General features: G+C 34.7%; 1 long non-coding RNA gene across 2 annotated transcripts; it reads right to left on the bottom strand.

Moving 5' to 3' along the window:
• Positions 1–47638: 47638 nt before the first annotated feature.
• Positions 47639–121928, bottom strand: LOC144324641 (uncharacterized). Of its 2 annotated transcripts, XR_013390074.1 has the most exons (5): positions 121790–121928; positions 116304–116405; positions 115796–115954; positions 104535–104657; positions 47639–47886 (listed from the first exon to the last, which is right to left on the bottom strand). It is a non-coding gene; the product is annotated as an uncharacterized LOC144324641 (long non-coding RNA). The 2 variants fall into 2 exon arrangements; XR_013390075.1 differs by lacking the exon at positions 115796–115954.
• Positions 121929–144179: the final 22251 nt, after the last annotated feature.

The raw sequence follows: 144179 nt of genomic DNA, 5'->3' as shown, positions 1-144179 counted from the left end.
TTCTATTATTTTCCTTCACCACTCTGCTCATACACAGTTCCAGAGAGGAAAGACAATGCCACTTTCCCTCAAAGTAATTGCTCTTGTCCCCCTACTCAATCCCTTACTCCAAGACACAAAAGAAACTATCAGTAGTGGCAGTCCTCAACCTCTAAAAGCTGTAAAAACTGACATTTAAATGGCCTTTGACATTTTACTACTTTATTAGTCTGCCTTAATCAGTATGTTCCTGACTGAATGGTATACTAGGGGCATTCCAGCAGAAAAAGGCTAGAAATACCCAGAGCCAGATAGGATTAGGAATGGGAAAAACTAATTTTGCAGCCCAAAGTTTAGTGCCAACTGTCAGGAGCCTTAGTAACTGAGCCTGCTCCTGCTCAGAGTAGTTACTTCAGGGTTATGATTGAAGCACTCATAAATACTTTCTATGTGTAAAATGCATTTTCAAGTTCATTTCCTCCCCTATTGGTGTTTAATCGACTCTTTATTTTCTACCTGAAAAAGTATATTAACTTACATGTAAATTAATGAGAAAAGATCTTAAATATATACTAAATTCACCAAAAAAAGAGTGTTATTTATTATTCAATGTTCATTACTAATGATTTAAACTGCTGTGGCTATTTTTATAAAAAAGAGATTTATAGTATCATGGACTGAATTATGTTCTCAGCCATTTACTCCTACATCATAAATGGATTATGCAGTCTCACTGCTGCCAATGCAGTAGTTTCACATTCTTTGATGCTGAGTTCATCTGTGTCTTCCTTTAGACAATGGGATGTTATCAGATATAACACAAGCATTGATGAGAATTATGCTTGTGTGATTAAGGTTGGTTTCTTACCTCTCTGCCACTTCCATGAGAAAAACATGTCTCAGCTATCCAGCCATGCCTGGAAGTATGTGCTTCACCCTGAGAAAAGCTGCTAAGCTAAGCCCCACTCAAATCAGCAGACCCCCACAACTGACCCATAAACATATGAAAAATAAATGCTGTCATTGAATGCCACTGAGAAGTTTTGATTGGTTGTTATGCAGCATTATTTCAGCGCTAGCTGGTTGAAAGCCATAGGGTGTTAGATACTGACATGATTATTTGAGGGCCAAATAAAATTAACTCCAGACCAAACCTCTAGAAATGACTACAAAAACAATTAGCTGGCCCATATGGAAGCTTTCCTTTCTGATACAATTGCTGAGTTGCTATAGGAACCACTGATTCATATATCACTTGAATTGTCCTAAATAACATGTGTGGGAGCAGTTGGCTAATACAATACCTATTCATGATGGGGAAAAGCAATAATATACTAGCAAGCCTTACTTTATTTCACTCAAAGACTAAAAACAATAAAGTAAGCAAATACATGAATACCCTGCCATTTGGACATGTCAGAAGACACCTGGGACTGTTGAAACTTGCCACCAATCCATATAAAAATATAGAAATAGATCCCTAGATATAAAAAGAATATCCAAATGCCACATGAGTATTAATTAGTCTTTTTCTCACTCATCCTTTTCTATCCCACCCCCCACCCAGGACTTTTTATCAAGCAACAGAGCAGAAAAACAAAAACAAAAAGGAGAATAGGGGTAACTGCGTGGCTCAGTCAGTTAAGTGTCTGTCTCTTGATTTTTGCTCAGGTCTTGATTTCAGGGTTATGAGATCCAGCCCCACTTAGGATTCCACACTGGGCATGGATCCTGCTTAAGTTTCTATCTTTCTCGTGGGGTGCCTGAATGGTTTAGTTGGCTAAATGTCTGGTTCTTAATTTTGGTCAAGGTCATGATCTCAAAATCCTGAGATTGAGCCCAGCCACAGGCTTAGTTCTGAGCATGGAGCCTGCTTAAGATTCTCCCTCTCCCTCTGCCCTTCCTTCCACTTGCCTACATTTTTGTGCTCTTCCCCCCACCGCCCCGGCCCCGCTTCCCCCTCCCTATCACCCTCTCTTAAAAATAAAACAAAACAGCAATGGAGAAAGGATGCAGCTTTTATATTCAGGAAACAGTAAGGAATTACATCTCAAAGTTTCAAATAGATATCAACAACTGCTTTCTTTGGTTTTACCCATTTAACATAATTTAGCCATATCAGTAGCCCTCAAACTATAATAGAGACTAAGCCTGTATGCTGGATTCAGGGCTGCTAATTTCTGGATGGATAAACAGTGATCAATACTCCTGACTCCATCCAATATAGTTTCATGGGAGATTGAAGAATCACCACAGTCCCATGTATTTTATTGCCATAGTCCTGTAGAGACATCATTATTATAAAATATAAATACATTTAAGTCATTCGCAGTTTGGTTTAAGCTAAGTTTCCAATGCTCATAGAAACATACTATGGTAACCCATAACCTCAGTCTAATTATAAGAAAAAATATTAGAAAAATCCCATTAATCTGATGTGTACTAGTATCTGTAAGTGTCTATAAGTATCTGTAAATCTCAAAAATTTAAATATCATCAAAACCGAGTAAAACCTAAGAAATTGTCATAGCCAAGTGGAGCCTATGGTGACAGTAAATCAAGAAAATGTGGTATTCTGAATGGGATCCTGGAATAGAAAAAAATATTTTATATAGCAAAAACTAAAGAAATCTAAATAAAGGATGGAATTTAGTTAGTAATGATGTATAATATTGATTCATTAATTTTGACAAATATACCATACTTGTGCAAAATGTGAATAGAAAAAACTTACTGTGCTATATGTAACTCTTTTATCTTCACAGTTTTTTTTCGTAAATTTAAAAATATCCTAAAATGTAAAAGTTTATTAGAAAAATAAGGTAACAAAAAAAGTTCTGTCAGAAAGTCAAGCAATAAAATACAAATGCCTTTCATTACAAAGGAAGTTTCCTACTGAAAAATGTCACATGCATTACAAACTTCCATTTTGAAGAAAGGGCTTGGGAGTCACATGATCCAAATATAATATTCAGAATCTCAAGCTAAGCTCACCTATGACAGGGAAAAAAAATTGAAAGTATTCTTTTTCCTTTGGGCTGAAACTACATATTTAAGGATAAATTTTAGTAATAGGGTAGTTTTAAAGAACTACTGTCACCCTTATTCTTATGGGTGAGAGGGGAAAAAAATCCAAAAAAATCCTATAAAGTTTCTATATGAAGACCAACAGATGAAAAACTAGAAGAGCTCTGATAACAAATGTTGTGAAAATAAATTACATCTTAAGTAAGTATTTTTTGCTACTGGATTCCTACACCTTTAATCTTTTTCCTGAGATATGACATTGCTTGCAGGTAGAAAGAAATTAAAAGAAAATATTTAAATGTGCCTTTTAAGAGTTCCAAATACAAAAAATTTCTTTCTTTGTAATGGGAAATGAAAGAAAGAAAACATGAATGGTCAGGTTGAAGATTTTTTTTTCTTATTTTGACATTCTTGAAAAATGCACAATTATTAGAATTAAGATCTTGCTTTTTAAAGTATGGCCTAAGGACAGACAAAGAGCTTGCTAGAAATGTGAAATCTCACACCTCATCCCAGAACTACTGAACATATTATTCATTTTAACAAAACTCCCAAGTGATTTGCCTGCTCATTAAAATTTGCAAAACATTGAACTAATCTACTTAATAAGCACTTCATGGCAACTACCTAACGCACACACACACACACACACACACACACACAAGCATATACACAAACATTTTTTATCCCTTCATTTTATTTTACAAAGCAGAAATTGATGAATTCTCATATTCCTATCTTCAAAAAGCTACAAGATTAATGAAGTCAGGACTAGAAAAAAAGAGATGGAATGGCATCATTTCTGCCACTAATCTGTGAGGCATTGGGATGCTGATTCTGTATTCTAAGCCTCATTTACTTCATCTCTAAATTGGGGAAAGTACCATCAACCCTAACTGCTTCACAGGAGTTTGTATGAGAATAATAACTGGTAATTCATGTGTCTATTTTGCAGTTCATAAAGTACTAAAACCATATAAATTTTGCCAGGATGATTACCGTTAACATCATTTGATGAAGAGAAAGGTCACAGTTGTAAATACTTCTAAGACTACAAGGCCAACAATAGACAGTCTATGTTCATTTGTTGCTATGGTAATACACATCAGGTAGATGAATTTGATATAGAATTTCCATCAGAAGATTTCCTCTTGCCTAGGATATTTTCTTTTCATAATGTACATCTCATCGTGGAATTCAATGAAGTTTTTAATTATCAATATAGCAAAAATTTTCAGGGAAAAAAAGGTTAATAAAAACACTATTCGATCTCCAGTTAAATATTGCCTTTACTAAATTTTACATAAACACCAATATGATTAATTTTTATCATTAATTTATGATTAATACAGGAACACTTTTAATTCATACTGTTTCACTGTTAGTGCTACATATGTATATATTACCTTTCAAATACTTTGAATTCACTTTGTGAATTCAAAGTTAATTTTACTCAAGTGACATATTCTAAAAAAAGAAATTTGATCCCCTCTCTTACAACTTTTTCTATCAACATAATCCCTTTACTCTCTTATAAATAGATATACTCTCCCATAGAGATATAAACAGCTATTCAAGTCCTTTATACATGAAACATTTAGGTTGTTTCCCATTTCTACATGTTAGAAACACTGAATAAATATACATATATAACATAACCAATGTCTTATAGATTAGGTTAAAATTCTTAAGGCAGAATTACTTGTCAAAGTTATATTTATTTATTTATTTATTTATTTATTTATTTATATGCATTTCTCAATTGCACTTTTCCCTGAAAGCTTGCACCAGAAGATGGCAATGGTCATTACTTTCATTCCCACACTGGCAATTGCCTTTAAAAATTGACCAAGTTCAGGGATCCCTGGGTGGTTCAGCAGTTTAGAGTCTGCCTTTGGCCCAGGGTGCGATCCTGGGGTCCTGGGATCGACTCCCGCATCGGGCTCCCGGCATGGAGCCTGCTTCTCCCTCCTCCTGTGTCTCTGCCTCTCTCTCTCTGTCTCTCTCTGTCTCTCTCTCTCTCTCTCATGAATAAATAAATCTTTTAAAAAAATTGACCAAGTTCTCATTCATTTGAGGAATATAAAAATTAGTGAAAGGGAATAAAGGGAAAGGAGAGAAAATGATTGAAAATATCAGTGAGGGTGATAAAACATAAGAGACACCTAACTCTGGGAAACAAGCAAGGGGCAAGGGGTAGTGGAAAGGGAGGTGGACAGGGGGTTGGGGTGACTGGGTGATGGGCACTGAAGGGGCCACTTGGCAGGATGAGCACTGGGTGTTATGCTATATGTTGGCAAATTGAACTCCAATGAAACAAAATTTTTAAAAATGGAAAAAAAAATACATAAATCCTGACCAAAAAAAAAAAAAAATTGACCAAGTTAGTGGCGCCTGGGTGGCTCAGTCAGTTAAGAGGCTCCCTTAGGCTCAGGTCATGATCTCAGGGTTCTGGGATTGAGCCCTGCATCTGGCTCCCTGCTTGCAGGGAGCCCTCTGCTGCTACCCCAACCCCTATTCTGATTGTCTATCTCACATACATAAATAAAAATAAAATCTTTTAAAAATTTTGACCAAGTTAAATAGGCAAAAATAGAATCAACTTTTTTAAAGATTTATTTGAGAGAGAGAGAGAGAGAGAGAGAACACAATACAAATGGGGGGAGGGGTATAAGGATAGGGAGAGACTCTCAAGTAGACTCCCTACTGAGATTGGAGCTCAACACAGGGCTTGATCTCACGACCTATAAGATCATGACCTGAGCCAAAACCCAGTCAGAAGTTTTACTGAATGAGCCACTCAGGGTTCCCTAGAATCAATTAAAAAAAAAAAATGTGTAGTTTAAGTTACTGGCATTTGAACTTAAATTACTGAAATTAAAATTACTGGCATAAATAAAATTTTATTTTATCAGTAATTTTTGGTCTTCTGCCTTCTTCTTTCCGTTTTCCTTTCCTTACTTTCTACGCCATTTCAAAAATAAGTAAATAAACAAAATTATCTCTTAATATTGTTTCCACACTGACATGCCTTTGTGCTGAAGTTTACCATAAAAGAACACAAAAATAAACCTCCTTTTTATTAAAGATAATTGGCTGTCAAATGTATGACAAATATGTTTTTAATTATTTTCTTTTAATTACCTTATTTTGATATAAGATACTCGTATCATCATGTTGTACTAATTCCATCCTTTATTTTCATTTGTTATTTTCTACCAGTTTATAGGGGCATTCTAATATTATACTGCCTCTTATATTAAACCTTAATTTTTAATTCCTTAATTCACTTCAAATTAATGTTATTCCATGTTCTGATACAAAAATTTAAATTTTGGTAGATGTAAATAAATAACTCTTTGCCTCCACACTATGTGTCATATTTAGTCTTTTACCTGCTGTTTCTAAATGTTACTGTTCTACTGCTCACTATAATGGTTACTAGATTTCAATTCTATTTTAATCTGTTCCAGTAATGTGTTTATTCCTGTACCAGCAACACAATATTTTTATAAATACCACAGCTCTAAAACATTTTACTATCTGATACAGCATATCTCTTCACAAGTCTTCTCTTTTAAATCTTCACAGGTGTGTAGTTTTTTTCCTAAAAATTAACTCAGTACACTATGTGCAAGTCCCCATGAATATTTTTATTGGCATGTTATTGAAATATTACATTATATGAGAATCAGATATCAATGCAATTCATAGATATATCATTTTTAAATGATATACCCTTTTAAAAAAAATTGTTCTTTTCAGTCCATCTAGAACAAATTTCTCCTTGAGAATATTCTATTACCATCAGTAATCTCAATATCTGTGTGTAGTTTTTATTTTAAAAAATATATTTAGGCATCCCTGGGTCGCTCAGCTTTTTAGCCCCTGCCTTCGGCCCAGGGTGTGATCCTGGAGTCCTGAGATTGAACTCCACATAGGGCTCCCTGCATGGAGCCTGCTTCTCCCTCTGCCTGTGCCTCTGCCTCTCTCTGTCTCTCATGAATAAATTTAAAAAATATTTAAATATATAAATATTTTTATATATTTATATATTATATAAAATATATAAATCTAAAATATAAATACAATATATTTATGAGAGAGAATGAGAGAAAAAGCATGAATGGGAAGAGGAAGAAGCAGACACTTCACTGAGCAGGGAGAGCCCAACCCAGGGCTCAATCCCAGGGCCCTGAGATCATGACCTAAGCAAAGTTTCCTTGGTTAAGCAACCAAGTGAGCCACACAAGTGCCTATGTGTAAAGCTGTTCTTAAAAAGGAACTTGAACCCACAGCCTACCCTATTCTGAGTTCAATTATATAGCATTTGTAATTGGCACATTTAGAAACTCCCATTATTTAAGACTGTTCTAAAAAGAAGTCCCTTTCTATAAAAAGAAAAAAAAAATGGGGGTCCCATATGTTAAAGCTCTCCACTGGGCATGCAGGTTGCCCATCTGTCTTCATTTATTCTATAGCACTTTAGCTTATACCTAAATGAAATCTTCTATACAATGAATAAAAATCCCATCTATAAAAAATCTTGTGAATAGTGGTTTAATTTTTGTAACACTAGTTCATGTAAATTATTTTATTTAATTGCAAAGTCAGATTCAGATGAGAAACTTGACGGAAAATTTGAGACACAGCAAGGTACAATTAATGATGTAAATTGTGCTCCCAAGAAAGAGCAGAGGTGGGATTAGATACAGGGGATGCAGAACATTGTTGCCATTCAACCACACACAAAAAAGGTTCTCATCTAACACAAGGCAAAGGATATTTTTAAAGTACTATATGCTTTATGCATGCCCATAATTAATCATATGAAGAACTGTCATATATAAAGATTAGCCACTGTTAAAAACATATTTTTAAGAAGTTGTTTTTAGTTACTTATGTCTTGCTCAGATTACATTTAAATATTTATTCAGAGCTGCATATACATTAGATGGCCTCAGTGACAGAAAAGTTCCAGTCAACCTAAAAATAAACTCCTTCCATAAACACTTGCTCAACACTTTCAAGACCAAAGTTAATTTGAAAAAGAAAAGATTTCTTGGCTTTTACAATTGGATTTGGAGAAGGAGTATTTAAAAACAAAAAAAAATTGGACTGAAGTCTTACAACAACTAAGAAGTTAAAATAAATAAAAGTTTTTTCTAAAATGCTTAGTCCACACCTAGATAGACATACAAAAATAAAATTTGGGACATCTACTTCAAGGCAATCAATATTCAAATACTCTATTTGGTAGCTGAAAAAGCACCACATAGTTACATAGCAGTGGAGGTAAGATTTGAGCACAAAATCCATTTTGTACTCTTAGCTATGCTTTCCTTTATAGACAAGAGTATAACACACAAAAAAGCCAGAAAAATATATAAGAAAAACATATATATACAGATGAACTTGAAAACAACTGCAAAATGAAACAACAGGAGTATATGACTTGCATTTTGTATCTAGTTATTGATAAAGGTTTCATGGAGGCAATAAGGATTAATAAAGATTGTCACATTCCTGAATTCTTTTTTCTTAAAAGAATTTATTTATTTATTCACGAAAGACACACAGAGAGGGGTAGAGACATAGGCAGAGGGAGAACCAGGCTCCCTGCAGGGAGCCTGATGTGGGACTCAATCCTGTGACCTTGGGATCACGACCTGAGCCAAAGGCAGACACTCAACCACTGAGTCACCCAGGTGCCCTCATTCCTGAATTCTTAAATTCAAACTTTCTAGGCTCTGACCATAACCAATAACCTCTCAGTTTTTGTCCCACTGCAACTATTCTCTGACTACATCAGAGTTTTACTTAGTTCATGCTTGGATTTTTCTTAATTTTGTCCTTTAGAACATATCATTCATGCTATTCACAAGTGCATGCACCATCCTTCTATCAGTATCTGGGGCCATGTAAGGAACCTTCTTAAAATATTCATTTTAAATAAATACTAAAAATGTTTTGTATTTATTACATTAAAACATAAATTCTCTTGGAATAGAATCATCATTTTTCCAACTTTGATTTTCTTATGCAGCTATATGCATGGTATTTCAATAACTGCCTTAATTATAAGATGGCTCCCATTTTTCAACTGTTCTGTGTATATTCTAGTTTGTCATTGTTATTAGTAGCATATAACACACAAGACTGTGCCAGTGCACACTATATAAATATTATATCTACTAAATTGAAATTGAATAAGCCATTGAATATATATTATCAATGCATATGCATAGTATTTTTTTCTTTGAACTTAGTGTGTATACCAGAAGACTTTAATTTCTGTTCCTAATGCATCTTTCCTACTTCTCTAATAAACATTCTCATTTTAAATAGTAAGATTTCAATTCAACAAAAAGTGAGATAGATACAAATATTTCATAGTCACATATCAGAATGAATAATGTAACATTGTGAGTTTTTCTTCAATTTCTACAGACTAAGTAAATGGAGCTTAAGAAAGGCAATACAGACTTCTGGAGGAAATGAGGAAAGATATGACACAATTCATTCTATCATATTTAATATTTTTTTCTAAAAATATGTTCCCATCTCAAAAGTAACTTAGAGAATTGAAATAGGAATGCAGTCCTACAACTTCTGCATTTAAATGAACCAGGATCATTTATAGATGGGAGAAATCATCTAACGTATTTAAATTAAAAAATGGTATTTTGCTGCCCTCACACAAGTCTTTTTTTTTTTTTTAAGATTTTATTTATTTATTCATGAGAGACACACACAGAGAGAGAGGCAGAGACATAGGCAAGGGAGAAGCAGGCTCCCTATGGGGAGCCCAATGCAGGACTCATTCCAAGAACCCCGAGATCATGCCCTGAGCTGAAAGGAGATGCTCAACCACTGAACCACCTAGGCGTCCCATCTCACACATTCTTGATTCAAAATTTTTTGAGTGAGAATACAGGGAAGAGTATGTAATATAGCTTTTTGGGCTCCCTTCCAGATGCAATGGATGTTTACTTCAATTAAATTAAAGGTATGTATATAAGTCTCATTTTCATCTCCATGTTCCCTCTTGCTTGCTTTTTTTTTTCCCCCCCTTGCTTGCTTCTAATTTTTATTTATTTATGATAGTCACACACACAGAAAGAGAGGGGCAGAGACACAGACAGAGGAAGAAGCAGGCTCCATGCACCGGGAGCCCAATGTGGGATTCGATCCCGAGTCTCCAGGATCGCGCCCTGGGCCAAAGGCAGGCGCCAAACCGCTGCGCCACCCAGGGATCCCCCCTTGCTTGCTTCTAAAACTTTGGACTGCATATATTCTATTTTTACAAACTCTGTAAGTCTGGCAGTTCCTGATATTCCACTTTAGGGGCTCAGTGCAAAGAAGGATAATGCTGCTCTTCTAGAGTCCGTTTTAGGGAAATGGAGGAAGAAGGGAAAGAATGGGGTAAGAAGGCTTTGGAACAATTACATTATTTGAGGTTCACCAGATTAATAATCTGACAGGAATTCAGTGCAAACAAATGCCCGGTTTGGAGTCAAGGGAGTATGTTCATTTGGGTACTTCTTAATCATCCTTACTGTTAGTGTTGTTATTACTCACTTTCCTATTTTATTAAAGAATAATTATCAAAAAAATCACGAGACTTACATACTAATAAAACAAATATGTTGAATGTTAAAGGTTTTAGGTAACATAGTATTAAAGAAAATAATCTGTAAGGTGTTACAGTTAAAAAAAAACAGTCCTAACATAGTCACATTTTTAGATCAGAAATATTGAAATGAATACACGTAAAGAAGCATTCATTGTAGTATGTAAGAGATGAATCACTAAATTCTACACTGGAAGCTAATATTATACTGTATGTTGACTAACTAGAATTCAAGTAAAAGCTTAGAGGAAAAAAAAGGAGTAAAACCGGATTCTTCTATGTTAGAAAAGGGAATTCAATAGACCTCCACTAGAAATTACTCATTTGCATTTCTATAAAAAAATTTAATTTCCGTCAGTTATCTGTAACTTGAAAATTAGTAAAATAGCTCAAAAGCAATGAAATGCTAGTATTAAATAACCTAGCAAAGGATGATTAGCAGCTCACAGTTTTCCATTGGTGGCATCTGGTAATTTCTTTGCTTATTTCCTTGCAATTTCTTTTATCCCTCAGGATGAAACTTTAACCATTTTGTGATCTCCATAATTTTCAAAAGAACCCAAGCCAACCACTATCCCAAGCAGTTTATAACTTTCCCTTCTTTCCTGTAATACCAAAATCCCTGACTGTGTGATCTATACTTATTGCCAACATGAGCTCACACCAAATTTAACTCTTTAAAGCATTATCTCAATAGGATAAGCAGAAATAACTTGTTTCTAAAAAGAGGTTATTCTGGGCACCTGGGTGGCTAAGCGGCTGAACATCTGCCTGGGGTTCAGGCTGTGACCCCAAGGTCCTCGGATCAAGTTCACATCGGAGCAGGGAGCCTGCTTCTCCCTCTCTCTCTCTCTCTCTCTCTCTCTCTCTCCCTCCTCTCTCTCATGAATAAGTAAATACAATCTTTAAAAAAATACAAATAAATAAAAATAAGCTATTCTGATAAAATAAACAACATAAAATTTACTATGTTAACCATATTTAAGTATACATTTGAGCGGTATTAAATACATTCATGATGTTGTGCAATCACCACAATCCATCTCCTGAATTCTTTTTATCTGTAAAACTGAAACTATACCCTTTAAACACTACGCTCCATTTCACCCCTCCTCTTAGCTCCTGGTAAATACAATTCCATTTTCTGTTTATATGATTTTGACCATGCTAAGTACCTCATTTAAGTGGAATCATATTGTATTTATCTTTTTGTGATTGGCTTATTTCACTTATTCTAATATACTTAAGGTTTATCTATGTTGTAGCATATGTCAAAATTTCCTTCCTTTCAAAGGCTGAATAATAATCCACAGTATATATATATATACACCACATTTTACCTAATCATCCATAAATGGACACTTGGGGTGTTACCATTTTTTCTTTTTTTTAAGATGTATTTATTTATTTGAGAGAGAAAGAAAGTAAATGAGAGCAGAGAGAGAGGCAGAGGGAGAGGGAGAGAATCTCAAGCAGACTCCCCGCTGAGCATGGAGCACCATATGGGGCTCAATTTTAAAATCATTTCATGATTTTCAGATCATGACCTGAACCAAAACTCGCTCACCCAGGCACCCAAGATTGTTTCTATGTTTTAGTTATTATGATGAATGCTGTTATGAACATGGTTGTACAAATACCTTCAGTTTTTTCTGGATTATAACTCCTGGATCATATGGTAATTTTATTTTTAGTTTTTTTTTCAGGAACTGCTATACTGTTTTTCACAGTGGCTATACCAATTTACATTCCCACCAAGAGTTCACAAATGGTCCATATCCTTAACAATATTCGTGAAATAACCTGTTTCTTCAACTTGTGTTTTTTTCCCCCCTGCTCTGAGCTTTCTGTTGACCTCTGTTTAGTTCTACTATATTTGAAGTGCTTGCTACTGGTTTCTTGATATCATATATCCTCAGCCCTATTATTGATGTTATTCATATTTGCCTCTATTGTCCCTGATCTCTAAATGTCAATATCCTTCAAGTGCCTAGCTTCAATTATATTAAATTATTTTTTTCTTGGGGTGCCTGAGTGGCTCAATTGGTTAAGGATCCAACTCTTGGTTTGGCTCAGCTCATGACCTCAAGGGTCATAGAACAAGCCGTGCACTGGGCTCTGTGGTTAGTGGAGGGTCTGCTTAAAGATTCTCTCCCTCTGATCCTTCCTCCTACTTCTGCATGCTCCCTCTCTCTTATATAAATAAATCTTTAAAAAAATATTTTTTTTCTTAATTTACCTTGTGGTATAATTGAACCAAATGCTATGTCTTTAAATTTAATCATTACTATTAGCTCCTACATATTTGTACAGATCCCTCTATGTGATATATCACCTTGAATTTTATAGAATATCTTTGAAATAACATACACTATAAAATTCAAGAATATCATATAAGTACTCATGCTAGAGTTCCATCTTGAATTTACCGTCATTCAACTCCATGCAAAAGTACATTGAATTAACTGATTTTAGAGAAGCAATCACTACGGGATATTGCTAGTATTCCATTTACAGATGTGTTTACACTTTATAATCATGCAAGTAGTTTACACAATACAGAATCTGGATAACTACAGCAGAGCTTTCATTCCAAAGTGATTTTAATTAATTTAATGTAAGCTCTAGAGTATCAAGAGCAATTCTATATATAATACAGATATCCTGTAAATAAGTAAAGTAATGTCAACTAATGGTACTAAACCCTGTAAAACAAAAATCAGGATTCTAGAAAGAATCTGGACTTCATTACCTCTGGATAACAGCCAGTAATGGACCCAAACAGGTTATAAAGTACAGAGCCAATACTGAAGCCCAAATAAATAGACTTACCTGAGAAAGAGAGAATGAACACCTGAACTCTCTATATAGATCCTATGAATGGTTTTATTGAGGGAATACTAAATCATTTCTGCTCTAAGAGAAAGTCAGATACATAATTATGTCATGGGGAATTTATCCTTTTGGGTCCAAACAGGAGAAGGAAACCACAGAATAATTTGAATAAAAGGAATTTAATATAAAGAAGCTTTAACTACAACGAGATGTTAGAATAATAAAGGAATGGCTAGCAAAAAGTAAAGGGAACTTTAAAAAATACAAGAATATCAGATATAAGGTTCAACTACTACCCTTAGGGCTGGCATACAGATCTTGTTGGAGAAAGCCTATACATAGCTTACAAAATGGCAGAGAAGTCTCTGAATGCTACACCAGTGAAACTTGCTAGAAATCCTCTCCTTAGGATGTTGAGAAAGTTCAATAGGTAAAGCCTAACTAAAAGTGTTATACTACAAGTGTGCCCACTTTTGGCAGAAGCCACTGGCCACTGGGTACTGCTGACTATCCATGCATAGCCGAAGCTGGGTGCTGACGAAGCTGTGAGCAGTTCAGGGACTTGGTGAGGGAACAACAAAACAAGGAAATGAGACCTTTTCCTCCTGTAATGTCAACCCATCTACATCTACTAACAAAGCTTAGTATCATGCCATCTGGCAAAGGATAAATATTTAAAGGGCCCATATCCATTTTTCTAAAGCAAAAAAAAAAAAAAAAAAAAAGATATATGAATTAGGAACACAGAGACAAAAAAGTAGAAGACTGATATATAATTTGTGTTAATAAACTTACTGTTCACCACTGAAATAACATGATTTCTTGTTACATTTATTAGGTTTTTCTTAACTGCAATAAATTTGCCTAAAACTTAAGATTTTTTATATTTGCTTACATTTATTTATATATTTATATTAAGTATCTCTGTCTTAATTAAACCACTAAAATATGAAAGAATATCTGTGTTACCTTACTCCATAGTTAACAAAGTGTTTCATTGAACTTCATGCTTATTTCAGTTCTTAATGAATTTTTCTAATGAAATTAAAAATTTGTTAGCAAGTACTTTGGACAAAAGAGAGAAATATTCACAAAGACATATAAAATGATCATAGATGTATATAGGAAAACGAAAATGGAAAAACTGAGAAATGAAGATTTTCTATTTATGAATGCATCCATCAATTTTTCCAGTCTCTTATCTCTCCCAAACAAACCTAAACTGTAAAAGAAACAAAACAAAACAAAACAAAACAAATTGTAAATGCCTCTTATGATTAGAAAGTAGTAATTTTTGGATACATTTATAATCCACTAAAATGAACCTCAGGAATATGACTGCTAAAGCTTTAAATTTTCTCTCCATTGAAGTTGGATTTAAACATTGTACTTCAGTTGGACAAGGGCAATTGGTTCGCTTGTGTGTCTAAGGGTATTTGTACAATATTATATCATAGTTCTTTTCTCCCTAGAATTAGCAAGAATGCACATAATATAAGGAAGAGCTCCAGTCAAGGAAAAGGCTAATAGCAATGCCTAATGGTCCAACCAGTAAGACAAATGAGAGACTGCTAACTTTAGCAGTCTTAAAGTAGATTATAAACAAGGCACAGAGAATAGTAGAAAATAATGTAGGAATGGGTTTTATAGTGAAGATGACTTCCCAATGTCTACTTGAAATGAAAGCTATGTTTCTGTTTTGTTTACATCACTTCCACACCCATTTTTCTCCTTTATTTGGCATGTGTCTTCTTTTCCTAACCATATACTTGCAGGAAGATAACTGCTATAGATGAGCCTGTTTCTTTGAGGTTACTCTCACCTTCCCTGTCTTGATGTTTCCGTCTTCTGCATTTGCACTCATTGTGTTATGACTAATGCTCCACCACTTCCTTAGAATTTCTCATTCCAAGGCCACACTTTGTGCCTCTTCAATTTTCCTTGATTTCTTATCAAAATACTCAAATCAATTTGATATGCTCTCTTCCCATGGATTTATAACACTATAACAAGCTACTATAGTAGCTTGTTTTTTCTACTTTTCTAGGTCCATTATGAGCTAATAAAAACCTCCAAATACCTTGAAGGTAAATATTCCCTATTCAGAGTTCTATCCTTAATCCTCTAGTTTTGCTCTATATTCTGCAATTCTGGGGGATTTTATCTACTCCTGGTTATATCATGTTTTTTGGGCTGGTGACTCTCACATTAATATATTCAATGCAGATCTCTTCCCTAACCTCTGGACAGATACATCCATTTGATTGCTCATGCATTCCTCCTGGGGGGCATTATTGCATAATAGAGAAAGGGAGACAAAATAGATAAGATTTCTAGTAAGATTAGCTAAGTATGTCATTTTGTCCCATGCTACAGGAAATTCTTAAACAGGAAAGTTGCATAGGTCTTAACAAGGGGCTGAACAGAAAATGAAAAATCTGAATAATATCACCAGTCTGTGGGATGCAATAATATTTGAAACAGATCTTAAAACAGGAGATTACTGGGTCAAATACACAGTTCCCTATAGGCTTTAGTAGGAACTAAATTCCATAAGGAAACCTGAGCCTCAGGATTACTTTTTCACTATAGCTGGTTTCCCGAGTTTGTATCACATTTCATTATTCCCCACTGGTCTAACATGTCATATGTGCCCCCAAAAGTATTTTTCTTACCCTCAGGCTTCTGTAGATAGAGATATTAAGCTTATTAATTAATCAATTAATTATTATACAATTTTATTACTTTACAACTTAAAGGAAATATAATGACTAAATATATCTTTACAACCATTAGTAAATTTCTCAATCAACTAGCAGTTATAGGTATTATTTATTAACCAGTATTTGGGGCCTCATTTCCTCATACCCATTCTAGTAAGCAGGGTAACTAACTACTATTATAATGACAACAATCAATGTAGTTTGCAGATTTGCAAAAAGCCTTCTTAACCTATTAGTGCCTGCATATAATTTCGAAAGTAGTAGTCAATGTAAATTCAAGTCTAAGTAAAAATACTGCATTTTTTTCAAAGATTTGCATAGGTTATATTCCTAGAAAAGAGACATAAACACAAATACAAAACAAATCAACCTCATATCACTATTGTTTTATTCATCCTATTTCTTTACAGTGCTTTGCTTAAGCTTCTATTTTTTTCACTAGTTTGTAAACTTTCTAAAGTCAATTTTTTTGCCTTATTCATATCTTTATTTTCAAAGATTACATGATTCTTGCCATAAATTAATTAATCAATGCACAGAATAATCAAGCATTGAATGAATATGAAAAATGCACATAAAGTATTCTGAAAGATCAGTAAAAGAGAGAAGATTTTTAGAAAGGGGTCAAGGAAGGCATTAGAAAGGAGGTTGCTAATTCTTAACATGGGTTTTGAAGGAGAGATGGGATTTAAAAAGAAAATTTAAGTAGAGGTATTTCAGGGAGAACTTCTTGCATAATAAATGAGCTGAGAAATGGAAAAGCATTGTACACCTGAAATACAAATTATGAACAAGGAGACACTCTGAGATGCTAGGATTTTTATGTATTGTCTGTGGGAAGAAAGTATGGCTAAAATCTTTCTTTTCATGGAAGAGGTACTTCTGATTTTTAGAATATTAATTTTTTAAATCATAAATTCATTAGAAGAGGTAACATTACTTATAGTAAACTCTTTTATAAAATGAATAATGTTATTAGTAGAATTCAACAAGATTATTGAGCAACTAGATACTGAAGCTGGGGATATAAAGATGAAAAAGTTGACATACTCAAAAATCATAGAACAAGAACCATAAAAATGTTGCCATCCTTTACAACCATAAAACAACCATAATAAAGTAGCAATAAGTATATATTCAATAATTACTTTGAATGTAAATGGACTTAATACTACTTCAAAAGATGGTGGGTGATGGCATGGATAAAAAAAGCAAGATTCATTTATAGACTGCCTACAAGAGACTCAATTTAGATCTACAGACACATGCAGATTGAAAATGAAAGCACAGAAAAGAATTTATTAAGCAAATAAAAGTGAAGAGAAACATAGCAGCAATACTAATATTGGACAAAGCAGATTTCAAAACAAAGACTGTAATAGGAAACAAAGAAGGACATTAAAGGAACAATCCAACAAATATTTAACAATTGTAAAAAATTATGCACTCAACATGGGAGCACCTAAATACATAAAGCACCTAATAATAAACATGAAGGAAGTGATCAATAGAAATACAATGACAAAAAAAAAAAAAAAGAAATACAATAACAGTAGGGGACTTTGACACCCCATTTATATCAATGGATGGACCATCCAAAAGAAAATCAACAAGGAAACAGTGGCTCTGAATGACACAATGAGCCAGGTAGATCTAAAAAGTATATTCAGAACATTTCTTTTTTTTTTTTTTTTGTATGAATATGTTTTTCTTTTTTGGGAAATTGTTAAAAATTAGTTTCCTTGGGTTACAGAATAGATGTATGTTTCATTTTACAAAACACTTTAGCTCTTCCATCAAAGTGGTTGTATATATTTTTTTTTTTTTTTGGTTCTCAGCTCTGTGCCTTTCCCATGCCTTTTTTTTTTTTTATTGGTGTTCAATTTACTAACATACAGAATAACCCCCAGTGCCCGTCACCCATTCACTCCCACCCCCCGCCCTCCTCCCCTTCCACCACCCCTAGTTCGTTTCCCAGAGTTAGCAGTCTTTACGTTCTGTCTTCCTTTCTGATATTTCCCACACATTTCTTCCCCCTTCCCTTATATTCCCTTTCACTATTATTTATATTCCCCAACTGAATGAGAACATATAATGTTTGTCCTTCTCCGACTGGCTTACTTCACTCAGCATGATACCCTCCAGTTCCATCCACATTGAAGCAAATGGTGGGTATTTGTCATTTCTAATAGCTGAGTAATATTCCATTGTATACATAAACCACATCTTCTTTATCCATTCATCTTTCGTTGGACACCGAGGCTCCTTCCACAGTTTGGCTATCGTGGCCATTGCTGCTATAAACATCGGGGTGCAGGTGTCCCGGCGTTTCATTGCATTTGTATCTTTGGGGTAAATCCCCAACAGTGCAATTGCTGGGTCGTAGGGCAGGTCTATTTTTAACTGTTTGAGGAACCTAGCCTCAGCAATCAGACAACAAAAAGACATTAAAGGCATTCAAATTGGCAAAGAAGAAGTCAAACTCTCCCTCTTCGCCGGTGACATGATACTCTACATAGAAAACCCAAAAGACTCCACCCCAAGATTGCTAGAACTCATACAGCAATTCGGTAGCGTGGCAGGATACAAAATCAATGCCCAGAAGTCAGTGGCATTTCTATACACTAACAATGAGACTGAAGAAAGAGAAATTAAAGAGTCAATCCCATTTACAATTGCACCCAAAAGCATAAGATACCTAGGAATAAACCTAACCAAAGATGTAAAGGATCTATACCCTCAAAACTATAGAACACTTCTGAAAGGAATTGAGGAAGACACAAAGAGATGGAAAAATATTCCATGCTCATGGATAGGCAGAATTAATATTGTGAAAATGTCAATGTTACCCAGGGCAATATACATGTTTAATGCAATCCCTATCAAAATACCATGGACTTTCTTCAGAGAGTTAGAACAAATTATTTTAAGATTTGTGTGGAATCAAAAAAGACCCCGAATAGCCAGGGGAATTTTAAAAAAGAAAACCATATCTGGGGGCATCACAATGCCAGATTTCAGGTTGTACTACAAAGCTGTGGTCATCAAGACAGCGTGGTACTGGCACAAAAACAGACATATAGATCAGTGGAACAGAATAGAGAACCCAGAAGTGGACCCTGAACTTTATGGTCAACTAATATTCGATAAAGGAGGAAAGACTATCCATTGGAAGAAAGACAGTCTTTTCAATAAATGGTGCTGGGAAAATTGGACATCCACATGCAGAAGAATGAAACTAGACCACTCTCTTGCACCATACACAAAGATAAACTCAAAATGGATGAAAGATCTAAATGTGAGACAAGATTCCATCAAAATCCTAGAGAAGAACACAGGCAACACCCTTTTTGAACTCGGCCACAGTAACTTCTTGCAAGATACATCCACGAAGGCAAAAGAAACAAAAGCAAAAATGAACTATTGGGACTTCATCAAGATAAGAAGCTTTTGCACAGCAAAGGATACAGTCAACAAAACTCAAAAACAACCTACAGATGGGAGAAGATATTTGCAAATGACATATCAGATAAAGGGCTAGTTTCCAAGATCTATAAAGAACTTATCAAATTCAACACCAAAGAAACAAACAATCCAATCATGAAATGGGCAAAAGACATGAACAGAAATCTCACAGAGGAAGACATAGACATGGCCAACATGCACATGAGAAAATGCTCTGCATCACTTGCCATCAGGGAAATACAAATCAAAACCACAATGAGATACCACCTCACACCAGTGAGAATGGGGAAAATTAACAAGGCAGGAAACAACAAATGTTGGAGAGGATGCGGAGAAAAGGGAACCCTCATACACTGTTGGTGGGAATGTGAACTGGTGCAGCCACTCTGGAAAACTATTCAGAACATTTCAAACTTGAAGTAGCAGAATACACACTCTTACAAGTGCAGATGGAACATTCTCCAGAATAGATCCCTTATTAGGCCACAAAAAAATGTTTCAACAAATTCAAAAAGATTAAGTCCTATCGTGCATCTTTTCTGACCACAACTTTATGAAACTGAAATCAACCACCAGAAAAAATCTGTAAAAAACATAACGACATGGGTTAAATAACATGCCACTAAACAAGGAATAGGTCAATCAAGATCAAAGAAGGAATCAATTACATGGAGACAAGTGAAAATGAAAACATTACACTCCAGAAATGTTGGGATGAATTAAAACCCAGTCTAAGAACGAAGTTTCTAGTAATACAGACCTACCTAACCTTACACCTAAAGAAAGTAGGGGGAAAAAAAAAAAGAACAAAACCCCAAACCAGTAAAAGGAAGGAAATAAGAAAGATTAAAGCAGAAATAAAATAGAAACCAAAAACAAGCAAACAAAAACCCGATATACTAAATTCTGATGTTGGAGTTAGAATTTTTATGATTTAGAATATAGAATATATATGTAAATATAACATATATATATGTATATATGTGTGTGTGTGTGTGTATATATATATATATGTATATATATATTCTTCAGTATTCCTCAGTGTTCTATGTTTCTAGTCCCATATTACTGAAAAGATATAAGGGCCACTAATAAGTTCATCAGCTCTATTATTAATCAAACTCACTATATCCATCTTTAAGTGCATTCTATCTGGAGATATGTGATTTTTTTCTGATATAGTATATTCATAATGTGTGATGACAAAATCAAGCATATCCAAGACCAATGGAAAATCAAAGAACTTTGATATGACCCAAATTATTATGACACTAGCATTCCAGATAGGGGAAATAAAAAGCATGGAGGTCTTTTGTTTTTTGTTTGTTTGTTCATTTCTATGACAACCACATATAGAAATTTCCCATTTCTAAACAGAAGAAAAAGGGAACATGGATTTCATAAAATGAAGTTCAGCACTATTTAATTATAGTTAAGTTTACTTTCAAAAATATTCATTGCCTAAAGCTGTAAATATTTATATTTGTTTTTACCTGATTACATGAGAAACAAATCATCCTAGATGCCTTCCAATTCTTACAGAAATTCTAAGAGCAACTCTAATTTTATTTCTTTTACCTCCTCTGATGATAGGCCATTGTACATCCCAGTAAGATGTCAAAAACTTCAGTGCAGAACAGCCTCAATCAATTATGCTCATAAAAGTTCCAGGAGCTTGTGGGTTGGTAGCAATCAGATACATCCTGAACACAATGCATTGATTTATATTCTAATGCTCTAGGTATATATAAGTGTATGTGAGAGATGGAATAAATTTCTAATCAAAACCTTCTCTGCTTCTTATTATGAATCTATGCTTTCCATTCCCACCAATACTTTCTTCCCATACCTGTCATGATGATTTTTTTTCAGTCATGCAGTGACAATTTCAGTAATGCTATAACAAGTCTTGCTTATCATACTGTGTAGTACACCAATTTCCTACTGTAGGAATATCTCTAGAGCATTTGGCAGCTGTCAAGATTTTTGGTTCATTTGTTTGCTTAATTAGGCTCCAAAATTCTTTTGTGTTCATTTGTATTAGATGGGCCAGTGCAAACTTGGTTTGGCTAAGGACATATTATATAAGTACATATTACAGGTAGACACCCAAAGATCTGTCTAGCAACACACATGGATACACAAGTGTGGTCTGATATATTATTCTTGGGTTTCACTTTAAAAGCTCAGCACATATTACTGTGATGCTTCACTAAAGTCCCCTTTCTATGCTCATCCTATGCTCCAGAGCTTTTGTCGCCCCTATCTTTTTCACAAACTATCCCTTCCTTCTCTTCCTCCTGTAGAACAATCTCTCTTCAGATTTCTCATGGTGAGTAGAATACAATCCTGATTTCACCTTTGTGAAATCTGTGTGGCCCTGCTCTCACCCCCCAGGTGAATCAGACTCAATTCACAGCTGTAAATATCTATTTCAAAATCTCATTTTTAAAATGCTCCAGTGAAAATAGCCTGGACTTTTGTAAGTGAGGTTTAGTGACTATGCCTTTATAGTTGAAAGGCTTTTTTTATTTCACAAATGCCTAGCTCTGTACTAAGGTCTTTACTCTGTAGGGGAAACTGTGGAATAACATTTTAACTCACACTTCAGTTTTGGCCTCCAGAAGGAGGTTTCCATGTGCCTTGTTATTTAAGTTGGTAGCAGCTATCCTGTCTTCCAGTCAAGACAATTTTAGAAAGAGAAGTGTCAGACCATATCATAGTTCAAGTCTTAGACTAGCATTGATAATGTCCTGTTCTAGGATATCCCCAATAAGCTTTGTATGAAAACTATCAAGAGACTGATGTTTTCCAAAAGATTTCTTAGACCTATTCTAGATAGCAGTTTATAATCTGATTATCTCCTGAAAATCTCTGATCTTTATTCCATATCATGTTTAAGTTGCCAACACTGATTACATCCACTAAAAATTTTCAAATTCATAGCTATTCCTAAACCTAGGATGCCAGGAAATCTATGTTACTTAAACAAAAAGGAAACTTCATATGCAAAAACTGTGTGCCTCATTTAATTTGATGCCCGAAGTCAAGTGCCTTCACAATGCATATTGCACCTTGCAGAGCCAATGACCAAGGCATTTTACCATAATATAGATTCTGAGGTAGGTTGTTTTGATCAATGGGACATTAGTAAGTGCGATGAAAGCTGTAACTTAAAAAGAGCCTTTGTATTTAAGGCTTGCCCTCTTTTTCTGTACTTAGAAATGTGAAACCAAATACAAATGAGCCTGAGATACCCTGAGATACTACTTTGAGTAGAACTGAAACACCCCAGTCAACAGCCTGCAAACTGCCAGACATATGAATGAGGCCATCTGTTTTGGTCAGTTCATGCTGCATTGAAAAACACCTCAAATCCAAATGACTTAAAACAACATATATTTTTCTCCAAAATATAGTATTTGGGTATGGCTTAGCAAAAATAGCTCAACTCTGCTTCACTTGTCAGCTGGAGCAGTTCAAAGCGTGCAGGCTAAAATCACCTGAAGACTTATACTTTATAGGGATTGATGCTGACTGTAGATTGGGTGTGTCAGTTCCTTTCCATGGGAGATTTTTGGTGTAGTTTCTCTGTATGGGCCATTTTGGACATCCTTTCAGCACATTTGGTTGGTTAAGAACAGATATATCTAGAAACAAAGCTGTGATAAAAACTGTAAAGACTTAAAACATAGCCTCAGAAATCACGCACCTGGGATAGGACCACTCAGATTCAAGGGGATGAAATATGGACACCAGATTTCAATAAAATATCAATATCACATGATAAAAATAGCATAACAGATGGGCTATATGTTAGTGTGGCTGTTTTTGGAAAATACAATCTGCCAGATTATCCTACACTATCTAAACTCTGCTGACCTGCTAGCAAACTTTGACCTCATGAATAAGCCCTGGTGAGATCTATGTAAGAATCACTCAAGTTCCATCCCAAAATATTAAGAGATAGTAAATGAGGGGTGTTTTAAACCTCTATGTCTTGGGATGGTTTGCAATGTACCAAATAATGGTATAGTTTTGATATGCAAGGACAATTGCTCTATAACAACATAGGTGATACTGGTTTGGCACCAATCACGGGCAAAGATGGGAAAACAAAACAAAACAAAAACAACGGACAGAGATAACTAGAAAAGCAGCAAAGAAACTTAATATGGCTGGAAAACTGGTGAGCAAACCTAAGAGAGACTGGAAAAGAGGAAGTTTCATTCAGGCCCTCCATAGAAACAATAACAGCTATCATCTTAATATATTGCTACGATTAGCATTGCTTTCATAACTTTAGCAACTCAAATATTACTTTTACTCTGACCTCAGGAACTATCTTTATGGAGCATATCTTCTGGGGATTTGAAGTTTCTATTTCCCAAAAGATAACCTTTAAGTTTTAGCTACTTTTGTATGGAAACACTACAATGCTCTCTCACCTCTGCAGCAGTGCATCTGTTTTCTAACATACTTCTATGGACTAACACTGCACTAGTTTCAAATCTAGGAAGCCATGGGTTAACTATTGTGCCCAAATCTCCAGAATTATCTCATGTAATGTATCCATTTGTATTCTAAAATCCACATAGTATTTTACCTTATCTAGGGTGCTCAGGAGATGAAAAATGAAGATTATTGGGTGAGGTTCCTCATAATTCCTTAAAATATGCAGCACTTATTAGAATTTGCTTGTATACATTTAGGTACATGGAACAAAAGTGCATTCAGAAGTAGTCTACAGGGGTACCTGGGTGCCTCATGTGGTTAAGCATCTGCCTTCAGCTCATGTTATGATCCTAGTGTCTTGGGATTGAGTCCTGTATTGGGCTCCCTGCTCAGAGGGAAGTCTGCTTCTCCCTCTCTCTCTCTCTCTCTCTCTCTCTCTCTGCTGCTCCCCCCTACCCTGCTTGTGCTCACTTGTTGTCAAATAAAATAAATAAATAAATAAAATCTTTAAAAACAAAGTAGTCTAGAGAATGGCACAAAGGTCTGGTTCCCTCTGTGGATTAAATGATTTTGTTCCTCTATTTTAGCTCTAATTCTTTTTGTGCAGTGGTATCAAATTTCTTTTATGGATACCTATTCCTTCTTAGTTTAATATGCTTCTTGCATATTAACACCAGAAAAAAATGGGGGCCATCTTCCCTGCTAGTGTTAACAGAAAATGTAGAGGTATGAGATTCTGCTTGGATCTGTCTGAATCACATACCCATACTTATACCAACCACTATAGCCAAGAGAGTTAAATGCTTAGAAGGTATCATTGGTCACTTTCTATTTATGCCTGTAATAAGGACGGATTGGACTATCAGAACATTCAAACCTATGAATAAGGGAGATTCGGTCCCTCAAAGAAATACTGGACATATATGATCCAATGTCTACCATAGCTTCAAAATTTTTCTCCTCTTTGACATCCTAATTTGGTCTGTTAGCTAGGTTTGCCTTCCCTTTTCACTATTCTTGGACTGAAAATTCAATTAAGGCACTTCATGTTCCTGAGATATTGCAGCTTATATTGGCCTTCAGTGCCCCAAACACAGCTTAATAGGCTTTAAAGATGGTGTATCTTGATCTGGCCTTCATCTGTCTCTTTCTATAGAAGAGTTTGGGAAACTATGGTTCTACAATCCCAGAAGTAAGGGAAACAAAGAAGAGGCTGGTGAGATGGCTAAGTTTAAGTAAACAGAAAATATGTTTATTGAGTTTCAATAGTTCAAATTCTTTTTAATAGTTCAAATTCTAATCTCTCTCACAAACTTCACTTTGAATATGTGTTTGAATTTTTGCACAAAATTGCCTTCATTACTCAGAATATATCCCCTCTGTTGGTACGCAAATTCTGCTTCCTAAGTTAACCCACACGAGTCTTAGTTACATACATGTTTGGGGAAAGACTGACAGGCTGAAACTTCCATTAAATAGATAACAAAAACTATGACAAAAAGTCTGTTGTCTTTTGAAGTGATTATTCATAATTTCAGAGTTTTAGACCAGTGTAGCTGAATAGGCTTAAAAAATATTTTCATAGGCTTTCCTTCTCAAGCAAAAATATTATTCTGAATCTCTGAAAACTAACTAGGACTTGGGAAGGATAAAGTTAGAAGAGGTAGTATGTGTCTGGTAAGGGAGAGTGATAATACTAGAGAAAGGGAGAGAAAATTTTAATTTATTTTATAAACCTCATATATGAAAGCAATTTCTTTAAGTGGACAAGATAAAGTTGGATGAAGAAAAATATTATATTGTTCAAACATATTAGCCAATTAATGTGCACTATTATTGATTATTCAGACACTAAAAGGGTCAGAGTAAGCCAGCTTCAAATATTAACATGGCTTAATTAAAATTGATCATTAATTCTTAAAGAAATATCAAGAGAGATGAGATGTACAAAGAGACTCCTTTTATGTGCTTTCCACTAAAACTTAAGAAAAAGAGATTCAAGGAGCAAAAAGTAGTTAAAAGGATAGTATCTGCTTTCCTCATCCTTTATGCTTGATTTCTTCCAGACACGATTTGGATTTTATCAGGCCTTTTCTTTAAATCCCTCCATCAATGTACCAACACTTTTTGATGAATACACCCTTGATTTTTCATTTGTATCACTGTTCCTGATAACACTAATAGACAATAATTGCTACATATCCCAAACACAAGTATAATATAAAATTCCCTCTTTTCCTTATGGCAAATTCTATTACTTGGAGAAAGCAGTATATATATATATATATATATATATATATAAAGACAACACTAAAGCTTTGGAATCCATTGACTTCCATAGTGCTTTCAAAATAAAACCCAATCTCCCTACAGATATAAACTCATGGACTGTTTCAGGTACCTCTCCCATCCATCTCCAAGCCCTATATACTATGAGTTTCTGAAAACTAGAAAAGGAATATTCCAAACTGTTGTATTGAAAGAGCAAACATTTTGGAGGTATAAGTTGCCCAATATATTTTTGTAGGCTAACAAAAGGTTTGCTGATGAAAAACCAGATGTTTGTCCATCCATGCCCACCACTAGATAATGAAGATAAGGTGCTAAAAATAAAGTGTTTTTCTATCTAGTTAAGTTGTATTTAGTATAACTGTATGCCAAAGTGCTTCCTTTCTACTACTATTTTCAAGTAAATAAAAACAGGCCTTCAGAAAAATTTTAAATCCAGGAAAGCTAGTGTGCACTGCCTCTAGTCTTCTCATTCACTGTCTTTTAGTAGACCAAATGCTTCTCTTTTTCTTTCTCATTAAGAATCCTATGGCTAACATAAGTTCATGCCTGCCCAATTTTATCCGTCAAAACTTATTTATTCAAATAAACACATACAGAATATCTTATGTTCCAAAGACAATTACTAGGCATAGTAATGGGATAAAGATCTGACCTAATAAAATCTACCACCTACTAGTAAAAATATACCATTATTAAGGTACAATATTGATTGGTTAAATTGGTTTCTGTTTTACATCCCATATTTTATTTGTGTGCATTCAAAAACAAATTATTTCCATCCCTACGATTGCTACTTTGTTTTTGCAGAAACAGATGGACTCAGATAGGGTTCTTAAAATACTTTTTTCTCTAAGAAAACACCAGATAAAATAAGTTTGAGAGGTCCTACTTAGGGGAAGCTCTGAAAAAAATTTTAAAGGCATACATCATTTTTATACTCCTTGCTTAATCTCACAAACTCTCATGTGGTATGGAATAAATACCAAGAAGACATTCTACAGAAGAATTTCTCAGCCTGGAGTGTCTTGAATATGTTTCTATTTACTTTTTTTTCTTTAGGACTCTAATACTGTTACAAATTCCACAAGATATACTTAAATGAACAACTTTGTAAGGAGTTAATATTAGTGTCTACAATCAATTCATCAGTCAGTGGACAAAAATAATTAAAATAAGACATTTTCTTGTTTAAAATATTTTTTTTGCCAGGAAGTTCCTGAGTATATACATATGAATTTTAAGCTTGTATTACTTTTTTCCCCTCACTGTTATGTGAGAAGTGATTTATTTGAACTAAAGACAGAAGCGTAGGAGAGTATTTGAGATTGGAATTAAAATTAGTTCCAATTTACAGTATACTTATGTCATTTGGATTAAAATAAAACAAAACTCTAATGCTTCACTTGAAATTTAGTGATTCTGATCAGTGTAGATAGACAATTCAAGTAATTTAGGAAGACCTGTGATGTTTGTTTATAAATTGAATTATTTTGCCTAAATTATCTGGCAAATTGGTTTTAACTTCATTATTTCAAAATGTGACCCATTTAAAATTTTCCCACTGATACTTAAGAAGAAGCCCACTTACTCTGTAATTGCAAGGTTTTCCAAAGTGAATGTAACACAAAATCACAGGTCAACATTTATGAGCCCTATACAGATGATTCTCAGCATATATATGTATATTATTTTACTTTCTTATGTATTTATTTATTTATTTAGCCCCCCCATTGAGTGTGGGGCCCGATGTGGAGCTTGAATTTATGGCCCTAAGATCAAGACCTGCCTGACCTGAGATCAGGAGTCAACCAGTATTTTGTGAATATTTATTTGGTAAGGGAACTCAAGAGCAGGGGTTGTGAATGATATGTTCACAGGGTTCCACTCAGAGAAAATTCTCAATTAATTATCCACACCCGATTACCCCTCAAGAATAGGAAAAATAATGCTATATAAGTCATTACTCTTTTGCAGAGAATTCCCAGTTCTAAGAGTCATTTCCTTACTGCAACCCCTGTCTTTTAGGTTCAAGAATATAGAACTGTTGGAGTACTCAGGGTAGAAGTTGAATAAACATACAAGCCTTCTCTGAGTCCTAGATCCCTGAAAAGGGATTCATTATTCCATTTTTTTTTCTTTCCTTCCACCTCTCTCTCACTCTTTCCCCTTTCTCTTTCTTTTGCTTCTTTCATAAAAGATCATGATTATTTACTCATAGCAAGCAATGTTCTAGACATTGGGTATACGGCAGTGAACAAAGCTTTGAGTCTTACATGGAGGAGAAACAAAAATATATATTAAAAATAATATGCATATAGAAGTGCCTGGGTGGTTCAGTCAATTGAGTGTCCAACTCTTGATCTCAACTCAGGTCTTGATCTCAAGGTAGTGAGTTCAAGTCCTGCACTGGGATCCACACTGGGAGCCTACTTAAAAAAAATAAATAAATAAAAATAAAAAATAAAAATAAACTGTGTCAATGACTTCTATTACATGTTTCCCACTTGATACTAGTTGAGGCAATCTGTTCTATTTTGGAGAAAAAAATCATTGACAATATCTTTCTTTTAATGGGAAACAAGGAAAAAAGTTATCCTCATAACTTCTCTTGAGTTGGCTTACTAGAACAATACTACAAAAATAGCACCTATAACTAATCCTGGCTTTGCTATTTGCAGTTTTCTACCTGATACTGATGATGTGGCAAATTGTAAGAAGTCATTAAAACTGCTTTTTGTTATAAAAAATATATATATAAGAAAATAAGTTGCCTCAATCAGTAAGGCAATCAAAATAAAGAAGTGAAGAGATCCAAAGAAGGTTTTTGTTGTTGTTGTTGTTGTTGTTGTTGTTGTTGTTGTTGTTTGTCTTTTTATGGTACAAAAAGGTGTTTTTAAAAAAAAATATTTTTTTACTCATGAGAGACACAGAGAGAGACAGAGACTTAGGCAGAGGGAGAAGCAGGCTCCCTGCAGGGAGCCTGATGCAGGACTCAATCCCAGGACCCTGGGATCATGACCTGAGCCAAAGGCAGATGCTCAATCACTGAGCCACCCAGATGCCCCTCCAGTTCATCCTTACTTGACTTTGTTTCTCATGGTTCTCCTCACTTCCAATTTCCCAGTGATTATAAACACTTGACTGGCTAGAAAGTGCTGCACTGTGATATATTTTTAAGTTGGGGGAGTGGATGTTAGAGATAACAGAGGTCTCTAAAAGGGGTTCTGTATATTAAGGAAGATTTACATGATCCCGGAGGTCTGGCTATTGTCAAGATAAGGCTGCTTTTAGTCTCTAGCAAAGCATTAACATAAAGGCAGCTGTGAGTTCCTTAAGGAAGGTCACACTCCGCATGTCTCAGATATTTATCAGCAGGCTACAAGTTGTGAAGAAATTTAATTTTATCTACATTTCACTTGCTTTTCTTCTCCTCATCATTTCTCCCCTGAACAATTTTAACTCTTAAATCTTAAGGCTGCTGAGGATGGAAGGGCTTATCTTCTGTAAATTCTTCCTGCTGAATATGGGCATAGAGATGTCAACATTGGTCAAATGTTGGGAAATTTGTATATAGGAGTTACAAAAGGCAGAGGCAGCAAAATCCAAGGTAGATAAGCTATATGAATCTCCTTGAATAGAAAGAATCATCTGTTGGCTTGAAGTTATGGCAGCAAAGGAGTCTACTAGGCACCAGATGAAGATGCCAGAAAAGACAAGGAAATAAGGTACTATTGTCATAAGAAAAAGAAGCCCAATAAAAAAATTCTAATAGTTGTTCAAAATCCTCCTCCAGTCCAGGAATTTAACCAATCACTAAAAGAGAGAGAAAAATTGTTTAAAGCACCAATTTGAGTATTCATATCTTTCAGTAATCCTATTTACATCTTTGAGATAATCTTAAATATATAAACAACATTCTGTTTTATTTTTTATTTTTATTTATTTATTTATTTATTTCATTCTGTTTTAATAATGGCATATATACCACCTTGTATAGCTGTTAAAACATCTAAGGCCACTTGATTTTATAGAATTATTTTACATATTTGAGTTATTTCAGTTTTTTTTTTTTTTAGATTTTTTATTATTTATTCATAATAGTCAGAGGAGAGAGAGGCAGAGACACAGGCAGAGGGAGAAGCGGGCTCCATGCCGGGAGCCCGACGTGGGACTCGATTCTGGGACTCCGAGATCGCGCCCTGGGCCAAAAGCAGGCGCTAAACCACTGAGCCACACAGGGATCCCCGAGTTATTTCAGTTTTTAATAATGTAATGCTATTTTGAGAGTCATGTAAGGCTTTAATAATGTAGCAGATGATGTTAGCCATCATATAGACATTGTTTTGTTTAGCAAGCAAGCAGGTAATTGGTAAGAGGTAACTTTATGGAAATGAGAGAAAACTATAATATTTGGAACAAATTACAAACCAAGTATCTGAGTCACTAGTGCTGCCATGAGAATATTTTTAGATGTCAGGCCCGAAGCATCCTCAGATGGAGTGGGAACAGGCAGCCAGAATCAGATGGTCTACTTTGGTTTGTAATTCAAATGTCTCTGGTGATTCTTTTGAATGGCCCATAAAACAACAACACAAAGATTGTCTATGCATGAGTTTTGTGGCAATTTCTCTGAAGTTGACCTCAGGTTCTAGAGCATCAGTTTTCAGGGCTTTAGGAAACAGAGTAGTCTTAGTTTTTAATGTTTCTAAGGTAAGAGAATGGAAGAATACTGGAAACTTTAGTTTGGAGAGCCATAGCCAGATATTTGAGGAAACCAGGAGAATTCAGGAGATAGTCTAGTTTATAATAAATAGTATTAAATTCTAATATCTACAAAGTATGTTAAACAAATCTCTCTATAATTACCCTTATTTTTATCAAAGATATCCAAATCAAAACTGATTTGCTTCTGGAGCACCTGGGTAGCTCAGTCAGCTAAGCAACCAACACTTGATTTTGGCTTAAGTCATGATCTCAGAGTCCTGAGATCAAGCTCTGTGTCAGGCTTTGCTCTCAGTGTGGAATCGTTTGAGATTCTCTCCCTCTCCCTTCCACTCTGCCATTCCTCCCTCAAAGAAAGAAAGAAAGAAAGAAAGTTTTTTAAAAGACTGATTTGGGTCAATCCCAGTGGCTCAGCAGTTTAGCGCCACCTTCAGCCCAGGGCCTGATCCTGGAGACTCGGGATTGAGTCCCATGTCAGACTCCCTGCAAGGAGCTTTCTTCTCTCTCTGCCTGTGTCTCTCATGAATAATTATAAAAAAAAAAAAAAAAAAAGACTGATTTGCTTATAAAACAAGGTGAGTTACAACAAACTTAGCTTAATTATTTACATAAACTCATCAAGAATAGTGACTGGCCAGATGGATCTTTTAAGATCTGCTTTGCTAGAACATTTTACAAGGAATCTCTAGATTGAAGTAGTCTTTTGAGCCCAGAAGCCAGGCCAAATACTTGTCATTAGACATGTCTGCAACAGCTGTATATTTGGACAAATGCCTCTTCTTGAGGCCCCCAAAATATCATGAGGTTCCTGCACCTGCCAGGAAGTGACATTCTTTATTCATTTGGTAAAGCTTTGGGAAAGTCTTTAAGCAAGGTATTGGTTAACCTTGCTTACCATTGCATAACATTTGCATAACATTTCTAAGAGGTTTTATTGGCTTCATAAAGTCAACCTTAGTTCCTTAAAGCTGTCTGGTCATATCTGAATGGATGGGTGCATGACTCTCAAATACGACATTCCAGTCAAAGCCTTGGTAAAATAACTATTGTTTCCAGGGGAGTCCTATTAGAATGAGAATAGATTCTTACTGAACTTATGTGAATAACTCTAATTGCCATGAAATAAAGAATATTCACCGAGAGTTTCTGAATTCTGGAGGTTCTAGTAGAGAGAAAAGTTAAATGCTTCACTCTGTTCACAAAGGAATATTGTATCATATTTCTGTATATCATGGATATCTTAAGAGAGTTTCCTTAATCTGGGAGAGTAAATATTAGAGAACAATGTTTTAAACAAGAGACACAAAAGCTGTAATCATCTTCCTCAATTCATTTAGTCCCATGTTACTAACTTTTGTTTAGTGTGAATGCAGTTTTTTCCATTAGTTCTGAAAATTCTTATCCATTTTAGTTTCATGATTTAAAGATATCAAAAACCTGTATTTGTCAAAAATCCCTTTCATGAATCTTCCTTGAAGATGAAACATGTCTTGCAAGAGAGTAAGAACAATAACTCTAAATGACAAAAGACTCAAAAATGGACATGGTTAAGAATCTAATATGAGAGTTCATTATAATATAGCTGACAAGGAAATACGGTTATTTCTGTTATGCATAACACTTTAATAGTTAGAATGTCAAGTGATTACCTTATACCAGAACATATTAAAAGGTTAGGAATTCAGATAATTTCTAAATCAGTCACAGTATTTATCCAAATAATGTAATCTAAGGCTTATCAATATGTGTTTGATAGAGCTTCCCAAGTAACTTAACATACCAAATAAACAAGCCTAATTAGTCAAAAAGACTTCATTTACAATTCAAATCTCAGGGGAGTTTGTTAAAACCCTAAGAAAGTTTTAAAGCTCATGCCTACATAGGATTGCAGACCATTAAAAAATTAGTATTTACATTTAACCAAGGTGGCAATAAGGGATTCTTCAGGAAGTTACTTGTTAGTAAAATTTAGCTCCTTTGGGGATCCCTGTGTAGCTCAACAGTTTGGTGCCTGCCTTCGAACCAGGGCGTGATCCTGGGGTCCTGGGATCAAGTCCCACATCAGGCTCCCTGCATGGAACCTGCTCTTCCTCTGCCTGTGTCTCTGCCTCTCTTTCTGTGTATGTCTCTCATAAATAAATAAAATCTTAAAAAAAGAAAATTAGCTCCTTTAATATTTGCAAGTTTGAACTTTCTTAAGTAATCAAAGACCTGACAAAGAGAAAATATAAAAGTTTTCTTTGATTAAAAAACAAACAAAAACAAACAACAAAAAACTGGTTTTCAGAGCAAAGAAAGTAAAAAGTAAGAACATCAAAAACTTTGTTTATATTTTCTTATCAAGAGCAGACCGACAATCCAAGAAAACTTCGTCTTTTTAACAGGAAAGCAGAATTTCAATCTTACACCAGCATACTTCTAAAATCATACCTTTTATTTATTCAAACTACTTAATTTTTAACAATTATCCAGGCAAACTTTGAGACAGATAAAATTAGCTATCATTTTAAGTTATCTTTTTGCTGACAAATTACAATAAAGTTAACATGAGCTTATTTAACCTTCAGTAAACCTTGGTAGAATAGAAGTTTTATATTTAATAGTGGTAATTCTAAGGACATATTTATCTTAATTAAATTAACAGACCTAAATTAGTTTAAATACCAAAGATGTTGCACCTGAGTCTACTTAAAAGTGAATCAATTTGTTCCCCACTGTCAATTTTTTACCTGGGACACCTGTGGGGAAATCTGAAGTGGGTGGTTTAAGTCCAGGGAGGAGTGACCTGTTCCTTGATAAGAAAGGTAGGAAGAGCAGGAGCCAATGGCACTGCAGGCACAGGGGAGATATAAGGGCCATAATGTAAGCTGTGTCCAAGGCAGTGCAGAAACAGGAGGAGGAGGAGGCAGAGGCAGAAGAGATGAGGTGCTGGCAGCAAGGCTAGAAGCAGATAAAAGCCCAGAGGGCAGAGAAAGAAGACTCCTGGTATAAATCTAGTCAGCTCAGAAAGATGAGCAGATGTTTTTTGTTGTTGTTGTTGTTGTTATTCCACCAATAAAACATGAAAATAGGCAGTCCATGTAGGGCTGGAAAACTGGGAACTTCCCCAAAACAAAGGGAGGTAGACTAACCAGACAGTTGGCTCCAATTATCATAGCCATTAACCCAGAAATGAATGAGGGAGAAAAACTCCCCATACAACAAGAGCCAGGCCACATTCATCTAGTCTGCTAAAGACATATTTCAGATCTTTAGAAGAAGCAAACAAAGAAGAGATAAGTAACTCAGGAAAAAGAAGGAGGCATGTACAAGATCTTGGCAGAAGTAGTATTGAAGTTTAAGGACCGATTAATGGGCCATTTTTCCTTGTCTCCTAAGGAGTACTGAAGCCATGTGTTATTGCAGAAGAAGATGGTTTTTTTCTTCTTTATATCTTGCAATCCAAATTGGCTCTCATGGGTTAAGAGATACCCCCAAGAGGAAGTCCCTGGGAACTGAAGAAGAAAGTCCATTACCATAATTCCCCAGACTTCTCAGTGACATCCCACTCAGGATATGTCAAAAGTTCCTAGCATTCAAAGCAACCAGGGACAACTATGTCCCTTAAAAAGTCATTATGAACACCAACTTGTCCTATTAAAGGGATGCTGACATCCTTTTGCTTCTTTATTGTTTTTCCCCTGGATATAAGGGTGACAGTAGATGGACCAAAGAAGCCTGCCATGTTACCCTTGGAGATGCTAAGAATTTTTTGGCTTTTTAAAAATTTAAATCCAATTAATTAACATATAAGGTATTATTAATTTCAGAAGGAGAGGCCAGTGATTCATCAGTCTTATATAATACTCAGTGCTCATGACATCATGTGCCCTCTTTACTGTCCATCATCTGGTTCCCCTATCCTCTAACCCCTACCCATCAACAATCCTGTTTGTTTCCTATGATTAAGAGTCTCTTATGGTTTGTCTCCCTCTCTGATTTCATCTTATTTTATTTTTTCCTCTTTTCCCCTATAATCCTGTGTTTTATTTCTTAAATTCCACATATGAGTGAGATCATATGATAGTTGTCTTTTTCTGATTGATTTATTTCACTTAACATAATACCCCCTACTTCCAACCACATTGTTGCAAATGGCAAGAATTCATTTTTTTTGATGGTTGAGTAGTAGTCCATTGTATGTATATGTGCATATATACCAAAAGGAGATGCCCCAAAAAACACCTAATTCTTTTTTTTTAAGTTTTATTTATTTGAGAGAGAGAGAGAGAGAGAGAGAGAGAGAATGAGTGGGGGGAGGGGAAGAGAGAGAAAATCTCAAGTAGACTCTCCACTTAGTGTGGGCCCTGACATGGGGCTAGATCTCATGAGCCATGAGTTCATGAACTGAGCCGAAACCAAGAGTCAGACACTTAACCAACTGAGCCACCTGAGTGACCCCCAAACAACTAGTTTTGAAAGTCAACAGGGTTTGCATCCAAGAGAGCCACAAAACTACATCAAAGAAGCAGTTCTTAAAGCACTTGCAAATGAAACTAAGCCCTATTTTTTTAAAAAAGGATAAACAAAATAGATAAACTCTGATCTAGACTTAACCATGGAAAATGAGAGAGAACACAAAATTGTAGATGAAATATCAAACATTATAACTGATAACACAAAGACCCAAAGAATCATAAGGACTACTATGAACACTTATAGGTCAACAGAATGGACAATCTAGAAGAAATAAATTCCTAAAAATATACAATGCACCAAACCTCAAATGTGATGAAACAGAAAATATGAACAGGACAATTATTAGTAAGGAGATTAAATCATTAATCATAAACCTCACAACAAAGAAAAGTCTGGGACCAGATAGCTACAATGATGAATTTTACCAAACATTTAAAGAACCAACACTAATCCTTCTCAAACTCTTCAAAAATACATACATACATATATACATAGAAGGGAATATTTCCAAAATCATTTTATGATGTCAGCATTACAATGATATCAACTCCAGACAAGGACTCTATAAGAAAATTATAGACCAATATCCCTGATAAACACAGATGTAATATCTTCAACAAAATATTAGCAAATCAAAATAAATGACTGCATTAAAAGGATTATCCCATGATTAAGTGGGATTTATTCTAGGGATTCAAGGATGGTTCAACATCCAGAAATCAATCTAATATACCTCATTAAGAAATGAAGGGAAAAAATCATATGATTGTGTCAGTAAATGCAGAAGTATTTGAAAAAGTCAACATCTATTCATAATAAAAACTCTCAACAAAGTGAATATAAGGAAATATATCTCAATTTAATAAAGAGTCTATATGAAGGACCCACAACTAACATCGTACTCTGAAATGAAAAGCTGATTTTTCCTCCAAGATCAGGAATTAGACCAAGATGCCCACTCTAGCTATTTTATTCACCTTTTATTCCTCATAGTAATGGTAGAGCTAGCCAGAGCAATTAGGAAGAAAAAGAAATAAAATTTATCTAAATCAGAAAGGAAGAAACAAAATTGTCTCTATTTGCAAATGACAAGGTATTATATATAGAAAATCCTAGACTTCACCAAAAAAAAAAAAAAAAAAACCTGTCAGAATTTATAACAATTCCAGTAAAGTTGCAGAATACAAAATCAAAATTCAAAAATCAGTTGTATTTCTATATACCAACAATTTAGAAACAATCCCATTTATAATAGCATCAAAAAGAATACATTTCAATAATACATTTAACCAAAAAGGTGAAAGATCTGTGCAATGAAAACTTAAACCACTGATGAAAGAAATTGAAGAGGACACAAATAAATGGAAAGATACTCTATGTTATAGATTGGAAAAAATTAATATTGTTATAATGTTCATATTACCCAAAGTAATCTATATATTTAATGAAATTCCCATCAAAATTCTTAAGGAAATTTTCAGAGAAATAAACAAAACAACCCTAAAATTTTCATGGAACCACAAAAGGCCCTAAAGAGACAAAGTAATCATAAGAAAAAAAGAGCAAATCTAAAAGCAGACACATGCAGAAATAGAACAGAATTTGCAATCTGGAAATCAAGCCATGATTACTTGTCAATTACTTGTCACTCTTAGGTAAAAACTCTATCCCACTGAAGTTGATGTAGTCAATAAAGACTACTATCTCTTCGTAAACTCTGTGCTATCAGTCTCTCATTTAGTCAAGAGCCAGCATTCCTCGAATAATTTTGCACCTGGATAAATCCTTCCTTCTACCTCACATTTTGCCATTATCCTATGTGATCACCTATATGATTTCACCAGTTCTATAGATTACATATCTAGATCCATGGACTCTAAATGCACTTATAATACATTTAATTTGTCCACTTATAATTGTAGTCACACCTTAGATCTTGGTGTGCAAAATGTTTTACTGCTGAAATTCTAAATTTACGTGTCTAATTCTAACATCCTAAATTTCTATCCTGATTTCTTAATCTGGTGTTTCTACTACAAGTGGTAATGCTATCCTCAAGACTTGTAGTTCTCTGACTTTTCCATTTTCATTCTTTCATTCATTCATTCATTCACTATTCATTCATCCAGTCATCCATCCATCTTCTATCAATCTATCTATCCATCCTCTAAATATCCATCATCTATCCATTCATGCATCTAGATACTTTCTGTCTAGACTTCCTTTCTTCCATATCTAGCTAGATGATGTAAACATATCTGTTGTTTACAAGTTACCTAGTCTTTGGTATTTTGTTATGGCAGTTCAGACTGATTAGACAATTATTAGGGCAGCCTGGTTGGCTCAGTGGTTTAGTGCTTGCCTTCAGCCTGGGGCATGATCCTGGAAACCTGGGATTGAGTCCCACATCAGGCTCCCTGCATGGAGCCTGCTTCTCCCTCTGCCTGTGTCTCTGCCTCTCTCTTGCTCTCTGTGTCTCTCATGAATAAATATATAAAATCTTTTTTTTTAAAGACAGAAAAAATAAATAAAAAAGACAGTTATTAAACTTCTTTCGCTGATAATCTGGCAAAAAAGATGATGAAAGAGGGATCCCTGGGTGGTGCAGCGGTTTGGCGCCTGCCTTTGGCCCAGGGCGCGATCCTGGAGACCCTGAATCGAATCCCACGTCGGGCTCCCAGTGCATGGAGCCTGCTTCTCCCTCTGCCTGTGTCTCTGCCTCTCTCTCTCTCTCTCTCTCTCTCTGTGACTATCATAAATAAATAAAATAAAAATTAAAAAAAAAAGATGATGAAAGAAAAACCTTGAAAATAAGGCAGAAAGAGCATGTAAGCAAAGTTAACATTAAATTATTAAAAGGCAGAAATTTTGTACTAAAGCAGTAATATTAGTTCTTACAATTTTTACTGAAAAGCAATGTGGATAGGATTAAACAGGTAGGATTTTGATTTTAATTGTTGAAGCTTATAATTTATTTCTTCAAAATTAATCCCATTCTTGTGGAGAGTCATTTTCCAATTGGATTATTAATTGGAATATATGCTATGAATAAAATAGTCTTGATAGCTTTCAAAAGAATAGTAAGGGGACACCTGGGTGGCTCAGCATCTGCCTTTAGTTCAGGGCGTGATCCCAGACTCCTGGGATCGAGTCCCAAATCAGGCTCCCTGCATGGAGCCTGCTTCTCCCTCTGCCTATGTCTCTGCTTCTCTCTGTGTGTCTCTCATGAATAAATAAATAAAAATCTTAAAAAAAAGGACAAGTAAGAAAAATATGTTTTTGTTGATGCATAATTTTGATTACCATCATTGTATTGTGTTAAATAATGCAATACTAAAGCATGATATAACTTATTTATTCAACCTTTATTAGGCAAATATCAAATGAATGCTTGTGATGTGCTAAGCACTCTTCTATGTGCTATGGATCTAACAATAAGAAATATGGAGATCAAAGTCACTGATTTCATGGAAATCATAACTTAGTATTACGGAGAAAAAAATAATTATTAATAGAAAATCAAAGCATTTCCATGTAGTTTTCAGTTCTATGGAAAAAGAACATGTTTTGATTAATTTTGGATTTGGATGCATAGATATGTATCATGTTATGATCTACATTGTTTATGTTTGAAATATATCACACATAATAATAATAATAATAATAATAATAATAATAATAATAGAATGGATAGGTTTTGATCTAAAACAAATATTACATAATACAATATGGCACTAGTATTTTTGCTATAATTGGTCCATATAGGTTGATGTAGTCTATGTCCTAATATAGATGTGGATCCAAAGTGAAAAACTATAATTGAAATACAGAAGCGCACCGGTGGTAATTATGTATGATTGAGGAAAGGCAATTATGTATGATAGAGGGAAGAAGAAAGAAGAGTTTGAACGAAAAAAGATGACCTCAGTCTGGGGCCTACTGAACTTGATAGGGCTTTGAATAATGTAATTGGATATGTTTACCTTAAATCTGGATGTAATGGTAAGGGCTAGGTCTTTTATAAAGGTGTATCTTCAAATCTGATTACTTCATGTTGTAACAACCACTCCCAATTCTTAGAAGCATTACGAATATGGTTTGGCAGGAAGGTTCTGCTCATGATAGTCATTGAATACTTGCTGAGACACAGTCCAGTAATATAGGATTCTATCATCTCAATAAGGGTCTTTAGGCAGAAAAAGAGAACACAGAGAAGTCTTCATTGGCTCTTAAGAATTTCCACCTGCAATTATGTGCATCACATTTCATACATCAAAGCAGAATACAAGCTCAGTTCTAATTTAAATTAGGCAGACAGTACAAATGTCTTTTTTGCCTGTAATGTCAAGGTAAGTGAAAACATTGGTGAGCGCTACCAATACCTACCACAAGAAAATTGTGAGATATTTGCATTTTAGAGGTAGCTTAAAGCATATTAACACATGAAATTGTTTATACAGTGATAAAAAATAAAAGGTACATATAGCATAAAAATAAATTTTAAAATATGTCCATATTTAGCAGCCATTATCTGGAAAAATAATCCACTCTTTATTAGGGTTGCTTAAATCTCTTTAGAAAATTCAGTAGATGGACAGTAATAAATAACTAAAAGCTAACTAGAAAAACAAAAATATGTGAAAGAAGAATCTTAACTAAAACAACCAGGAAATGTTAATTGAACATTTTGAGTGATTTTGTTTTCAACTTTTATTATATGTTTTTGTTTTTTGGGTTTTTTTGTAGATTTTATTTATTTATTTGAGAGAGAGTTTTCAGGAGAGTGCAGGAGGAGGGCAGAGAAAGAGAGAGGGACAGGCATGTTCCCTGCTCCACAGGGAGGCTGGATCCCAGGACTCAAGACTGTGAGATCAGGACCTGAGCCAAAGTCAGAGGCTTAACTGACTGAGCCACCTTGGCATCCTCATTATATGGTTTTTAAGTTATTATTTTGTTTAGTAAATTTTGGTATTGAAATAATAATAAAGACAAGCAAAAATTTGTATGGATCTAGCATGAAGATGTTTTTATTTTAATATTTGTAAAATTGCTTGCTATCAGTTTAAAACCCATAGGTATCATAAAAATACATAAAATAGTTTTTTTTTTTCCTTAATTCAAGTTGCTCTTATCTCCAAGCTTCAACAATTGTAACAATTTAGGATCAAATCTCTAGTCAGAACCATAGTCAAATCTCCCATTATTTATTACAATTTTTTACTTCAAGCAAGTTGCATAACATACATAATCTTAATTGTTTAATTTGTAAAATGAAGATAAAATTTGACTTTAAGGTTTAAGTGATATGTTACTTGTACAAAACTAAACATACAGCAGATCAACAAATATGAAAGTAATTCCTTATATTCTCCCCTGCAACAATTTAGTGAACAGTAATTTATTTCCTTGACTGACCATCTTGTTAGTAATTTCATGAATTTTAATCTTGTCTATTCTAAACATTTGCTTTTCCAGAGAATATAGCTGTTGTTTTGGTTGTTGTATTATAAACTGCTAATACTTAAATTTGTGGTAATATAATCCAACACTTTTGTGAGCTGGATACAAAAGAAACTACTATGGTTTTTCAAAAAAATGAAAATGTTGACACCAAGTGCATATAATTTAACAAAGAATTGAAAAAGGAATTCGGTTTTCCACTGAAAGGAAACTGGGAATTACTTTACTATTTAGTTATTCCATGACCTTGATCATGTTGCATGCCCTTAATGATTATTACCTCATTTATAAATGTGAGGGGATGGGCTATATAACCTTGAAAGTTCATCTAGTTCTTTTATTCTTTGATTTCAATAGACCACTCTAATGTAATTCTCTGGGTTGTTATATTTTATCTGATTAAATCTAAATGTGTGAATTGCTTCTGTATTGTTTAAAAATGAGCTTTCTTATTAGCCTAAGCTGTACTGAAGCAGATCTCTATTGTGTATTTATTATTTCAAGACAGAGAAGTCATAGAAATAGCATATTCCATTTGTTTACAACATATTTGAATGAATAATGCAAAGAAAAAAGCTTGCTAATAGAGCAAACCATGTTCACATATCTCTTTCTTATACATACTAACAACAACATCACAATGTCACAAGCAGTGTCAGTACAAATATTACTTTCTTCCTGGGGGGGGCTATGTCAGGTAATTTAGCATTAACAATGATCTTTGGTAATTATCTATTCATTCATTTCAGTTTATCTTATTAAAAAAATTCTCTAAATAACACAAGGAAATTTGGCTCTGTGAAAATTAATGCAACATATTTTGTAAGTTTTTATTTCCTGTGAAATCAATAAATACATAAATTTTATATGCAACACTCTCATTATTACAATTATAATTTTCTCACTTTAGTCTAATGTAGGAAAGTTGAGCAATGAGGTAATAATCCAAATAAACAATGATATTAGTGTCTTCAGTAGATATTATCTCTTCACATTTTTGAATGGGGTAATACTGATGACACATATGAGCCTCAAATCATTCTTCTCATGTTAATGCTAATATCTAGTCAAATTGCTTTACCAAAACATTGCATTGATCAACTGGAATTAATTATGCCAAAGCACTTTTTCAACTATACACTGCTATTTAAGGTATTAAAGTGAGTTGAATATAATTTAAATAAGCCCTAATGTCAATTCTAGTGGCTCCTAGTGATTGAAAGGACAGCTCAGAGGATAAAAAGCTATGGGGTCTAATGATGAAAAAATAGAAAGATTCATGGATACTCTGCACAATTTTAATAATTGGGGGCATTTAAGAGGAGGTATGTTATGGGCCTAAATTATTCAGTGAAGATCTCCCAGCAATCTCCAAAGGGACCTATGGCTTTTTAACAAAGTGTGTATTGGAAAAAGGAAATGATCAGATCTTTTGGGAACCAACAGACATGGTTCTGAACTGACACTAATCCTAGGAGACTCAAAATGTCACTGTGATCCACCAGTCAGAAAAGAAGCTTATAGAGGTCAGGCGACTGCCTACTACTAATCTACTTTTAGCTCAGATCTGTGTCAAGACAGACCCAGTGGATTCCCAAACCCATCCTGTGGTTATTTCTCCAGTTCCATATTGCATAATTGGAATAAATATACTCAGCAGCTGGCAAAATCCCCACTTTGGTACATTGAACTGTATACTAATAGGGTAGAAAAAGCCAAGTGGAAGCCACTCGGATTGCTCCTACATAAAGAAATAGTAAACCTAAAGCACTAGTGCATTCTTCAAGGGATTGCAAAAATTAATACCACCATCAAGAATTTGAAAGATTAAGAGGTTGTGATTCCTACCATATCCCCATGCATTTTGCCTATGTGGCCTATGTAGAAGATGGATCTTGGATAATGACGGTGAATTATCACAAGTTTAACCAGGTGGTGACTTCAAACACAGTTGTTGAACTAGATGTGGTTTTTGTGTCTGGGCAAATTAATACATATGTAACTATTGCTCTGGAAAATGACATCCCTCAGGATCTGTCAATAAGGACCACTAGAAGCAATATATGCTTTCAGCAGCTGACTAGGCCAGTGATACACCTTCATGGTGCTACCTTAGGGACATATCAACTCTCCAACCCTATGTCATAATTTAGTTAGAATTATGTTTGTTTCCCTTACAAAATACCTCACATTGGTCCATTATATCAATGATATTATGCAGATTGGACCAGATGAGCAAAAAAATAGCAACTATTTTGATATATTTTAAAGACGTTTATATGTCAGAGGATGAGAAATAAATCTGGCAAAAATTCAGGGGCCTTCTACCTCAGAGAAATTTCTAGGGGTCCAGTGGTATGGAGCAATTTTATGTACCAACTTGGCTGAACCACAGGGCACCCAAACTCCACCAATTCAAATGTTAATATCATCCAAAACACCTTCACAGAAATATCCAGAATAGTCTTTCACAAAATATCTGGGTACTCTGTGGCTCAGTCAAGCCAACATATAAAACTGACAGTGTATCCAGATATTTGGAGTCTTTCCGTATTTCTCTATTTTATTTGGTAATCATTTACTAGATCACAAATAAAAGGGAAAGGGCTTGGATTTTCAGTAGCCATCTTCCCTTCTCTATGGGGAACTGAGCCATCATTAGAAGAGATATGAGTAAGCAAGAATAAATGTCAAGACTAAGCAGAGTCAAGATACTGGAGTGCTCAGAAAGAAACTCTGTGGTATTGTGTGGGACCCTAGATCCATAATGCATATTACTGACATAATTTAAGCTGGTCCTTTTTTTTAAAGATTTTATTTATCTATTCATGAAAGACACAGAAAGAGAGAGGCAGAGACATAGGCAGAGGGAGAAGCAGGCTCCATGCAGGGAGCCAGATGTGGGACTTGATCCAGGAACTCCAGGATCACACCCTGAGCCAATGGCAGAGGCCCAATGGCTGAGCCACCCAGGCATCCCTTAAGCTGGTCTTAAGGTAGTTTACTCATCCCTACTTTCAACAAATAAAATGCATCAAATAATATATAGCAACATATACTATATAACCATAAGGGATGGTTCTCAGTGTTGCTGGTACAGTAAAGAAAACCCTGGAGAAAATTCCTACCTATATGAAGCTCACATTCTAATAGGGGAGAGGAGACATAAAGATAAGATTGAGTTTCTGAGTTAGATGTCTAGTATTCAAAATACAAATCATATAAGTCAGAGAAAGACAAATATCTCATGATTTCACTCGTATGCAGAATTTAACAAAGCAAATGAGCAAAGGAAAGAGAAAGAGACACAAACCAAGAAACAGACTCTTAACTTTAGAGAAGAATCTGACAGTTACCAGAATTAATGTGGGGGGTGGGGATGAGTTAAATAGGTGATGGAGATTAAGGAGTGCACTGTGACGAGCACTGGGTGATGCAAGAAAATGTTGAATCAGTGTATTGCACACATGAAGCTAATATTACTGCATAGTAACTAATTGGAATTTAAATAAAAACTGAAAAAAAAAAAAAGAAATCTTTGTGAACACCAGTCTTCATGCTTTATTTCAACTAAAGGATATAATGGCCAAGGGGTCATAGAGACAGATGATCAATGAGAGATTCTCTAAATATTTTAGAGAGAATGTTTATGGGAAGACCATAAGATGATTTTCATATCATGACAAGTAGATTTTATTTCAGCAATAATATATTACAGGGGGAAAAAAAGGTTTCTATAAATCAATTGATGGTACAACTATACTATTTTACCAGAGACAAGATTTTTATTCAGAAAGCCTCATCTTCAGTTTGGATGGATTAGATATCATATATTTTAGATGTAATTATCTTAGCCTCTTAGCTCTTCACTGCAGTTCCTTTATTTATCTATGTGTGAATAAACAATGACAGTAAAGGAAATCATTAAATGATGAATCCCAGGTTAGGCCTTTTGTAAAGTGAAGACTCATAATACAATTTACTACTTCTTCATGTAGTCATTTTGTAAAAAAGGACTTTTAAAAATGGAATTTTTATATAAAAATAAAATCAGGAGGGCTGACATAAACTCTCAAGTAATACTGACCTAAGACTTAATAATATAATAGTAAATACATAAATGCTAAATTATTTTCTTGAATTACAGCATGTGTCATTTTTTAAAAATTAAAAACTTCTTAATACTGAGGGGATGTTCTATATGGAGTCCAACCTCTGACTGTTAGAAGCACAATTAAGATAATTAATACTTGATCATGAGTTGAACTAATATTAAACAGAACACAGATTACTTTTTCTGAATGAATGAAAACCTCTTTATTCTAAGAATAAAAGACTTAGAGACCTTTTATCTCTGATAATGTTACCAAAGGTATTAGAAAAATACAGATAAATCTCTTTATTGTCATAGTCATGCATTACATTTTTGTATGCTTTCTTTCTTCATTTATTTTAAATAGGAGAAAATGCCTTTATTCTTCTGTTCCCAGAAACTACAACTGTAGGCAAAGACTGCAAAATGAATGCACTGATTTTGCTGGCAATTTAATTGGATTAGAAATGTCTGTGATGTTTAGAAGATTTTATATTTAATCATCAGGCTTACATAAGGGTAGGATCCATTCTGGGTGAAACTATGGAAGAGGTTAAAGACCTCTTCAGCACATATTGCTAGGTCCCATGTAGTTCCCCAGAGCTCACAGACTTCTTTCCAGAAACTCAGCACTGTTTAGGCTGGGGATCTGAGGTCAGAGTTGTGTAAGGACACAGATGAAAGTACGGACATTCAAAATCAAGATTTTCTTATCCAGTGTGAGAGATTCTTCAATGCTCCTTGGTCTTCTGGTATGCCAGTCATAGAAGGCAACCCTATGACTGGCATAGGGTTGCCTATATTTGAAGCTAGATTCAATTCCCCGTGACTATCCATTCCCACTGGAAAGAATGTTTTTAGGCTTCACAAACTCACAACCTGCTCTGTCCTACTGCAACCAACTCCATGCCTTCCTCCCAAGATCTAACATGTTTTTCCCATATTTCCCCAGGGACTAAGTGATCTATATACACTAATCTATATTCAAAGGTCCTGTTCTGTACTCTAGACTCTACCTTACTAGACTAAGACACAAATGCAATTCAAGCTCATTTAAAAAGATAGGTAAATTGCTGTTTACTGATGACACTATTTGTTTCCTATCCTATAAGTATAAACATCCATTCACATAAGAGTGATTTCTTAAATATTTTCTTTAAAAGAGATTAGTTTATGTTCTTTTTTCTAAATAACTTGAAAGAACGCCAGCCCTTGCTTTCATTAAGGAAGTCATTAATTAATAATAAACCATTAGTATTATCTTGACAAATGTTAGTGAAAAAGTGTGGGCCAATTTAAAAAGTCACTCTTTACAGATAAATTCCAAATTAGGAAGATTCACTCATCCCTTTTGTTGGGGATTAGGGCCACCGTAAAATATGCCACAGTGGAAGATAGATTATTTTGAATTAAAGTTACTTCAGAAGCAGCCAGGACAGAAAGGACACTCTTACCCTCCTGTCTCCAGAAAGCAAGAAATAAATCTCCTATGTGAAATGTACCTTCCCTGCACCAGGAGGTAGAGAGATAGCCTTACTGTCAGAGTTGAGGATTTTGACTATACAAATAAGCCTTCTTACTTTTACTAATTTACTGTCTGGGCCCAACTTCTGTTCGAATTCTGTACTGATTGAAACTTCAAACGTAAGTTTTCTTTGTCTTGTCAATTCTTCACTGATTTATGTTTTTCTGTCTAAAATGTATAAAAGCTACATGCCTTTGTCACTTATTTGTGTCTCAATTTTTAATATAGGGATTCCATGTACATACACATATTTAACTTCATTTTGTCCCTTGTTAATCTGTCCTGTGTCAATTATTGATCCAGTCAGAAGAGCTTCTGAATAGTATCAGGAGAAATTTTCTTCTCCCCAACACTTTCTATGAGCAACTTTTCATTTCCTCCTCATTTTTTGGAAAATCTGTCTTAGCATCTGATAAAAAAAAAAAAAAACCTAGAATACTGGCTCTGATACATTCTTATTCTGTCATCTTTTTATTGGTTCACAGCCTTTCCAATTTTTAGGACTCTTTACTTTCTCATGTTGTGTTTGCTTTTTTCCTTTTGTTTGATGAATTACACTTGCCAAATGAGGGGAAAAAATATTCTATGTTCAAATACAGTGTCTGGCTTTGTGTTTAACAGATATAAAGTCATAAATAAATGTTATATCTTTACCTTGCAAAGCTTTTTTTGTTTTTTAAATCAGCCCTTGAACTCCCTTACAGCAATTCTCTTTTCTCTCCCATTTCCTCTCATTTATTCTTTCAAATTATTATTATTTTATATCTTTATCATCACTCCCCATCCTACTATCAATATTCTTCCTTCTTTTCTTTTTTCCTCCATCACTCAGAGAAAGAGCTAACATTTGCCTCTGTAGTGAATTTTCTAGTACCAAGTAAATACTAAGGACATGCTGCCAAGAGTGACATACTTGCAATTTATTTGCCCTCCCTGCTTAAATGGGAAAAAGAACAGGTGAGATCTTTTTCAACAATTCATAAATAGAGATTGCTCTCCACTTTGAGTAAATTAAGTTAGTTGCTTTTGTAACAATAATTGAGGCAGTTATCAAGTCTGAAGGACCAAGAAAAATAGAAATGTTTATAGAAACTTTCAGGGGCACTAACTGACTTTCACAGGGCAGTAAAAGAAACTTTTCAACTCTGGAGAGAATTGAAGAAGCACAGAAGTCCACACGTATCTGGCTGCTTCATATCAGGAAGGCATGAATTGGATACTGTAAAGAAAGAAAAAGGTTTGAAATTACATGAAAATCAGACTATCAGGAAGGGAACTAAACTAAACTTAAGGGCAGAGAATAATGCTGTGCTTGAGAACAGATGAATCTCACTATTTGCAAAGTTTCATATTTCTCTAAGGGCAGGAATTGAGCTGGAAAAAGAAGTGTGGAGAGATTTCCTCTCTGCCTCAGGTATCAGGTTCAGGTTGAATATTTCAGGTGGTGCCTCTTCCCTGGGTGTGCAGTAATATGATTCACTGTATGATTAGGCCTTTCTTAAAGATGCTGTTGGTTTGAGGCTGTTGATTTTGCCTCAACCTATTCTCCTGATTGACTTCACATCATGTGCTCCCTTCAAATTTCATTCTGTCAATCACAAATGGTTGAGTTGGAGAATGATGTTAACACCTACAAAAGACTTGTATTACTATTAAAATGAATGTCTTTATGGTAACAACCCTCTTGGGTTATCTTACCCATCAATTTATAAAATTATAGAAAAAAATAACTTTCAGTTTTTGTTTAATGAAAATCTGATACATACCTAATAAAGGAATTCAAAGGTTGTCGAATGGAAAGCAATGAAGACTGTGGTCTCCTCACTTCCATTTTCACCTCTCTCTGAAAATGGCCCCTATGTGACAACAGGCCAGTTTCTGAGGGTCTGTACATGGTTCATATATACATATTTCATAAAGACAGAGGGATATTTGCTACCTTTGGCTTAAATTTTTGGTCATTTTCTATAGATTATTTGTAAAATACTAGGATAAGGGCTTGGGCAGAGAGAATGCACAATATGGAAATGCGATTCTATCTTAACAGAATGTGAGATTTGATTAGAGGCTGAGAAAAATTAAAGAAGAGAACAATAAAAAAAAACTACTGCAAAAGAAGATTAAAATGCTTATGCCTGTAAAATTCTGCTCAAGTTTGACCTCTCATGCATGTAGCAATAGAATGATGATAGTCAAATACATGTGATTCACTTGAGAGCACACAAGGTTTTAGGTATTAATAAACACAAAAGCCAACATGAGTCAATTACAATTCATTTATTTTTTACTCCTCTGTCCATCTAGCAAAACAGAAACAGTCAAAGAACTGGTCCAAGATAAAGAATCAGTATATTATTTTTAAAGAGGTAGACAAAGAGCAGACAGGAGGACAGGAATGAGTATCCATCAACTCTCTTTTTAAGTCACCCCAAATGAACACATTATCTGAGTAAAATTAGTGTGCTTCCCTGAACAGTTTCAAGAAAAAACATCCACAATACCTCTTCATCTGCTACTCAGATTGTCACTCTCTCTCTACATAAATATCTTGTTTTTTCAACAAAAGATCTTAAGTTCTACGATGAGTCAGGCCCTGCAATAAGGTACCAAGTAGGATTTTGAGGTAAAAGATTTAAGCTGGATACATAACAGTTTTTTCAGGGGTCCAGAATTATTGCCCTATCCTAATACTAATGGGAAACAATTTGTGTCATTTCTGAAGAAAAATGCAAATTTCTACCCGACTAGCAGCATTACCAAGAGAATAAAGAGGTACATATTCTATTCAATCTAGTAGCAGTTTATCAGAATAAAATATGAGAAAGATGGTAGAACAGGATGGAAAATATTTTTACTTTTTGTTTGAATGTGAGTCTTTGTACCCTTCCCCCATTGTTCCTCAGAGGTTAAAGGGAAGAAATAAAACTCTCATCACTCATATATTTCTGGTCAAGCAACCCTGAGGGCTACTTCCTGTTTTGCTGTGTGTGAATAATAGTCTGGTGCTTAGGGCAACTGACTTGTGTTTTATTTTATTGTAGTGCTGTAAAGCAATTTTGGTCTCCAACTGAACATTTCATTTCTTCTTTATTAAATTTCATGATTGTTCTTTCACCTCAGGTACTTAGAGTAGTAGCATTTATATTTTTAGAGAGCACATTTTCTTCAATGTAAGTGCTTATTATAAAGAACCTGGTGCTTTTCAGTACATGGATTCCAGGCAAGATATGCGGGATATGGTTACTTAGACCCCGGAAGGGCAGAGTATAGGCATTTACACAATAGAAAGGGGAGGAAGGTAAGCTGACATAATGCACGACAGATCAACGTGATGCCTAATCAATGTGGCAAAAGGGTCAAACCTTCTTGGTTGTGATGTGATTGACAAGAGATGTCATGTCTGTGAGCAGCCAGGGAATGGATATGAACTCTGCTGAGGTCAGAAGCAAAGGACACAAGTTACAAATGAGTAAAATAGATTTCAAGTCAAGTTCAAGTGTCACCTTTTCCATGAAGTCCTCTCTGGCTACATCAGCCCTCACTCTTCTTCCTCTTCAATGAACTTATATATTGCTTCTTTTATTGCTGTACAATTTAATATTCAACCATATTTTTTGTTTTATTCATTCTTCTTTTTAATATTTTTGAATAGCTAATGCCATTGGTTTAGGTGATCATACCTCACTCCTTAACTATCCTACAAGGCTTTAAGGACAGTAGTTATTACGTAAGACATCAGGTGCTGTGGTAGAGTAATATTAATGTAGCCATACTAATAGTATAAAGTATCACTAATGTTTAAGAGACCTTGTAACCTGCATTTTCACAAGTGTTGCTGTTAAAATTTAAACCCGGATGTCTAAAATCCTGCATCTCATATTTATTTTATCATAGAGAAGCATTTGAATTTTACTCAAATAATCAGAATTCTAATCTGACCTCAATCTCCTTCTAGTTGTAAAACTGTGGATATTCACTTCCTTTTTCTGAGTCTCAATTTCATCATCCACAATATGAATATAATATCTCTCCTGAAAATTTCTCAATATGGTTTAAGTTTCAACAAAATCATAACACATAGGAAGAAATATCTGAATCAAAAACTATTATGCAAATTGAATACGGTGCTTCATATTTTCTTTTGTAACTCCCCAGTACCTAGTTGAGTGTTGATATATGAAAGCCATTCAACTATTTTTAAGTGCCATGATTTTAAAGATGATAATGAAATGAGGAAAATAAAATTCAGGAAGCAGGTCTATCAAATAATCAATTTTAGGTGGCCTTTTATGTTTTTCAATTTTAATTTCAGGTGTGTGTATATGTGTATGTACATGTAGGTTTATTGTTTTGAGCAAGGCTAGTGGGTGGAGAGAGAAGTTTGGTGTCTGGAAATAACCATGTTAGCAGAGAATATACAGAGAAAACCAATTAGTTCTGCAAAATTCAGTTGTTAATACATCAGGGAACAAAATTCAACTGAAGTTATTGATTTGGTATATTAAAGTGGTAATTGGGCCTCAGAAGATAATTACTAGAAACCAATATACTTTGTTTAAAAAAAAATCTGGAACATTGGCTGACCTCTATTTCCCATGTACCCTCTCTATCACCCAAGGCATAATAATTTAAATTCAATTTGTTGGAATTTGATGTTTATTTTGAAATTCTAATTATGAAAGGCTATTAAATTGGAAGCTCCCTATAAACCATGCCTTCCAGTATTCAGGTGCTTATGTAATCTTCTCCTACATTAACTCTGGGTTTGGCACATAGCTTGTTTTGATCAATGGAAAATTAGCATGGCAATGAAAGCAGAGGTTTGAAACCTATGTGCTCATTGGTGCTTGTCATCTTAGAACTTCTCTTAGAAACCAGCTACCATTCTGTAAAGAAGGTTAAACAAGAGTACTAAATAATGAGAGGTGGCACAAAAAGAGAAAGAGACCTTGAAGAATAAGAGGCCATCTTGGAAATTACATCCCAATTGAGCTCACGTTTGAATATAGTTGCTTGAATGACTTCAGCAAAGAAAAAATATGGAGCAGAAGAACCACCCACAGAATTATGATAATGAATAAGTCACTATTGCTTAAAGCCTTGAAGTTTTACTTACTTTGTTTTGATACTTAATAAAACACTCATAAAGGCTCAAGCATTATGGATCTAACACAAATTTCACCCCCGATATATTTCATTGGCTAGCTTCCCATCATATATATTAGTATAAAAGTAACCAAGGGCACCTGTGTGGCTCAGTGGTTGAGCATCTGCTTTTGGCTCAGGGTGTGATCCTGTAATCCCAGAATCAAGTCCCACACCAGGAGCCCTGCGGGGAGTCTGCTTCTCCCTCTGTCTTTGTTTCTGCTTCTCTCTGTGTGCCTCTCATGAATAAATAAAATCTTAAAAAAAACAAATAACCAGAAACTTGAATTTTTAAGTCTCTTGAGCTCACTGAACTTTACCACCTAAACTCAAAACTGCAGTTTAGAAAAATGGATGCTCCTTCTAAATATGCCCCATAAGGATATATGGAGAGGGAGGCAAAATTTGATTGTGCCTTGACTCCCATTTTCCTTCAACCTTTTGAGACCTATCACTCCAAAGTTTGCAAATAAACATGAGTTTTTTTGAGGAATTGGGCCAATAAAGAGTAGAATAACAACTCTGGAAAATCCTTGTGAAGTGTGAGTCCAAAGAAAAATCTCCAAAGGACTTTACCTTTCCATAGCATTCTCTCTCATGAAGGGTAACAATTTCCTAGCTTAATAATTAAAGTCCACTTTCCCCAAAACTTCAAAAATCTTCAAGTATCTCTGACTGACTTTCACATACATTTGGATAACATCCATTTCTATTCCAAGAAGGGCTCCTGCTCTCTGAATTTCTTTTCCTTTTCCTTTATTACCCTTGTTCAAATATTCTCACAGCTCAGTTATCTTTCTTAGATGGGCCTTTTGGTCTTTTTTGGGGGATGATCAATTTTGCCCATTATTCATAAGCTTCAAAGAACCATGTTGGGGACCCAGAGTACAAGAATGGAGAGGAAATTTGGAATGACAGGTCTCAAGGGCTCCTTTGAAATATTCTCATTACAGTAAGTTGCAGACAGATTTTTTTCTCATTGAATCTATTAAATCAAACTCTTTTTCCATTATTCTGGAGGCTGCTATGATCTAAATCTTACCAACATGGCACATATTACCTTACCTAATCCATAATCACTCCTGCACCTTTGGAATTAGTAAGCACAATTGTTCTTTACAATAGAATCAAATGACACTTCATAGACTCCTTTGTATATAAACTAAAGTGAGGGTCTGGATTGACCATTTTAGTGTAAGAAAGAAAAATTCTCTATGTCTCCTAGAAGATATGATAATAACAAAAAAAGAGGAAGATAAGGGAAAAGATGAGTGGCTAACTTTTAAATTACAGAACTTATTTACTTTTTAGAGTAACTGAAAAATTAAAGTACTTGATTAAATAAAATAGATAATAATGGAGAAGTGAATTCTGTTTCAATTTTAATTTATTTTAAAATTATGTGGTTCAAGCCTCTCAGGAATGTAAAAAAAAAAAAAATCTACCTTGAACGTTTTCTCTTCATATCTAATGAAATGTTTTTTAACTTAATGCATATATATTGAATGGAAAATTTGGCAAGTTTAAACTATGTAGATAACACATATAAATTCTATAATGCAGTCAAGTTACATGAGTATTTTCCTCTGACTTTTCCCATCCTAAAGACTGGAATTGTTAAGGGGACTTACATGGCAGAGTCACCAATTAAAAAACACATCATTAGCAAATATATTTATAGAGTAGATTTAGATGTACAGAGTGATGGCAAAGATAGTACAGAGTTCTCATACATGCCATACCCAATTTCTCCTATTTTTATTATCTTACATGCAATACTTGTCACAATTAATGAACAATTACTGATACCTTATTATTAACCAAGTCCACACTTTATTCAGCCTTACTTTATGCCTAATGTTCTTTTTCTATTTCAAAATCCCATCCAAGCTATCATATTATATTTAATCGTCACACTTCCTTAGGCTTCTCTAGACTATGACAGATTCTCAGACTTTCCTTGTTTTTTGATAGTTTTCAGAAATACTGATCTAATATCCTGTAGAATGTCAGTCAACAAAGATTTATCTGATGCTTTTCTTATGGTTAAACTCTTTTAGGAAAAAGGTCCACAGTGGTAAACTATCATTTTTATCACATCATATCAAGGACACATATTATCAATATGATTCCTTACAACTGTTAATCTTAATCACCTGAATTTAAAACAATGTTTCTCAAGTTTCTACACTATAGAGATACTCTTTATTCCCTCTTGCCTGCATACTGTAGTCTTTGGGAGCAAGTCATTGTACCCAGCTCACAATTAAGGAGTGGGAGTTACGCTCTACCTCTTTGAAGGTGAAATACCTAAAAAAAAAAAAAATTACTTGAAATTCTGGAAAGATATTTGTTTATTCTCCCTCATTTATTATTGTTCAAGTATTTGTTTATGCCACAGTATGGACACATGTATATTTATTTTATAGTTTAGGTCATAATCCAGTGCAATTTAATTTTTTTTTCTTTTTTTGTTCAAATTGTCCCTGCCTTGGCCACTGAAGCTCTTTCAGTTATATTGATTTGACATACTCCCATCATTCTGTTGCTTTTGTTTTTTAGTATTCCTTACTTTTTTGTTACTATAAGATGCTCCTGGCTAATCTTGTATGTTTCTTTCCCAAGTCCTAGAATAAGTTATTTGCCCATGGAATTTGGTTTCCTTTATTGAAAACAGTATTAGAAATCAGTATCATGGCACTAGGTGTGTTCATTGCTCTAGAGTATCATTGCTTCTAGATCCTCTCAGCTGACAGAGCAAGAAGATATATGTGTATATACTAACTTACGTACTTACACATATCTATGTACATTTCTATGTAATCATCAGTTTATCTATTAAACTAAAAATGTCTCTTACTGTAATCTGTTACTATATAGATCATTCTATACTGCTTCCCTGGCTTATCTGTGCCTCCTAGAAAAGGACATCTTGGTTATTTACACCTCTGGCAATATGAATAAAGCCGCTACAAACATTCATGCACAGGTTTTTGTATGAGAATAACTTTTTTATTTATTTATTTTTTTTTAATTTATTTTTTATTGGTGTTCAATTTACTAACATACAGAATAACCCCCAGTGCCCGTCACCCATTCACTCCCACCCCCCCGCCCTCCTCCCCTTCTACCACTCCTAGTTCGTTTCCCAGAGAGAATAACTTTTTAATTCAACTGGGTAAATACCTAGGAGTTTGAAAGGTAGATCATTTAATAAAACTACACTTAGCTTTATAAGCAACTGGCAAAGAAAATTCCAAAATGGCTGTACCATTTTGCTTTTTATTGACAATAAAGGAGAGTTCCTTTAGCTCCTCATTTATGCTGGCATTTGATGTTGTTAGTGTTTTGAATTTTAGCCTTTCTACAGGTATGTAGTAGCATCTCATTGTTGCTTTAATTTCCAATTTCCTAATAGCAAATGATGTTGTGCATCTTATGGTTATTTGCCATCTAAGTAATATCTTCTTTGGCAAGATATCCATTTAGCTACTTTGTCATTTTTAGCTAGACTGTTGATTTTTTTCATTGTTGAGTATAAGAGTTTTAAAGTTATGTATACTTTGGATGCATATTCTTTAGCAGATATATGGTTTTGCAAATCATTTTCTCTCACAATCTTTTCATTCTCATATTGATACCTCTCACTGAGTAGAACTTTTTAATTTTAATTACATTCATTTTTTTTTCATGGATCATGCAAATGTGTTTTATAAAAATTTCACCACCAAATCCAAAGTCATGTTAATTTTCCCTTCTATGTTTTCTTCAAGATGTCTTATAGATATGCCTTATATGATTCCTATATTACATTTTGAGCTAATAATTGGATAAGATATATCTATGTTCATTTTTTGAATATGGAGTTCCAGTATTTCAGTAAAAATTGTGGACAAGACAATCCTTTCTCTCTTCACTTTGCTCTCTGGTCAAAGATTAGTTGACTATAATTTGGGTGAGTTAATTATTTCTAAGATCTCTGTTCTATTCTGTTGACCTATATATCTACTCTTATCAATATCCCACTGTCTTGACTACTATAGCTTTATAATAACTCTTAAAATTGGGTATTGTGACTGATCAAAGTTCTTCTTCAGTATTGTGTTGGCTACAAGAGGTCTTCTGATTTTCCATATAAATTTTAGGATCATTTTGTCAATTTTACAAATAGCTTGCTGGGCTTTTGATTGAGGTTGCATTGAATCTATAATCAAATTGAGAATAATCGTTATTTTAGCAATATTGACTCTTCCAGTTCGTGAACATGAACTAAGAACAACTATTTCTAGTTTATATTATTAACCTTTAAGTTACTTGGTAACTATGTTAAATTAGTATTGCTGATTACGTTTCTGGGGACATTGTTTAAATCACTTGACTTGTAAAGGACAATGTATCTCTTATTATTATAAAAGATACATTTCTAGACACATATTCATTATTAAATGTTTAGAAAACCATTTTTCTCTTACTTTGGGGGTTGCAGGACTTCTAATTTTGATATTCACTTAAGCTGTTTATTTATAATGCAACAGAAATTCTAAAACTACCTAAAATGCATTTATTCATATTCACTTTATTCATTAGGATTGGCTGTGTGGTGGAGTAAAGACTAAGGAGTGTTTGAAGTATTAGTATTTAAGTATCCAAAACTTAATATTCAAAGATCTGTGAAAAATCATACATCATAGTCAAAACTATCAATAAAGTCAACTCAATTCAAAAGATATGTTGTGCTAAATTTTAAGCCTTTGGCAGTACTAATGTTGGATGTTCGATTGACTTGGGGCTTCAACCTATTGCTTTTGGAGTGTGTAGAAAAAGCTGAATCTGAATCAAACTCATCCTGATCAATGTAAATAAAATCTCTTCCTTTTTATTATATCTGGCATATCTGAACAGATTACTTCCCCCCCCAAAACAATATCATTAAAACAACACCTTTGCATTTCTTACAGACAGCAATGATTCCTAACATTAATTAATTTATCCACCATACTACACATGATTATAGTGTCCTTAAAATACTAGAGTCTCTATGAATCGTTCACCCATATAAAATGTAGTTTATATCAAGAAAAGCTGATTAGAATGCTTACCAGTAGCAAAGACAATATTTTAAGTTCCAATAAAAATTAAGTTCAAGGTGGAGTGTAATATCATGATCTAGTATGTCACGACTGATGTTGCTCCTGTGTCTTGCTAAATTATTTTCCCTACTTGTGTTAGTTGAAATTTGATATTGAGTAATACGGAGATGTATTCCCTATAAAATATGCTGGGAGAAGTGCATGAGGTTTGACAATAGGAGAAAGTGATGAAGACTTGAAGTGATGAAGATTCCTGCGTATGGTAGGAAACCTTGTGTATTCTTAGAATACTATAATCTTAGAGAAAGAATTAATGAAAGAGAGAGATTGAGATTCAAATACAGCTTTTTTTTTAACTTTTCATTTTTAAATTCAAAACAAATATTCTACATATGTTAGAATTAGAATCAAGTATTTGCTTTAGAGCCTCAAAATAGTTCTCAAAGAACTGTATTATATCCACTAGAAAATATACTTTATTTACTCTTGTATTGAGTGCTTTTACTTAATATCCAGAGAAATATGTTTGATGAACTAGTTTTACCATTATAAATTGATATAGCTATTCTTCTAGATTGGTCAGAATATGATACATCCTATCTTGTTACGGGCTAGGATAACATAATTAAATTTAAGCTAATCATTTCTATAATTTGGGATGGATACAGGCAGAATTAAGTGGTTCCATATAAGACTGACTCAATTTTCCAAAGGATGAAAAAGGCAAAGTACTTGATTAAGGGAGGAGGTAGAGTTAAGATCTAAGAAGAAAAAGAAAAAAAGTTGTTTTGAGGAAAAATAATTAGAAATAAAAGTCAACACCACTAAGGATGAATGAAAAAAATGTTTCCTAGAGCTTAGATTACAGATATCGTTTTTGGTTTCAATTTCAAAATGCCTAATAAAGACTCTTAAATCTATATTTTGAAACAGACAAATTTACCCAAAGGCTAGTTAGGAATCAGGATCATGAGGCAGACTCTGTGGTCTCTTTAAATTGTTGCTCATTCCTAGGGTGTCTAGAGGCTCAGTAGGTTTGAGTCCAACTCTTGATTTCAGCTCAAGTAATGATCTCAGGATTCGGAAATCAAGTTCCACGTTGGGCTATACACCCAGCTTAAGATTCTCTCTCTCCTGCTCCTTTCTCTTGGTCTAAATAAATAAATAAACAAAACAAAACAAAACAAATGGTTGTTCATTCATTTATTTTACCAAGAGGAAAACAAAAAATAAAAAGAAAATAAGAAAAAAGAGGAAAAACAGGAAATTTTGTTTTTGTTTTGTTTTTGTTTTTGTTTTTTTTTTGTTTGGCTCCAAATCATCTGAAAGGTCTCTGAGTCTTAGAAAGAGATGAGAAGTTAAATAGGAAGTGGTCTGTTCAAAATGTCAATGTGGAAAATAATAAGTGAAGTTGCTCCATATTTGGATATTTGAATGACTCAAAGTTTTAATCTGTCAGCTGTCTCTGGTCTGAAGCATGAAGGGATATCCAAGAGTTAGATATCTATTCTCAACCCCAGGTGACTTAACTAGGGTGATAATCCTATCATATTACTCTATATCCATGTGGTCTCTCCACCTGTTTTCTTTTACACTGGACTCTCTCTCTTTTTTAAAAAATTTTTTTGACTTATTATTACTGATATCTCCTACTCCTGAAAGAGTCTGTATCTTAGCCCCAATTTATGCAACAAATACAATTTTCCTATAGAAAATAGCATTTTACAAAATGATACCCTTGAACAAAAGATAGTGATTATCAAGTGTTACTAGAGGAAATCACTACCAGCAACAAACTGATTTGATTTCCAAATCTTTCCACATCAAAGTTTAATAAAATGAACATACCAATGTTATTTTAATGAAAACTATTTTCATGTCAGAAATAAGACTGAAAAAATAAACGGTGGTATTTTCTTTAGTCAAATTGGTAAAGGAATATAAGAATATAGTTGAATAAATAAAATAGAACCTTGAGTGTTCATGAATGCAGTTGAAATGGAAAACAATTAAATTCAGAGTAGGATGAAAATGCAAATGAGGAGGAAGCTGGCCATGTAAGAGAAGTGTTTCAGGCAGCACAGGTAATATTGAAAAGAAAAATCGGCTTTTATGACTTGAATATTAGGAGAGGGAAGTACAGAGAAGGTTGTGGCTAGGGAATTCAAAATTATTCATTCATTCATAAATATTTACTATGTCTCCTTCAAGATGCTAGGGATATAGTGGCAAAGACAGCACCTGTATTCATTTCATTTAATTCTATCAGTATAAATAGCTAATAACCAGTAAACAAATAAATACAAAATGTGATAAGTGATAATATATTCTATAAAGATACATAAATACAGTCCTGGAGAGAGAGGGGTGTAGAAGACTCCAGTATTAGAAATGGAGGTCAGAGGGATCCCTGGGTGGCTCAGAGGTTTAGTACCTGCCTTTGGCCTGGGGCATGATCCTGGAGTCTCTGGATCGAATCCCACATCGGGCTCCTTGCATGGAGCCTGCTTCTCCCTCTGTCTGTGTCTCTGCCTCTCCCTCCCTCTCTCTCATGAGTAAATAAATAAAATCTTAAAAAAAAAAAAAAAAGAAATGGAGGTCAGAGAAGAGTTTTCTAATACAGTAAATAAATGGTGCAAGGTTGGAAGTGATGCAGAGATCTGAGGAGGGGGATTCTAGAACAAAGAAACATTAAATCTAAGATCTCAAAAACAGAGATGCTTGCTGTGCTTAAAAAAACACTACAAGGGATCCCTGGGTGGCGCAGCGGTTTGGTGCCTGCCTTTGGCCCAGGGCGCGATCCTGGAGACCCGGAATCGAATCCCATGTGGGCTCCCGGTGCATGGAGCCTGCTTCTCCCTCTGCCTGTGTCTCTGCCTCTCTCTCTCTCTCTCTCTCTGTGTGTGACTATCATGAATAAATAAATAAAATCTTAAACAAACAAACAAAAAAACCACAAAAGCCAAATGGCTGCAGAGAAGTGAGCAATGGGAAGGAGGCAGGATATGAGAAAAGGAGATAGCCAGCACCAAATTAAGGCACACATGGTAATAACAATGGATTTTTTTGAGATACATGAAAAAATTATAGCAATTTTACAAAATAAGTGATATGAGACCTAGCATACCATTAATAGTACTCCTCCGTACGGTGTAGAAAAACATTTACTGCTAAGTACAAGGGTGGAATCAGGGACATGTATCAGGTGCTAGATAACACTTATACTGAAATAATAGTGGTAGCATTAGGGAGACGGGCTGGAGTGTGGCTTTGTTTTGAAGGAAAAGTCAACAGAATTTACTTCATAGATTACCCGTTCATAGTTTGAATTGGCTAAGCAGAATAGTATGGGTGATGTTAGGCCATGAGCGATTTTAGGGCTGTTGCTCCTATGTAGCTTCATGGTGTTTGAATGAGAACTGCTACAATGACAAGGGCTATGTGACTAACTGAGGAGTATGCAATTAGGGATTTTAGGTCCATTAGACATAGGCAGATAGAGCTTGTCATGATTATGCCTCATAGGGATAATATTACAAATGGGTATGCAAGAAGCTGGTTAAGGGATTTAGTAGGGTTGCAATTCGTATTATACCATATCCCCCTAGTCTTAGAAGTACAGTGGCAAGTACTATGGAGCCAGCAATAGGGGCTTCTACATGTGCTTTTGGTAGTCATAGGTGGAGCCCATATAGGGGTATCTTTACTATGTATGCTATCATGCATGCTAATCATAAAAAGATATTAGATCAAGAATTTGATAGAGATTGGATTCAGTATTGAATTATGAGGAAATTTAGGGAGCCTATGGTGTTTTGGATGAAGAATAGTGCTACTAGAAGAGGTAGATACCCTATTAGTGTATAGAATAGAAAGTAAAGTCCTGCGCTTAGTCTTTCAGTTTGATTTCCTCATCAGGTAATGATAATAAGAGGTGGAATTAGTGTAGCTTCAAATAAGATATAAAAGAGAATTAGTTCTGTAGCAGTAAATGTTATGATCAGGAATAGTTGGAGTGTGATAAGTATTGAGATATATAGTTTTTTTCGAGTTAAAGTTTCTTTTGCTAGGGGAATTGGCTTGCTATTAACATGAGTGGTAAAAGTCATGTTGTGAGTGCTAGCAAGGGTGCTGATAGGGAGTCGGAGAAAAATAGCAATGAGAAATTAAGGCTATTGTCGTTAGGTCAATTTAGATAGAATAGGCTAATTAAACTGATTAGTAGGCTATATGCTGTTGTGTTGATCCAGCTATGCTAGGTTTTGATATGATAGGTATTGCGGTGGGGACAATAACTTTAGCATTGTAGAAGGTTTAGATTTTGTACATAATCGGTGCCAGAGGAATAGTTGATAAAGAGAGATGTCTAGAATATCTCCATGGCTTTCAACTTTGGCAATAAGAATGATGGAGTTACCATCGAGAGGGTTGGAGAAAACAGAGAAAAGGAAAAATATGAGTTGAGGAGTTGAGGAGAAGACCAGGATTTAAATTTTGACTTGTTGGCTTTGTTTTATTGACTCCTAGACTTTCACATGGAGATGTCAGATGGAAAAATAAATACACCTGCCATTTGAATACAGATGGCATTTAAAGTCATAGTTTTAAGTGAGCTCATCAAGAGAAATCATCCAAGGAATGAGTCCTATGTCTCTTCAAATGTATATATTTGGAAGATGAGGAAGATTCAGCAACAAATGTTCAGTAAATTGGGGGAGAGAAAGTGGTCGGCAGAATGAGGGAAATAAGTGCTTTAAGAAATTGGAAGTAATCAGTTAGGTCAAATGTTGTAATAAGTTGAATAAAGTGAGGCTAAAAAATAGCATTAGTTTTAGCATCATGAGGTCATGAGTGTCAAAAAGATTAATAGCACTTTTATTAATGTCAGGAAAATAATATATGACTGCGATAAATTCAAGAGAAAAATGGGAGAAGGGGGGATGAAAACAGCAAATTTTCTACGAAGGGGAACCTCAAAAGGTAATTTCTCCAGAGAAGTTCACATAGATTGTACGAGTTTTTAGGATGGGAGACATACATAGAAGCAAAGCAGTGTTTCAATTTATTCTAACGTGTAGAAAAGGGTCAGGTGACCAAGGGAAAGCTGTGACAATGGTAGACTGTTCATAAATGACATTATTTTTTAAAACCAGCCTTGAAAGTATTACTAAGAATGGTAAAAAATAAACTCAGAAGATATTTTTACACCCCAGTCAAAATGTTCTTATAGAGTAAATAAGAAGTGAGTTAGAAAGTAAATGGAAACAATTGTTTTAAAGAATAATTTTGCATTAGTTAACACAGTTGAAGGTGCACATCCACTGAGACCCACCAACACAACTTCAAAGTCTATGTGCTGAGTATGCCTCATACATTAAAGAAGAAAAGGTCCTAAAGATGCTCCAAATCCTCAGGTTGACAGAAAAATGAAAACCAACCCAAATGGCACTCATTAATGGCCTGGATAAAGACATATTATAGTATTACAGATGAAAGCAGGTAAAAAAAAATAAATGTATTAACATAAATAAACATGTACATCTCTAAAATCTCAGTTTATAAAGATGCCAACTGCGGGAAGATATACACATAATGGTACTAACATAGGTGAATTACAAACAGACACAAAACAATATGCAATTGCATAACTATTTTACAGACACACACATGTTGAAAATACAACTGCTGGATGGAAAGGACACATAGGAAATTCAAAATGATGATTTCCAAGTAAGGAAAAATGAGTATGAGGCCAGAATATGACTGAAAAATTTCATAATATCTCCTACAATATGTTTTAATTTCTTAGAATGTAAGAGAGAGGAAAAAAGAAAAATATATAAGGACAGGTTGAATAAGAGCCTGAATTTTGCCATATAATGCTGGGAAGGAGACCTCACCTAAGTCTCTTTTGAGCTAATGAAGAGTTGCCCAAATTAGAGAGACTGGACCTGGAGAAGTCCCTCATCTATGGCATCAATTTCCTATTTCCCCTGGTTGTACACTATATGCTATGTGCACAAACACATTGATTTATTTATATTATTTTTAAATACTTTAATTTTGTCTGAATTTTAAAAAGTATTTTGCCTGAAAATGCCAAATATTCTAAAATAGAGAAGCTGCAAAAAAAAAATGGTGTACAACTGGGGAATTTAACGTGATAAAGTTAGTTAAGTGATGATAACTTATTTTGTGCATTCAATGGAGAGAACCAATGCTAAACGCAGAGGGTTTTTCTTATCTTTTTCATCTTCCCTGTAGGCCTATATAACCTCACATACTTTTCTGCATAAGACAAGCACACGATCCAGAGACTGTAGCCTCTTAATTAACTGCCATGGGAATGTTTAGGTGTAAAATTAGTCACCAGAGGGAGCCCATATTATTCCTCAAAAGCAATCACAAAAGACTGAGGACAAAATGAAAATATATTTAAAGATTGGGGCAGAGAAGTTCAAGGAGAGTACAGAGTGTTCTTTTACTGTTTCTTAAACTGCAGTTTCCTTCCAATTTCAAGCTTTGGAATAAACTAACTTTGATGATGCAAAGGGTTTTTTTTTTATAAAGAAGACATAAGGAGAAACAATTTTTTTTTTCCTCAGTGGCTATTTTATCCATTGACCTTCACATCTACTTAATGTGAAAACTTCTTTTGTATATTTTGGTTCAATTTACCCATGAATAAGAAATTCTATTAGGCTTCTGGGTAGGTTAACTATAATTCCTAAACAATGCAAGTGTCAATACTTTGCCTGATTCTTTTCAAAATGAAATCAATCACAGCCATGTATTTAACAAATGAAATTGTCTACACATTTTAATCTTTTAATCAAGTATGAAAGAAATCGGTTTGAAAAGCAGAAGCTCTTTACTCCAAAGTACTTTCTTTTGTGAAATTCTATAATTTTGGGATTATATGAAATGGATAAATGGAATCTATAAATGGTTGTCTATCAATCAATTCAAAGAATGAAACTCTTTTTTTAGAAAAACTCAGGACAAAATCTCAGGCACGCATTTTGGTACTGTACAATTGAATCATTTATATGCTTGACTGGACAAAGATGGATAAAATGTCACATGCAATGTACTCTATGATCTCTACTGGCTTTGCTTACCCAGCTATAAAGCTTGAAGAACTAGAATGAGATTGTGGATTATTCAGAATTTTTTATTAACTTCTCATATTTCTATTACTAAGAACATGACTGAAACTCTACTGAAATTTGTATGTCTTTTCAGTTGGTAATAATGGTTCGAATTGACTGACCTGCCTTTACATGCTGAATTCTGTAAAAACTGTCTTAAGATATTTAGGCACAAGGAGTGGGAGACCTGCCACTACTGTGCAGACAACTCTAGAAACCTAATTGTTAATTTACTTTACTCTATTTCTATTGTCATCCAGCTATTTATTTAAAATGTAGATACTCACCTTATTTCACATGACTATCCTTACCATTCCTAGTTGGAATAAAATAATGGTTAAGTAGACTTCATATACCTTACCCCATTTCTGAACCTTTGCATGAACTGTAGTGTAGCAGGTATTGGATGTGACCTGGAGTGAAAGATCTTGACTCTTGACTAGCTATAATATTTTCTACCTATGTGACCTTAGGGAATTTACTTAATCTCTATTTTCCCATTTTAAAATTAGGTCACTAACACTCCTAAAACAATCAATGTGATACATCATATCAGCAAGAGAAAAACCAAGAACCATATGAGCCTCTCATTAGATGCAGAGAAAGCATTTGACAAAATACAGCATCCATTCCTGATCAAAACTCTTCAGAGTGTAGGGATAGAAGGAACATTCCTCAACATCTTAAAAGCCATCTACAAAAAGCCCACAGCAAATATCATTCTCAATGGGGAAGCAATGGGAGCCTTTCCCCTAAGATCAGGAACAAGACAGGGATGTCCACTCTCACCACTGCTATTCAACATAGTACTGGAAGTCCTAGCCTCAGCAATCAGACAACAAAAAGACATTAAAGGCATTCAAATTGGGAAAGAAGAAGTCAAACTCTCCCTCTTTGCCGATGACATGATACTCTACATAGAAAACCCAAAAGACTCCACCCCAAGATTGCTAGAACTCATACAGTAATTTGGCAGCATGGCAGGATACAAAATTAATGTCCAGAAATCAGTGGCATTTCTATACACTAACAATGAGACTGAAGAAAGAGAAATTAAGGAGTCAATCCCATTTACAATTGCACCCAAAAGCAGAAGATACCTAGGAATAAAACTAACCAAAGAGGTAAAGGATCTATACCCTAAAAACTACAGAACACTTCTGAAAGAATGTGAGGAAGACACAAAGAGATGGAAAAATATTCCATGCTCATGGATTGGCAGAATTAATATTGTGAAAATGTCAATGTTACCCAGGGCAATTTACACGTTTAATGCAATCCCTATCAAAATACCATGGATTTTCTTCAGAGAGTTAGAACAAATTATTTTAAGATTTGTGTGGAGTCAGAAAAGACCCCGAATAGCCAGGGGAATTTTAAAAAGAAAATCATATCTGGGAGCATCACAATGCCAGATTTCAGGTTGTACTACAAAGCTGTGGTCATCAGGATAGTGTGGTCCTAGCACAAAAACAGACACATAGATCAATGGAACAGAATAGAGAACCCAGAAGTGGACCCTCAACTTTATGGTCAACTAATATTCAGTAAAGGAGGAAAGACTATCCATTGGAAGAAAGACAGTCTCTTCAATAAATGGTGCTGGGAAAATTGGACATCCACATGCAGAAGAATGAAACTAGACCACTCTCTTGCACCATACACAAAGATAAACTCAAAATGGATGAAAGATCTAAATGTGAGACAAGATTCCATCAAAATCCTAGAGGGAACACAGGCAACACCCTTTTTGAACTCAGCCACAGTAACTTCTAGCAAGATACATCCACGAAGGCAAAAGAAACAAAAGCAAGAATGAACTATTGGGACTTCATCAAAATAAGAAGCTTTTGCACAGCAAAGGATACAGTCAACAAAACTCAAAGACAACCTACAGAATGGGAGAAGATATTTGCAAATGACATATCAGATAAAGGGCTAGTTTCCAAGATCTATAAAGAACTTATTAAACTCAACATCAAAGAAACAAACAATCCAATCATGAAATAGGCAAAAGACATGAAGAGAAATCTCACAGAGGAAGACATAGACATGGCCAACATGCTCATCAGAAAATGCTCTGCATCACTTGCCATCAGGGAAATACAAATCAAAACCACAATGAGATACCACCTTACACCAGTGAGAATGGGGAAAATTAACAAGGCAGGAAACCACAAATGTTGGAGAGGATGTGGAGAAAAGGGAACTCTCTTACACTGTTGGTGGGAATGTGAACTGGTGCAGCCACTCTGGAAAACTGTGTGGAGGTTCCTCAAAGAGTTAAAAATAGACCTGCCCTAGGACCCAGCAATTGCACTGCTGGGAATTTACCCCAAAGATACAGATGCAATGAAATGCCGGGACACCTGCGCCTCAATGTTTATAGCAGCAATGTCCACAATAGCCAAACTGTGGAAGGAGCCTTGGTGTCCATCGAAAGTTGAATGGATAAAGAAGGTGTAGTTTATGTATACAATGGAATATTCCTCAGCCATTAGAAATGACAAATACCCACCATTTGCTTCGACGTGGATGGAACTGGAGGGTATTATGCTGAGTGAAGTAAGTCAGTCGGAGAAGGACAAACATTATATGTTCTCATTCATTTGGGGTATATAAATAATAGTGAAAGGGAATATAAGGGAAGGGAGAAGAAATGTGTGGGAAATATCAGAAAGGGAGACAGAACATGAAGACTCCTAACTCTGGGAAACGAACTAGGGGTGGTGGAAGGGGAGGAGGGCAGGGGGTGGGGGTGAATGGGTGACGGGCACTGAGGGGGGCACTTGACGGGATGAGCACTGGGTGTTATTCTGTATGCTGATAAATTGAACACCAATAAAAAATAAATTTATTAAAAAATAAATAAATAAAAATAAAATTGGGTCACTAATACTTCTTACCTCATACAGTTATTGGGAACATTAAATGAAATATTCCTTGGTGAAGAATATTGACAAGGACATGGTAAATTCTTAATGATGATTTGCTGCCTCTCATCTTTTTATTATTGTTGTTGGTGGTGGTATTATACTCAAAAAACAGCCCAGTTATGACCATCTCCTAATCTACACATTTCACTTTCCACCAATTGAACTGAGCTTGCTTTGATTTTGACTTATACTTTTTTTTTTTGGCTTAACACTAACACTTTCATGTATTACTGAACTGTCCTTCCAATAGGTCAAATGTCCTGTTACAGTTGGAATCTTTTCCCTTGTAATTTTCAATAGTCTCTTAATTTTAATTTCCTCTACAAATATTTTTGTGCACACACAGAGGTATATACACATATATCCACTGTTGTCAAAACATAAAATGAAGAATGTACCCAAGGACACTTCTGTAGCTTCTCAATCTTGGTCTGCTAAACAAGAATCTGATCTATAGACTGTGGTTGTAGAGGAGGTAGGGAAGTGGTGAAGGTGGCAGGGAACTAGAACAAGGAGGAGATTGAGAGATCAGGAAAGATCTAGAAACAATTTAGAGCCATGACATTTTTGCTGTGTCTAGTAGAAAGTGCTGTAGATTGACAAAACTAGTCCATAATAAAAATTGAAAATGACAACAAAAATCACAATGATAGGTTTTGGAATTAAATTTGTAGCAATGCAGTAAATGTAAATATAAATAACAAAATTATATACTTCTGCTGAAATTCTACCCAAAGTATTTTTCCCAAGATTGTAGTTTTCCTATAGGACCATAAATGTCAATCTACAGTATATATTTGCAAGCTTATAAGCATTAATTACTAGTGATTCATTGAGAAAACCATTGATATTTTCTGTTTAATTTTTATGGTATGGTAAATTTTTTTTCATATAAACTTTTCTAAAGAGTGACAGTAATAATAATATACACTGGTTTTTCACTTCCACTGTAATGGCAGCTCAAAAAAATACCACTCAAGTGAAACTGTAAAGTATTCTTAATCAATGGCAAAAATATGATTGTTCTGTGACCTCCAAAAATGTTTGCCAGAACATAAAAACTTGTCAGTTATAAACATAAAGTGAAATTTTAAAAAGTAGTAAAACTAATAATTATTTTATATATTATAATTTAAAACATACAAGATGAAAAAATATGTTTAATTCTTTGCAAAAAAGTATTAGGAGTAGTTTAAAAAGTGATTACCTTCTTACTGTGGTGACATCTGATATGAAATGAGTATCATTTCTATGTCTTGGTAAATTATTCTTCTCGTTTCTAAATTTGGATCAGCTTCCAACATTTTATCATGTTTGCTTTCAATGTGATGAAATGTATCCAAGAGTTCTTTTAATGTGAAGTGTTTTTTCTTTGTTTGCCAATGTCACTTCTTCTGGGATATCTTCAGTTCTTCTGTCACAATTACTTCCTTTATATTGGTAAGGTCTTGTTCTCGTTCACGACATTCCTCTGACCCCATATCTAAAGTCTCTCCAATGGCAGCTTTGTCAACATTCCCATCGTTGGCTATTTCTTCTATAATTGTATTTGTTTGATTTGAATTTCACTTACTGTGTTATTGCTCTTCACTTCTTTGTTGCACTTTCTTTTTTTGTTGGCCTAGATCATCTTTGATTACCCATTTTTTGTAAAAGGGCACAGAGGTTTGTAACTGGGAGACAAGGACACAGCCCAACTATATGCTTTGCTGTCTGTGCATGAAGTAACAAACGTATAGTGCCCGGTAACCAAGAGACTTTGGAAGAAGAGACATGGTCTCTGACTATGATGCTTACATGTTTTTTTGTTTGTTTGTTTGTTTGCTTGTTTGTTTTTTATGTAGTGATTCGCTGTTTCAAGAGCTAGCAGAATACTTTGCACTTTATGCATTTATTTGCAATTAACAAATTTGGTAACATATATTATTATTTACCTGAAATCTGAACTGTGATGTTGGGGGACTAGTTTTATCTAACTAAACCAGGATAACTAAGATTTGCATGCATTTCAAACAAGAACTGTCTGTATGTACACCAGGACTTATCTTGTTAGCCATTTCCTTGCCACACCTGTTGGCCCAGGCAGCCTCCTTGTGCATATCTCAATGATCATAAGATATCCATAGCCTTTCTCTAGTACAGATGAGTAATTTTCACCTATCCTCAAGACTTTCACAGTATCTGAAGAGAGGTATGAAAAATACCAACAAACATAGTTAGTAAATCATCTATCAGTTGATAGTTGCCATGATAGAGAAATGGATATTTAAATGAGGAAAAAATAAAAATAAATGGCCAAAATATGATAAATTTTTAGATATTTTTTGCCTATTTTTATAATGAGAAAATTGTTTACGGGTAAATTCTAAAATTTAAAACCAATTGGAATTTGGTTGTTTGTGTTTATCAATTCAGGATAATGTAACTGGAACTTTGGGGAGAAAATTTTTCCTTTGCATTATGATTCAGACAAGAGTTATTCAAGGAAGCCTTTGATGCTGTCTCCCATGTCAAAACCTGTTAGAACTGTCTCATTGTAATCTATCTGCTTTTGAATAGACACAGAAGGATGATCTCTGCATTTCTGAAACCCTTTGTGTATAAGCAAATCATTGCTAGGAGAGCTAAATTCCTCCTTTAAGGAAAAACTCCTGCATCTCCCTTCAGCCTCTAATTGGAAGCCAATTAGTTTCTTCACAGTTTTCATTGCTGGTGCTAGGAAGAATGGTATCTTATCTTCACCTTCTATTTTTGAGGTGGTAAATGTACTTATCCAGTCTCTGCTGGTTCTGCATTTAGCATGGCCTCACCACCTTCTGTGACTCTTCTTTGCATTCTAACTTGGCCTGACTTTGTATAAATTTTTCATACTGCCTATGATAAAAAAAAAATTACTTCTTCCTTAGTATATTATGTGGATGCATTTCCCTCTGCCATGTGTTAAGAATTTTCCTAATGTGATAAACACAGAAATTAAGTAAAATGCTTTTTACTCCCAGAGGGCTGTATTTAATACCTCACATTTAATTTCAGATAGTATCTGAAGTATTTTAAGAGACACTATTACCCAATAAAAAAAATCATCAAAAATAGTTCCATCATGCTAGTTAAAGTTGGCTTCAGGAACACAAATGATAGTACCAAAAGAAATGTTATATTTTATATAGTCAGATTTTTGAGGATTTAATATACCATTCAGTCCAAATTGTCCTACTGGCTCATATTAAATTTCCAACTGAAATTCTTTTATTTGCTGAGAAAAAAAATGAAAACACAAACTAATACACTGGAAAGAAGTACTATCATATATCTGTGGAAGTAAGAATATAAGTTTGAGCTAATAGCTCTTACTTACGTGGGATGCTAAGTAATATTAAATTTTATTCTATGAAATGTGCTAATATTTAGAGAAACCTGTTTTATTTTTACCTAAGACTGCTAAAAAAAAAACCCTTAGATATAATAATGAATAAACTTGGACTCTAATTTCAATAACATTATACTCTTCTAAAAAATGTACATGTGAACAAATATTCAAGCACAAAATTAAGAAGAAGTGGTCAGGGGGAAGTTAACTTTTCTTCTAGTCACAAGAAGTGGGCTGATGCAAATGAGGAGTCTATCAGAAATGATGGCTGTGCAAAGTTTGGAATGGATAAAGGATGTCACCAGAGAGATACGGCAGAGTGGAGGTCAGTGGGAGGAGAGGGAGAGAAGCATTCCAGGCCACAGCAGCCCTGAGCAAGACAGAGTGTGTAAAGCAGAAATGTGCCTTACTACACCCCAACTAGTGGTCCTGATTGAGCATCACAGAGATGCTGGGCAGAAGAGGAGACTGCAAAGGCAGTCCGTGGAGGCAGATTTGGTATTCTATGCCTAAGAAGGGATGCAACAATTCAAAGAATAAAGCATAATAATTTAGAGTATAATTACATTTTTTTTAAAGATTTTATTTATTTATTCATAGGCACAGAGAGAGAGGGGCAGAGATACAGACAGAGGGAAAAGCAGGCTCCATGCAGGGAGCCCGATGTGGGACTCGATCCCGGGTCTCCAGGATCACACCCCAGGCTGCAGGCGGTGCCGAACCGCTGCGCCACCGAGGCTGCCCTATAATTACATTTTAGAGGTTATTTCAATTCCCTACTCCAGGGCAAGGAATTCTATTTAGCATAATTGGCAGAAGGAAAAATGTTCCTTCCCTTCTCCCTCCCCTCTCCCTTCCTTTTTATTTTCAAATTGTTTTATTTGTGTGTGTGTGTGTGTGTGTGTGTGTGTGTGTATGTGTGTGGTTTTATTGCTTCATATAACAAAAGAAATACTGTAAGAAAAGTAAGCAAATCAAATGAAATATTTTCTGTATGTTTCTATGTTTATGCACATAAGACGCATTCACCAACTTTTTACCACTTTCATATATGCAGTTTTAAACAAAATGGGTTCATGATTGTGGATTTATTTTTCTGTTAGCAAAACATCACACTTTCCAAATTATTTTAATTAATTATGTTTATGCACATAAGACGCATTCACCAACTTTTTACCACTTTCATATATGCAGTTTTAAACAAAATGGGTTCATGATTGTGGATTTATTTTTCTGTTAGCAAAACATCACACTTTCCAAATTATTTTAATTAATTAATTAACTTAATTATTTTTAAAGATTTTATTTAATTATTCATGAGAGACATAGAGAGAGAGAGAGGCAGAGACACAGGCAGAGGGAGAAGCAGGCTCCACGCAGGGAGCCCGACGTGGGACTTGATCCCGGGTCTCCAGGATCACGCCCTCGGCTGAAGGCGGCGCTAAACCGCTGAGCCATCGGGGCTGCCCTATTTAAATAATTTAAAAATGGGGATCCCTGGGTGGCTCAGCGGTTTGGTGCCTGCCTTTGGCCCAGGGCCCGATCTCGGAGTCCCTGGATCGAGTCCCGCGTGGGGCTCCTGGCATGGAGCCTGCTTCTCCCTCCTCCTGTGTCTCTGCCTCTCTCTCTCTATGTCTATCACAAATAAGTAAATAAATAAATAAATCCTTAAAAAAATAAATAAAAAATAAATAATTTAAAAACCTAATTTATAAGTATATTTTCTACAAAATAATGTTATACGAAAGTGTAAAAAAACATGAAGTAAGAGCAAAATTTACTACCATATTACTCATCAGCCAGTTCTACTCTTCAATGGCTTATAACAAGTTTTACATATCATCCAGTGATTTCAATTACAAATGCATATTCATAGATACAATTGTACATTCTTTTGCTTGAAAAAATCGGTGCATATTATATACAGTATGAGTTTACATTCCTAAAAATACTAGACATTGGTCATATGTGTATATATAAATCTTTTTCTTTCTTTTCAATTACCAATTACTGCATTGTGTGGATAGATTGTTATATATAATTATTATCTTTAGTATTTAGGTGTTTCTTATTTTGTTACTGCTGAAATGCTGCAAGTAATAGCCTTATAAATGCAATTTTGCCTGCTTTTATGTAAATATCTTAACGATACTTTATAGAAATGGAATTGCCAGATTAAAGTGTTTGGGCATTTTAGATTGTGATGGACATTACCAATTAACTCTCCATATACATCTCCAATTTACACTTGTGCCAGTGGCATATGAGAATGGCTATTTCTCCACACTTATTTATATAAGAGATTATCAAACATTTCATCTTAGCAAATGTCATAGCTGGATAAATGTGGAATCCTAGTCTATAAATTTGCCTCACTATAATTATCTGACCATCTTTCACATATTAGTCAGTCATTTTTTTCTGTGAAATACATACTCAACTCTATTGTTTCCATTAGGTTACTTATGTTTTCATTATTATTTTCAAATGGCTTTGCACATAATAAACATTCTTTTTTATATCTCATATAAGTTATGTTTATCTTTATATCTCTTTTTATATCTCTCCTTAATTTTAATTGAATTATTTACTTTCTGAAATTTATAAATGATTTTAATTTTTGATAAATGCAATCTACAAATCTTCCACTTTATAGAATTTGCCTTTAGTATCATGCTTAGAATATCTTTAATGATTAGGGTTCAACAGTGAATGTTTCACAAGCATTTTCCCTCTCCTCAAAAAAGTGAATGGATACAAGATGTATAGGATGGGAAATTTCAGCAAATGACAATTTCAATATTTTTTGGAAAATCGAAATCAGATAAATTAGGATAACTGGCTTAGCAGGGTAGAGGAAGCTAGATACTAAAATTCTTAGAGGTAAAGAAGACATGAAAATTTGAGGACAGGATGGATTAGATATCTCAGATCTGATATACATGGTCCCAAAGAGGAATATTCCCCTAGTCTTAATAACCAAAATACACACACGAGGAAAGAAAGTTTATTTTCAAGGAAATCTGAACTGAAATGCTCTGAACTCAGGAGCTTCAAGCACAGCAAAATTTAAAAAAAGGTGAGCCTAAAAGCTATAAAAAACGTGTGGTGGGTATGGAAGAGTCAGCTGAGAGCCCAGGCTTCTTTCCCATACATTGCTTTAGAATTCAGGCAAATATGCCACCCCACAGACAGGACACTAGGAGAGTCTTTTTTTGGACTTTTTTGGACTTTTGGACTTTTATTCTATTTTTTTGGAAAACTGAACTCCATCAGAAAAATGCCTTATAAAACAAATACTTAGGTTCCTGAATGAAAGGCTATTTTTAAACATGAGCTGTCCACATATTGTCCACAATCAAAATCTGTTTAAACATTTTTCTCTTCCAAGATTTTCAAGACAAAATATCATACGTAGGGGGAGAAATCATAGTTACATTATGGGAAGGGGATTATGATATATAAAAGAAGATATAAAATAAGACTCTTCTATAAAAGAAAACAGATATCTATTTGATAAAAATAAGAAATAGCAACATATTCCTTCCTACTATTATAAATATGTAGATATAAAACAGAAGAAACAACTATGTGCAGTGGTCTGCTAATTTTTTAGATCTCATTTTTAAATGCATATGTCATTTATTTGATACTGTACTATATAAATAGTGTATATATTCTTCAAGCAATTAACATATTTTTCTTTTTCCTCTTTTTTTTCATGTATATCTTTAATCAATTTAAATTTCTTTTTGGGTAAGAAAAAGAAAATAAAGATTTAACTTGGTTCTTTTGGTTCCCAAGAATAAATTGATTCCATAAACTCTATTGAAAGTATCACATTCTTTTCCTAACAATTTAAAATTCTGCCTTCCTTAAATAGTGAATTTTTACACGTACATTTTTTTGTAGACTCTGATTTCTGTTCCACTGATCTTCTTCAATATTTCTGTGCTAAGATCTCATTGTTTGAATCACTGTAGGAACGTATTGTTTTTTGATATATCCTGCTCTTTGTTGGGCGGCTGTAGTAATCAGAAAATCCTCACAAAAACCAAAATGAACATCAAGGGCCCTTGCCCTGGTTTGGAAGGATAATAGTTCAGGAAGATGACTTGGTCACTACTTGAACATGTGATGAATCTAGCAGCCCAAATCAAAAGACAAAAATAATTTAAATTGACCATGCTTGATTTTTCATTCAGAAAAAAAAAAAAAAAGAGGCCATTAGAAGAGTGCTACCCCATGAACATAATCACATTTACTCACCTCCTCAACTGCATGTACATCTTCTCATCCTGAATTATGGGTAAACTATTCATAAAACTTTCTAAAAGCACCTTCTCCATTTGTTCATGACACTCCCCACTCACCTAATGAGGATATTGCTCTAATTTTGCCCATTTCCTTTCTACTGATACCCATCAGTATGCAAAATGTATAATTTCCTCAACCCAAATAAATATTAAGTTAAACTTATGAATAAACAAACTAAAACTCTGACTCTGCATCCCTTTCTATTTACTGTCTCATCTCTCCTTCACAGCAAAATGGTTTGGCCTTCATGATTGTCTACTCTCACTGACTCTAGATGTTAGATTCCTATTCTCTATTCAACTCTCCTCAGTAATATTGCTTCAACCACTCGACTAAAATATACCTCACTGAGATCACTAGTGACAGCTATGTTTCTGTGTCTATTCTTTAACTTTCAGTCTTCATCTGGCTTGACCAATCAGCACCGATTGCTCCCATTTTCCTGAAATGCTACTTTCAAGTATTGTCTTAAAGACACCAGATTCTCCTGATTTACCTTGTCCCTCATTTGTAACTTACTTTTCCTTATCCCCCAATGTCTATATTCTGGCATCCTCAGGGCTCAGCCTTTGGACCTCTTCTCTATACTCACTCCTGGGTGACTTCATCTAGTTCCATTGATTTAAGTGGCATATATTCTCTAAAGCTTCCCAAATTGTATCCCCTTTCTAGACTTCTTTCTTAAATTCATGAATTAAATTATCTACCGCCAACTTAATATTCCTACTTTTAATAGGCTTTTCCAATTTAACACCATTTTATGTCCCTGTCTTATTATGAATCTCTTGACTCTCTCAAGTATGTTTCTCCTTTGTCTATCCCTGGAAAGGCAATTCCAATTTTCTCATTGTTTAAAACAAAAATCTTGCAGTTTTCCTTTACTCCTCTCTTTATCTTAAAGGTTTCATCCATTTTTTTTGGTAAATCTCATTGGTTGTTAGTAACATATCCAAAATCCTACCATTTTTCATACATCTAATGCTTTCTTCCTCTTCCAAGTAATCATAATCTCTCACTTACAGAACTGAGGTAGTCTTCTAAATGGTTTCTTTGTTTTTATCTTCTGTCTACCCTCTACACAGAAGTCTGTGGGAATGAATTGTGGCTATTATTTTATAAGATACAAAATAATACACATATAATAAAAACATTAAGCTGTATACCTCTAATATATACAATTTTATTTATCAATGATATTTCAATAAAGCTGGAAAAAATCTTGGGTCAAGCTACTTCTGTATTAAAATGCTTTCAGTGACGTCTAATATCAGTCAAAATAAAAGTAAATTTCTTACAATCATGTCATGGCCTCCTATTACCTTCTCTCCTGGATGGTTCACCCTTTTCCTTACTCACTCACTAGTCACACTAGCCTTCTTACTATTCCTTACACAAGTCAAACCCCTCCCAACATCAGGACCATTAGACATACTATTTGTTTTGCCTGAAAATATCTTTCTCCTGACTTCCAGTTCTTCTCTTCATTACTATATCAAATATCTAATTAAATGCTATTTATCAAGCATGTCGTTCCTGATTATTCTATTTCAAAGAACAATCACTCTCAATTTCTTATTTATAGAGGAAAAAACAGAAACAACTTGGATATATACAAAGTAAAAAATGTAAATCCTCACAAAACATATCCAGACTCATTCTATAAGAGATGGCCATTTTGATGTGTGAAGTCTTCCAAGCGTTTTATGAATAATGTCTTCAGCAAAACATTCCTTCCTAAAGATTCCATCTATTTCTTTTTGTTCTCCTATCTGAGAGAATCATTTAAAATGCATTGTCTCTTCTATATAACTGTCCTTCAGGTATTTGTGAAAAATTATTTTTGTCCCTACTTTATCTTTTCTTCTCTAAAATAAATACCCCATTTGACTGCTTTCTATTTCTATAAGCTTAGACATAAAATACGTTGTCATATTTGACTTTTTCCTCCATCACTTCTAAATAGAAACAGTATTTTCAGCTATTCATCTTTAAATTCATTTAGCAGTCTAGTAAACCTTTGTCTGAGTCTGCATACTAAAACCAAGTTGGAACGGTCTCATAATATCCAAATTACCTTGAATTTAAATTTACTATTTATCATAATTTGCTACCCTTTTTAACTATTAGTATAGTCTTCTTGCAAGAAAAGATTAGAACAAAGTTGGAATTTAGTCATTCTGCCTTCTTATTCTATTTATGCTACACCGTTGCATCCTTTTTCCTTCTTTTAATTTTTTACAAACAACTGGCCTATCCTTTCCACTTTCTCTTTATTAATCAAACATAAATAAAAATAAATAAATAAATAAATAAATAAATAAATAAATAAATAACAAATAAGACCGAAACTTCTGTGAATTACATTTCAATATTTTATGAACTTCAGTTCATTCTGGCTCTGGTCTTATTCTAGGCTATCTATACTTTCTTCCATGTATAAAATAAATTTCAGTGATTTTCATTGCCACAATGTTTGAATGTGTCCTTTAACCAATTTTTCTATTTTTCTTAGGATAATATGCTATTACATAGTGTTTTAATAATTTTAATATCCCTCTGAGTCAATCATCCATTTAAGAAGCTCATTCACTGTTGTAGTACAAAAATCACGACTTTTAATGTGGAACTGAGTTCAATTCTCAGCTCCATGAATATAAATTTGGGGCACACCCATTAATCTCTATGAGTCTTAGATTCTTTCTCTGCAAAATGAGGAAAATTACTTATATCCTACAGATTTTATTTATTATTTCCATTTGCGCTATTATTTAAAAAATCTCTTATACAAATTAGATGTTCAATAAATGGATGCTGATGACGATAATCATGAGATTAAGTCTTTATGATTTTAAATTTTTCTCTATATATAATAAAGTATATGTGAACTGTGCCTTAATTACCCATGTTTATTTTTATTTTTGTGTAATTTTGTACTTTGCTACTAAGACCTTCATTGTGTCTACCTCAATGAGTTTGCCCAACTAAGACAGAATACCATAGATTGGGTGGCATAAACAAGAGAAATGGATTTCTGACAGTTCTAGAGGCTGGAATGTCCAAGATCAAAGTGCCATCAAGTGTCTTGTAGAAATATGCTTCCTGGTTTGCAATTGGTTATCTTCTCTTGTATTCTCACATGCCAGAAAGCAGATAACAATCATCTCTCTCATGTCTAATAAAGGCACAGATTCCATTCATGTGGGTTTCATCTTTGTGACCTAATTACCTCCCAAAGGTCCAACCTCCAAATACTAACATATTGGCATTTGAGCTTCAACATATGAATATGTGGGAGAGCAGACAAAAAAAAAAAAAAAAAAAATTCAGTCTTTAGCACTGGCATAATAATTGTCTCTAATCATTCCTGGTATCTGTTCCCACTAACATGAAATAGATCCAGATTAGCAATCTCCCTATTCTTTCATTCTGAGAATGTTGTTTGCATTAGCAAACAGCATTAATTGAGATGCTCTAATAAAGGGGATTTCCAGTAGATTTGTGGAAGGTTAGAGTTTCCTCGTCACTCCAAGTCTTGTCTCTATGTGGATATTGTATTCTACTTTAGAAAAACATGCTTTGGTTGTCAGCTTCTTTTAAAATACCTATTTCTATAGAGACTGCCCTTGCTTGATGAAATCATATGCAAAATAAGGTATTTCATTTGAAGAAATGAACTGTGGCTCTTCTCATGAGTCCTTCATTCTGGTTATGACATCCATGTGAAAGAAGAAAAAAAATTCTATCACTGTACAGAGATCAAAAGTGGAAAACTTCAAACAAAAAAAGGTAAAAATACTACTTACATCCTGTATTCTTCAGCTTTCTTCCTGGAACTTCAGAGTTGACTTGGAATTCCTGGTTCTTTCAATTCCATAATTTGTCTACTTCAGTAGCAGTAGAAGTAGTTTTTATTTTTATCAAAGCATGTATTTAACTTGCATATGCTGGTCAACAAAGAGGTGAGGTAGGAGGTAAGCCATATGACCCATTAAATGTGGATCTAGGAATTATATTTCTCCCACATACTAGCCTCCACTAACAGCTGCTTGAAACTTCCCTATTGGATTTTTATGAAATGACCATTAGCCACTTGCTAAAAATGTAGCTTTTTTTAGAATAGTTAGTACTTGAGTGCTGCCTACCATTATAAATCATTTTGGTAGGAAACAATAAGAAAAATTATCAAAATATTCAAACTTTGCATTTTTCTCTGCCATTTACTGTCTGTACAATGTTAGTAATCTTGCTTTCTCAATTAATTTTATTTTGTCATTTTTTAAATTTTGTCACTTTTAAAATGATATATTAACATAAATTTCAGATTTCTCATAGGAATCAACTGAAATGATTTTATGAAAATATTTTATAAACTACAAGTTGAAATACAACTACTTTTTGATTGAAAAATAAAACATAGCATGATATTTTGGAAAGATTATGGACTTTGCATTTAAACAGACTTGTCCTAAATGTCAGGTTCTGCCTTGCGCTATGTAACCATGTCCATAACTCTTCCTCTACAAACATCAGTTTTCTTACCTGGAAAGGGGATGAAACATCCATATGTAAGGAACTATTATTATAATAATTACCTTTAAAAGTATATTTAAATTATCTAATGTAATGCTGGTCACTCATGATATTAATTCTTTATTTGTTTTCTCTCTAATATGGCAAAAGTCTTTAGAGACCAAATTTTGATGAGGAAAGTAAGAAGACAAAAGCTGAATCTGAATACCTGAGAAATAAAGATTTCCAGGGTGGGGTGAGGTCACACTGAATAATAATAGATAAAACATATGGGTTTACTACATGCCTGACACTTTTCTAATCCCCTCTGTATATATTAACTCACTCCATCCTCATGACGATCCTAGGAGGTAGGACCTATTACCATGTCAGTTTAAATATGAGGAAAATGAGGTACAGAGAGGTTAAGTAACTTCTCAAAATTACACAGCTAGGAAGTGGTGGAGCTGACATTTAAACACATGTAGAATGGCTTCTATGCCCATGCTCGGAGCTGCTAAACTAAATATCACTGTCAAAAATAACCAGACCTCAGACTTTTACTCATCTTAATTGATAATCTTCTCAGAAACTAGTACATCAACAGAAAAATAGACAAAATTGGAATAGTGGCTATTCTGCACCCCTAAAATTGTACTGCATTGATCTTTCTATGCCATAAAGAAATCACTGTGCCTAAGATTTGTTTTTCTGTTCCCAGCTCAGCAGTTTCATTTTCAATCCTCTCATTTTGGCAGGTAGACAAGGTCACAAAATACACAATTGCCTGAATTTTTTAAAGCTAGCCTCCTGATCACAGAGTCAGTGACATTTGCAGCTTTTTAATTATACACACATGCCCCTTTCATCTTGTATAATGCTGAGCAATAAAATCAAATGCACATTCTTTCCTGTGGGTGGCTATTTGGAACGTAAAGCATTTGTATTATGTGTTAATCAGCACATCTATATTTTGGTGGAGTATATATGGACATGAGATGCAAGCATCCACTTACTCCATTATAATGAATTTATAGTCCTGAGGAACTCACAATAGGGTTAGAAAATGTTGGCTATTGTTCTCTTTTAGGAAAATATATTGCCTAAGGATGTAGAAGTGCTGACTATTGAGGAACCAAACTGGATTTAAGGAAAGCAAATAGCATGGCATAAAGTTACATTAAAATAACTTTTAAAAATTTGATCAGGAGACATGAAAGCCAAGAAACAGGGAAGATGAGGGCACCATTACTTGCAAATGAGTGCTTCTTGGCAAGATTCAGAGATAAGTTGCTTCTGTGAGAGAAACGAATTAAACAGAAATTCTGTTTTCACTTGATGCTTAGACCCACAACAAGCAATGGAATTTAAGGAGAAGGTTAGCATGTCTGATATCATAATCTAAGTAACAGTCACTGTGTTGTTTGGCTCCATGTGTCTTACTTCCTTGTATCATTCACTGACATCTGCTCAAAGAGGCTCTACTTTCAGAAATCATTTTCAAGTAAATAAAAAAAAATAGTCCTTTACCAGAAGGCATGAGTTTCTGAGATTTTAAAGTCTATTTCATAAATCTCAAATTTACCTAGATTCCAAGCTATTTTAATCGCAGTTTCTTTCAGAGAAATATATATGTATATTATATAAATTATATATTATATTTAATTAGCTGAATGAGAAAGTGTATGTAAAGTACTTCGCAAAAAACTCAGTTCACAGTATACACTCCAAAAACAACAGGTATTATTTTTAATTTAAATTAGCTTTATCTTCAGGCTAATTGTTCACCTGTTAGTTTTGTTTTTGTTTATATTTTGCTTGAACTCAATTTTTTCAAAGGTAGGATATTCATTAATTATTTAACAGTATTTGTGAAACTGTCCCAAACTCTGTTATAAAAGATAGAAATGTGGCTTAGTAATACTGCCCTTCCCAAAAAACAAGATGCTTCAAATCTAGTTTGAGAATATAAGCTTAGAATAAATGATAAAAGAGATTATAGATCAATGCAATGTAGAGTATGTTTTAAGTGATGAGCAAATAAATTCTCTAGATATGGAGAGGCGGGAAACTGAGAGAGTTTATTATGATCAACTAGAGCTTTATAATAAGGAATTTATCATTAGCTGGACCTCAAAAGAGAGTGGGCATTTGCATCATATAAAAAGAGCATTATTTTATAATCGATACAGCCATTAGGCATATTTAAAAATGAAGACAAGGCCTTTCAAGGGATTTTAAAAGTTACAAATGGTGTGAATACACAAGACATCATTTTGACTATTCTCCATCAGAGACTTTTTTAACTAGTGAAAACAATATTTCAAAATGATGATAGTTGTTACATCATCTTTAATACAGACTAGTACTTATGACCTTGATTGTCTTGGTATGAGGAATTAGTTTGCCATTGGAGAATGATATAATAGAATGAGGTTTTTGAGAGGATGACAGGAGCAGTTATGTGTGGTAGATGTGATATGACAAATAACAGTACTAAGGAGATGTAGTTAAAAGTTAAAAGTCAGATTCAGAATGGAACACTTCAAATATTAGCTAAAGAGAATCTGAACTTATGTAGTGGTTGGGTAGATTTCTCTGCATATGTGTTTGTGTGAAATACTGCCAATTTTATCAGGCTATAAATGTATTTTGGGTTATAGATTACAAGATTTGAACAAAATAATCTCTATAGTTCCTATAAACTTTTGAATGTCAATGCACATATCTATTAAAAGGCAAATTATTCAGTAGTGTTACATAGGAAATGTTTCAAATAGCACCTGATCTCATTTAAATAAATGGTTGGAAGGTTTTTTTTTTGCCCATTGTTATTTTAATGAAGAATACATAGCAGGGCATTTAAAAATCAAAAGTACAGTTTTTTTTTTTTTTTAAGGTTTGGGACACTAAGTATTATATTACAAATTCCATTTTTTAAAAATGTGAGTATTCTTTCCTTAAAGCCACTGGTTACATTTAACTGTGATACACTGTTGAACATTAATTTGATGTATACTTATTTTCTCATTATGTGATGTTTTCATTCCTCTGATAGAACTAAGGAGGAAATCACTGTTGATGCTTCAGTATTCTTGTTTCTCCAGGGAGTAGATAGAAAATACTCATGCATGGAAAGACTATAGTTAAAATGGGACAGTATTATTGAGGCACAATAAAAAAACAAGATGGAGGAAAAAAGAATGCAATAACAAAGACTAAAATGACAAGAGCAATAGAAATAATAATACTGTGTGAATTTCATTCATCTTATATGTTAAGATAAAACATAACTTTAAGGCTTCAAGACATAAAATATTAGACAGAAAAATGTTATAGTTTGGTCATTTGGTCTACAGGACATGTCAGAACCATTAAAAAGGTTAACATGTTCAATACATTTGCTTCGCAGTATTTAAATAAATGGGAACATAATAAAAACCATGATATTATTAACAGTAAAGACATCTATTTGAAACTCCCAATACAATCTTTAAAATGTGTTCAAATTAAATTTAAAACTATAAGCTCCAAAGTTCAACAATATAATCATTTACACTTTTGTAAAAAAAAAAAAAGTCAGTGGTTGCCATATATCTGGATCAGTGCATAAGTAATTCAGTTTCATGAATCAGAAAAAATCAAGGAGAGAAACTTGAGATCTGAGGTCATTTGGGAGAAAGAAAGGGTTGCTGTCATTAACTATGATGAAACAGGTCTTCTCAATTTAACAAGTGAAGCCAATGATACTCAAATTTTGTGATTCATTCAGAGCTGCTCTGAGAGATTTTCAAAGAGGAAGCAGTATGGTTATATCATATAAGTAGAAAAAAATAGAGAGTGATTCAATTATCTAAGATGTATAACAAACTATTCCAACCTTTACTAACTTAAAGCAAAACCATTTTAGTACTTCTCATAAAGCAAAACCATTTTAGTACTTCTCATAGTCCTTTAATGTGGATTGGACTCAGCTGGATGGTTCTTCTGTTTCTTATGCTATATTCTAGGGATAGAATGTCCCAGGTGTTCCTCCTCACTCATATGTTTAGTGCTTCCCCTGAGGGAACGCAAATAGCTAAGAGTTGGCTGAGCATCTATAACGTGGCTACATTGAGCTCTCTTAATGAATGGTAGTTTCAGGGTAAGATGATTTCCTATATGACAACTGGTTTTTAATGAAGAGTATCACAAAGTGCAAAAGCTGAAACTTGAAAGTCTTTTTAGAGCTTAGTATTAGATATTAAAAAGAGTAACTTCAACCATTATAAGAAACTAAAGGGCCAGCCCACACTCAAGGAGATGAGAAATAGATTCCACCTACTGATAGGAGCAGTGGCAATGTATATGTGGCCACTCTACCGCAGGAACTCAGACTCTTTTTAAGGGATGATTTGTGTGATTAACATCCATTATTAGCAAAACCTCTTCGTCTAAGATATACCTGCATTTGCACCTGACCAGAAGGTGAAATGAAGAGAATAGACTACATCATCAACCTTAGGGGGCACATGCTGAAAATTGCCCTCACCACTTCTGCTTTCATTTTTTTCAGGTGAACCCACTTGCATGACCAGATCTAGCTCTAAGGGAAGCTGGAAAATGTAGCCTTTAGGCAGACATGTGCTCATCTATCACATCTCAGGCTCTTTTTTTTATTGAAGAAAGGGAGAAGACGCTGTGAGACAACTAGAAGTCTCTGGTGAAAAACTTAGTGTTTAAATTGCCTATTTTCCTAGCATTCACAGGTAGAGGTTCTCACTACTATATTCCTGTCTGCCTTGAAGGATATTCTCCAGAAATTACAACATGGAATGCTGCCAGATGGCTGTAGGAAAGAAGACCATTTTACTGGGGGGATATTTCCTTTTAATGGCATTTCCTGTGAGAACCTGCTTTTTTTAGCCCTAGTTCTTGGATTGCAGGCTTCCTTTCCTCCTCTCGTAGGAGCTGTAGGCATTTTCCTAATGATGCAGCATCCTTGGATATATATAAATCCAGCCAACTGGTTCTCTGAATACAAACTTCATGAACTACCAGAAAAAAACTACACCACTGGGTGTCTCTTCACAGCTTAACCACCATCCTAATAAATCTCAACAATGTTTGTTTCTTATTCAATACTGACCATCCCTCTTCCTCACACAGAAATGACTGGTTATAGGCATTTTATTTAGAGAGAACACGATGGTATCTGTCTGAATAAGAACAAAGTAATTTCCCTCAGAGCACTTGCCAAATGCATTAGGAATACACACTCCATCACTGTCCGATACACTCTTCAGTGTTCATTCCCTAAACTCATCCAGATAGCATTATGTGTCTAAAGAAGGCAAAATAGTCCTAAATTCAGGTTGTTGGGTTTTCTTTTTCCAATAATATAAAATAAAGATTAAAAGGGGAAGGCAAACCAGAAATTACTAAGTCTTATAAAGTGATTTAAAATATTCAACATTTTCTTTAGCTACATTTTACTTCTAAAATATCTTCAATGTGCCCTGCTTTCTGCTAATATTTCACATAATTTTGACCAACTTACCTTCTTAATCTTACTTCCCAAAGTTCTCTCACACTATTGGACCTACATGGGCCACTTGCTTGAGTGACTCCTTACCATCCAAACAAGTATTTTCTGCTTGCTTGGCTTTGCTTTTGAGTGCCTGGCTGGGCCTCTTTTTTTTTTTTTTTTTTTTCCTCACTTAGGTAGTTTGGACTATGTTAACTTGGTATAGTTATCTAGAATCATATTCTTTGCAAAGGTTCCAGGTTTAAGTTTCCAAAAGAAGAATTTGTAAGACATTTCAGGGATGGCATTCAGGCAACAGCCATTATTCTGATGGTCAGCGGGTCAGATGCTGTGACAGGCAGATAGATGCAAAGGTGCCAGTGGATTCCTGTTCCCACTGTCCTCTGCTCTCTGTCCAGACCTTCTTTCCAAATGGTGACCCTGTTAACCAACTGCAGCTCTAAGCCCTCCAGGAGAAGCCTGGAAGCAGACCCATCACAGGGAAGGTAACACACAGAAACAAAATTTTCTATAGATACCCCACAAACTTTATCTTTGCCATACCTTTAGCCTCTGGACATATCTGGCTTCTCAGATTGACTGCTTGGAGAAAAATCCCAACTCTATCCTAGACTTTTACTTCCTTCACTTTTCCAAAGTTATGTAATATCTAATTCCTATTTTATATCCCTCGGTCAAAACTGATAGAATATCTGCTTCCTTTATCAAACTCTAACAGTTCAAGTCCCCAAAGTAGAAGAGAACGGTATCAGGAATTGTACTGATGACCTTCAAATGACAATAATAAACTCTTTATTTGTTTAAGCCACTGTCATTTAATGTCTTCTATTATTTACAGATAACCAAATCATAATTAATATACAGGCTTTCTCTGTACTCATCCCAAATAGCAGAATTGTCCTGAGTGCCAAAATTATCCCTATCTTATCCTAGTTAATACAATGAAGATCAGATCCAATTTCACAGAAATAACTACAAACTCCACATGCAAGAACAATATAAGTATCTATTTTTTTCTTTCTGCTGTATCCCCAACAACAACCAAAAGACATGTGGTCAAAGAAAAATAAATATTTATTGAATAATGAAATAAATCCCTTTTTAATATAGAGTGCCTTATGGATAAAACATGGGTAATTTGGGAAACCATAGTAAATATTTTATACCCCAAGGGTAACATTTAGCTGCTGAAAAGGTAATTCATCCTATGAATCACTTAAGCATTAAAGTGCTAATTTTCAATTGCACTTTCATCGCCTAGGGATTAAGAATTAATTCAGATAATAAGTCCCATTGAAATTCCAAATTGGAAGTCATATTCCTTAAAGCCATGGTTTCTACTCTAAAGTCTATAGTCTCCTAGGGAGGGGTCATAAATTGCAAAAAGTTCATGAATCTATGCATGCATTAGACATTAGCAGAATATTAAAGTGTATATCTAGCACATATTTGAACTGTTATTTTTAAAATGCAAATGAATTCTGTATTTTGATTAATCAGTTTCACATGCATTTAAGAGTTACTAAAATCATACTGCCATTTTTTCCTGTATTCTCTCTTAATCAGTAGATAGTAAAATCAGACCATATCATTTGTCTCTTCAAATAAAAATCATTAAAAATCTTTACAAAAATGATGTCATGCAACTTAGTCATCCTCCCTCAAAAATTCTCAGTGAAATATAAAAAGCAATATAGAAATAGAGGATTCTGTAATAGCATTAGAAAAGAGGAAAGAGCACCAGCTACTCAACCAAAAACTGTAAACAAAAATAAAAATATAGTGTAGATGAGATCGAATTAAGAGGACAGAAGTGCATAATTGATTTATGGGCACAATGAATGTTTTAGAAAAAAATAAATACCCCACAGATTAACAACTGAGTGAATCATGCTTTAGAGATTCCCCAGGATTTCCTACACTGCCAAAGTAGAGGTAATGAAATTCCATTTAGTGGCAATAAGCAAATTTCAATCATTAAGAAATCGAATGTTGAAATCTTCCTTCAATACAACAGAGAAAGAAATATGGGCCTTCTAATGTGATACAATGTGAAATATATAGGATCAGCTGACAAGTATTTTCACCAAATGTTAAACTTTAATCTGTTTTAAACTTTGGATCCAGCTTGAGGTTTAAACTAAGTATAACAAATACCTTAATATCAAGAAACATTAGAAAAAATTCATAAAGTGAATTCTGCAGGACAATGGGCTCTGGCTGCATATTTCAACAAATCAATTGTATTTTTTTAAGTGGGTATAGTTAGGTCAGTCTACATTAAAAAACACTTCAGTGATATAACAACAATCAAATACAGCAAATAGACCTTGTTTGGATCCTCATTAAAACACAAAACAAAATGGAAACCCAAACACTTTGTTAGACATTATTCTGGTATTCTGGTATTGTAGCTATATAGTGAAATGTCCTTAATTTTTAGAGATGAATCACTAATGGCAATATCTAAATGTGGAAGGCCGAATAATGACCATTGTCCCAAAGATGTCCACATCCTAATGTTACATTACATAAAGGGAGTTGAGGTTGCAGTTAAAAATAAGGCTGCTTATTAGGCAACCTTAAAATAAGGATATTATCCTATATTATTTGAATGGGTATAACACACTTACAAGGGTATTTTTAAAAGATTTATTTATTTATTCATGATAGACACGGGGGCGGGGGGCACAGAGACACAGGCAGAGGGAAAAGCATGCTCTATGCTGGGAGCCCAATGTGGGACTCGATCCCGGGACTCCAGGATGGAGCCCTGGGCCAAAGGCAGGCGCCAAACCACCGAGCCACCCAGGGATCCCCTACAAGGGTATTTTAAACATAAAAGAGGGAGGTAGGACATTCATTGTCAATAATGTAGTGTGACAAAGACTCAACCAGCCATGGCCAACTTGAAGATGGAAGGAGAACCATAAGCTAGGGAACATAGGGCCTATAGAGACTGGAAAAGGCAAGAAAATTAAACCAAACATTAACTGTAAGAGATCCATTTTATACTTCTCTGTATTTTTAGGTATGTTTGACAATGTTATAATGAAATTTTTAAGGTATCCTTATACCAGATATATTTTTAAAATGAGAAAACCAAATAATGTTAAGTGTTGGTGAAATGTGGCAATATAAAAGTCTTCATTCATTTCTTACGTGAGGTAGTCCAGAGCAATCTGGAGACAGGAAAGTATATGATGTGCCTTAAATTCACTGTGGATGTATAGCCACAAAGGAAAACTCACATAGTTCCATCAAAAGACAGACATGACTAAGGCAATTAAAGCCTTATGCATGATTTGGGGAAGTTTGAAGTATCCTGGTTGTACATAATTAGGAGAGTGAAGAGTAAAACAGTATGGATATACATTATGTTGGGTTAAGCAGCAGGTAGAAGCAGCAAAAGAAAATGAGATAAATAGTGCAATGCTATTTACATAAAATAAAAATATGCAACCAAAACCAATACACTTTTTAAAGAAATCATGATATATCTAGAAGCACAGACAAAATGACACAAAAGTGAGGGAAAATTCACTAGAGATGCACAGAAAAACAACAAAAAAAGGTGATCATAATATTAACTTTAAAATGGGTAGACTTCAAGTTCACAAACAGAAATGGTAAAAACTGTCAAGGCCACTTTTAGACAACAGGCTTGAACAGTGGAAACTTGATCAAGGCCAAAGGGGCCCCAGTGGCCATCTGGCTGAATACAGACAGGCTCATTAGGCACTCCTGAAAATACCCATCAGTCTCAACTGACCAATGTGCTACTTACAACCAGGCACAGCTACCAAAAAAAGGAAACTTCCATACATTCTTCCTCACCTTTCTGCTTTAAATACAACCCCTACCCACTGCCTCCTTGCAGATAGCCTCTCCTTTGCAGTCCTGACCACTGCTCCCTTGTGGGTGTATTCAACAAACTTTTATCTGCACTTTGTTCTGCACTGGGTGAATCATTCTACCACCCACACCACCAGTTTCCACCCCATCATTGCCTCACATTTGCAGGCCATTGGACAGATACCACATTTAGACACCACAATAAATAGTGGTAGAATAAATCATTTTGATGTGGAGAACAAAGGCAAAAGAAATGAAGAAAAAAAAATTAAATTTTCTTTGCAGCCCGTTGACAAGTACTTAAGATAGGCAGCATAATCTTTCTCAAGGAATGCACCTATTTTAATGTTAATACTCTGATAGACTCAAAAGGCAACTTTAGCTTGAAATTAGCCCAATCTTAAGGATTCTGTATCTTCTTTAAGATATAAAAATCCTTCTGGAAACTTCCTTTATTTCTACCCTCCCAAGAGATATATGTTAGTAATCATTGTCCAAATATATGGCCCACTGATATACATTTGACGGGTCTGATGACTAACAGTTTACTAGACAGTAGTAAATGACCTTACCATGACAGCAGCTAGCTCTTCAAGGTCCTGGAAACCTTGCTTCCAAATTCCTTAGCAACTTATGCTGTCCCTAACCTGCTCCCAACTTAAAAGTATATAATCAGTCACTCCTCACAATCCCAGCGTGGCTCTTTCTGCCTAACAGTCCTGTCCCCATGCTTTAATAAAACCACCTTTTTGCACCAAAGATGGCTCAAGAATTCTTTCTTGGCCATTTGCTTCCAGACCCCAACATTTTACACCAACTATTAACATCATACAGTTTAGCCTTCTAAATCTTCTTCCTAAATCCAATATCTTGCCCACCCTTTCTACACCATCCCCCACACCAAAGAAAATAGATATAATTAGGTGGGGGAAAAATAGGATCATGTTCCTTGTTTAAAATTCCTCTCTTGCTCAGAGGAAACAATTCAGAATCCTTAGTCTGTCCTCAGAGTGTCCCTCCTATCACCCTTTTCCTCTTTCTTTTTCCTCCAACCCTATTTACCTCTTTCTACTTGTTTTTCTTGCTCCTTCTCCACTCAAGGCCTTCACACTTTTGCTTTTCTCCTGTCTGTAATTTTCACTCTCTAATCCTCAACACTCACACTTCCTAGAGAATCATACATTAAATACCATCTGAAACAGAAGCACAGGAGAAAAAGTTCTGGCTTTCCACATAAAGTAAAATTTTCTTATTAAATATCTATAGTATCTTATGTTTCTCCCTAGTAGCTAGAAAAATTGAATGAACGATACATTAATAATGCATATTATTAATGTATATAATGTAATGTAATAATGTATAATAATATACACTGTATTATTAAGAATGGCTTTTATTATACTTTGTTTTGATGTCCATAAAATATTTCCCATCACGAGGGCTTCATGAGAGTAGGGACTCTTTTATCTGGTAGAGATTAAGTGTTTTTAAAATTTATGTTGAGTGGAGTTTTCAAATGCTTTATGTATTTAAACCTGTATTACTAAAATGTTTACTCAGAAGCATTAAAACAATACGCTCTAAGTTTGAGAGATAAATTAAGCAAAAATTAAGTAAGGATAAAAGGCATTTGGTAATCATAAAGCGTATAATTAATATACAAAGCATATAATTAATATATAAATCCAACACTGTACATTATTGAAAATGTATATTCTTTTCAAATTCTTGAGTTGTTTTCAAAAAAGAATCATATATTACTTTCACAGGGTTATAAATTATATACCCTAGATTTTCTGAATTCAGAACAAAATGTGTCAGATTAATAACAAAAGAATAAAGAAGCCAAAACAATATATATATTGAAAGATAAAAGCTCTTCTAAATATCTCTTGGGTCAAAGAAGAAGTGATTATGGTAATTTTAGTCTATTTAGAAAATTACAACTATGAGTTCCGAGCAAGACAGAAGAGAGAGAGATCACAATGACACACTTCACCAATTGAAATGAACAAAATTGAATAAAAATAAGTACAACTTTGAAGGGAGGTATTCCCTAATTTGAAACAGAAAAAAATTAAAAACTCCAATTTATCATCTGAATCCAATAAAGGTCATAAAAAATTGTCATACAGCAGATATCTATAAACTCTTTCTGGAAAAGATTCACTCAAAATTGTAAGACCATATGGTCTTTATTGTAGCAATTCAACTCTGCAATGTAGTACAAAAGCAGTTATAGTAAGTCAACAAATGTGTGGCACTTTGTTACAATAAAATTTTATTTATGAACTCTAATATTTGAATTTTATAAAAGTTACGTACCACGAAACATTATTCTCATTTTTGCTTTTATTCAACCACTTAAAAATGTAAACATGTAAAAACCATGGTTTTCCAACTATATGCAAAAGGTAGGGGGAAAATTAAGTTATGAACTATATAGTTTGTCAATCCACATCAGAACTTTCCTTCTGTCAAATATAAATAGTTAAGGTAAAAGCTGGGGCCTGGAAGCCATGGGAAAACCAGGAAATAAACTACAATTATATGCCACAAAATAGTCGAACTTAAACATCCTGTACTTTATCTTTTACCACTTAAGGAAATATAATTGACATGTAGCATTGTATAAGGCTGTGTTCCCTCAAGGCTGTGAGTGGTTGTTGCCAACTTTACTGTTGGGGAGTACTACAGGCTTGGCTCTTCCGTCATGCATGCTCAGATGCATCTCAGGTTGTGCTCTCCTATAAACTGTTGCCACTTCCTGGACTCCATGTTCACACAGCATGACAGGCTCTGTTCTGAAGTTGGGGGAGAGGGCATAGGCTGGGTTTAGCAATCAGATAGGTTGGTGGGTGTGCTCTGTGGTTGTGCAAGGTTACTGGCCAGGTTCTCAGGTTGGGAGGGGCGTCTACATATATCCTGCAGCCTACTCCATGACTGGAGCAGAATCAGTAGCTGAGATTCCTACTTGTGCAAGTCCACACACTGTGTTCAGCAATCAGTCACAGCAGTGCGTGTGCTCTGCTGCCAGGTGGGGTTGTAGGCTGAGCCACAGGGCTGAGCAGAGCTTTAGGGTGGATCAAGGTGAGGATCACTGTTTAGGCTTTCTAGTTATGCTCCACAATTGAGATGGTCTGCCGGTTCGGCTCCTGCCTAAGTGAGGCCATAGAAGGTGTTTTGAAGCTACCTGGATTCTTTGGCCAGCCTTCCTGAATGGGCAGGAGTAAAAGCTATGATCAGCCTGAAAATTTGCTTCCTTGTCGAGGTAGGGTAGTGGAATGAGCTCCAGCTGTTATTGCCCATTGACTCTGGATCCAAATCAGGCGTAACTGCCAAATGATCTCCCTGGCCAGATGAGGCCACTACACTTGCTCTAGATACAGGCAGAGCTGATGATCTCCACTCAGGTGACACAGTGAGCAGTCATGCTGCCTACCAATATCTGTGCATTGGTTGCTGTAAGCCCTGCCCCCTCTCCATCTCTATCTGAATCCCCAGTTTTTCAGCCCTACTGGCGATTCCCCCAGTGATTCCCATAAGGCAAGACCTGAGTAGGCCACCAGGAAGCTTCCTACAACACTGGGGGAGCTATATGTTCACCCTGGGCTCTTTTGTCACTGGAGACACCATAGGCCTGGGGCTCTCAGTGCAGCTCTATGTCAGCCTGGTAGAGAAGCAATGAGGTTTCATGTTCCTCTATCCTTCTAATGTGGTCCTTCTTGGTCTCTGTGGTCTGTGGGGGTGCTTCAGCTACACCTCCAAGTTTTGAGATTTTCACAATGGTGCTTTGTCTATGAATAGTTTCTAGGTGATCATGTGAGAGGGCCAAAAGTCAGGAACTACCTTTGTCACCATTTTGATAATGTCACTAGCAACTGATATTCCTGCACTTTATACAAATATAATCTTTATTTAATTTTTTTAAAGATTTTATTTATCTATTCATGAGAGACACACAGAGAGAGAGAGAGAGAGAGAGAGGCAGAGACACAGGCAGAGGGAGAAGCAGGCTCCATGCAGGGAGCCTGATGTGGGACTCCATCCTGGGACTCCAGGATCATGCCCTGGGCTGAAGATAGATGCTTAACCACTGAGCCACCCAGGCGTCCCTACAAATATACTCTTTAACCAAACACAGCACAAACACAATCTTCTTTATTATTTTGTTGTTTTCTCCTTTTTTTGTTTGTTTTCTCTTTTTGATAGATCAAATTTTTTAAGTGGAAAGAATAAATTCTGAATATGCCAATGGGTTAGAAGAAAAATATTATATACTCTATTTCACTGATTTTAAGATGCTTAATGGTCTCAGAAATACCATATATAAACGCTATTTTTATCTCATTATCCATTGTGTCTTAAAATCATTGTCAGCCATTCGGGAGTTGTGAAGTAGTTGTCAGTGCCCGTATATACATAGACTTGGTCATTCCTATTTTATTTTTCAGTGCAGTCATTTGATGTGCTTTATTGTTAATGCATAGTGTTGAGTTTAATTGCCATTTAAAATGGCATCATGAAGATTACACTATGAATCATTCTTAAGATGAAAATGAAATATCTCTGATTATGCAGGAGAGTTCAGAAACAATCATTTGATATAGTAGAGCAAATCTTTGTTGTCAGAAGAATGAGCAATTCCACATTTTGTTGTAAAGAAACTATCAAGTACTATGCAAAAACTAAGAAAATATAATACCCATAAGCAGATGAAACAGAATTAAATTTTATTTCTGAGATATATGAAAAGAATAACCTATCATACAACAAACAGTGCAGTTAAATGTAGGCAGAATTGCAAAATCCCCTAAAACAGATTGAAGAAATTTCAAAGCAACAGAAGGCTTATGTAAAATATTTTTGAGGCACTGAGCTATGGTTAAATTAACAAAATTTTTCTTCATTCCTAATCATGCATGAACAAATAATGGGTCTTATAATCATAGAACAATCAAATTTCATCATAAAGGCAACTTTGAAGTGGCTAGCTAATGCCAACTTAGGGAAAATAAAACTTGCAGCATAAACATGAATGTATAGATTATCATCCTTTTCCCTTCTGCTAGATATTACTTAAAAACAACAATTTTGGAAAAATTTCCCTGTTGTCAGCTCTAGAAATCCTTACTTCATCCATATTTATACAAACCAGTTAATGTTTCTCTAGTATTATATCTTATGATTTCAATTCAGAAAAAAATCAACCCAATAGAGGATATATATAATACAGATACAAAAACTAGAAGATCCAGTATTGAATTCCATAACAGTTCATAGTCTTTTTTCTTTCCTCATTTTTATTTTTGAATAAATTTGTGAATTCTTTATTTTTTTAAGTTAAATATTATTTTACCTACTTTTTAAAAACCCTGATCTTTTGAAAGGTAGCAATTGTTCATATTTATTATATTTATTTCATTTTTCTCCTCCTTCATTTTTTGTTTTGCCTTTATTCTATCCTTACCTTACTCTTCCCATTAATATTTTCAAGCATAATAACATCAAGAATGTCTTCACCCAAGTTTATGAAGGAAATATTTGTTGAAGTTCAGACCATTAGGCAAGAACTAGACCTCTCCATGGGGTCACATTAATTTACTCTCTCGTTCACTTCGGTAAGAACTTGTCAACAACCTATCTAAGTGTCTTATCATGCATTCCACTGTCTGCTATTATTATAGTAAGTTTTCAGATGTACACATATTCCTAAGTGTATGAGCTAGTATTAAAAAAGTGTCATATAAATTATGTACATAAAAATTACCAAAAAAAAATTATTACCAAATCAAGATACCCTAGAGAATAACAGAATAGATATATTAAAATAAAATTTAAAATTGCCTCACAAAGACATGGAAAATGGATAAGACCATGAAAATGTAAGGTAGGAAGAGGAGACCATAGAGAAACTGGAAAATGTTGAGCATTAATATATATGGATATACTGTATTCATTTGTAAAGGAATATTTTATTAGCTGTACTTAAAGAACTTACAAACAGTAATGGTTTTGTAATTAAAGGAATACAATGCTGACTACCTGATCATAAGAACAAAAGAATGTTAAAATGAGGAATGAGATGAGCAACAGAGACTTGCTTTCCTGTGCAATGGAGATTATCACTACTCTGTCAAATTGTCGTAGATGTGAGGGAATACATGGAGAGTTGAGGGCTGGGTAAGCTCAATCTAGTGAATGGAATTACAAGATTCTAACATAATAAGTATTGTAATACAATAAAGTTATTCTAATCATTGACATGATATCAGCTTTATTACCTTAACTAGTCTTGGTCAAGTCACTTTGTCCCCATGGGCTTTAGTGTATCTAATTGTAAAATAACAGAAGTTGCCCAGAAAAAATTAAATTATTATTCTTATTTATCATGCTTGTGAGTCTTCATTATGAATACAGTCTAGGAAAGGCTGGATATTGCTTCAAAGACTTTCCTTATTCAATTTGTGTATTGAATTGAATCGTTGGATTTCCCCATGGTTCTATTTATAATTACCAAGAAATGAAGGAGTCTTGATAAGACACTGAGATCTTCAGGAAGTCAAATTAGGAGAGGCTCAAATAAAAACAAAAATAGGCTTCTTGGATGGAATTATAAAGTGAGGTGGTAAAAATGTATTCAGTCATGGAGTTTGAAAAAATAGACTTATCATTTAAAAAATAAATTAAATTGTATTTCTCATTTTTTATAACAATGTAAAATAAAGTTAAAAGGTATTACAAGTACTTTACATAAACATTTTTAAATTATAGGGCTGGTACAGATTTTTAAAATATGTCATCACAGCTAAACGCATCAAGGAAAATATAAAATCTGCATGTGTCCAAAATAGAAACCAAATCAAAAGACAAATAAAAAAACAAGGAATATACATTTTAACTATATGAAAATGTTGCTCTAAAAATATATGAAATGCTTCTACACATCAGAGAATGGTTTCTGAACATAATTTGGAAAATATTAACTGCAGCCATAAAATCTTCAATAATCACATGAAAATAATATAACTTTTGACAACAAGTTGTAGATGATCAATTTAATAATATAAAAGGTCAAAACATCCAGATTCAATGAAATTATGGGAAAATAAGCTCATTACTAGTCTGTTGTCGACAAAAAAAAAATCAATCTATTGTTTGTAATTATCACAGCTTCTATCTCTTTTTCATTAAGCTAGTGTACAGATCTCCTAGACTATGCCATACTATGTTCCTACCTCTCTCAAGAAACAAAACTTCTCTCTCACGTTTATTAAACAACAAACATTTTATAATGTTTATAATGTTTTATATAAGTTATGAAGGTCTTGGCCTATAAATCAGAACATTTGCCCTATGGATTTAATATTACCTTAGATCCAAGCTTACTTAATAAATTAAAAGCAACAGAACTTGAAATGGCAAAAGATGAGAGAATAAACATTTGGATGGGGTAAAAGAATGGAGAGAAATACATTATAGGAATCTTAGATAAAAGATAATAAAGAAAATAATACATACATAGGAAAAAAGACATGGCCTTACGGTTTTGTTCTGCCTCTTTAATAGAGCATAACACCCTTAAATTTGCAATCCTCATGTATATATTTATATAAATACACACACACACACACACGTATTCTCTTGCAATAGGGAATAATACCTGGTCCACCTAACACATTACAGTTGCAAAAACTGAATTCCCAATGTGATACTAAATAAAAAAAATGTTGAAGATGTTTTGTAACCACAAAGCATTGCACAAATGTGACCAATTAATATCTTAGTATTATTTACATTAAAGAAGTTCATATTTATCTACTTCAGCAGGCATTTCTAAAGATACATTGATTTCTAGCTGTATTATAAAGACCATAAATAATGGTATTAAGTCTTCCCCTTAAGAAATTTTCACCCTATTTCAGAAGTCAATATATGCCATATTGAAGTGGATAATATTCAAAAAAATGATTCACAGTAAAACTTTAAGTCTAAGATGCATTGATTGATTTGAAAAATAAAATTCAATTAGATATCTGTAACTGTATGTTCCATAGCAAACTCAAACTGTATGCTAAGTTCATCACCTTCACAAGAATCCTTATCCCTGGACACAAAAACAAAAAAAAATGAAATATCTAATTCCTTATTATGATCTCTCTTGCTCTATGTTAATCACATAGTGCTTTTATAAGGGGAGTAAGAGACATCAGTTACCTCAAATGGATCATGCGCAGAACAGGAAGAGAGACCTCACCTAAAACTGCATCTGCCAGCTTTGATTTTGGACTTCTTGGCCACCCAAACTTTAAGAAATAAAGTCTTTTGTTTAAGCCACGCTATCCATGGTATTTTATTATAGCGGCTGGGCTAAAACAATTGCCATCCAGTTTCCCTGAATTGTTTTCCCATTTTAATCTGTCTTCTACAGGATTGCTAGGACAATGTGTTAAATCATAAATATCATCTTTCATAGTTTTCTGCTTAAAACAGTTCAGCAATTCCCCACTGCTTTTAGAACAAACCCAAACCCCCCAAACTGACACATAAGACTCTTCCTGAACTGACTCCAACAGACACCTTTGCAGCCTCATTTCTGGCTGGTTGGTCCAGTTTTCTGCTGCAGCCATTCAGAACCACACAAGATCACACAGTCACTCCTCTGAGGCCCTGCCTTTTCTTCTCTCCCTTTGGTAAAGTATCCTTCCCTATTTTTGCCTTTCATGGCCCCAAGTCTATTCTTTGATACTGAAGAACTCAAATTCATCAGCATTAATCTCCTCTAATCTCACTAGATATTTTTAAAAATATATTCAACAAGTCAGTATGAGTTTATTGTATCCACTCTCTCTGCTAGGCCCCTGGGTAGGCATGAGTGATACAAGGCAAAATAAAGCAGGCATAGATTTTTGTTTTCCTGGAGCTTAAAATGACCCTCCACTTTATTCTGATAGCAACAGAATTTCTCCATTTTCACACTTCTTGGAAGTTTATCTCTTATACTAGCATAGTAGTCATAATGTTTTATTCACTTGCTTGTCCACAGCATATAAGTGGCATCTGGTACCTAATAAAAGGCTCAATGAAGCTTCTACTGAATGAATGTTTTATCATTCTGTGGATTAAATTACTAAGAAAATCTGTATGAAATATATTGAATTTGAGTTGTGCTAAAGTAGTTAATTTGGATTGTTAGAAGAAAGGAAGACATTGGGATCTCTGGGTGGCTCAGTGGTTTAGCACCTGCCTTTGGCCAGGGCATGATCCTGGAGTCCCGGGATGGGGTCCCACATCAGGCTCCCTGCATGGAGCCTGCTTCTCCCTCTGCCTGTGTCTCTGCCTCTCTCTCTCTCTCTCTCTCATGAATAAATAAATAAAATTTAAAAAAAAAGAAAGGAAGACATTGCAGAATGGGGACACATGATATTTAAGGTTTGTATGGCATTAAAGAGTACATTAACCTCTCTGAATCTCAATTCTATCAACTGTAAAAGTAGGGTAATAATATCTACCTTATAGGTTCTTTACAAATATTAACTTGTAAAAGCTGAAGTAGACGGTTTAGCATTATACTAGGTACATAATGAATAAAAAATAAATAAAAATCACCATTATTGTTATATAAGGTTTATCCATTCTCTAAAAGATTTTAAAAGGGATAGCTGAAGTTTTCAAATTATTTCTGTGCAAAATGTTATTGCAACTGATATAGGTAATAACTGCTACTGTTTTATCTCAAACCACACAAAAGTAATATAAAATTTCACTAAATAACAATTTTGTAACTTCATGTAAATGTGTTCAGTTGATATTTATATCCATCTTTAATTACTGTTTATAAGTTATACAGTTAGCAAATCTTAAAATTAAGCTCATTGAACAAAGCTTAAGTGCAAGCCCATGCTACTGAAAGTTAAGTAATTTCTAATAAATTATTAACTGTAAAAACTTAAAAGACTCTTGAAGATTTACAGTGATTTTTGAAGAGAAATATCATAGTTAAGAAAACAGGAAAAATTAGGCTAAAATCAGACTACTATACCAAAAAATTAGGCTACTGTACAGCAGACACACATTACTCTAAGTCCTTTGTCACATAAACTTTAAAAGTAAGCTATAATCTAAAGAAGATAGATAAATTCCCAGTAAGTATGTGAAAAGATGCTCAAAAATATAAGCTATTAGGGAAATCTAAGTCAAAACCATAGTGAGATAATACTGTACACATACAGAATGGCTATATTCAGATTGTGGTGAAAGTGTAGAAAAATTGGAACTTTCATATACTGCTAGTAGAATGTAAAATGGTGCAGCTGTATTGGAAAACAGTATGCCAGTTCCTCAAAGAATTAAAGTTACCATATAAACCAGCACTTCTATTTTTTTGTTATGATGCTCAAGAGAACTGAAACTATACTTTCACATACATACAAAAACCTTATCAACATATGTTCATAATAGCATTATTGGTAACAGTAAAAAAGCAGATACAACCCAAATATCATCAACTGAAGGATAGATAAAAAGACTAACATGATATATTCATATAATGGAATATTATTTACCTGTCAAGTGGAATGAAGTACTGATACCTGCTACATAACATGGAACAACTTAAAAAATGCCAATGAAAGAAGATAGTCACAAAAGGCCTTATAGCATGATTCCATTTAAGTGAAATGTCCAGAATATGCAAGTCTATAGATACTAAAAATAGATTAAATAAATGGTTGCCTTGGGTTGGAGTGTTGGGAGAAAATAGAGAATGATTGCTAATGGGTGGGATGTTTCTTTTTTTTTTTTTTTTTTTTGGGTGGGATGTTTCTTTTAGTGATAATCAAAATGTTCTACAAGACTGATTGTGTTCATGGTTTCAGATGCCTCATATTCCCAAACATTAGTACAGATCCATGGCCTTCTTTCTCAGCCCATGATTCTCCCTTTTGTCCTCATTTCCAAACAAACACAAATCCTAAAAGATCTATGGTTGCCCAAAGCCCTATAAACATTAGGAGAGTATAAAGTTCAAAGCCAACTAAATCTGGGTTTAAATTCAAGCACTGCCCTTACTAGCTGAGTAAACATCTGCTCTTCAAAGTTTAGTTTCTCTCATCTTTGACAATGAAGATGATGTCAAAAGGCTTTTGTGAATATTAAATAAGATATATCTATATCTATATCTATATCTATATCTATATCTATATCTATCTATATCTATATCTATATCTATATCTATATATAGATATATATAGTGTCCATAACATGCCCCAGAAATGCTTTTTCCTCTTCTCTGTTTCAGTTACTTCATTTCCTCAACTGTAGCATTTACTTTATTAATACTTTGATCTGTCCTCAAGCGCTCAGCCAGTTCCCCTTGGTAAACTAGCCAAACTTTGACAAATGCAGGACACTCATGCTGTGCTTATCACTCTGGTGATAAGCTGACCTCTAATAATTCTGGTTCAAATTATGTGTGGAGGAATTTTTCCTACACTACCAACCAATTCTCTGACACTAGCTGGCTGTCCAATAATTCAACTCAATTCTGTCACTACCTACCCAGAGACAGCATCAGATTCCACAGGGTAATGCTTAGTTCCACAAAACTTGTCCATCTCAGATGCCAATTGCATGTCCAGGTTATCAATAATTGGCTATAGACTGGAATTTCCAACAGCTTGGATAATTTTCTAGAGCCACTCACAGAATTGAAAGAAATATTTCATTTACTGGATTACTAATTTATTATAAAAGGTTATAACTCAGAAACAGCCAGGTGGAAGTGATACATAGGATAAGGTATGGGGGAAAGTCCTCAGAGCTTCCTTACTCTCCCTATGCACACCACTCTCCCTTGTATCTCCATGTGTTCATCAACCTGGAAGCTTAACAAATCTTGTCCTTTTGAGTTTTTATTAAGGCTTCATTCCATAGGTATGATTGATTAAATCATTGGCCATTGGTGATTGAACTCAACCTTTAGCCCCTCACCCTATCCCAGAGGCAGAGGTCAGGGTGAAATGAAAGTTCCAACCCTTTAATCATCATTCCTGGCAACCAGTCTCCATCCTTAGGTGGATTCCACAGACATCTCATTAACAAAGGACACTTTTATGGCTATCATCAATTTAGGAAATCCCAAAAGTTTTAGGAGTTCTGTGCCAGAATTGGGACAAAGATCAAATATACATTTCTCATTGTAAACCATAATATCATGACTTCACTAGTCAATTCCATACCACTTTCTGCTGAGTATAAATAGAACCTTAGAACATGGGCTAAGTTGGCAAAAGAATTAAAGCATATTAGCAACCCTTTATTAGATTCTCATGGGAAAGGCTTGAATTTACACTAAAGGCAACAAAGATATGCTAGTTATATTAACAGTTACTTTTAGATTCAAAGCACATTATTTTATAATGCATGTCTGACATTGTTTATTTTATTTTTATTTTATTTTCTTCAGTTAGGGACTCAAAATCTTACAACAAATAAAAAAACACATAAGAAATGAGATAATACACACGTATATGTATTTATGTGCTTATACACATGTATAAAGACATACTAATCGTGTGGCAAATATAATTTTGTGCTAAGATGACAAGAGAGAATAATTAATAATCCATTTTAATTTCTAGATAAATTAAGTGTGAAAGGCTAATGTGAACTTTAATCAAATTGGAAGGTCTCACAAAATATAAGACTTGAGTTAGGCCTTGTATGATTGTAATATTTGGATATAGTTTTAAAAGATGTATATTCTAAATTGCGATACTTACATGAACAGTGGATAATTCTAATTAGGGTAAAGGAGGAGCCATGAAGGAATAAGACCCTGAGGAAATGATAGAATCACCAAAGTCCTGGGTACATCCACAGATATATTTGCAGTACAAACCAAAAATACTGCAGATAAGTTATGATTTATCTCCTTTTAAATGGTGAATATAAAATCCTGTTTATATGATTTATGGAGTCTGAGGAATGCACATTTCCTCTTGGAGCATTAACAAATGAATGAGCACTCTGGTCAAGAGAATCATTAATTTAGGAAGAAGATACACTTGATCTTGCACTTAATCAAGAAACACATTTCCCTAGATTAAAAAAGGAAGAAGAAGAAGAAGAATCCAAGAGAATTAGGAATGCAAGGTTGTCTCCCATGCAGAAAGGTCAGAGCAAACCGAAGGCACTTTATAAAAGTGGCAAGCTTGGCAGAGCCATATGCCATGCCTATTGTTCCCATAGTAGAGCTCTGAATGGCCTGGGGGAAGACAGAAGAGAGGAGGCTCTTACCAGTTACTCTCTCACTTTAAAGCCTGCAAAGATAACATATTTAAAGTAGACGTTGGTTTCAAACATTTTTATGCATATAAGGCATAATCTCTGCCTCGTGGTGCTATAAATATCTTGTGGCTAAACAGTTCTTTGTTGTAAGGGTCTGTTCATGTTTATTGTAGGATGTTTAGTAGCATCCTTGGCCTCTGCTCACTAAATATCAATTGTTTCCTTGCTCCAGTCATGAAACATCTTCGAATATTGACAGATTTCTGCTGAGAGCAGGGGGGCAATATCATTCAACAAAGACTTATTCCCATCCTCCCCACCTCAGAAACATTACATATACAGCAGGAAAAAAAGTAGAGGAGACCTTAGGTCACTGCCATATGCATACTCCTTTCACCACCTAAACGCCTTCTTAAGGAAGGTTTAGTCTCTGTCTCCTAGCCTTTCCATGAGCCTATTATGATTCAGCTCAGATCCCAATTCCTCCTGAAGCCTTTCCTGATGATACTAGTTTCAATTAGGTATCTCTGCTCTTTTTCTCACTTATACTTTGACCAAGCATAGAATTTACTATCATGCATTGCAATTTTTTGTTAACTTGCTTGTCTCCTTTTCTAGACAATGAGTTCCTTAAGGTTAAAGAATCTTTCTCATCCGTATATTAATTTATAAAGCCTTATATAAAAGTATTGTGAACAGGCTTACTAAAAAGAATTACTGAGTGAAGGAATGAATATAAGATTTATCTATCTCCGATGTGATACATAACTTAAAGAAATCAGAAGATGAAATACAGACACGAAATAATTATAGAACCAAAGTTAACTACTGATATTCAGAAGGAAAAGGAAGTAAAGACTTGTGGTGAGAGAAATTTGATAAAACTTGGACAGACTTGCCCAGTGAGGAGGACACAGAAAATATAATTACTACCTCTGTGTTTCTCTTTTGGTAAGTGGATGACTTTGCATAAATCTAAGCTCTGGATAAACTGGGAAGCTAGGACCTATACAAAGTTAGCAGGTTGGCAAAGCCCAAGAAATTTCTGGTTGGAATGAGCCACCACAAATTTCTAGTACCATCTTTTCTTTATATAAAATTCATTTTTCCATCTCCTTATCAAATTATCATTTAGGTAGCTTTTCTAGAACAATACCTCTGGTTGTGAGAATTAGTTATGTCTATTTTATGTTGCATATGATGATCATTCAAATATCTGAAGATACTTTACTTGTGCCAAATCTTCTCTTTTCTGTGTTAAACATTTCCACTACCTTCCACTAGTCTTCCTGTGACCTAGTTTCTGGACTCATCAGGTTACATTCAAATGAGGAAAAGACTGAGAATAAATTGTGGTTTCAGATTCAGTTATTAGTTGTAGGGACTAGTAGGTGTCAACTGGGCTTTCTAATTTTCTCCTTTATCATCCGTAAAGTTGGTATAATTTAATCTTTCTTAAAGGAAAATTTGAAATAATGCAGAGTCTTTCATAATGGCTCACATATAGCAAATGCTTCCTAAATGTCAGTTTCCATGCTGCTTCTCTATTCTGTTCCTCTTTCTCTTGTACTTTCATTTGATTGGTTATGGCCAGTTACCTATGAATAACACCCTTGAGAGAACTCCCACCCACTCATTTGTCATGCTGCCTCCCTTTTACAACTGCCTTTACCATTCCCACACTAAGATAATCAGAGAAATTTCTTTAAGAACTATTACTACTCCTACTAAGAATTAATTAATAATAGAGATCCTAAAGTATTTCTTCCAAGCTTGTCTTTAAAAAAAAATAGTCCATGTTTAGGAAATTTTGGTCCTCATCTCTACTTCAAAGCATGCTTATTTTACTATGCCTTGTTATCAGGAAACTCATTCAAATTGTTGCATACATAGGCCCGCACCTGGGGGTATAAAAACGATTGCATATAATTAGGTGGGCAAGAGGGGAGAAAACATCATCATAAGGATCAAACTCCAGATTCAACAATATGAAATGATACAATGGGAATCGTTGGGAAAAAAAGGAAAAAAGTGGTAAAAAAAAAATCAGAACATCAGGCAACTGGACTATGATACAATGAGTATAAAATTATAATTATTTCTAGATCCAAACTACTGGAGAACAGGGATTCAAAATGTACTTACCAGCTATATTCTCGTTGCTTTAAGGCATTCAAATGGTAAAAAATCCACAGACAGAAATGGAGTTAAGATACCGCAATATGTATAGTAGGAACATGAACAATATTTATGGAGAACTATGTAAATAGCTATAATATAATGGCTATATAGAATTTTTGGTCCAGATGAATAAGCCATATGGAAAAACATGTAAAAGGTCACATTTAGTTTCCTTAGAATTCATTTTGCTTGCTGAACAAGTAGTAAACAAGTATACATGCAAAAAGATAAATGTTCTTCTCAACCTCCTGTTTTGTTGTTTTTCTTAACCATAAAAATATGTGAAATCTTAATTAGCTATCTACTGCTACATAAATGATTAGCCCAAAATATAGTGCCTTAAGACAATAAACATTTATTGTATTACAGTTTCTCAGGATCAGGGATTTGAGAGTGGGTTTAAATGAGAATTTCTGGCTCGGGGTCTCTCATAAGGTTTCGGAAAAATTGCTGGGCTTGACTGAGGATTACAAATCTACTTCCCAGAGGGTTTACTCACCTGGCTGCTGGCTGGGTGGGGAGGGGGTGGAGGGGTGTCTCCATCCCTTGTTATATATGTCTCTCGTCAGGGCTGCCTTAGTGTTTTCAAGGCATGGAAGCTGGCTTTCCCTGCACGAGTGATCTGAAAGAGAATAATCAAGACAGATATCACAGCACCTCTTTATATTCTCCTCTTGGGTGTCAGTTATATCTTATTCTATTCATTCGAAATGAGTCAGTAAAAGTCCAGCCCACACTCAAGGGGAGGAGGAAACATCCTTATGTTATAGTACAATAGAAAGCAAGTACAAACAAATAGACCAAGAGAGAGATAAAGAGGGAGAGCAAGAAAGGAAAAGAAAGAAGCAGAAGAAAGAGATTGAAACAATTTGATGGTAGTAGTAAGGTCTGGGGTTAGTTCACTGTGCACGTGGTGTGGAGGGAATCACATTCACATGCTGGGACTAGGGCTGGAGGCAGAAGATCTAGACAAATACCAAATTTCTGGTACTCCCTTTGGTAAAATCCCAGGCAATACTTCTAAGTCTTTCTTCTTTTTCCCCGTAAAATCCTCAGCTTCCTCATCTGTAAACAAGGTGGAATACAGTGATGTTTTTCCAGCCTTAACATTCTCAGAGTGGAGGTGTAAGAAGGCAGAGGAAGTATTTAGGATGTATACACTTAGATCACAATAGCATGTTTCTTCAAAGACATTCATTATCTCGACTTAGCCTGTGTGTTTGAACAATCTGTTGCTACAGAACAAAATATATCCAAAATGTAATGTTTAAAATATTTTAAGTACTATTCTTTTTTATGGTTCTACTGGTTTCTGTGTTCAACTGAGATCTGTTATACGACTGGAGCTGAAAGTTTGCTGCGTAGCACATATAACAAAGAAGCCCCATAGCTGATGCTCATAGTCATTGACTAGAACTTAGGAGCAGCCGGCAACAGAGCACCTATGTAGGGCCTCTCCATGTGGCTTGGGAGTTTCTCACAGCAATACCCCTGGTTTTCAAAAGGCAGGAAACAAGTTTTCAGGCTAGTTAAGGGCCATGGGTACAAATGCTACAGCATCACCTTTCCCTTATTCTACTGGTCAAAGCGCTTAGATTTCTAGGGAACAGAGTTAGAAACTTGACTTCTCAGTGATGGGGGAGGTCATGTTACAGAAGTAATGGGGGAGGGAAAATGTTTCTGTAAACTTCTTTGAAAAATGAAGTGTGCCACAGTGTGATTCTGTGACAGATACAAGAATATTTAATGTACAGCCTCTGATAATATTTGCATATATGAAAAATTCTGAGTCAGTTGTTAACATTAATGATATCTGTAATTAATCATTGATTGCTGCTGGTATATGGCCACAAGAGCTGCCCTAACAGGGTATCCTCATCTCCCAGGCTGCAAATTTAGCAGTTAAAAAGTGGACAACACAATTAGGCTAACAATGTGGTCCATTAAGAAAGTGTTTGGAGTTCATAACACCTTTTACTTTAGAAATATTTATGAGTGTATATATATAAATATATATATATGTGTGTGTGTGTGTGTCTGGAAACACACGCATTTACTTTCTAAATACTTAATTATCACATACCGATTAGCAAAGTGACTGAGTAAATAAATTAACTTTCGTTTTCTTGAAATTTGTATTTTAACCAAAGCAAAATTGTCAATCCATAGACAGTATCAACAGGATGTTACACTGAATTTATAGATAACATTAATTAGACACCTGGTTTCCATAATATCTCCCTTATATCTTGGCTATCTAAAGAGTAATATTTATAGATTTTTATTCAGTATGACAACTTACAACCAAATTTACCATTTTACTGTAATTTTGTTTAGTACTTATTCTGTATTACCAGTTTATAATGTTTTAAGAAATATGATGGTCTTGTCAAAAGTCAGGTTTTAGCTTCTCGGAGAAAAGAGCTAAATTTATAAGACCGTGAAAAGTGAGAGTTCTCTAATTAGATAAGGAGTTAACATTAGGACAGTAAAAAATACTGTTTTTGCAAATTTATTCTTCCTTTTTTTATATTTTATTTTTGCTTCATGTTTTGAAATGGAATATTTAAAATCACATTTGGCTGGGACTATAATGCAGACGGATCAGTTCTTGAAATGATATGGAGGATTCCATTTCTGGCAGGAGCTAACTAAGGTTGGTCTGCCCAAAACCTCCAGTGAGAGCAAACAGAAAAATCAGACAAAAACTAAAACACATATTTAAAAGCATTGGAGAGATAATATGAACTATGGTGTCAACACGAGGAAGAGGGATGCCAACTTCTGCCTTTCACCTGTGGACAACTGCTAACACTGAACATGGCGGCTGACAGAGCATTCACTAGATTTGTGGGGGTGATGTACAGAAATTGGAGTTCAGAGCCTACTATGGCATGTAAGAAAAAACCCAAAGATCCAGAAAATGGAATTGCAAACACAAAAAAACACACATGATTATTATGTTCTAGGAAATAAAAGGTAAATAATTTCACTAGACAATGGTGATATTTACCAGAAAATGGGATAACTGTAGGAAAGAATCATATAGGAATCCCTGGGTGGCTCAGGGTTCTGGGATCAAGTCCTGCATTAAGGTCCCTGCAGGGAGCCTGCTTCTCCCTCTGCCTATGTCTCTGCCTCTCTCTCTATGTCTCTCATGAATAAATATATAAAATCTTAAGAAAAAGAATCACATAGAATGTATAGAATTTAACAACATAATCACAAATAAGGACTCAAACAATAACTAAAACTATGAAAGTGGAAAATGTGCCAGAAGAAAACACCCTGTCTACTAGTACTCTGTGTTTCATTCCACTTGTATCTTGTCAGATCCTCTCCTTCATTCATCCCTGATCATGGTGGATTTTATGTGTCAACTTGAGTGGGCCATAGGGTGCCCAGATATTCAAACACTATTCTTGTTGTGTTAATGAGGGTGTTTCTGAATGAAATTAATATTTGAATTAGTAGATGTGAATTGGTGTACACACACACACACACACACACCACACACAAACACACATCTCTTTTCTGCATCATTGCATTTTTTTTTATACTCAGCCATTCTGACTGGCACATAAACATGCTCCAGAATTTCTGCCCTTAACCTCAGTTTCCCCTTCTGTTTACTACTCACTTGTTAATCCTTGGATGCACTTTTTCATTCCCTCTTTTCTTTGTGTGACAGTGAGATGTTGAGTGGGTGAGATGGGAGAAAAAAAAGGTAGAGATGGCCCAATAACCAAATCTTGCCTGAAGAGTCCAGATGAAGACAAAATATATCACCTATTAAATTCCTAAAATTCCAAAACTACAGGAAAAGTTCCATTTACTGTCTTTAGCCTATAAATTTGATAAGTTGACTAGAGGCAAAAATGCATTATCTAAACTTGACATTATAGATATTTATTTTTAGGGGCAAAGGATATTTAGTTTGCCTTGATTTATTTTTAAGGAAATATTCTTTGTCCAAAAAGACAAAGCACCAATATTTCAAGCCAATATTTTTCTAGTATTCTTTTAAAACTGCTAGGGTCATAGGACCTTGATCTAGCATGGCAGCCAGACCAAAAAATATATATGTCAGCTCATGCTCTAAGCCAATAATACAGCCAAGAACAGAGAATGTGTAAACACAATGACATCTGAATTCAAACAAGGTGAAAATTTTATTCCCAGATGACATGTTTCATCTTAATGTAGAGATATCACTGAAATTTGTGTTCAGAAAATGACACTTCTCAAAGCACCACACTAGGGGGGAGTCAATAAAGTAGTTTGATCAGTAATTAACTGTCAGTTACTCTAAGCAAGTTTTGTACAATTTTTTCCCTAGAGAATGGTAATAGTTTTCCCAAATGTTTTGTTGCTTTTTCTTGGGTAGCTGATGATGCTATTTTTGACTTTTTTTTTTTTTTTTTTTTTTTTTTACTAATATTACCTATTATCTCTCATTTCTGCTTAGGAGGTTTTCTCTATAATCTTGTTTTTGTTTTTGTCTGCTTGTTTTGTAGAAGTGATCATAAAATTAAGGCAAGTAAGGGGATATAATGATTATTTTTGTAGTAACTGAACAGCTTGACTTACCCTGGATCCTCATTTTTATTTTTAAATGAATTTTAGGGACAGAACTAGTTTACATCCTAACCATACTTTTTTTGATGTAAGGATCTTTGGTGACTTACTCCTCCTTTTCCTGTTTCTTTTATCTATAAAATGAGCATAGCCTAATTATAGACATGGGCTTATACTATGTAATGATATAATTTTATATAATCTAATATCCCAAAATATATTGAACTAAGTATAAACCTAATAAAACATAGCTATAATGAAATTTTAAGTATCTCTGTGCATTTAATAATTTTGTTCCCAATATTTTTTTAATTTTAAAATTGTGGTAAAATACAAATAAAATCTACCATCTTAGCCATTTTTAAACATATACTTCGGTGGCATCAAGTATATTCATATTATTGTACAACCATTACCACCATCCATCTGCAGAACTCATCTATAGCCACTAAACGATTATTTCTCATCACTCCTTCCCTCAAGCCCTTGGCAACCACCATTTTCCTCTCTGTCACTATGCATTTGACTACTTTAGAAACCTCATATAAATTATAAATGGAATAATACCATATTCTTCTTTTTGCTATGTTGACTAAGAATGATACCCTCAGGTTTGATCCATTTTAAAGTACATTTCAGAATGTACCATCACCTCTTTTATGCTGAATAATATTCCATTGTATGTATATACCAAGTTTTGTTCATCCATTCATTGATGGACACTTGGGGCGCTTCTATCTTTTGGCTCTTATAAATAATTACAATTAGCAGTGAAAGACGCAACAGTGACTACCCACCTGTGTTTGCACCTCTGTGTCTCCAATCAGAATTGGCAATTAGTGATTAGAGCACAGATCCCTGATCTTTGAAGGACAGTACCTTACTGCCTGCCTTGCAAGTTGCTCCAGGAACACATACAAAGCTACCTGCCACAGGGCTAGGTTTGGAGGATAGTAGCTGAAATTGACCAAAATGAACTATGGCTTACCACCATGCCTTCCCCTAGAAGTCTCAAGCTTTGAACATGCTCCAGAGTTTCAAAGTAATCTCATCAGATAGATTCTACCAATAAAACTGTTGTCTAGGTGGGAAGACAGATTCCTGGTGCCTCCTACTGTGCCATCTCCTCAGAATCCTCTGTTCAATAAGTATTTTGAGAAACAAATGCATTTGACAAAAATAAACAAAGCAATTTACACTTTGTGTTTCTTCACATTTCTCTACTTAGTGCATTCATTCATGGATTGAATGCCTGCCATTTGACAGGCCTCTAAGGGTCCAAGATAATTAAATTTTGTAGTCTCCTAGCTTCTAAAACTTTGAAGTCTAATAGGAGAGACAGGTATAAGCAAGCAGCTGCAGCACCATGTATATATGGCTTTAACTGAACAATGCACAAGGGTCAGGGTTGTCTGCCTTCTGCCTGGGTGAGAGTGAGAGGTTGGGAGGCTGGGAAGTGAATACTTCATTTCATCGATGGCTATCTCCTTCTTGTGAATAATTGGCAAAACTTGGGTACCTCTTCTATTCCCTCTCCACCACAGCTGTTTTGCCACCACCAAAGTTCTCTAAAACATGCAAACCTGTCTCAAATGTGGGGAATTGGGCAAACTTAGTTTTTACCCACAACTGTCCTTTAAACTCTCATTTCCTAAGAGTTCACTGATTTCATAAAGATGAGCATCTTCACTTTAATCCCAATTTCCCTTTTTCTCATGCATATATTCATCAATTTATTGATTCATTGGGTAAATTGTTTTGAGAACCTAAGACTGTGTTCCAGTGAAAATGATAAGTATTTTGCTACTACTGCCTGAAAGAAGAGCCACAATCAAGGCACTTTACAAGCAGTCTCTGTCTTGTATAACTTGTATCCTAGTGAACAATATAGACATTAAATAAAAAAACCCAAGGGGGATGAGATACTCTGCTTTCTCTCTGTCTCTTTCTCTTTCTCTTACACACACACACACACACACACACTCATAGAATATTTTTTCAATATTTTTCATAGGGTTTCTGTTCTAATGGACTCACAAAATGAGAAAATTATAACTATCTTTAGTAGTTCCATTTAATGCAGCTTATTTTATGCCACGAGCTCACATAAATAGATATTTATTTCTTGTTCTCTTTGTCTAATCTCTAGATCTAGTCTGAGATGGCTACTTTTAGACTAAGGCCCTTTGCAGCTCAATTTGTTGTGTTCTTTAATCTTCCACAGGATATGGACATGCAATCAGTTCCAAGCCCTAATGGCTCCTATTGTTGTTACCCTTTCATACCAGAGTAATTCAGGCCTTCCATGGAAGCAGCTTTGGAAAGCAGTTGATATCTCTGTCTGACAGTGTGCCACATCTGTTCTGCCTTTGTCCACTCAACAGGGACAGAAGCAAAACGTCGTGGGACATCATGTACTGCATTATTTAGCAATGAGTGAGAGGACACCTCTAGAGAAGAATGTAATTTTAAACTGGAAAAAAATGATTAAGAATCATGGGCATGAAAGAAACAGTAGCAAGCAGATGTTGTAAAACACCGGTAAGGAGGAAAGAAAGGCGACAGCTGAGAGTGAATTGATTTTCCTCCTAAGTTTTGCATCCTTACTCAATCATGCCAGATGGAGAAGCAATCACTAAGACATAAGGTCCTGTTGGTCTCACTGCCCTTCCCACAAGAGAACTGGTTGAAAATACTTTCCAAAAGCAGCAGAATGATAAAAGCAAATGCACTGTTTCATTTACTAATCAAGATTCAATTTATCTCACTCATTTGAGACAGCAAGCTGTGGTGAAAAAGAACAGTCTTTGAGTTAGGGAGAGAGCAGCTTTGAATCCTAATTCTTTTACTTACTACCTGTATGACCTTGAGTGAGTTTCTTTTCCATTCTGAGCCTTAGTATTATTACTTCTAAAAGATTAAGCATTATGCTTATCACTTTATTTTATTGTCTTGTTTAATCCTTCCAAAAAACCCCTGAGGTACATATTATTAGCTGGTTTCTACAAGACCAAAAAAAAAAAAAAAAACCAAAGCAAATTTAAGAAGTTTATAAAGGTTGACAATCCAATATGGAAGTTAGTTGCATGGGTGATAGGGTAGGAGTGCCTGGGTTCAAATCCCAGATTCATCATATAAGTTTGGACATCTTTTCTTTTTTTTTTTTTTTTCACATCTTTGTGCTATAGTTTCTTCACAGATAAATGTGGGTATTGAGAAAAGCTGTATCATATAATAGCTATGGAATTAGATAGCATGTGTTTTTGTATCATTTCTGAAACATACCTGTTCAATACATAATAATCAACACTATGTGTAGTATATTATGTATATATCAATATATTAGTATTAGTATTACCACTGTTGCCATTTTAGGCTAGATTACTCATCGTCTAAGTCACACATCTAAATTTAAACCCAGGTTTGTCTGACTACAAAGCCTTCACTCTATTCATCAATAATAGTGAGTGCTTTGTGAGAGTTAACTGCTATAGCACAAGGAAATCTCAACACAAATTAGGTGTCAAATACTTTCTAATTCCTCCTAGACCCTCCTCTTTTCTTTCCTGCTGTCAAGAGAATAAAACCTTGTATTTGACTAGGGCTATGCCTCTCACTTTTAATTTTGCATACAAATGTCTCCAATTTCCACTATATTCCTCAGATTTTTTTTTTCAAACTATCTCACGTACTCCTTATCCTTGTTGTGCCCTGTAAATATTGATGATATTCAGGGTTACATACTCAGCCAAGTTTTCTCCTTCTGTTCTCTTATAACCAATTATATGTCACTTACCTTGATCAATAAAAGACAAATGCAGGCCTATTAAGAAGAGACTGTATTTGAAAGAACTATTGCAAAGAGTTGGCAAAAGAGACTGTTCTAGGGGCAGCAGTATGGCCACAGTATGCAAGTTTCACAAGGGTTAGGCCTAAGGATGTTTCTTCCACTGGAAAAGACAAACAAGGCTGAAAAGAACCAGGTATGGGAAAGTGAGATGAATAGGAATGGCATAATTAAACAGTAGATTAGAGAATGGTTTGTCTTGAGATCATCCTATTTTCAGGAGAGGCTGTTAAAGGCAGGTTGTAGCCTGACCCAGGGGTCTGGAGGAAGGAAAAAAATCTTACCTGAAGTTTGATTAACAAGTATCTTGTTCTGAGACTGATCCGAAGGGACAAGCAGGTTTAATCATCTATCAAGCAAAGGATGGGAATTTAGAGGATCTATGGCTGGTCTTCTCTTGGGTAAACAAGGGTGGGTGGTCTATGACTTTCCCCTTAATCATTTGGGGGAAAGGTGGTTCTTTTCAGTAAGCCATTTTATGAAACACAAACAAGTGGGGAGATTTTATAACATTTTCAGTTTTTTCAAGATCACAGAGCCTTGGTAAAGTTAAACCGTGTCAATTCCCAAATACTACATCTAAATGTTCCTCAGTAGGGCAGTTAAATATTATCACCCTGAAATAACACAAACATTGCAAATCAACGTTTCTGGAACTAAATTAATCTTTCCTGCTAAAATTGAAATTCCTTTTGGCTTTGATTTTCTTGATGGCACCACCAAAAATGACAGTCACTACAGACAAAAGTCTGGAGATAGAAAGAAAGGAAAAGGGAAAGTGTTTTTGGCTAATCCAACTTCCTCTTTGTGTCATATTTAACAGGTATAAAATATACACAAACAGAAGATGGCAACAAACATGTAATTTTTTAAATCAAAAAGATATATGTGGAAACAGGTAAATGATTAGAATATCATAACAGCACTAAGTTTGTTAATGAACAGAATTATACAGGTGTAAATGGTGAGCTGAATATTTTGATATTTTTAATAAAATCATATTGTTTTCCTTTTATTAAAGATAGAATATATTTCCTTATATAAATTATTTGAAGAAAAAAATATATACACATATAGATATGTAACAAAATGGTCTCATATTATACATGTGTTTTTGTAACAGTCATTCTTCCACAGAAGAATATATAATGCTGGACACCTGGATGGCACAGTTAGTTAAATGTCCAGCTCTTGGTTTCAGCTCATGCCATGACCTCAAGGTAGTGAGATAGAGCCCTGCATTAGGCTCTGCATTCAGCACAGAGTCACCTTGAGATTCTCTCCCTTTCCCTCTGCCCCTCACACTAATGCTCTCTCTCTAAAATAAATAAATCTAAAAAAAAAAAAAAAAAAAAAGAAGAGTATACAGTGCCTATTTCCGGTACTTCAATACATTATTCCATGGCATCATTTTTGGATTCTATGCCTTGTGGTAATATAGCCATTTAGTCAATCAATATTCTCTATCATTAGATGCTCATATATTTCCGATTGTTTTATAAATATTTGTATAAACACGAATTTTCTTCCAGGAATAAACGTCTAGAAATGGTGAAGGAAAAGGAATAAGCCTTTTTCAAGCACTCAACAGAGTCAAATTATCTTACAAGAAGCGTGTAAAGCTACCATCTTGCACATCCCAGGAAGAAAATGAAATTGCCAATTTCCTACACATATCAATAATACTATATTTATAAATATAAAATCCATTTTATGGTTAATTTGTATTTATTTGACTACTAGTATGTTTGAACTTTTTCTCATATGTGTTTTGGCCTGATCCAAATCATGAATTGAAGGCACACTAAAAAATGGAAACATATATAAATACTTTCCTTCTAAAACCCAATTTTAAGTCCTAATTCTAGCAAAATAGCTATATTTTATAACTTAAAGTAGAAACTCACTAAAATGTTTATTGAAATAATATCTACCATGTCAATTACAGATGTTACATGTTAATTACATTATTAATTAAATCTACAAAACAAATCTATAAAGATTCCCATTTTATTTTTTTAATAAATAAATAAATAAATTTATTTTTTATTGGTGTTCAATTTACCAACATACAGAATAACACCCAGTGCTCATCCCGTCAAGTGCCCCCCTCAGTGCCCATCACCCATTCACCCCCACCCCCCGCCCTCCTCCCCTTCCACCACCCCTAGTTCTTTTCCCAGAGTTAGGAGTCTTTATGTTCTGTCTCCCTTTCTGATATTTCCCACACATTTCTTCTCCCTTCCCTTCTATTCCTTTTCACTATTATTTATATTCCCCAAATGAATGAGAACATATAATGTTTGTCCTTCTCCAATTGACTTACTTCACTCAGCAAAATACCCTCCAGTTCCAACCACGTTGAAGCAAATGGTGGGTATTTGTCGTTTCTAATGGCTGAGTAATATTCCATTGTATACATAGACCACATCTTCTTTATCCATTCATCTTTCGATGGACACCGAGGAGATTCCCATTTTATAGAGAAGAAAATTCAGGGTTGAGAAATGCCAAATCATTTCTACCAACTTTGTGTGTACGCACATGTGTGTAAACTAAATGATGGGGCTAGGATTTTCAACTTTGAATTGTCAAATTTCTTACTGTATCTATCTTCAAATTGTGGAATTTGATTTCATACCTACTTGAAAAATCTGAATGTCCTCTGATATTTCTTAAATATTTCTTATAAAGGACATACTTCAGACTAGTCAATTTTTAATACAGTAATGGCTGGGGCGGGACGAGTAAGACTTGGGGAGGAGTAATGATCAGAGGTAAGGGTGCCAAATATATTCCCAAGTCTGTTTTAGTGACATTGGCTCCAAGGGGAAGAAGGTTTTTGTAGGTTTAAGATGCTCAGATCTAAACAACAAACCAATAACTGATCACTTCACTTTGGATATTGTAATTTACAATTCAAATGACAATACTCTTCAATTTTCATAAAACATTTATGGAATGATTTACATAAACATTTGGTTTTCTGTCATGATGGTTGGCTGCCCTTTGTGTTGGCACCACCTTGGGGCTGCTATTTTAAATTGGTTAAGTGTCCTGACTTTTCCATCCTGATCATACTATTTTTGAAACATTCATCAAAAACATTGAATCAGATTTCCTAAGAAATAATCTCCATTACAATCATCAATGATCTATATTTTACTTTGGACAAATTTAAAGAGTGCCATACAAGCCTTTGTGATTAGCTAGTTATAAACTGAAGGCAGTACAATGTACCAATGGTAGTGGTACCATTGTACTACCATTACTGAATAGTTCCTACAACTATTCATGGTCCAAAAGTAGTAACTTTTCTGATGAAATAGACTTACAAAATTAAGGAAATATCTGGGTGTGAAAGCAGCTGCTCTTATTGAAGTGCTTGTGTTTCCTTTCTGGACCAACAACTGTAGGCTGTGAGCAAGAAGAGACATAAATTGCTGGTACTTCCATCTTCATGCTATGAAATCAGAGAGATGTTCTCTTTACTCCTGAAAGAGGAAAAATCCATTCTCTGTCATCCTGTGTAAGTAAGTAAGAATAGGAAGGAAGGAAGGAAGGAAGGAAGGAAGGAAGGAAGGAAGGAAGGAAGGATTCATTTAAAGGAGGGAAGCAAGAAAGGAGGATGAAAGGAAGGACAGGAGGATGGATGGAAGAAAAGAAAGAAGAGAGAATAAAAGGCCTTTAATCTGTATATTTGACACTCAAGCTAATTTGTCCCTGGCACACTGACTTAGGCAAGAGTCACCTTCTATGCTGTAGTAGAAGGAAGGATTGCTAATCATCATATGTCCTTTGAAACATAAATCAGGAAGCCCCTGAGATATCCCAAATCATTACCTGACTACATGCGTAGCTGTAATTAATGACTGTTTGTAAAAGACTCTGAAGATGAAAAGCACCTTAATTGGAGTAACTCTCAATCATGCAGAAGCAGAAAATCTAAAGTAAATGGAAATAAATATTAGGACATGGATGGATTATTTTAAACTAGAACAACAAGACTAAATGTGATTTTTTTCTCTTAGAATTTCAGTTAATGTTTCAAAGCTAAAAAAAATATGTTGTGTATCCTAAATAGATCTACATTCATATCTCATGGTACATAAGAAAAGCTACAACTAGTAGTTTGACTATCATCTCCTCTGACACACCTCCAGTTGAAGTAAGAAAAGGAAAACTATTTTGAAAGGAATTTATAGGAGTAAATACTTCTTTGGCTTTTTGCCTCTCCCAACAAAAGATGTAAGGAAAGATATACTTTATCATTCTCAAATCAAACAGAATGAATACTGTTAAAAGAATAACTCAGAGACTAGGGGTTGCTTGTAAAAATAGAGAAAGGGACATCTAACTTACTGTCTGGAGAAGAAAAAAAAAAAAAAAAAAAGAACCAGGGCAGCCTGGGTCTTGGCGGTTTAGTGCCGCCTTCAGCTCAGGGCCTGATCCTGGAGACTCAGGATCGAGTCCCACGTCAGGCTCCATGCATGGAGCCTGCTTCTCCCTCTGCCTGTGTCTCTGCCTCTCTCTCTGTCTCTCTCATGAATAAGTAAATAAAATCTTAAAAAAGAAAAAAAAAAAGAAAAAAGAACCAATTCTCTGTGGTCACAAGGATTGGATTAAATGATGGGAAGTTGGCAAATATAAACACACGCACACAGACACACACACACACACACACACACACACACAGGGATGTAGGGGATTTTGTGACAACAGAAATCTTTGCCTTTTCCCTGCTGAGCTCTGAAACCAGAGTCTTACTACAGCAGACAGCAATGGCAGGAACAGGGGAGAGAGCAAAAATTACTAGACAACCTGTGTTTTTAGTCATTTATCAGGCCATATATCCCTGAATTTGAGTGATACTAGTACATGTTTTTCATATAATTTACTAAGACACTATATTAACTTTATTTTTACTTTAGAGAATACATTTTTTTAATTAACATTTAAGGATACAACCATATTCTTTCATGATCTTTAGTATTATACCTAATTAGTAATATAAGCCTCATCTTACTACATATGTCTGAGAAATTAGTTCCCAAAATTAGTATTTATTCTATTTCTCCCTTTATAGGCCATGTGCCCTCATTTTTTGTTAGTTTGCCAAAACTGAACATAACAATCTCAACATGTATCATATAATGTGGTTGGTCTTCAACATTAGGTTCAAAATCTTTTTTTTTTTGTTTGTTTGTTTGTTCAAAATCTTGATAGTCATTTATAACTCCAGATTAAGTCCTAAGTTCCTCTCTTTATTACCTAGACTCTAGTTATTTTCTAGGGCTCTGTTGGTCTGTTTTCTGAGTTCTGGATACCAGTCTCTGATTGAGTCCTCCCATAAGCCTGAGCAATTTCACTCTATATTCCTGTATTTAATGTATCAAATGTTATTTCTTTTAACTTTTTTTGTGTGTGAATGTATAGTATATTTGACAAGCTCGAAGCAAGGTCTCATTCAAATGCACTTGTATGAGCCTTCTAAAATTGCAAAGTAGCCATATTTCTTGCTACTAAGGTACTATTTCAGATTTTTCTTATTTTGACTACTTTCACACATCTAATTATGACATGCAGGAGTATTTCTGGTGTGCAGAGGGCTTAGTGAGAAAGGCCTAAGAATGTTGGAAATCCAATGAAGCTGAAATGATGATGTCTCCAGCTGTGAATAGGACAGAAAAGGCAGGGCAGGAATAATTTCAACCCTTGGAGCTCTAGGCTCAGTGGCAGTAACAAATCTGTGCCCGTTCCAGAAGCAAAGGAGAGAAAGTGGCTAGGTGGCAACCAAATCACATTTCACCTGAACCATCAGATTGAAGAATGTCATATGTAGTGTCTGACAGATACAAAATAGACAAGGATATGAGGGTTCCTTTATGCCAAAAAGAAAAAGAATGCAACTTGAAAATCACCCCAACTCACCTCTACCTACCTTTCCTAGGTTCTGTTTACATCGCTCCTGTTATTATAATACAAGATATTATTTTTACAGTAATCATCTTACTTGACATTGATAACAGTGATACTCCACAGCAGTGGAACTGGATAAGTGTTTGTAATTTCAGGTTTGCTGATACTGGAAGAGACCTTTGTGTTTTGAAAGAAGTATGGACTTCTGTGAAGTCCTACTTGCAGATTTTTAGTTCTCTCTTCATGCCTGTCCTGGGCTAGCCCTTTAATCAAACAACCTTTACTAGAAGGAAATGTATTCACCAGAACATGTACTTTCACATTCCAAAATGTAATGGTCTAAGACTTCATGCTGTCGTTAGCTAATGGCATTTTAAATGACAATAGTAGGATTCCCTCCCTTTCTCTTTTATCCCCTTTTCACCCCCTAGAAAGACTCTTGAGGGAGAAAGAATGCCAAATATATTCACTCTATGAAAGCTTCAGATATTTTCACAAAAAATATACTTTCAATTATTTTGAATATTACTTTGACTAAACTTGTCCTTGAATATTTCTAATAAAGAACCTATTACCCAAATATCCACTTTCAGTAATTCCCTAACCCAGGGGCACGTGGGTGGGTCAGCAGTTGAGTGTCTGCCTTTGGCTCGGGGTGTGGTCCAGGGGTTCTGAGATTAAATCTTACATCGAGTACCACTTTGAGTTCCACATTGGACTCCCTTCATGGAGCCTGCCTCTCCCTCTGCCTCTGTCTCTGCCTCTGTGTGTGTGTGTCTTAAAAAAATAAAAAATCCCTAACTTAGGCCTTATGGGATTAAACAGAAAAGAGCCAAGGTCATTTAGAGAAATAAATGTTCTTTTGTTGGCTAGGAAGACCTACAAATGTGTTACATGTATGAGAGGAATCTAAGAGAAAGGAGAGGTATCAGTAGGAACCATGTATGTGAGATGTCAGTATGCACACATGTGGGGGGATGTGAATACATGCATGTGTGTACAAACATGTGGAAGGAAGAGGTGAACATTCAGATGTGTGTGTGGATGTGCATGTGTGTTTACCTGAGGAGGAAGGGAATTTTAAGAAAATAAACATAGGGATCCCTGGGTGGCGCAGTGGTTTAGAGCCTGCCTTTGGCCCAGGGCGCGATCCTGGAGACCCGGGATCAAATCCCACATCGGGCTCCTGGTGCATGGAGCCTGCTTCTCCCTCTGCCTATGTCTCTGCCTCTCTCTCTCTCTGTAACTATCATAAATAAATAAAAATTTAAAAAAAAGAAAATAAACATAAATTAGGCATTGAATAATAAAAATCTCATTGTTATTACATTCTGTGGTAGAATTTGGGAGTTACACAATCTTCGTGAAGTCACAGATTTGGGGTCTCAATTTTTTTTCTTTAAAACAGGTGGTTTCTTTAAAACAAATACTTTACTTTTCCCATAGTAAAAGAAAACTTGGTATGATTATATATGTGAGAGTGCTTTGCAAAGTGTAAAACATGTTAAGAATGTTTTGTTATTATCATTATTTCTATCATCCTAAAGTATATACCCATCTCCTCTCATATGCAAATCAAATGTCATAAAGCAAAGCATCTGGAAAGCACTAACATTGGAATTCTGATGAACTTGTCTTGCCTTCCTTAACCTCTCCTTCACTTCCCATCAGACACCTTCCTAGCTCACTATAGAGACAAAAACAAAACCAAAAACAAAAAACTTAATGTCAGTTTTTCCAAGTTCTGGTTTAGAACTGAATGTATTATCTCTATAATCTATGTATTGTAAATATCTCCACAGTTCTGCAAAAATCTCAGCAGATAAGCAGGGGCCCCAGCCTCAACCCCATCCTAACTCAGGGTCTGTTACGCTGCCTGAATTTGAATCCTGTCCGCATCAGTTATTTACCGTTGTACAAATTACTTAAAATTCTCTTGCTTAATTTTTGCCATTTGTTTTTGAGGAATAATAATTACTTTCTAGGATTTTTGAAAGGATTAAAATTTTAATACATGTAACTATAAAGAAAAGCATAAGGTAAATAGTTGATTCTTAGTAATATTTAGATTTATTATTACTAAAATAATAAGATCATGAAACTATAGAGAGTTCCATAAATACTATGGATGAGAAAGATAATTCCATAGTGATATTTAAAATTTGTTCTCAAAAGGTAAATATGAAATTATGCAAAAAAAAAAAAACAGAGAAGAAAGATATTTTGGATGAAAACAAGAACCCTGCAAAAATAATAAGATATAATTAAATAACATGTATGCATAAAGTTCCTGGTTAGAATGACGCAAATAGGTTGCGGGGCATATATTGAACAGAAGCACAAATTAAAATTAAGGTGATATATTAGCTCTGATAACACATGAAAATTAAGAGCCAGATATCTATCATACTATCTGAAGTACAAACGTCTCAATGGGGGATGCTCATTTCAAAGAGTGGCTCAGTGGTTGAGCATTTGCCTTTGGCTCAGGGCATGATCCCAATATCCTGCAATCAAGTCCCACATCGGGTTTCCCACGGGGAGCCTGCTTCTCCCTCTGCCTAGTGTCTGCCTCTCTGTGTGTATCTCTCATAAATAAATGAATAAAATTATTAAAAATAATTTAAAAAATCAAACATCTCAATGGTAAAAACTGTGTTTCTTATCATTGTTAACTCTTCCTGGCCTCTCTACCTTATGACCACTATTCTCAGAATAGGAATATCAATGATTTTAAGTCAAAAATCCTTAAATAATTAAAGCTAAACAGCAGAATTAAGATCCTGGCTGTTGGCTTGTGCCTTCCAGCACACATGTATCTAATGTGTCTTAGTAGTGGCATAAGCACCTGGATCTTCTGTATGTCAATTTCTTTGGTTGTACCTTTTCAAGATGGCTGCAGACATTCCAAGCTGGTTCAATGTCTAAATATTTATATATATACAGTTTTGCTCATCTTTCTTTTTTTCCTCTCCTGAGTGTTTAGCTTCACAAATTACAGGCATGCTAAATCTTTAAGAAATTGATGGGGAAATTAGGAGGGCAGACAGAACTTAATATGGTGTCAAGCATGAGAGAGCCCAAGGAAAACAGGATGAGTTGATTATTAAAATAAATAAAATACCCCAACTAGTGTTTATGGGGGTAGGCAGAAGAGTGTTTAATGAGCTCCAGAAAAATAATCTGAAACAGAGGAAGAAGCAAAGCAAATCTCTAAGCATGGCATTATATACCAAAGGATTAGCAAAGACACCTAACTTCACTTTCCTTAGGAACAGTCTCAGTTATTTAACATGTCAGAGAGATTTTAATGACACACTACTGCAGTTTTAATTAATTTTTTCATCCATATGCAAGCACTCAATTAAAAGCTTACCTCCTCCCCATATGTTCTAAGATTTGCTACTTACATTTCAATTTGATGCATTGTTGCAGTGGTAGAATGCTGGGAGTGTTTTTATTTACAAATGAGGTCAAGATAATACAGTATTTTTTAGAATTTTGACTTGTTTAACAGAATGGGAAAGGACACAATACCTACTGGGTCACTGGTTCTCAAGCAGAAATGATTTTGTCTCTCTTTCTGCAGGGATATTTCACAATGTATAGGGACATTTATGATGTCACAACCAGGACGATGCTACTGGCATCTAGTGGGTAGAAGGCAAGTATGCTGCTAAATATCCTACAATGCACAGTTCAGCCTCCCACAATAAAGAGTTCTTTGAAACAAAATATTAGCAGTGCTGAGACTGAGAAGTCTTGTATTAGGTAAAATACATGTGGTGCTTCACTATATGAAGCATTTGCTTGTACTGAATAAACCAGATTTTTTTTCTGACTGCATACAGTGGTCACTACTTTCTTGGAATCTTTGTTTCAGTGGAAACTGAGTGATCTACTCATCTTGAATACAACATCACAGTAGGGCAAGGCAGGGAGCGGGTGGGCAAAATAGAAGTAAGGCTTAGGACTCTGTTTTCACCTGTGTAGAATGATCTGTATTAGAACTTGGGGAAGAGGAAAAAGAATGCATTTTCTTGTGAGTTGATAAAGAATTGAACATTTTGAAAATGATCATAAAAAAGACAGGAATTCAGGTTGAAAATGGCCAAGGATGCTTGCTATTATAGCCAAAAGGTTTAAGGAAGAATTGGAATTTTGGCTTAGTTGATTTTCAGCAGCAGTATTTTTTTTTAATTAAATGCTTAGAGGACATTAGTCTACTAGAAATAGAATAGGCACTGTAGGGAGTTTCGGGTGAAGAGTCAGCAAGGAAGGCTCATATCTCTTGTCTAGACACTACTGCCTTTGTTTTCTGCATGCCTACCAATAAAAAAATAGATGCTAACAGCAGGTATGAAAACTTTCTATGAAGGAAGAAAAGATTTAGCAAAATAAACATATCTACTTGAAAAAAATCCTGAAAATATTAGATCTAGCATTTTTTTTCTGATATATGAAGACATATATTTAGGTAAATACATAGAAAATAACATTTGTCTCAGACATTATTCTACAAAGACTCATAGAAAAAAAAGCCTATGACCCCAAAATTAGATGATCAGAAAAATGTTCTAAGAATGAACCATATTTGTTGAGGAATAAAATAGTTTTGTGGGATGATCAGTGCTAATGTTTGACATTTATTTTTGGTTTTCCCTTATGAATACCTGTTAAGATCACACTTTCTGGCAACGTAAGACTCATGGCCACTAAGTTTTGAGCAAAAGTAGCATGTATCACTTCTGGGACTTTTGCCAGTGCCATTGGTAACATTGCAGATAGCAAGTGGTCTATCACCCTGAGTCCCAGAGTGAAGACAGTGAACTCATTCTGAAAGCTAGAACAATGTTCTCATGTTATGATGAGCCAAGTCATTTGGTAAAACTATTGTTCATGCTTACTTAGAGGTCTGCTAAGATACTGTGCTTGACAGAATGATAGTGCCTAAAAGTGTCCACATTATAATCCGCAGAATCCTCAAATATATTACCTTACATGGGAAAAGGGATTTTGCAGATATGATCAAGTTAAGTTTCATGAGATGGACAGATTATCTGGGTCATCCCAATGCAACTACAATGGTCCTTATAGGAAGAAGACAGGAAGCTCAGAGGAGATTCGATGAGGGGTACAAAAGTTAGAGCAATGCTCTTTGAAAAGGGAGGTAAATGCTACAAGCCAAGGAATGCACATAGCCTCTAGAAACTAGAAAATGTGGGCAGCCCAGGTGGTTCAGCGGTCTAGCGCTGCCTTCAGCCCAAGGCATGATCCTGGAGACTTGGGATCAAGTCCCATATCGGGCTCCCTGCATGGAGCCTGCTTCTCCCTCTGCCTATGTCTCTGCCTCTCTCTCTCTCTCTGTGTCTCTCATAAATAAATAAAATCTTAAAAAAGAAAGAAACAAACTAGAAAATGCAAGGAAACAGATTCTCTCCTAGTACTTCCAGGGCAAGAGAACTCTGAGTTTAGCTTCATAAAGCCAATTCTGGATTTCTGACCCCCAGAAACTTAAGATGATAATTTGTTGACAAATGGTAGCTATACTTATGAACCATCTATGAACCAAATAGCTGTCCCTAACTGAATACCAAATCCAATTAACACCCTAATCCTGGACTTCCAGCCACTAGAACTGTTAAGAAATAAATTTCTGTTGTTTACAAACTACCCTGTCTGTGGTATTTTGTTATAGAAGCCCAAATGAATTAACATAGCATATACTGAGAAAAATTCAAGCTGTTGAGTAGACAAGATAAGTTCCTTTGTGTGAAGGAATTTTCTGATTTTGATTATTAAAGATGGGTGATTTTTTATCATTGAGTGTCAGGTATGGTTGTAAGGCCATAATGGTGCTTTTAGTGTGGGATCATCCTTTTCAGTAAAAGTTTTGGGGACAGAGATCATCTTTATTGGAAATCTTTACCTGATAGATTTTAATGGAGATTATTATTTTTTCTACATATGGGAATGTGTGGCTATAGTCAGAGTCCAGTGTTGTTTGGAACTGAAATGCTTCTCAAAAGGGACCTCTCTTATTTTACTTGACCAAATCTTATTTACTATTCAATGCCAGATTAAAATTAACCTCCTCAGGTGAGCATTCTTTTACATCTCTGAAAAGTAGTCAAGAGCTAAGCCATGTAGTTTAATATATCACTGTGTGTGAGAGAGAGAAGAGACAGAGATGGAGAGAGACAGAGAGAGTGAGAAAGAGAAAGAGAGAACATCCCATAAGAGGTGGAACTCTGGGGATGCCTGAGTGGCTCAGAGGATGAGCGTCTGCCTTTCGCTCAGGGTGTGATCCTGGGATCCAGGATCGAATCCCACATCAGGCTCCCTGCATGGAGCCTGCTTCTCCCTCTGCCTATGTCTCTTCCTCTCTCTGTGTCTCTTGTGAATAAATAAAATCTTTAAAAAAAAATTATATAAAAAAAGAGCTGGAACTCTGTTTTTACTACCTGTAGTAAATTTAAAAGAGAACCGACCTCTTTAATTCTCAGTCATTATGGACTATGAGTGTGTCTATCCCCTTCCTATACTAACACATGACAGGTAAACTCATGAACTAGATCAGAATCAATAGAATATAGTATCTTCTTAGCCACAATCAATAGATGAGAGATGAAAACATAACTGAAGAAAGAAAAATAATAATATTAGAGATCATCTTGCAATATTTTCTGAAAAAATATGAAAGAAATGGACTGAAATTATAATCTGTGTAAATAATACAAGCCCAGGGACCAAGAAATGCTACATTTTTTTTATCTACAACTTACTGTAGAGGCAAAAAAAAAAAAAAAAAAAAAGAAAAGAAAAAGGAAACAGAGAAAAGAAGATAAACTTAGGCAGTACCATTTAAGTATCTGGATCTAGCAATGTCTGAAAGTAAAGTTACCTTTGTGTTTTCCAGCAAGTGAATAAATAAATCACTTCTCATCTTTTTATCTTTTTTAAAAAAATATTTTATTTATTTTTTCATGAGAGACACAGAGAGAGGCAGAGACACAGGCAAAGGGAGAAGCAGGCTCCCTGCAGGGATCCTGATGCAGGACTTGTTCCCAGGACCCCAGGAACACGACCTTAGCCAAAGGCAGATGCTCAACCACTGAGTCACCCACATGCCCCTTCCCATCTTTTTATCTTCAACTGAGTTGTATTACTGTCAATTGCTAACAAAGTAATAGTAGTAAAACATCTTGATATCCTCAGCACATAATAAATTGCTAAACACCTAGGAACCATTTAACTGCTGCTTAGTATCTTACTTAGCTTGGGCTGCCATAACAAAATACCATAGGGTTGCTTATACAACAAAAATTTCTATTTCATGGTTCTGGAAACTAGAAGTCTGAAATCAGTGTGCCAGTATGGTTGGGTTCTGAAGGCTCTCTTTCTGGCTCACAGTCACTTCTCACTGTGACTTTACATAGTAGGGAGAGAGGAGAAGCCTTCTGGTATCTCTTCTTAGATGAGCACCATTCCACCATGGGAGCCCCATCATTAGGATCTCATCTAAACTTAAGTACTTCTTAAAGTCACCATTTGTAAATACTGTCAATATATATGAATTTTGGGGCTTCAATATATATGAATTTTAGAGGGACACATTTCAGTTCACAGCAATTAGTAACTGAATACATAAGTGAATCAGAAGATTTATAATATCAAAAAAAAAAGATTTATAATATCTGTAGAAGTTATTATGCCAGTCTTATTTCTGAAATTAACTTTATCATGGTGATTATAGCCACTTTAAAATGATATCCCATTGATTATACCCTATCTTTTGCTCAAAAACACAATTATTAGGGTCATGGCTGGGGAAAGGAGACTAATCAATGGTTCAAGTCCTAAAGCCACAGGTTAAAGTATGAAACAAGAAAAAATGAATTTTAATGAGTATTTGAAAGATATTTATTAGATTTCCTAAGTGTAAATCAACTAATAGTTTCTATATGCCATAATTTGGGGATATTTAGATACTGCGATTCATATGGATCTTTTTTTATCAAGTATACAAAGGACTTTCAGCAGAATGACTTCTTCAGAGAATGTAAACAATATAATAATGTAATGCTGCTATATGGGCACAACCTGTTGAAACTCCATAATATCCAATGGCTAAAGTAAAATAAATCTGTTTGGATAAAATAATTGCTTGAATAACAGCACTCTAAAGGAAACCTGACTTCATCATCACTTGCAGCAAATGAGAAAAGTATTTATGGGAGCAAGTATGAGGGAGAGGAGGAAATAGATTCCTGGTGGAAGGAATCAGAATTACCAATCATCGCAAACTCATGGTTCTATATATTAGCAAAGAGCAAACCAAACTCAAGGTTGTTAAAATCACAGTTCAAAAAAATATAGATATAAACTTCTACATCACAGTCAGTGAACTGTGATGCAGAAAAGAAAAAATATATTTCAAATATTTCTGCTCTCTCCCTAATGGAATCTACATGGAAAATAAGCTAAAATTGCATAAGTTTTCTCTTTTAGTTTTATTTCTCTTTCTATTCAACTAAAATCATCCCTACGGCAAATAGACCTAAGAAGGACATTTTACATGGGCTAATACGTTTCCTCTGTGAAGTAAGTAAGCCAAAATATTAGCAAATAAATTCCCAAGAGACCTCAACTAATCTTACTCTTTCAAGGAGGAACAGAGACACCTGGGTGGCTCAGCGATTGAGCGTCTGCCTCCGGATCAGGGCGTGATCCCAGGACCTGGGATCAAGTCCCACATGGGGCTCCCTGTGAGGATCCTGCTTCTCCCTCTGCCTATGTCTCTGCCTCTCTCTATGTCTCTCATAAATAAATAAATAAATAAATAAATCTTTTTAAAAAAGACAAATTAAGGGTGAAGAAAGACTGAGGTTATAGTGGATCAAGCGTATTTTCTATTATTCTAATCTATTATCAGTAAGAATACTTAACAGTTTCTTTTTACACAATAAAGCTTGAAACCAGTCAAGTACTTTTTTACAAGAGAAAACCCTAAGCTTTATCCCTACTCCACCAAATGCACTTTCCCATGGATTCTGCAGGTACCTGTTGGTGCATAGTTTTGATAGAGTTTCTGGGTCCTAAGACAAAATGAATGGGTCTACACAAAGTTCAAAGCTGTGAAGTTAGTGTTAACAATCCTTATGGGAATAAAAATAAGCATGTACATTCTAAGCTGAATCACCTACACTATCATTCTAATTGTCTGTAATTGTGTAACTGTTAAAATATCAGTTCAGTTCTTTGTTTTTTAAGATTTTATTTATTTATTCATGAGAGATACAGAGAGAGAGAGAGAGAGAGAGAGAGAGGCAGAGATATTGGCAGAGGGAGAAGCAGGCTCCCAGCAAGGAGCCTGATGTGGGACTCGCCCCCAGACCCTGGAATCACACCCTGAGCCAAAGGCAGATGCTCAACCACTGAGCCATCCAGGTATCCTATCAGTTCAGTTCTTATTCTTTACAAAACGGTATTTATCCAAGGTCTACAAAGAACTTATTAAACTTAACAGCAAAGAAACAAACAATCCAATCATGAAATGGGCAAAAGACATGAACAGAAATTTCACAGAGGAAGACATAGACATGGCCAACAAGCACATGAGAAAATGCTCCGCATCACTGGCCATCAGGGAAATACAAATCAAAACCACAATGAGACACCAGTGAGAATGGGGAAAATTAGTAAGACAGGAAACAACAAATGTTGGAGAGGATGTGGAGAAAGGGGAACCCTCTTGCACTGTTGGTGGGAATGTGAACTGGTGCAGCCACTCGGGAAAACTGTGTGGAGGTTCCTCAAAGAGTTAAAAATAGACCTGCCCTACGACCCAGCAATTGCACTGCTGGGGATTTACCCTAAAGATACAGATGCAATGAAACGCCAGGACACCTGCACCCCGATGTTTATAGCAGCAATGTCCACAATAGCCAAACTGTGGAAGGAGCCTCGGTGTCCATCGAAAGATAAATGGATAAAGAAGCTGTGGTCTGCGTATACAATGGAATATTACTCAGCCATTAGAAACGACAAATACCCACTATTTCCTTTGACGTAGAGGGACCTGGAGGGTATTGTGCTGAGTGAAATAAGTCAATCGGAAAAGGACAAACTTTATATGGTCTCCTTCATTCGGGGATTATAAAAATTAGTGAAAGGGAATAAAGGGAAAGGAGAGAAAATGCGTGAAAATATCAGTGAGGGTGACAAAACATGAGAGACACCTAACTCTGGGAAACGAACAAGGAGTAGTGGAGAGGAGGTGGGCAGGGGATTGGGGTGACTGGGTAATGGGCACTGAAGGGGGCACTTGGCGGGATGAGCACTGGGTGTTATGCTATATGTTGGCAAATTGAACTCCAATAAAAAAAATTAAAAAAAAAAACAGTATTTATTATGTTAGAAAGTAACTGAAGGAATTTTGAAGCCACACAGAATTGTATCTGGTTCCATCATTAAATACTAATTGTATAACCTTAGACAAATTTCCCTGAGGTTCAATTTCTTTACATGCATGATGGATATATTCATTATTACCCCCATTTAAACTCCCATTTGTTGCATTCGAGTAGATTACATATTCAGAATAATTTTATCAAATAAAATAAAGTGTCACATGATAAGCAAAAAAATCATGCATTACTGAGAAATATATCATTGTAAAATCCCCTAAACAACTCAAGTGTTAATCAATGGTGGTCTAGTTACATAAATTATGGCAAAAGTACACCATAATGTAGTAGGTAGAAAGAGGGAACAAAAAAGAGGACTATCTCTATATATTGCAGTAGAGTATATTCAGAATATAATGCTGGATAAACAAGTTAAGTGTATAAAATATGTATGGAAGCCTAAATTTATCAAAATGAGGAATATTTTTATTTTTAAATGTATTAGCAAATCAAAATAAGTTGTGCATGAAACAGTAATATCTAAAAACAATGAAAATAAAATCAAATATAATAAATGAGTTATTTGATGGAAACAGAATTGATAGTTTCTAGATGAAGACTTATGGCTTAAAGAAATGGCTGATTCTTAGAGGAGAAAATACATAAAATGAATTAAGAATATCTGGGGATAACATAAGGAAAATAAATTATCAAAGTCAACTAGGATCAAGTTTAAGATTCAGGAGCCACTTTGAAGAAATGACTACTCGCCAAATTTGGGAATTTTAGACATCAGTAATTCAGCAATGAGTTGAATTACATAAAATATGTTAACATCCTTAGGTTTATAATGATAATGACAACATATATACAATTACACAGACCATTGTTAAGATGTTAGTGAATCAACTCATCATTGTGAAAATAACAAAGATAAAAAATCAAGTATTTATAATGTATTTCCAACAGAGTTTGAAAGTAAAGCCTCTAAATCCAGCTTCTTAGCCTGTGGATTTTTGCTGAATTAAGGACACCAGAGCTTCTATCTTTATGGCAACATCTGGAACAAATACTAAAGAGATGAATCCACATACCTGACTAAGGAGGGAATTCTAAAAGAAGGGCTGGGGCAATAAAACTGAGGACTAAAAACAAAAACCAGTCCAAGGGCAAATTTGTAGTAGGATTTTGTGTGTATGTATGTGTGTGTGTGTGTGTGTGTGTGTATATATATGTATATGTATTTGTATATATATAATAGTAGTATATATACACATATATACACATATATACACATATATTAAAGATTTTATATATAACTATACATATATATATATATATATAAAGGATTTTATTTATTTATTCATAAGAGACACAGAGAGAGAGAGGCAGAGACATAGACTGAGGGAGAAGCAGGCTCCCAATGGGGAGCCCTATATGGGACTCCATCCCAGGACCCCAGGATCATGATCTGAGCCAAAGGCAGATGCTCAACCACTGAGCCACTTACGTGCCCTTGTAGTAAGATTTTTATGCTATTCATGTCACTGGAGAAGCCTTATTTTTATAAATAAAGTCCTGCAAAAGATGCTAGAAAAAAAAAATCTACAGGACCTGCTTTCAAATCAGGCTACAAATGAACTCATACAAATAAAATTCTGAGAAAAATTATCACCTCACAGTCAAAAATTTAAAAAACAAAGGAAAACAGGCAAGATATTGAGAGGCAAGTAAAATAAAATAGACAAAAATAAGATATGTAAGATTTCAGATGTTAAAATTTTTTACCAAACTCTGTAAGATAAGTAAGCTTACACAGTGCTCCTAGAAGAATTTAAGCACTGTCCATACCACTCCACCAGTAGAAGACAACTGAAACTTGAACTTAGTCTTTCCTGGACTCTGCCCTATGCAAAATTTACCTTTGCTGATTTAAGTCTGTATCTCTCACTGTAATACACTATAACCATGAGTGTAGTAACTTTTCTGAATTCTTGCAAATCACTGACCTGAGGATGGTGTTGGGGACCACCAACACAATGTCTTATGCAAGAAAATATAAAAATGGTGTCACAGATCTACAATTTCCCCAGATGGGAAAGGGATCAGTTTGCCCTGCAGCACCTAAGATTGACTTAGTGTCCCACAATTAAACTGTACAGTTCTAAGAGGAAATAAGGGTAATTGCATAAAAGGTAAGGTGGGAGCAAAAGTAGTATTAACAGAGTTCTTTAGTACATGCTGGTTTCTGCAAGGCCCAACTCAGAGCTCAGTGTGAAGCTCGAACTCACAACTCTGAGATCAAGACCTGAGCCAAGATCAAGAGTTGGCCTCTCAACTGACTGAGCCATGCAGGTACCCCTCTGTAATAGTTTTTTATTTATCAGACACATCTTTTTCCCCACCAGGATATCTTCTGATGCGGAAGACCAAAAAATAAGTAAATACAATGAGACCTTCAACTATGGCACTTTGTAAGTTCCACAGAAGGTCTTAGGAAGGAGACTGTAGGATTGCTACATTCATATTTAGCACTTGCTCTACTTATCTCTGTGCTCAGAAGCATGGCTTTTGATCCATTAAGACTTGGGTCCACATCTTCTTTCCACCAACTCCATTACTATCTATGTGAGCTTTCTACAAACTTTCAACCTCTGCTTGGTTTCAATTTCCCATACTTTTAATGGGGAGAATAATATTACAGTGTAGTGCACTATGTTTCTATTTGAATACATAATGTTATATAATGATTATATAGGGTTTTGGTAAATATCAAGTGACACAATGCTTGCAAATCATTTATCATGGTGACTAAACAGATACACATAGGGATTAATTAAATATTCTTCTAATTTTTATAAGTAGTAATAGTAGTTGCAGCAGCAGTCACGTGAGTGCTTTGTAATCACTAAATCATCACAGTCCTATAAGCTTATGTAAAAGGATAGTTGGTCACAGCACAATGTTCATATGCTACAAGTTCATAGGGTCTTTCATGCTAATAAGCAACCACTTACTGACACGACTCAGTGCTGAACAAGTAGGCATCTTATATAGTCGTTAATTTATTGATTTGTAATTTAGTTATGGAAATAAGCAGATAAATACAATGAACCCAGCCATGCTTTATTCACAAATAAGAAGTTTTGAGCCCAGGTAAAAAGTAAATAAAATTCAGGATACACCAGTAGCAAAACAAATTCCCAAGCAAGTTGAAGGCTAATCTGCTCAAGACACTTGCCACCCTCTACCAATTAGGGTGCACTGCACTGACCCCTAAATGAGAAGTTAAACTGAGAAAGTCTCACTCTAGAGTGGGATTCGGAGACCCGGTGCTCTCCAGGGCTTCAGATGTGAACATAAAGGCCAGGGACAGAAATAAGTTTAGTCTGGCCAGAGCATTAGCTCCACAAAAGCTGTAAAAGCATTTCTGAAGTTAGCAGAAACTTCCACTGACCTAATCAGTGAACCCAAAACCAAAACAAACTCTGCTAATTTGCTGAAACCTAAGCCACAAGCTTATTTACTGTTTTGTTATAACTGCTTTTAACAGAATCATGAACAAAATAAAAGTTTAAAAACAAAGAAACATTAAGTATCAAAAATACCTGCCCTAATCCAGCCAGTGGTGGTTTAATTTATATATTCTCTAAGTTATTCAAAAAGAACAATACTAGAATAGATCCTTTAAAATGTACTAACATGAAGAAGAAACAACTCAGGCTGTTGGTAAGCAGACAAATAAGCTAATGATGTATAAAAGTTTCAAGAATTCCTCTGTAAATGCATGAACACCCGGGTTGAACAGGAGCAGAACTACCCTTCACAGCCCAATATCCCCTTATCTTTATGATATGAGGATTTTTACTCAGGGAACATTTGCCAGGTCTATCCATAATTTACTTCTAAATTTAATTTAGTTTTTAATGCTTAAGGGAATTTTAAGTCTTTTCCTGGTTTAAAGATCCTTAAGTAATACAGAAATCCTGTTAGAGTTGGGAAAAGGATAGCAATTAAGTTTTCATTGGGTAAAACCTGAACAATAATTAATTTCTCAGTAGTGACTATGAGCCAAAAGCTGATTGCAGAAGTAATAGAGTCTATAAGAATATTAGGAAAAGCAGAAAAGAAGAAAGGAGTATTGAAAGAGAAAAATCTGGAAAATTGGAAGTTGGTCGTAGTAATCTTTGCCTTTGTAAAATGTTTCCTAAGCTGAGTAAAAATCAGTCCATATATCAAGCCATTATGTTTCACACCTTAAATTATACAACATTATATATCAATTATATCTCAGTAAAGCTGGAAAAAAAAAGGAGTTGAAAAGCAGCACTTTTAGCCACTGTAAGTGGATAGTCTGCTATAATGCCAATAAACAAACAGGCAAGATCATCCCATAGTTCGCTAGATTGAGATACTATGATTGGGAAAAGAAATAAGAAAGTCTTATCAGGAGATTAAGAGAGTTTAATGGTTACTATGAGGCTGAAAGTGCCCTCTCTATAAATGACAGGATCAGGAAAATGTAAATAACTAATGTTACAATATTGCTAGTTGAGTTACTGACTCAAAATTATCAGGAGATGATTGTGATAATTGATGATGCTGATTTTTTTTTCAAAATAGCCAAATGTTACTGTCATATTCTTAGACACTAATAAATATTTATTATAGTTCTATGTCTAATTTAGTACAAGAAATAACTATAAAAGAAATTTAGAGAATATTAGATCTGAGAGGAAAACAAATCTTCTGTTACAGATTTGCTCAATGCTTTGCAAAAGGCACTCCCTTTTTTCCCATCTGTGGGGCAAAGGAGTTAAAACTCAAGATATCTAAGGATGTTTTTGTATTTATTATTCTGGCATACAGTAATTCCCAAATTTAGGGTGGCCACGTAGAAAGAAAAAATATTTCACAGAAAAGGTTTGTTTGTGTGTGTGTGTGTGTGTGTGTGTGTCTCTGTGTGTGCACGTGTGCATGCCAGTGCTTTGTCCTTGGGATGTTGATCTCATATACAAACAATGTTTAATGGCAGATACTAGAAGAAAAATTCAAGAAAATCCTTTCACATTAAGTTAACTAAATCTAAAAATAAAGTAATTAGAGTAGGATCTGCAACAAAGGAGCTAACCCTAATCCCTGAATCCCTGACAGGCTTTCTCTTATATAACCAGGTATATAGAACATGATCAGAGGTAGAAGGGTACTCAATCTAGAAAAACAAAGCAGTTTTCTTATCTGTACTAATAATTTCTTACAAAGATATAGATCATGTATGTTAAGGTAGTGGTTAAAGCCATGTAATCTGCGGTTAGACTGCTTTTGTTCAAATCTCGGTTCTACTAATTATTATGTGAAACTATGCTAGTTACTTAAACTATTAATTGCTTGGTTCCTCATCCTTAAATGAAGCATATACCTACTATTCAACCTAACAATCCAATTGTTAATATTCCCCAAAGAAATGAAAATATATGTCTTAGTAACTATATATCCATACCCCCCCAAAAAAAAAATCCAACACAAATACTTATTGTGGATTAATGTGTAATCACCAAAACACAATCCAAGTAACCATTAAATTGTGAGTGGGCAAATTGTGGTACATCCATATAATGCAATACTACTAAAAAATAAAAAAGGATAGGAACACCTGGGTGGCTCAACAGTTGAGCGTCTGCCTTTGACTCAGGGCCTGATCCCAGGGTCTGGGATCGAGTCCCACATTAGGCTCCTGCAGACAGCCTACTTCTCCTTCTGCCTATGTCTCTGCCTCCCTCTCTCTCTTTCTGTCTCTCATGAATAAATAAATAAAATCTTCAAATAAAGAATAAAAAGTAATAAATTACTGATGTAGATATCTGCCATAGAATAGATGAATCTCAACTACATTATGCAAAATGAAAGAAGCCAAAAATAAAAGGTGATATATTGTATAATTTCATTTATATGGTATTATGGAAAGCAAAGGCATAAGGACACAAAACAAATCAGTGGTTACTATGGGCTATAGATGAGGAGAGGCTACTGAATCCAACAAGGCATGAGGGGACATTTTCAGGTAATAGGACTGTTGATTAGAGTGTGATTACATGACTTTATTCATCTATTAAAGTTCACAGAACTGTACATTAACATAGGATGACTTTGTAAGTTGTACCTCAAAACACTGAAAAAAATAGACATGAGAGAAGCACCTACTTCATCAGGTTGCTGTGAAGATTAAGAAAGATAATGCACATAAAAATATTGCAGTGTTTGACATATTAAGCACTCAACAAACTTCATTACTGCCATAATCCTAATTCTTCAGAATTAATAATGATGCGTATTTTTGCTAGATGAAAGTTATTTCTAAAAAAATAACAGTCATTCTTTAATAATCTTTTATAAAAATTGAGGTTTTTGGTTTAATAACAGTTTGGTTATATAGTGAGGTCACCTGTTCCTAACACATTGAAGATGACTGCAACATTCTCAGGTCTGTGCTTTCAAAACAGATTCACATATTGAGGCTGCCCATTTTTAACGCCAAATGAGATCTAGTCATGAGCAAAACTAAAATGAAAAGGAAGTTTGCTTGCTTTTCAGAGCCATTCAGTTTTTGCTTCTGAGTCTCCAAACCTCCAGTGCAGGCAGAGACCAACATAAGGACACTTCTCCCATTTCACCAGGGCTTTGATTTCTTTCATCTCTATCCTTCAGCACCTTCTTTCAAATCCTTTCTTCTGTAGAGACTTATACTATAGGTAGGTAGTAGACATGGTACTCGCCTTCATATCCATGTCACATGCCTCCCAACTGTAGACCAATCTTCATATCCACCCAGTTCTTTAAAAAAAAAAAACATTTTATTTATTAATTCATGAGATGCACAGAGAGGGAGAGACACAGGCAGAGGGAGAAGCAGGCTCCATGCAGGGAACCCGATGTGGGACTCGATCCCAGGACCCCAGGATCACACCGTGGGCTGAAGGCAGTCGCTAAACCACTGAGCCGCGCAGGCACCCCAATAGCCACTCAGTTTTGAAAAAAATCTTGATTTGCTAAGCCAACCAAAAAATCTTATCATCTCCTTTACATGGTGCCTGGTGCAGAGTGGCTGCTAACTTGATCCTCCTCTGGACATAGGTAGGGACAGAGCAGAGTGTAGCATAGTAGTTGCTTAGAAGTTCATAGGACATGATATCTATGTATATATCCCTAGACATGGTGATATATATCGATAGATCCTCCAAGAGCTACCATGTGTGAAGCCAGCTATGAGATGAAGGTCAGCCTGATTCTATTCTTTACTATTTCAGTGGCTAATATTTTTTTTTGTCGGTTAAGACATTTGGAGATATCTATCTTATCTATCCATTTATCTATCTCTGTGTGTGTGTGTATACATATATATATACACACACACACATATATACATACACACACACACACACACACTTTCTTAATGGCACCAAGAACATCTCAACCAATACATTTACCTTTCCCATTAGTATTTCAGTTTTCCAAGTCCATTAAGGTTCACAGTGGATTAGAGCCCAACTAATCTGATAAATCACTATATACTAAGCCCTTAATGATATGTAATACAGTCTCACAAATACATATATACATTCTAATAGAGCACTTGGAAATCTTACCTTTTAAATGTAAATTGTGTAAAACTAGGAAGAGTTTGTAAAAAATGTTTTTTACAAAGCTATGGAAATTTCTTGAAAAATCTCCACAAATATTGTCTTCTAAAAATTTTCTTTGGCTTATTGCCCTCTCACAATTTCAATATACTAAAATAATCTGTAATTCTCCATCTCTGCTTTCTAAAATCAAATGTATGTCTGACAGATAAAAAAAAATATACAGTTTTTCTGGTTCACAAAATAAAAAAAAATACTTAGAATTTTAACAAGGGTATTTGAATTGAATATAGGGACTGTGGGTTAATTTCACTTAATATTTTTCTTGAAACTTTACAAAGAAAATGATTTCTCTTTAAACCTCAAAAAGAGGGCATCAGATTCATAGTACAGCCCCAGTTTTTTTTTTTTTTCACAGTGGAAGCAAAAATTGAGAGAAGTTATCTTCACTGATGAAAATACTGATTAACAAATTATTGCCATAGAATTTCCCAGAACTAGTTTATTTTTCTTTTTTTGTTTATTTGTTTTACATTATAATTATCTTATATACAAAGTCATTACATGCTGTCATTCCTGGATTTTCAGCAAGAAACTGTTTTCAGCAAGATGACTGTTTCTCATACTCAAATGTACCAGTGACTAATTTTTGTTCCAATCCTATCCAAACTACTCAATATGTTTACCTCAAAACCAGAAGATGCCTTGATACTTTGTGCATAGCTGAGTCATCATTTTCCATATGGTTTTATCTATGTACTATAGTCCTTCCAATATCTTTTGAAGAATATAACTCAAAGTCTAAGGTAAAAAAGCACATATATTTTTCTTTCAATTCACCCAGATCCAGTCAGTTACTAAGTCAATTGTCATAGTGTTTTCTCAGCTGCCCCCTCTTTATTTTCTCTTTTATGTTTATCCTGGATCTATTCTTCCTATATTTCCTATATGAATGAATGCAATACTCTCTTAGGTGCTTGCCTTACTTCCTATCTTCACATTTATTTTCCTATTCAAATTCATCCTCCCCAGTACAAATTACTTGAAAAAAAAATTTACCTTGGTATTTAACATCTCCATGTTTTGTCTCAGGCTCACCCACCCACCTGGAGTTTTCATTTATCACTCTGCCCACATATTGGGATTCTATCCATCCTTGAAAGTTCATCTCAAATATCAATCTTTCACTAAAAATGTTCCCAATGCCCCTATTCACTGTGACTACTCTCTTCTTTGCATTTCTCTTCTTTGAATAGTAATGTGTTTCTTGCCTATGCCATTTCAAATATCCTATGTCCTTAAATATACTTTTAATCTTTCCTTTAGTGGATTCTACATTTCTGGAGGGCACAAACTCTATCTTTTTCATCTTCATATTCTCTTTCTCAACTACCTATAAAAATTAAGTGATCAATAATGATCAATCATGATGATCAAGAATAAATATGTTGTTTTCATCAATATGTTCTCCCAACTCAAAGTTGATATTTCTTTCTTATATCAAGCATTGAGCAAGATTGTTTTTGCATGTGGACAAAACTTTAGTTGAGTATTTGATGGAATATATTTGACATGAAATTGTAGTGTTGCTGATAATCCAATACTTAACACATGGTCTGTCTGGGAAATAGGGGTAAATCAAGAGTGACACATAAATAGGCCCAAATTTAAGAGGTGGGAGAGTATAGCAATGATCATCAAAGTGGAACTGATCTGGGAAGTCTTCTTTAAGGGCTTAAGACAGGGTCTCCTATATTGATCTAATTACTTAATTAGGCTGAAGTCACAAGAAGTATATTTTGTAGTTAAAATGTTGGAAATGAATTTGGTCTTAATGGACTTTTATTAAATCTGAAGATTATTAAGCTATAAATATCTTTTTTTTTTCTGAAGAGCTAAGTTCCAAGAATGCAGACATGAACATTAGAAGTGTTACTAGTTAATATTTACTCTTTTGGACTTCATTAGGAACACAGTCTGATATTTATGCAAACTGTCTCTCTGCTGAAGTAATCTGTCAATTACTACTTGTCATTTGCACCATCCTGCCATAGCCTGGGCAGGCACTGTTGTCATACTTAATCCAGTAAATGAAGTGGTGTCATGAAAAACAATCGAAAGTGGATGTGTGCTAATTTCAGACTTTTGGTTAGAGAAAGGGAAGGTGTAAAGTTGAAAGAGCTTGTGGTTGGTATCAGCAGTTGAATAGAAACTTCATTCTTTTTTAAAAAATCTCTTATTTGTCTGGGTTAGTCTTTTGTTTTGGCATGGAAAATTTTTAAATATTTAACAACAGGTTGACTATATGCTTGACTGTAAAAAGCACTATGACTGAAGAAATGGAGCTGGTATGAAGTTCCAGTTCTCTGGACTCTGGAGATGCAATATGATTAGTTGTGATATTTTGAAGGGTAAGAATGGATTTAGAACAGTGTAATGGACACAGATTGCATTTTGAATTAGTTGCCAAATGGTTAAAAACTCAAGCACCATCAACCAATTTATTTACCTTTCATTGTTTTAGAAACCAAATAAGAGTAGGAATATTGTGCTAATTTGTTTAAAGGGTAATTTGCATTACATTTTCCAAAAGCCCCTTATTAGAAATATTAAAATTTCAGGACTATGACTTTACAGAGAGGCAGGCCCAGTTACTAAATGAAAAACTGATATATTATCTGTCATCTAGATTTTTCCCTGTTTCCCTGTTTCCATTTTGGGAGGGTAGACATCATATACATCCAGAATAAAATTGAGTGAAGTAACTAGATGCTTGTATATTTTAAGGATAAATTGTTCCTCATCCTGAAAGTCTGACTTTGATATATCACAGAATAAGTAGGTAGTTTGACAACTCAGTTACTAAAGGTAGCATTGGCTAGTTAAAAAAGATCTGCCAATAGTTCCCAGAAGAGCTATTCTTAATTATTTACAAATCTAAAAGAGTTTGAACACATTGAATTTCTTGTTGAATCAAAAATCTGCCTGGGCATCTGGAGATCTCCCAAACTGCGTGTTTCTTGTTTTGGCCCATGTGACTGATTTAGCTCTCTTCTTAATTTCAGTTTCCTAGGTGAGAATTGTAGCTTCTAATCTGACCAACTCACAGAGCTGCCAGCTGGTAGCTGGCGTGGTCCTAAAGATCTTGGCTATGATTTTCACTACTCAACAGAAACAACTCACAGAACACCAACATCAAACAAGGTAATTCAGGTGTGATGAGGTAAGACAAAACAAGATACTCACGTTCTGATAAACACTATTTCACTGCAGATTATCCATTTTATGATCTGCACAAAAATGCAAAAAGGTTATCTAGATGTGGTAAATGAAACAAATTTGTTGTTATATTTGTTACTAAATATGGAATATATTAGTTGCATAGACTTAAATATAGATATAAAATAAAAATAATAGCATAGTAAGGTGCATAGATTTAAACATAAAAGCCTTTTTCATGTCAAAGGGATTCTATGCAAGAATTGTATGCAAAGAATTAACCACTTATTTATAGAATAAATATTCATTGTGATGTTCTACTTAAAGTTGGAAGAATCTCTTTCAGGTGATAATATTCCCTGTGATAATTGTGTGTCTATAAAGTACCTACTAGAATATATGGATTAAAATGAAATATGGTTGAAACAATCATGTGGATGCAAAAATTATTGTGAATACTTGCTGTTGAAAAATCCTCATGGCAGGAGAAAGCTGATAAGAAAATTTTCATAAAACTTCTTACCAACATGTCCACTTAGTAAAGACAAGCTTGTGAAGTTTAGAGTAGGTATAAGCATTGTAATACTTCTGACAATTCTGATGGGTAAATTGTGCTGACTGGCATGACTTTACACACAAACTCAACAATATTTCAGTTATGACTCTGCTCCTCTAAAAGGAAAGGCTCATATTGATCCAAATTAAAAATTTTTTAAAAACTATGATAAAAATTCAAAAGCATGCTTGAGGGACGCATGGGTGGCTCAGGACGTGATCCCGGGATCTGGGATCGAGTCCCACATCAGACTCCTTGCATGGAGCCCGCTTCTTCTGCCTAGGTCTCTGTCTCTGTCTCTGTCTCTCTCTCTCTCTCTTTTCTGTGTCTCTCATGAATAAATAAATAAATAAATAAAATCTTAAAAAAAAAAAAGCAATGCTTGGCACAGGCCTACATCTTTATCAGAAAAGTTCTTTATGCTGCCCCAAATCTCGGGCTTATATTTAGTTAGTCATTCACTTGTGCATCTGTCAAATCCTTCCTCATTACCAATAGTGCCTGGTAACTGGGAGGCTAAAGAGTTCAATTTGGAAGGAAAGTTAGGTAAGCCTCCTCCAAGTGTGAACATGCTCCTTAGATAATGCGGGCTGCCTCTGCTTCCTCCTAAACAAGCGTCCCACAAAAGTTTTAGTGGGGCACCAACAGAGGTAGGAGAAGTCACAAAATGGGGAAAGGGATCAACAGTTTCAAATGAGAACCAATCTGGCCTCAAATTCTTACAACTACCACGGACAAACAATTCTCAAGTCTTTTACTCGGTGCACCTGTTCTGGGGGTACAAATCAAGAGTTCCAAAGAAATCTTAAAGATTCCCAGATTCTGTTGTGGAATAAAAAGCAGGATTGTTTTTTCTAGCTCAGCATCAAAAAATAGTTAAAACATCCCCAAACACTTATGATTACCAATCTGAAGCAGAGAGTAGTGCTTAGTAAGCAGACTGATTTAGTAAATCACCTATATTCTACCTTTCAATCACCACAACCCGGAAACCACCACAACAAACCCAGGGTAGAGCAAAGTGCTGTATCTCCTCCAAGGTCACAACACCAGGAAATGGCTGAGCTTAGATCTGAAGCCAGAGTCAACGTTCTTTAGTTCTTGCCATATTTTGTGATAATTCTAAGGGAATATTAGTTAAGACTGGTAGACTGAATTTACACAGAGATAAATTCTAATTCAAAATAAAAGGTATTTTCAGCAATGATAGGACTGTATTAATTAAATATACTTGATTCTTGACATAGTGGCTTCATAGTCTTAGGTTTTAAGTCCTGGGAGTATTGAAGAAGAAATTAACCAGTCATCTATCACAGACAGTACAGGTGGACCTGAACTGTGTTTCTACTGATGGCAAATTATTGTAGCATTTAAAAGTTAAAACACTCCTAAGTCTAAATCCTTAGTGGCAAAAATAAAATTCAGTCCAGGTAATTTACATATAGATTAATTTATCCTAAAAAAAAACTATGAGAATAAAAAGAGGGGTGCTTGGGTGGCTAAGTGGTTGAGCATCTGCCTTTGGCTCAGGTGGTGATCTCGGGGTCCTGGGATTGAGTCCCACTGCAGGGAGCCTGCTTCTCCCTCTTCTTATGTCTCTACCTCTCTATCTGTCTCTTATGAATAAATAAATAAAATCCTTAAAAAAACTATAAGAATAAAAAGAAGTATGGAAGCCAATAGGTAAAGAAGGAGCCAATAGGTACAGAAGGATCCCGAAGTGAGCCAGGATGATGTCCAATTCCTCTCTTGATAGGTAGATAGACCAATAGACACACACAAATATACATATACATAAATATACATATTTATTTATATTCTTGGTAAATACATATGTATATTTCAAATAAGTTTTGCATATAATTTGTTTGTTATGCCTAAATAAATGTTTAAGAAGGTGAAGGCCTTCTATTTTTAAAATATAGTAATAAATAATGTTTCTTTTACTCTGCATATATCTATATTTACATCTGGGAGGGAGGAGAGAGAACTATTTTTGTTGGCTGCAGGCAACTAGATGGGGTCCCTGAAAGGGTCTTGTTCTCACTTCCTAAAACATAAACCTACAGGTAGCTTTGTGTTGCTGGCATGGTAGGTCAGTACCAACACCATGCAGTCATTTAGGTAAAGAATATAAAAATGCATCCCTTCCTCAGTTTGGGTCATTTATTTACCACTGGCACAACCCGTGGTGGAGAGTAGGGTCCTGTGATACTAACACAGCTTTCCAAAATCATTACATTAGCTAGAAAAGCTTGGCTTAGGGAGTGGTTACAAAGTAGCAGGTATACATGCTGGACAGATTTCAGTTTGAAACTTGTCTTGGTCAGCATTCATACCCTCTTTATTGCCTGGTTATTCTATCTCTTCAAGAGTCCATTCCCACTCTAATTAAATCTCTAAATTTTAAAAGTTCAAATTCCCATGGTAAAAAAGAAATGTAAGGGAGGCAGGATATCTTAATTGATTAGAAGTTGCACCTAAGTTTCGATCATTCTTTCTATTCCTATTCAACTGCTACCAGCTTAAATTACCAAATTGCTTCAGGATTTTTTTTTTTTTTTTTTTTTTTTTTTTTTGCTTCAGGATTTGAAGGCAGAGCCCACTCTTTGACCCTATGATCCTGATATGGATAGGATTTCATGTAGAAATTACATGGTATTAAGTCCTCTCTGCATATGCACAATGTTAACCTTAATACTTAATCTTTTGGTCACCAACATCCCTCCAAAGTGAGACTTTCACATGAATCTGCCAGGTGAGCATTCTTTTTTAAGGGACAAATTTGGACTGTCATGCCAACATGATACATGAGCCACATGTCCATGACATATGGACAAGTGATCTGAACTCTTGTCCATCAATGGTCAGTGACAGATATCAGAAGTTAGTGAGGGAGCTGGCAAAAATTTTATCAGTCCACATGTTCTGATCTCATAACAAAACTTCTTTGATTTTCTGTAATATTTATTTTAGAATTGTTACTATTTCTTCCTCAAATATTTGGTAGAATACATCAGTGAAGCTATCTGGGTCTGGATTATTCTTTGTGAGTTTTAGCTTATTTGTTTTCTTTTTATTAACATTGATTTAAAAAAATACTTATAAAACAATTTAGGCTATTTCTTCTTGAGTATGTTTTAGTAGTTGTACCACCCAAGGAATTTATCCAATTAATCTAAGTAACTGCATTTATTGGCATAAATTAATTTACATTAAACCTTTATTTCCTTTTTAATGTCTGCAGACTCTGTAGTGATGTTTCTTTATAATTGCAGGTATTATTCTCGAACCTTTACTCATTTTTTACTAGACAGTCTGAATGGAAATTTATCAATTTTACTGATCTCAAACAATTAGTTTTAGTTTCATTTATTTTCTTTAGTGTTTCTCTGGGTTCTGTTCAAATAATTTTGGCTTTTATCTATATTTTTCCTTTCTTCCACTTACTTTTTTCTAGTTCATTGATTTGATGTCTTTTTTTTTCTGATACACTAAATTTCCAACTAAATACTGCTTTAGAGGCATCACATAATTTTGATATGTTACATTTTCATTTTTATTTAGTACAAAATGCCTTTTATTTTCCTGTATAGGTCCTTTTTGGAACACAGCTTATCTACAAGTGTTTTATTTCGTTTACAAATATATGGTAATTTTTCAGAGCTCTTTTGTTAATATTTCTATTTTAAATCCACTGTGGTCAGAGAACATATTTTGTATGAATTAAATCCTTTTATATTTGAGTCTTTTGTTGTAACTCAGAATATGTTCTCTCTTGGTAAATGTCCCATGTGAATTTGAAAAGACTATCCATGCTACTGTTGCTGTGCAATTTATTTTATAAATTTCAATTAGGTAAAGTTTGCTGAAATTGTCTTTCCAGTTTTCTATATCCTTACTAATTTTCTATTCAGTCCATCAATTTTTCAGAGAAAGATACTGAAATTTTATCATGTGATTTCATTTTTGTTTTGTA

The sequence above is a fragment of the Canis aureus genome, chromosome 12 (genome assembly GCF_053574225.1).
Source record: "Canis aureus isolate CA01 chromosome 12, VMU_Caureus_v.1.0, whole genome shotgun sequence".
Classification (NCBI taxonomy): Eukaryota; Metazoa; Chordata; class Mammalia; order Carnivora; family Canidae; genus Canis; species Canis aureus.
This window is presented reverse-complemented; position numbering and strand designations above follow the sequence as displayed.